This window comes from Trachurus trachurus (assembly GCF_905171665.1).
Source record: "Trachurus trachurus genome assembly, chromosome: 2".
Classification (NCBI taxonomy): Eukaryota; Metazoa; Chordata; class Actinopteri; order Carangiformes; family Carangidae; genus Trachurus; species Trachurus trachurus.
The window spans coordinates 6903745-7047923 of NC_139914.1; the positions used below are offsets into that span (position 1 = coordinate 6903745).

The 144179-nt window shown below is 44.6% G+C and overlaps 6 protein-coding genes across 16 annotated transcripts; 3 read left to right on the forward strand and 3 right to left on the reverse strand.

The window, feature by feature from the left end:
• Positions 1–7413: 7413 nt before the first annotated feature.
• On the reverse strand, positions 7414–8517 carry LOC310997956 (nuclear receptor subfamily 0 group B member 1-like; the record flags this gene model as incomplete). The annotated part of the gene is made up of 2 exons (XM_083987815.1): positions 7414–7655; positions 7977–8517. 2 exons carry the CDS (start codon positions 8515–8517, stop codon positions 7414–7416), a joined length of 783 nt encoding a protein of 260 aa, XP_083843941.1.
• A 3346-nt stretch (positions 8518–11863) lies between these two features.
• LOC310999877 (peripheral plasma membrane protein CASK-like) lies at positions 11864–47402 on the reverse strand. Of its 7 annotated transcripts, none has more exons than XM_083990477.1 (27): positions 46539–47402; positions 37671–37783; positions 34238–34343; positions 33381–33458; positions 33205–33277; positions 28938–29040; positions 28334–28509; positions 27614–27736; positions 27131–27214; positions 26785–26884; positions 24078–24199; positions 23393–23470; positions 23143–23223; positions 21657–21845; positions 21297–21375; positions 21066–21151; positions 20903–20971; positions 20752–20820; positions 20619–20654; positions 19179–19217; positions 17916–18112; positions 17464–17579; positions 16135–16215; positions 14828–14908; positions 14513–14715; positions 14308–14391; positions 11864–13734 (listed from the first exon to the last, which is right to left on the reverse strand). In XM_083990477.1, exons 1-27 carry the CDS (start codon positions 46601–46603, stop codon positions 13558–13560), a joined length of 2808 nt encoding a protein of 935 aa, XP_083846603.1. In that variant the 5' UTR covers positions 46604–47402; the 3' UTR covers positions 11864–13557. The 7 variants fall into 7 exon arrangements, with proteins under 7 accessions (XP_083846603.1, XP_083846601.1, XP_083846600.1 ...); XM_083990475.1 differs by having other exon boundaries at positions 14495–14715; XM_083990474.1 differs by having other exon boundaries at positions 27614–27760.
• Positions 30042–32295, forward strand: LOC310997082 (putative G-protein coupled receptor 34). The gene is made up of 3 exons (XM_083986674.1): positions 30042–30177; positions 30263–30404; positions 30873–32295. Exons 2-3 carry the CDS (start codon positions 30402–30404, stop codon positions 32112–32114), a joined length of 1245 nt encoding a protein of 414 aa, XP_083842800.1. The 5' UTR covers positions 30042–30177; positions 30263–30401; the 3' UTR covers positions 32115–32295.
• Positions 47403–49887: 2485 nt separating the features above from the next.
• Positions 49888–51954, forward strand: cenpl (centromere protein L; the record flags this gene model as incomplete). Its single annotated transcript, XM_083988440.1, is given in 6 exon segments — positions 49888–49927; positions 49930–49960; positions 50519–50690; positions 50830–51084; positions 51210–51788; positions 51880–51954. Coding segments are annotated over 6 exon segments (1152 nt in total).
• An 865-nt stretch (positions 51955–52819) lies between these two features.
• Positions 52820–56329, reverse strand: LOC310997186 (FUN14 domain-containing protein 1). Of its 3 annotated transcripts, none has more exons than XM_083986852.1 (5): positions 56204–56329; positions 55552–55720; positions 55295–55370; positions 54826–54960; positions 52820–54210 (listed from the first exon to the last, which is right to left on the reverse strand). In XM_083986852.1, exons 1-5 carry the CDS (start codon positions 56226–56228, stop codon positions 54133–54135), a joined length of 483 nt encoding a protein of 160 aa, XP_083842978.1. In that variant the 5' UTR covers positions 56229–56329; the 3' UTR covers positions 52820–54132. The 3 variants fall into 3 exon arrangements, with proteins under 3 accessions (XP_083842978.1, XP_083842979.1, XP_083842980.1); XM_083986853.1 differs by having other exon boundaries at positions 55552–55717; positions 56204–56262; XM_083986854.1 differs by having other exon boundaries at positions 54832–54960; positions 56204–56243.
• A 481-nt stretch (positions 56330–56810) lies between these two features.
• Positions 56811–83734, forward strand: LOC310997161 (lysine-specific demethylase 6A-like). Of its 3 annotated transcripts, none has more exons than XM_083986810.1 (30): positions 56811–57310; positions 57446–57509; positions 64240–64348; positions 64701–64750; positions 65232–65290; positions 66036–66156; positions 66517–66571; positions 67378–67412; positions 68001–68094; positions 68216–68342; positions 68441–68539; positions 69089–69308; positions 70623–70760; positions 72631–72762; positions 72869–72937; positions 73579–73686; positions 74244–74639; positions 75381–76300; positions 76816–76945; positions 77041–77146; positions 77237–77442; positions 77535–77596; positions 77968–78042; positions 78123–78271; positions 78361–78475; positions 78568–78755; positions 79508–79649; positions 79748–79874; positions 82114–82284; positions 82483–83734. In XM_083986810.1, exons 1-30 carry the CDS (start codon positions 57120–57122, stop codon positions 82510–82512), a joined length of 4488 nt encoding a protein of 1495 aa, XP_083842936.1. In that variant the 5' UTR covers positions 56811–57119; the 3' UTR covers positions 82513–83734. The 3 variants fall into 3 exon arrangements, with proteins under 3 accessions (XP_083842936.1, XP_083842937.1, XP_083842938.1); XM_083986811.1 differs by having other exon boundaries at positions 56811–57301; XM_083986812.1 differs by lacking the exon at positions 70623–70760 and having other exon boundaries at positions 56811–57301.
• Positions 83735–144179: the final 60445 nt, after the last annotated feature.

Genomic DNA, 144179 nt, shown 5'->3' on the forward strand with positions numbered 1-144179 from the left:
CACCCGGTATCACCTGAGAACTTTACTCTACCTGGTTTCCTCTGTGGGACCAAACACGGCCGTCCAGGGCTCAACCGTCATCTCTGTCGTTCATTTCCTCTCAGACGACCGTCGTTCTGTTATTCGTTTGCCATCGCCTTTATCAATGGAAACGATTTATCTGCGCAGGTTTTGCTCTCAGATAAACAAAACAGGGCTTTCGCATCTTCTGGGTCGCTCGGCGCTGCTGCGGTGACAGGAAGTCGGAGTACGAAAAACCATAACAACCCAGTTTCATTTTCAAGTCTGAAAACATCTGACAAACCTAACAACAGTTGCTGACTTGATATTATTATTAATGTTTAATTATCAAATATAAAAGGTAACATTTTAGACGTACTTAATTATGTTTTTGACCTACTGACCAATTATCATCAGGGGGTGGATTCTCTTCAAGAACCAATAGCCTTTTAGAGTGAAACCCTTCCAAATAAGATGTAATTAATGCTTAAGAGTGACAAGAATGTATTTAAAATGCAAATTAAATCCTGGAGTATATGTAACTATACAATAGAAATGCTACTTTAAGCAAGTTAGACCAAAGCAAGCTACAGTGAACCATTCTGCTCTCGTAAAACATTTTCTTTTTTCCTCTGAGTGAAGTTTCCATCCGATCGCTACAGTTTCATCCAGTCTCACAGAACAAGAGCTACTCTCATGAATCCACTCAGACGTGTGAAGGCGGCCTGAGCGCCTTCTTCTCCTGCAGCTGTGCCATATCACTAACCTCATACTAAAACACCTAACACATCTCGTAACGTAGATGTTGCATTCAGTGCCATTAAATATGCAAAGGGATCAAGTCGTAAACAATAATGGAACATTTTGTTTTTTTTCCCCCTTTAGCTTCTTTCAATATTCACTTGTTGCTCTTTGATTTTACTCTTACGTAATATTTCAGAGCAGGCCTGGGTTCACCTCTTTGTTCAAGATCTTTCAATCAGCCAATAGATTACACCCAGGCCTGGTTCTACCCTCTTCAATCAGATCTTCCCTTTTAGCTAAACTAAGACGTGGATTACATTCAAGAGCATCATCTCTGAGTGGCGGAGCGTGCTGGCTCTTAGATGTGGCATCGTGTAAATATAATCAAGACAATAACGTGATTAAGATGAAGACAATCGAGCCATATTCATGAAACCAGTGGTCATTATTCACAAGGAATCTCAAAGTTGACGTACTAATCCTGTGCGGAGCCTATAACGCGTAGAATCGACGACATTTTGACAGGAGTTTGGCGCCGGCGCTCCTGCTTTGGGAAGCTGTGTGGATACACACGTTTGCGTTTTTTAAGTGGCGCGACACACATTTTAGTTTCATGATGAATTGAATATTTCTGGCAAAGTGGCTTTGATGATAAGGATGATGACAACGATGAATAACAATGACAATATATAGCACAGAATTATTCCAGGCACTTTCACGACTCTTGAGACGACGTCTCTCCTGTTTCTGATTTATTTTCTAATATGTATCTGCAATGTTCATTAAAGGAGATACTGTTATTATTAATAAAACCACATTTATTGTAATGTGATCTCTCAGTCCTGTGTGTGCTGTGTGAGACAGTTTGTATTTGTTTGTTAAAAACTCCACCTGGCCCACTTTGTTTATGGAGCGGCGGCATAGATTGCTGACGGCGCCCGGATCCCGATTTCCTGGCGAGCAGCCGACGCAGGCCCGACCGCCATAACTCTACCCTCTGCCGTAAAACCTTGAAACAACAATCAATACGCTTCCTTATTCCACTCGGAGACTGAATCAGCTCGGCCTCATTTTAGAATAAGACTAAATCAGAGGAGTCGATGCATCGAGAAACACTTTAAAAACCTCCTTGTCTGGATTGTTGTTTGACCTCAGTGCTCTGTTGGCTGCAATCACACAAACAGCTGGCACGGCTCAGCTCCCAGAGCAGGAAATGGATTTGTTGTTTGGTAGACACGGCGCAGCCCTAGAGTTCAAATTTAGACTGTAAGAGTATTGGTTTTTATGGAGAACAATGTTTAATATATGCAGCAGCGTGAACATTTTAAACTGCCTCGCTGTTTCTGGAATACAACTGAGAAAACACCGGCTGGGTTGTCGGTGTCTGCTTTATGATTAAGGCTTTTTAGTCCACTGAAAACTACAGGCAAGTTTGCTCAGTAAAACTGTCACATTTAATGACTAAGAGAATGGGATCCCTTTTCTTCCAGCGCGCTCCCAGGCAGATAAACAATACGTCCCCTTTTTTTCCTCCTCTGCCTCATAGCATTGTGCCCACAGTGTAGCCATTTACTTATTTTGCTGTGATCAAAGCAAGAGCAATTGAGAGGAAAGAACAACCAAAGGTACATAGGGAGGATTCATGAAATGCTGCCAGACGCTGTTAATTAGCCTCAATATGCTGATGGGAAGTTGGTCATATTTCACTGCAAAAAAAATAAAATAAATAAAAGGTGAGTGTAGTGAAAATGTCTGAAGTTAAGAATACATGTATAGCTACTGTGGCACAAACCACGAGCAGTAATGTGCCTTAAAGTGGTCTCCATGGTGATTACTTTTCACACACTTGAGTCAGTGAAGCCTGTAAATGTCAGCGATGTGTTCTCCAGCTGAGCTACTGCCAGTGAACTCTGTTTGACTGCACAAGTTGTACCTTTAAGTCAAAGTGCTCACTTTGATTTTTCATAGAAATTAATGTTTTCCTCCTTAAAACTTGTTCTCTAACCTCTGATGTTTAGTTGCAGCTCGGTATCCAAGTCCCCTCACCAGGAGTTGGTTCATTTATCATGGAGAGTCATCTATTCAGTTGCTTAGCTCACATGTCAACATCTCCATGACAACTGAACAGACTCAGTTTGCAGCAAAGTGTGTGGTTCAGGTGAAAGGTGTGAGAGAAGCAAGTAGCTAAAAAAAACCCTGCTCAAACCCTAAATGCATCGTCTTCATCCAGCAGCTCTATAAAGAGAATCTGAACTGGCCATCTTGTCTTTCTGCCGTCATGGCTCCAACATGAAGCTGCACTCCAATCATCTGTGAACACGTGAAAGCCGCCAGATGTTTTCATCTGGGCCGCCATGTTGCCATATGGCGTGTGTCTGCAGAAAGCTGGAGCTCCTAAGCTCTGGCACCCCCACCCCCCCACCCCCAAATGACATCGTTTTCACTTCATTACAGTGTCACTGCATAATAAGCTCCCTGAACTGAAGTGCGTGGCGCGTACGGGGAGAGGAAGTGGAGACGTTTGCTGCAGTGAAGTGCACACACACATGCACAGATGTTTTGTTTCTTCTTCCGCCTACACACTCACACACGTGGAGACTTATTGGTGAAGAGCATTACTCACTGTGGCAGGTATACCGTGCCCCCCCATGTCCCACGGGGCCTTGTTACTCTGAGCCCTGTGTGACATGTCTTCCACTCCAAGAACCAGGCCAATCGTCTGTGCATGGAGAGGTGACGGTGGTGGATGTGCATGTGTGTGTGTGTGTGTGTGTGTGTGTGTGTGTGAGCTGAATGCATTTGGAGAGAGCATGCAGGCAGCTGTTAACCCAGTTTTGGAGCAAGTCTAAACTCACCACAGTTCAGCACGGCATAATTGCTCAAGTGTGTGTGTGTGTGTGTGTGTGTATCTGTGTGTGTGTTTGTGGGAGATGCAAGTCATGGATCACTGATCACTTAGGAAGCCCTTCACTTTACTGTTGCTTCCTGCAAGAGCAGCTCCACCTTTAATGACTTATTATTTTTACAGCAGTATCGATGTCTCGTGTTGAGGGTGGATGCTACAGCTGGACACACGCTGTATTTACAGCTTTGAACTGAGCAAATCAAAAACAGCAGTGGGAATCCTATTAATTCACAGGATAATAATCAGCATAAATGAGTTTCAGCTCTGAATCTGTGCAGGGGTCAGTTTCTGTCCTGCAGTTTTAATGAGACGCAGGGAGAGAAGCATCCACCTCAGGAAATCTGAAGTGAAACACTGTCATCTGCTGGACACACTCCTCCCTGCACCTCAGCTCACATGGGCACAGTGTGAGGAGGAGGAGGAGGAGGAGGAAGGGGGAAGACCCAATTTGAGCCATTATGATGAAAGAAGGGTGATGGGTAGGTCATTCAGTCGCTGGGAATAAAAATAAAGAAAAATCTCACACATCTTTGCTAAATTGGCCCAGTTGAAATCTTGTAGCCATCTGAGCCTGTAATTATAATGAATGGAGGAGCATTTTGCTTTAAGGCAGCACAGCAGCCATTAGATAAACTGCTGCTCTAACATACAATGCATTAATGGCTCCCAAGTGGGCAATGATTATTTTCTATTATTTGTATTCTGTGAATAACAGGGTGAACATATAATGGATGTGCAACTTCGTGAATGAAATTATCTAATGAGCTCCAATAAATGTCTAATATTTATATATAGCAGCTCTGGTCACCTCCACTGACATCAGTGCTAATTGACACCCAAGGTTTTCTATCATGTCAATAAGGTAGTGCAACAGTAGCTACATTTGTAAGATAAGATGGTTGATTTATTTCTAAAGGGAAATAAAACAAAGGATGACGTCAGCTCAACGCACCTGCAGGCCGGGGGGGAAACGGACGAAGAAGAAAAACAACCGGAAGCGGAAGTGGAGACAGGTGTGTTTTCCAAAGGATTCTGGGTAATGCGGTGGAGCGGTCGTTTGTTAAGAAAACGTCTTCGGCTTCTTGTGGATTTGTGCGGTCAAACACCAGCAGGTGAGCGGCTACCTGCAGCTCTGTGCTGCTCACATGTTTGTTCACATGTTTGTTCACATGTTTGTTCTGTGTGACGCCGCAACTTTACAACTAAAGTCCCCAAAAGAAACGTGAACAGGAAGCGGGAGTTTGTGATGCTCATTGACATGTGGACAGCATGGAGTGGGCTACTTCCTGTTTACGTGACGTCAGTTAGCCTACCTATTTATTATTTATGCAGGATGTTAGATCGTTAATTAACATATTCCAGTTGTCATAAGAGACATAATAAACACATGTCATCTCCCAAAATAAAGTGCAAAGAGTAGAAATAGGTCAAAGCAATAATATAAATACAGGTAGGCCTAATGCAGCTGACTTGACTACAGATTGTTTATTATTAGGCCTTTTTTTTTTATTATTATTATTTTTATTATAAGGCTGCTGTGTTTGTGTGAACTGATGTAGTTACTTGTGACAGATTGGTCACATCCTGATATAACATCTTATATGTCATTAAATGTTGAGAGATGGCATTTATTTTCTGAGTTGACTGATTAATTATTGAGTCTATAACGTGTTAGAAAGACGCCTTATTCTCAGCCTACACCAAAAACGTATATTGTGTTAAAGAAAAGCAGCAGGTTGTGATATTTGAGAAGCTGAAACAATGGTGTTGGAGTTGTATTCAAATGTTACCTTATTAATGCATTGTCTGATCAAATAATCAGTCTGGACTCATGCTCTGCTATAGCCTCTTTATTGTAGCGCCATGAGCAGTGTTTTATCATAGGTTAGGGTGAGTGTGTGTGGAGTACTGTGCACTCACACAGGATCAGTGACGAGTGTGAAGTTTGGTGTGGAAGCCCACCGGCTGTGTTGTTTGCAGTATGAGATCCTGCACCAAAAGGAGACTGCAGTGATCTGAGACAAGCTTAGCCACTGTTCCACTCTGAGGCTTGAGAGGAGAAAAAGCTGCTAATGCAAATGCTTGGAAGATTGTGGTGCTAATACTCAGGGGCTAAGCTGGAATGTCTATTGCTGCTTTGAAAGGCTGCATCCAGAGGAGAGAAAAGCCCGCGGAGAACACGCTCAGAAGCCGTGCTCAGCATTTACCGGTTGTCATGAGCAGCAGAAATGTGAAGTTGTTAACTTTTTCCACTTTGATACCTGACTTTAACAATGTGGAGCCTTGAGAGGGGGCCAGACATGTAATATTGTTGCATCATGTCAGATAAAAGATTTTGCATAAATATTTCTGTTTTAATTTTTCAAGGTGAAAGTAACAAGAATTGAAATCTAGTTAAAGATGAAACTTTAACACTTTTTAAAAGCAATTAATTCACAAACATGTCGAACACTCATTGTTCACAGCTTCTTTAATATCAGGATGTGCAGCCTTTTAAAAAGTTGGACAGTAACATACAGACGCCTAGATGAGAAATGAAAGAAACAAACTTCCTGCTGTTAATATCTGTGAGGGAAAAAAAGCACAACGTCTTTGAACGCCTCTTCAGATTAAGGCAGAGATGATAAATAAATGTGCAGTGTTAACACGGCTCCTCAGTGCCTCCAGAGGGCTCATCCTTCTCTGTGCTGTGATTCCTCAGCGTCCTCTGACACCACCAGGAGAAAAGCAGGATGCTGATGAGAGCGGGCGTGGAGCGAGTCCTGGCTGAGTGTGTGTTTCTGGAGCTGTCACAGGAGACGGATGGAGCCCAAACCACCGGTGTGTGGCAGTCTAAGTCTCTCTAGCAGCTGTTTAAAGAGACACCCACAGCTTTTCTTTTTATGTAGGTGCAGGATTGATGGTTAAGAGTGTGCATGTGTCTGTGTGGGTGTGCACAAGTTCACAAACAGTGGTTATAACATTGAAGAAAATGTCCTTAATCAAATTAAACCTAGATTCATTCATAAACAGGACACACACAGTCCTTAAACCTGTTGACCTTTATGAAGCTTTATTCATTTATTAAACCTCCTGCTCAGTGCAAGTTTAACATTACAGCTGTGTTGTGGGTTGTACTTGAACCAGCTTGTTTGTCTGTGGTCCTTTTCAGAAAGCGAGGCCTTCACCAGTCGAGCTGAGCATCAGTGGAAGGACCTGCTTCATTCTTCGTCTCCATCATCGCTCTCAGCAGCTGTGAGTCTCCTGCTTAGTTTTCTGAATGTAACTGTTGAAGCACATGTGTGACAGAGTGTAACACGGTCCCGCTGCAAAACCTGCTATTCATGCACATTGATTGATGTTGTGTTTGGTGTCTCTCTGTGGCCTCGGTGTGACATGAGCTACTGGTTTTGGTAAGGCAGCTGGTGTGCAGCTGCTGCTTTCAAGGAAGTCACATCAAGCCTTTTCGAGAACTGTTAGATCTGTCTATTGGACACATGTTAGTGACACTGTTGTTTTCTGCTGCGTAAAAGCTGATTTAAAGAGACGTGTTGTGGTGTTGGCTCTCTGCAGGATGTAGCTGTAGCAGTGTGTTAGTGTGTTTGGATTGTTGGTGAGTTGTGTGGGAGTATTAAGGATTGAAAGTGTCACTCTGTCTTTTATTGTTGGTCCTCAGAGTCCGGTTGTAATGTCCATGAATGTGAGGGTGTGGCAGTGAACTACTCATTTAACAGAAAACTCCTATAAACACATAATTCAGCCTCCTCTTCTTTCTTTTTTTAATTCTACCGTTCATAAAACATCGCCAGCACGTGCTCCTCTATGCTGCTCGCGCCGGTCACGGGTCTGAAGAAGAGTCCCGCCACCGAGTCCGGGTCCGTGGACCGGAGCCTGTTCAGGACCACGCGCAGCCTGCCGAACCTGCCAGCGCTGCCCGCGTGCACCGTCCTCACGTGCTCGTACAGCGCGCGCTCAGCCTCTCTCTGGAGCGTCTGCACATACTCGCGACACTCCAGGTCCGTGACCTCTGCAGGACAGAGACCAGGACAGAGACCAGGGCCGGTTAGATTACACTGATCCAGCTGTTTAGACAGCTCACATCTGTATCAATGGCGCCACATCTGTTGTAGTTATTGATAATTAGTTTTATAAACTGTATGATTTGCAAGGAGAAACTAAAGTTTTGCAGCATGTATAGTCTAAACATGAACTAATGAAAATAAATCAGAATAAATAAAAGTAAATATTGATCCATAACTGCTAATCAACAGATATACAATAATAATATAGAGCAGTGCAGGCTGTGGTGCATTCAGGGATCAGATAGTATTCCTCTTGTGACTCTTACCCGGGCTGAACAGAACGGCTCCCTTCAGGAAGGCGAACTCTTTGACGCTGATCTTCAGTCCTCTGCACTTCACCAGAAACATCTGGATCCCCTCCACGTCACCCACGGGCACCCCGGGGTCCTGCACCTCTGGGTGTGCGCGCTGCTGCTGCTGCTGCTGCTGCTCTGAGCTGTGCGTTAAGATCCTGTGCAGCAGACTGTGCTGCTGCGTCTCCACCGTCTCAAAGTGCACCGCGTCCTGCACCATGCCCAGCAGCAGCAGCGGCGCCCAGCTTTTACGCACGAGCCGCAGCTGGTCCTCCGCCGGTAAACCCCGAAAACACGGCACGTTCTTCACAAAGCGGAAGGTTTTGAGCAGCACCTCGGAGGCCGCTCTGAAAACCACCTGCGGAGCCCGCGTGGCCACCAGCGTCCTGCTGGAGGCGCAGGAGCAGGGCCGGAGCGCGGGGGGGGCTCGGCGCGGAGAGCCGGTGATGAGGAGGCGGTAGAGGATGCTGCTCTGCGCCGCCGCCGCCGCCGCCGCCGCCTCCTCACTAGACATGATGCTGCTGCCTCCGCCGCCTCACCGCGTATGAGTCTGATTCAGGTTATCATCTTTTTTATACAGTAGACATGGGACACCGACCCTCCCCGAATAGCTACACCAACACACACGTCCGGTCAGTAGTTTTATAATAAAAGCATGCAGCAGTGAGAACATCAGTGTCAGACTGGGGAAGAGTTTTGGAGAAAATATGACACTATGGGTCGTTTTTCTTCTTTTTTTTAGAGCATAATTGGGCTTTTGAAGACTTTGTATCTTAAATTTTGGGTTTTTGGATATGCCTGATGAAGGTCACTTGACTGACCGAAACGTTGCTTGAATAAAACTATAACTGAGAGTGAGACAGTGTGCGGGAGCTTCTCCTGATCTTTGTATTTTGGGTTATGCCCTCTTACGCACCTGTATCTTCAGGTGTGCTGAGACCTTGCACTTACCTTGGGTATTTAAAGGTGTAAATAAAAGACTAGTTATTCTGTAATACTGGTGTACAGTATTTGCTAGATCTTTGTATTTTTTCAGCTTAATATGTAAAGTCCTTACTCTGATTCTGTTAAGAAATAACCTTCCTTATTTATGCTCTTAACTTAATGTACAATATATTGAAGTATTGGTTGGATATAATAGGGTGCTTGTTTGTAATGAGAGACAAAGCCCTTGCAGAGTCTTGCAGATTGGACTCGTGTTGGTGTGAGATGTGATGTCAGCAGTCATGACTTCTGTCACTCTGATGTTCAGCCAATCAGCTGATTTAACCCCCACAAACCCGAGGGACATCTAGAAGACAAACCTGAACCACATGTAACTTTGAAAAGAGTTTTGAAGTGGTTGGTGGTTCATCGCCTGCAGCAGACGACAGTGATGCTGCTCTCACTGTCGGCTAAATTGTAAAAGAGGAACGTTTGAGACGTTTGCTCTTGAAGACGTTTTGTCTGAGTGTCACACAGCTTTAGTCAGACGGCTGACTTCTTGTCTCATTGTGAAGGGCAGTTTTTTTTTAATCCTTTATCCACTGAGGTTTGTAGCCGTTGGATTTTGATTCCATTTCCTCACCTGCAGCTCGGTCCGGTTCAGGGCGGCCGAGCGGCGGAGGCAGAGATGAAAAGCTGAGCTCGGAGCAGAGATATCTGACAAGGCCAGGTGTTTCTGTCCTTATACAAGAACCTGTTTCTATAGTAACGAAGTACAGCAGAAAATATACATCTGGCCTCAAACACAGACGCAACAAGAAGATTATACAAAGGTCATGTAAATGGAATGAATATCACTCAGACCTGTGAAGGACGGAGACGCTTTTTATAAAGGTTTTCACCATTATGATCCTTTAGTTTCTCTGTCAGGGCTGTCTGTGAAGGCTTTTGCTCATCATTAATAAGCTCCAGTCCTTGAGTCAACACATAGAAACTGGATCTGCTTTTGTTTAAGGTGTGTCTATAGCCAGATCACCAGAAGACTGTTAGTGTTAAAAAGCCAGAGCTCAGTCTTTCTGCTCTGCAGTGGCAGATTGTTTCTTAAATTCAAAGCTTAATGTGAAGGAAATGAAAAGACTGTAGAAAAGCTGTTGTTCAAAAAGTTCTATTCATCTCTGAACTCTGATGAACCTGGCAGCAGCAGCAGTGTGCATGTAATTAACCTGAAAATCACAAGCTGTGACAAGCTCCTATTAAGCTGCTACAGTGTTTACACAGGTATCGTCTTTCAGGTAACGTCCAAGCAAAAAAGAAAAGAAAAAAGAAAATCCAATATCCAGTGAATCACAGGGAGACAAGCGGCCGCTGACCTCTCCTTCCTCTCCTGATTCCTCAGTTCAAAACAAGCAATTTATGTCAGCGACTTATCCGCTCTTCAGAACCAGAGCACACGCTCAGAGATGTTTTAGAAAACACACGGCAGAGAGAGCAGCGCTGCAGCGTGACCAGAGGCTCCGAGATGAGTCGACAAACTCCTCGGTCCATTTAGCACCGAGTTCTTCCATCAGGCCCGTCTGTCAGCTGTCAGTGTCTGACAGGACTGATGGGTCTGACACCAGGACAGCAGGTGCATGGGCAAATGACAGAGGTAGAAATGAATAAATACTTTATTATGTGAATAAATGCAAAAAAAAAAATAATGTTGGTAATAAAAACTGCTCTGCATTTCTACATTGATTTATCTATTTATACCTCTGTCATGTTTTGTCCTTAATAGACCGGCAGCACCTTGACAACCTTGTATTTCCAAACTGTCAGGTTTTTTATAAGCCAGAAAAACTGGATGTTTTTTTTTAAATGATAGTGAGTTTTAACAGCTGTTTTCTAATCCAAGGGTCAGAAGGTTTCTGGTTAGATGTATTGACCTTCACTCTGAGTACAAGTTTAGTAGGATAAACGTCCACATTCATGTTGTAGGAAATTCCACCTGGTCAGTTTCAGAGAGCAGCAGCAGGTGGAAGATTGTGCTCAAGCAGAATGACTTGTTGATCTACAGTTGTTAGTTCAGCTGTTTGAACATTGTGTGTTACACAGTGCTGTTGTTTAGCTGTAATGTTTTGTACAGTGTTCTTTTTGGCCATATTTCACTCTGACAGCCCCTCGTAGGAAGAGATGATCTGGTTGGATTGTTAATGATATAATGAAGTGATGAGATTTTATATCCAGAAGGTCAAAGGTCAAAAGGCTGCTTGGCAGAGGACAGCCTGGTGTTTGTGGTGGCACAAGTTACAGCAGGATCAACTGTAAAGGCTGAACAAATGAAATGAAATGGCTCGAAAACATAAACATGCACCCTTTGTAATTACGTATTAGTTTATCGATCTCAAGGGCGACTCAGCAGCACAGGCCTTGGATTCAACAAGTAAACCCTGAGCAGATCCCACCGAGGCTCCACAATCCTCTTTTAATGACCAGATGCTCGTCTCTCCTTGAAGAACCGTGAACAGAAATCAGTTTATTAGGTTTCCCGGCTGCGTTACTTAACCGGAGCCTGGCAGCTGTCTGAAGGAGCCGCGCTAGTGGAAGAGGATCACAATGAGTTTTCAAAGAAGGCAGAAATTATGAAAACAGTAAACAATGCGATGTTGCGTTATTTATGAGGAGAATGCGATGTTATAGGACCTTCATTATGCTTTCCTCGTGGGCTTGACATTGAACGCAGCGTAGATTTACATAGTCATAGCTGCTGAGCGTCTCATTAAAAAGGGATCATTGGGAAATCCACCAGAGCTACGTTCTCTGATTGTTTTGCAAACAGTATTTTTTTTAAAACTTTCTATGCTGTTTGTGCCTGTTGGACAAAGTCATTATACAAACTAATTAACATGCGTAAAGTCTGAAACACAAAGGAAGACGAGGCGGTTTACTTTAAACACGTAAAAGGAAATATATTTTTTTTAAAAATGAAATAACAAAAAAGAACAACATTTCATACAGAAGAGCTGCTTTTGTCATTTGCAGAGGTAATTTACACAGGACTTGAAATGAAAACACTTTACATGAAGTGGCACAGCAGGAACCACGGCACACAGCTCTGTACCGTTTGTACTTTTTGGATCTTTTTTTTAAACATTTTTTAAATATATTTTTAATTCCTTCTCTCCTTCCACGCACCGAGTTGCCGTCGTGCCGCTTCCGGTAAAGCATGAAGAAGTTATGTCACATACCGAGCTTCTTTTAAGGGTTAATATACACTGGCTCTTGGTAGTTCACTCATGACGTACGCACCATTGAAACATTTACACACAAAATTTAGTTATTTTTCTCTCCCTCAAAACAAGAATACTCCTTATATTTTTTTTTAAAGACAACAGTTAACAATTCCAAAATGGTGGCTCTAAGATTGGATTCGGCCCTCCCCTTCCACACACACACACTCACACACACTTGAGTCTTAACAAGAGCGGCTCGCCGAGCGCCAGGAAAGAAGAAAACGGATGGTGTGGCAGTCTGCGAGGCAGAGACCAGGGGTGTGCATAGGTGTTACCAACTTCCTCCCGAGGCTCTGATAAGGCAGTTTGTTTTTCTTCTTTCCTGTTAGTTTTTTATTCTGTTATTTTTTTATTATTATTATTTTCTATTTCAGTTCAGGAGCCTCGTTCTTCTTTTTAGCGTTGGTGCTTTTTTTTTGTGGCCCGTTGCGTCCAGATCCATCGACCGCCGCCGGGGCTCGGCGTGTTGGGAGGGAGAGGGGGCGAGGGCGGCCGGAGAGAGAGCAGGCCAGGCAGAATGAACGCTGCGCGATGATGAAAACGCAGCAGCACACGTCTTCTTCATTGTCCATTTTGTGCAAACTGAGATGTAAACAAAGATCGTCAGAGGCCGGGGTAGGGAAGCAGGGGGACGACGGGCTACAGCGACACAGGAAAGACAGCGTAGAGGGATGCAGTGTGCTCCTTCGACAGACTGACAGGCACAGAGGGCCAGTGAAATAAATAAAAGGGCTGGAAGAGGAAGAGGAAGGAGGGGAGAAACTGCCAAGTTTTCTGTGCTTTTTGCTTCACTCAAACTTAGATTTGGAGCTGAGGGAGTTACTTGTCACCACTATAGCAGCTTCTAATGTGCTTCAGAGATCGGCCTGTTCTTCACAGGGGCCGAGGAAATCGGGGAGGGGGGGGGGTCGGAGGGGACACAGAGTACCACGAGAAGTGCCTTTAAAGGTCAACACACACACAGGCATCCACATAAGACTGCTTTATGGTCATGCTCACTATTGCCTCCAATATTAACACCCCTCTGTCGATTACAAAAGAAAAGTACAAAATATCTACCACACTGCCCCTCCGCTCCCCACCCCTCAACTATATGAGCACAGAACCATATTCACTTTGTTTTTTTCATTTATATATATATATGTATATATGTACACGACAATAGGCCTTTGAGGCTGTTGAGAAACGGGGGCCGGGGCAGGACCGAGTCTCTGTAGTGAGGTGTCAGAGTTATTAGTTTCTTCATTTCCCTATTTTTCAACAACAGTTTATCTACAGAGATGCATGATTGCGATGAGAGAGACGTGACTGAAGTGAAGTATCCGCGGGTGATGGAGCTAATCGCCGTGGACGGTACGTCAGTAGACCCAGGAGACGGGGACCCACTGGGAGGTGGTGGACACCAGGTCCACGGCCTCCTCCAGCAGGCGGATGGTGTCGTCGATCTCGTTGTTGATGATGGTCTGGTCAAAGTAGTGCGCGTAGGTCAGCTGCAGCATCTCTGACTCCTTCTGAAGCCGCTGAAGAGAGTCGTCCTGGCGACAAGAGAGAGGGAGTTCAATCAGCATTTGTACTTTGTGTCTGCTCGCATATATTTAGAATTAGGGAGGGGAGGGAGAAAGGGAGAGGTAGGGTCAGGCCAAAGGAGATGGCGAGGCGTGAAGCGGCGCCGCAGAGAAAACACAGAATTAAAGAGGATTATTAGGAGAATTAGAGGAACTGGAGAGGAACAAGAGCGGACAAAGCCAGACAGCTACGACGACAACACAAACACAAAGGGGCCACACTGCTCTACAAACATCAGCTGAGATCCCAGCGTTTAGTCGGTACTTACAGTCAGTTTCCTGCACCACTTTGGAACCTCAAGCGCAAACGAAAACAGGCATGCCAAAGAAAATACAAACACACTTAAAGCAAACAGGACACGTGCAGGGAGAGACGGCAAAAAGGACGATAAACACCACAGAATGTGAAAGGTTTTCCCCCCTTTTTGCTCCTGTTAACAGTCCAAGATCAGAAAGTGTTTAGGTGAACAAACACAAGCGTGACTGAGTTAGTGAGCAGGAGCAAACAAAGTCAAGTGAACAGGAGAGTTGTTGTGAACGTACCTCCGTCATGCCGGGAGTGATGGTGGGAGCTGCGATGAAGACGACGTAGGGAGCAAACTCAGCCGTCCTGAGGATCTTTAGTGCCTAAACACAGAGACAGAGAGTAGAATGTAGTCGTTCTTCTCTAATCAAACTATTTAAGTTAGATTATTATGATTCAGAGACTGAGATTTCTTCGTGTGCTTACTGTTAAATCTTCTGTTACCTGTGGTTCTACATCCAGGATGGAGATCATGCCCTGCGCGTGGATCTGCCTGATGGTCTCCAGCCTGGTTCCGTACATGGCGTCCTCGTGGCTGCCGTACTCCAGGTAGTCGTTGTTGCTGATGTCCTGCATCATCTGGTCGTGAGAGACAAAGTAGTAGTTCTTCCCGTTCTCCTCGTCCTTCTTAGGAGGGCGGGTCGTGTCTGAGCGGGGACACGGACGGACGGACAGGTCAGAAACTCACATAACACAATCTGTGTTTTAATATGAGCCGTAGTCGTGTGTGTGTGTGTGTTTGTGTGCGTGTCTCCTTACGAGGGATGGGGTAGGCGAACCGGTCAGGATGCTTTGTGATGAGCGTGTTCTTGATGTGCCTCCGACCAACTCCATGTGCACCTGAATCAACACAAATACACTTGGTCAGTGAATGCAGCAATAGAAAGAGTGGCCTCTCAGCTTTGACTTGTTCAACAATGTCTGTCGGTGTATAGATGGATTATTTGATCAATTATAATCCCCTCTGTGTCCTTTTTGAGGCAGTTTTAAGCACTTTTGTAAAGTATCTTGAGGTAACCAGACGAGGTTTGTCCCTGGGGTAACTTTGCTGTAGTTAAACTTCTTCCAGTGTAAAGTAATTAGTAGCTTGTTGAGCAGCTTCCCTCGTGTTGCCCTCAGAGTTAGAGCGCCTTCTCCTCACGATAACAAGATGTTCTACTCTGTGTGTAGCGGCTTAAACAGTGACGGTGGTTACGCTGTCTGTGGTGAAGGTTAATCAATGTGTATCTGACACTACAGCTGAGGAGACGGGCTCTACACAATCGTCAGCATTGTATGTAGAAATGTAAAAGTTGTGGCTGATTCTGTCTCACAGGTTCTGATCCTATGTCAAATGTCACATGGTCCCACTTCTGTAGGAAAAATCCTGTCTTATTTTTTTTTTTTATAGTGTATAGACAATATTACCAATTTATTGTTTCACAACCAGTGTAAGGAGGAGGCATGGCTGCCACTGTGGGTGTTCAGACCACAGTGTTTTCCACCTGTCATCATGCACAGGAAAGAAATCCATCCAGCATGTACAGAGTAAAATCAAACAGACCTGCCATCACCAGCGGAGGGTGATGAAGATTTCAGAGGAGAACTGAATGAAAAGTGTGTGTATGCGAGGACCGAGCCGTTGCACCAAATTGCAACAGTAGCTCAGAGATTTACAGCATGTAGTTACATCACCTGGCACAGAGCAAGGAGGAATGTTTTCACCAGGCCCCATGTGAAGCTGCTCATCATTTTTAACATCTATACATAGAACAGACAACTGCGGACCACAGAAATGGAGTTAGACGCTGTTCACGAGAACACCTTGATCCTACATCTGTAAACTTGTTCTCATCATTTTCTGCGTCCACTTAAGATTAAGTTGAGTTGTTTGAGTGCATCTAGATCCTTGTTTCCTTCCAATATCTTGTAAAGCATGTGCATGTTGGTGTTTGGCAGGTTCATTGAGTAGTGCCGTTTTGTGTTGTGTCAGATTGCAGTCAGAGAAGCTCTCAGCTGGACTCCACCGTCTCCTGCTTTGTGATTTTATTCTAATGGTTGAAAACTTCAATCACTGTCTTATTTACCGAGCAGAACCAGCGTTTTCCTCTTGAACGACGGCAGTTTGACCACCTCCTCGTACGTCACCAGATCTAGTTGGTCGAACACTGCAGGGCAGAGGAGAAGCGTTAGGTTTGCACAGCACTGTCCAGAGTGCATTGTGTTAAGTAAAGGGTTTAGATTCAACTTATAGGGAAAATCTGAAGTATGCAAATGTGTTTCTCTCAAAAAATGTGTGCAGATGCAAGTCAAAGGTGAATTGTGAGGCAATGTCGACTAGCTTTGCTCAGGTGTATGTAAGAGTTAACACAGGCCTGCATGAAATCCTCCTTCATCGAGGCATTACTGTAGAGTTTATGTGTAGAAGTGTGTCTTTTGACAGCAATTGATTAAATACAGTGGTTCAAATGAATTAGTTTTTACGTGTACAACAACCACCTGTAAAATGTTTTCAACAAAAAGACAGTACTATAACACAAAGGTGGGCTTATGTTGGGGCTGTTGTGTCGGACCGAGCGTACAGACGCCACAATGAGCCAATGTTTTGTCCCTGTGGCTTCAATTAAGCTCAGGCTCCCCGGCCAGATTTATATTCTGAATACAAAAAAACCTCTGATGTATTCAAATGAACTGAAAGGACACTGTAATGTACACAGGCCGTTAAGCAGACCCAACCAAGGTCAAAAGCCTGAAGCGGGTATTTGGAGCTGCTTTTTCAGACTAACCTCGATCAGACAGAAGCCAAACATTTTAAGTCGACCGACACCTTGTTTGTTTGAATTTCTCAGCTAATGGCACGGCAGAGCGTCTCACAACAACCCTAACAAAGCAGCAGTCACCGAAAAGTCAAGGAGACATTAGGAAGAAGACAAAGTATAAAAGCAGAGAGAGGAGGAGGAGGTAGAGGAGGAGGAGGAGGAAGAATAACACAGAAGCTGAAAGCCATCTGTCTGGAGTTACTTACATGCAGCCATGTCATTGGGTAAGAGACAGCATGAAATATGGACAAAGGGTTGGAGCGGAAGGGTTAATTAAAAAACAAGTAAGAAGACAAATTGAAGCACCGTAACAGAAATTATACACATCAAAAGCTGTTATTTGCAACACAGTTAGTCACTGGAGAGGAGGCAGAATCCAGACAGCGGAAGGAAAGGTCTGTCGTTGGGAAAACGCCACAGGCATGCAGCAGTTAGACATACTGGGCTTACAAAGGTGCAAAACATTGGTTTTCACTGAGACACAATAGGCGACGCTATCGTTTCCTTATTTATTATTGGCACAACTCTATACTGATATCTAAATTCAGCCAACGTCTTGATGAGTCACGATTTCTTGGAAGCCATGGAATGCTTTACCTGCGTTGTGCTTAGCCAGGTACTTGTCTTTATACTGTTTCTTCTTCTTTCCAAACCAGGTACAACTGGCCTGCTGCTCCTGTTTGGTCTTCTCCATCGCTATACATGCCACACGCCTGGAGACGACACGGGTATGTGGACATCAGATGCAGTTGTACATTGACAGTGAGTATTTGTAATACAATAAATTCTGAATGGTTAGGAGACTGTATAATACTTTTAGAGGATGTAGTTTGTGTTGAAGTGTATTTTGATAGCTTCTTGTTGTTTGAAATCTATGTATAGCAGCCATGGGTTAGGATGAGTAACACATTCCTGTTTAACATGATGAAGTTTAATCCATGGTCACTGTTAAACCACAGTTAAGGAGGATTTAGCAGCAGAATGCGTCACCTTTAGTTTCTGCGTATCCAACATAAGATACAACTGTACATTTCTGACATCCCACTCACCACTCTTGCAGCTCGGGCGAGGGGATGAGGCCTGCCGTGCCGTTCTTGGTGTTCTCCAGCTTTCCCTGCCACCAGTTGTGGTCGTCCTTGGAGATGATCTGAATGATGTCGCCCACCCGGAAGCGAATGCCCGCCTCCTTGCACGGTATGAGGTCGTCTTTGGCCGGGTCGTATTCGAACTGAGCTCGTACGTAAATCTGAAAGGGCGGGAGAGAGCGGAGTAAAGAACCAAACTGCAATCCCAGAATATACAGTGACAAGAAAAAGTGTGTGAACCTGTTCAAACAGCCCTGAGTTTCTGATCTGACCTTCATCATCATATTCAAAAACAGACAGACAAATTTGGCATGTCTTTGCAAGTAGAACAAACATTTTAAATCTTAGATTTTTTGTCAGACACAGTCAGTAAACTGTGTAGCCCTGGTGCAAAAAAAGTGACCCCCAAAGCTCAAAGCAGAGCTTTGGGAGGCTGCCATCCAGACAATATGTCGGTGTGTGCGGTTTGCACTTTTCTCTTTGGGTCATTCCACAGCATCTCTACTGGATTAAGGCTCCAGAAGGTGGATTTAGTTCCACATCATTATGCTGCTGAATTGCCCAGCTTCTCCTGCACTTGTGCTGACAGTATCTTTGGCCCTACTCTCCTTTGGTGCTGTTATTTTAAATCATGCATAATGCTGCATGTTTTTTCCAAGAAGCATTCTAGTCTTTTAAAACCTATGACAAGACAGCAATGTTTTTAGGTCGGTGTTTGTGTTTTGTAGTTTTCTCAGAGTGGCCACAAAACTGAATTCTATTACTTTCATAAGTCAAAATAGCTGTAAGGCTTTTTGATTCCTTAATGCTGCTAAGTTGAATGTAATTCCAACCTCCAGTGTTTGTATGGTCCAGGCCAAAAGCAAAACAGTTTTAGTTGTTCTAAAATGTAACTGGGGTGGAAGATGTGATCAATTTAAGCACAAATGCAGAAGGTTTCCTGCACTTTTTCTTGCCACTGTATGGAAAAACCAACAACGCTGGTAGATAAAGCTGATAGGTGGACAGGAAAGGGAGCATCAAGAGCGTATGAACAGGAAAAAGCACAGGGCAAAACCGATCGAAGGACGTATTGGCTGCGGGAGGGGTGAGGTGTCTATTGAGTGCAAAGCTTATGCACACACACACACATCTATGGAGACTAAGTCTAGTGCGTGATCTAGACACCACTATGAGAGGGGGGGGTGGGGGGTGGCAGGAGTTTGGGTCTACTTGAACTTATCTTACCTTGATGGACAATTTGTCTTTGATAGCAGATCTGGAGATCTACAGGATTGAGAGCATCACATACATGCTTACACACACATCATGCAGTGGGAAAGGGTGTGTGTGTGTGTGAGGGATCTATGTTTGTCCATTTTTACTGCATTTGATCCATGTGTGTTTCACACAGGTAGGGCCAGATGTCCCAGTTTGGTGCTGAATCATTGGCTGTGCTTGATGAGTGGGGGTGGCAGCACCTGGAGGAGCCTGAGCTACGGTATAAGAGCAGAGTCTCTGGGAGCGACAGCGTCATTCAGGCTGCCAGTCGGAGGGGAAGACTCTTGACGTCTTGTTTTTCAGGTCTGTATTACTTTTTTGTGTTTGTTTCAACATAATTCCTTTGTGTCTTCCCCCTGTGTGCTATTTGTCTTTAGTCCTACTCCAATTGCTTGCTAACTATTTGCTAACAAATGGTGCTTCACTTGGCATGCCTGTCCATGTGCTTGTTGCTCAAGTGTCTACAAACTGAAGTGCAGTGGGGGTGGGAGGGGGGGGTTAGACCAGAGCCTTTCCGTCTGAGTTTTCAGGTTTGTATTTGTTTGAGCGATTTGATTGGTTTTAGTTGTATCACTGTTGTCTAACGTCTCTGTCTCCCTGTCTGTCTTGTTTTGCAGCCTGAGCTAAGCGGCTAACGGCGGCGGCTGCCATGCGCTTCACGTGGTAAGTGGTACACTTTGCTCAACAAGTCCATGCGTTTGTTCCACAAGTGTTTACAGAGCAAACTGAGTTGCAGCATTGAACTAGAAGTGAAACAAGTTGTAAGTTTAGTTGCATGCGGCACACATGTTTAGGAAGCAATTTGAGTCCAAGCGCCATGTATAGTAAAGTTCCAGTAGTAAAGTTCCAAGTTGTCATGTTGAAGTTGAATGCTGCAACATGTTTGGGTTGCAGATGGGGAATTGTGGAGTCATCAAGTGTTGTTGGTGCATGTAGTTGTTGTGTCAGTGTGGCTGAAGAACAAAGCATGCATAGAGAAGACTGATGACTGGACAATTCCCATGTGTGTAAAAGAGTTGTAAATGTACAGACTGCAACTGTTGTAGTTTGTAGACAAACACATGGAGTTGTTGAGCTGCTTTGCCACTTAGTGCAGAGGCAAGAACACTGCACCTTTGCACTCCGCCTTCCCAAGGGCACATGACCTCATTGGACACCAAACGGGGATTGACAACCAATCGCACATATGTTCAGTAAGCACCAAATTGAAGACATCTGATCGATCTAAATGTGTGTATACCGTGTGCTTGATTGCTCATGGGTGTGTGGGACTCCCTTTCAGTGTGGAGACAAAGGAAAGCCACACAATGGGAATGGAGAAACATGCTGATTTGTTTTCTTGTAACCGGGCCGTCGGTGACATGCTGAAAATGAATAAGTGTGGTGACGGCGCAAACTCCGTCTCACCTGGCGCCCCTTAGGTTGGATTGTTGACGGCAGGTCCTGGAAGAAAAGGTGGGAAAAGTCAACCCAAGTATACATATGTTTGATGGGACTGTCAATGCAACATCATGTCATGTGTCTTGGTGAAGAGGCGTACCAAGATGGAGCTGGTGACGCTGGCGTGGCCGTTGGCGGGGGACTGTCGTGACAGGTCCGGCGACTCTTTCTGTGAATGAAAAATAAAGACTTTTTTCAGGCTCTGTGTCGTGTGACCGCAAAGGAAAATGTCATAATTATACTGTACAGACCTCACAACACATGGATTGCGATCGGTAGCTTGGGACAATTTTGAAGGTGATGCTTCCTCTCATTTCCCTCTGTGGAGAGAGCAAAGTAAGTTTTGGGGTCATCTGAATACACACACAACGCGTTGACAGAGTTCATAGTCGATCTAGACTACAACTGACTAACCAGCATCTTCTGGAGCTGCTCCACCGTCTGATTGGCCACGCTGATGCCGTTGATCTCTCGGATCTCGTCTCCCACGTGCAGAGTCCCTAAAGTGGACAAATAATGAGGCTGTTGAGCTAATAATCCAATGAGAGCAGAAAATTACTTATTTCCAACACTGTGTAAACTCCCCCCTCTGCTTTATCTTCAGAAAATAATCTCATCACAGAAGCACAATGAATGGATGCTCACCTTGTCGATGAATCATTCCGCCGTGCATGATGCGGGCCACGATACAGTGGTTGAGGTCGTTCATTTTCAGAGTGATGCCCTTGAGGAAAATTAATAAAGCATTGAGTGACAACATCTCACAGTAAGGCGTGCTTTAACATGCAGTCCTGTAATCTCACATAACTTTTTCTATTATGATCCTGTCCTACACCAAAAGCAACTCAAAACACAACTGCTTGATTGCTTTGATAGTGACTCCCATGTGCTTGTTTTGTTTTTTTATTTACTTGTATTAATTGAGCTGTAAAGGAACAATTCTGAATAAAAATTTAAGTGAAAAAAAACCCACAACTGTCAAGAATCATTGATTTGTCTACGCACCATGGGCTCGTCTGTGTTCTTCTGAAACTGGACCAGGCGAACCCTGGTGACGTTCTCCAGGTCCATGTCTCCGTTGGTGCTGTCCGGGGAGTCTCCGTTCAGGTACGGCGAAGTGGGCGGAGGGGTCACCCTCAGCGCTTCGTCGCTGTACACCTCATGGGCCACCACGTCGTGGGTCTGCAGCAGAGCCTGGATGGACCCAAATGAGACAAGACTCTTGAAACACACCTCAAAGTATCAGATTCCTCTCATGCAGGTGGACTGTGGAGCAGGTTAACAAAGCAACAACACTTATCTCCTTCTCTCATCTTGTTGTTTTATCATATTAGTGCACCCCAGTGACGAGGAAGGTTCAGGTTGTTGCAAACGCGCATCGCTGTATGAGCAGGGATAGTGGGGGCTTATGGTAATCCTCCTCTTTGGCCGCTAATCGTGTCACTGACACGCTGTGTGTGTTTTTACTACTAATGTGTCTACTCATGGCATTTGCCAAATTATCAAAATCTGCTCTTCAGAGTGCCACTGTGTGAGCCAATTACACATAGCGACGGCCGGTTCCATGGGCTTTTCGCCTAAGGTGAAAAACGCCAACACTGCTGAAAAAGTATATTCACAGAAGCATCTGCACATGCCAATACTCAGTACCCAACAAATTAACAGGAACGCTGTGTCCTTCAACATCTACCTTGTTAACGAAATCGTACACTGCTCAGGAAAAGGTGAAATGATGCTCATGCAAGACTGATGTAGCACAATTAAGTCTGGTCAGAGAGCACGGTGGCCTAATTGGATTACATAAAACCCTGGGTGTGTCAAAGATCAGCAATGCCAACATTTCACCCATTTCTCTATCTTCTTCTTGTGCTTTCAATGCATGCTTTCATTTCTGTTGCCCCCCACCCCCATCTTTTATCTTTTTTTATCCTTTAGCCACCATTTTGGATGTACTATACAAGTGCTACACAAGTAAACATTGATTGACTGACTCACAGTTTGAGAAGTGTCACTAAGCATGCAACTACTAAACAGGTTTCCTAGGGGCAAAAAAAGCAGCCCTTTCCCAGTTAATTGTTATTTTACAAAACCAGGTTCCCGTCTTTTATCCACAGGAGATACAGACTCCAAAAATGCTGTACCTCTCCATGAAATCCACCGCTGCCAATGTCTTCTGCCTCACTATCAGGGAATTGGTGTCCTCCCAAATTCTTCAGCCCGTCACGGGTGCGTTTAGTCGCAAAACTTACCGTGCCTGCCTCCAGCTACTCTTAACACTTCTGTCTCTGTGTCTCTCTCGGTCCTAGGGCTCGGCGAGCTCAGGTGCTAAGCAGCTTTGCGGCCGAGGGAGTTATGCGGCTTGCCAAAACACCCTACTTCTGACACAGTAGGTTGTAATCTCACACTCCAATAACCACGTGTTATGTGCACGTAAGGAACGACCCTACCCGCTCACAAAAAAGGCAGAGCTTGTGTGTTTAACGTTTCTTACCATAAAGTGTGGCTGTGTGAGGATCCTCCTGAGCTCCTTGGCCTCCATGTTTTCTGGGTAACAGGAGATGGTTTCCAGTACCTGGTGGAGGAAAAAGCCAAGACAAACAGAAAGGAATCTCAGGAATGCACAAGAGAAATCACAGACTGTTACATCTGCAGTGGTCAAATAAGCACTTGTAGGGGCGGTGTGTGCTGAGAACTGGTTTTCACTTCGTTGATTATAGGAGCACGATCGCCGGCTTCCTCACCTCTTTGGCTCTCTGCACTCCATCGCTGGGAGGGTTTCTGATCTGGGGAGACGACCTGGTGTTGATTTTGTCATAAAGCTGAAACAACAAACAAAAACGTGTACTGTAGTTAGTTTGTCTCAATCAAACATATGAGACCCAACCTCTTTCTCTGTTTACAATATGTCTCCTTTTCAGATTGTAAAACTGTTGGGGGCAATGTGAGGCCAAAGTGCTTCATTTTTCTGTTCTAGTATTTACTTTTTCTTATCACTGGTACTTTATATAGATGTTCACTGAATTATTTTGTTGTTGTTTGTATATTTAAAATTTAAAAATGTTTTCTCCAATCATGTGACCTATCATGTGACCCCTCGGGGCAGATAAAAAAGAAAAAGATAGCGTCTGTCATAGGCATGTCTTAAGCCTGAAGAAGAGCATGTGGCTCGAAACATAGCTTGTTGGATGTGCTAAATAAATGCACTGAAAAGGGAGCTGAAGTGTGCAGACTTTTCTTCTGTTTATTATAGTCATTTGTTAGTCCAGCACCTGCCTTACTGGATGTGTGCGGCTGCTTTGTCTTAAACTGGTGTGCTAAAGTGCTAAATTAAAACAAAAACCAAGAGTGTTCTGTGTAACAAGTACAGAGCCCAGTCTTTAGTCATCTCAGCGCCTACTGGGAGAGGAGTAGGTCCCGTTTACTCACATCTAGCAAGGTGTGGAGGTGTTGATCCTGGAAAACGCTGTGCAGGAAGTCCATGTCCTTCTCGCTGCAGTCCGTCAGCGCGTGGATCTCCTCTAAACTGTCCAAAACCTGCGATACTGCCCCTACGTGCACACGTGCAAAAAAGTTATTCACCAAAATAGATGCAGACTTGATCACGACTTCGCAAGCATTCACGATCACACCGAGCAATCCCCGCAAACGTTCGACACGACACGACACACAATGCAAACACTGCACGAGACAGACGGGCCCCGGTACGCATCCAAGTACGGGCAAACGAAGACAACAAAAGACCACAGACGACACCAAAATAATCACAGACGATAAGACGGCACAACGGAAAACACAGAAAGTACACACACACACACACAAATATCCACATCAATTTAACCCCTCAAGTACCTGCTGCATCGCCCACACATGCAGCAAAACCAGAGAAACAGCGGTACATGGCATCAATACAACATCAGAAGAAAGTCACTTCAAAAAGTCAGAGTGTGGATGATGGGACAGGAGCAATGCACCCCAGAAGAAAATGCTAAATAGAATATTATCAGGTGTAAAATTGATCAAATATACAGTGGAATAAGTAAAGAGGAAATTCAGATCTGACATACAAACTTCAAGTGGGGTGTTGAAAGGATGGAGAGCTGTGGTGACAAAGTGTTTTCCCCTCTCTGCTCTAAGCGTGGTGCACTGTAAAGTTCATCTAGACATGAGTGGGTGATTCACTCGAATTTAGAAGCACTATGTGGTAATATTACATGAAAACAATCAGTCTTCCGTGGCCTCCGCCGCAAAACAAACTTCCACATGAGTTCATAAATATGAGGTTACTCCAACCTTCAATTTTTTTTTACAATCCTGCACTGGTCCTGAGTAGAACAACAAGAATTTGGTTAACAAGAAACTCTAGGAAGAAAGTGCTGGAATGAGAGATGAAGGATGGACGTGGAGGGAATAATGCCAATTACAAAGATGACAAAACTGTGCTAATAAAAGAAGAAATGAGACTTTCATTAAACTGTTGCTGTGTGAATGAAGAACAAACATTAAAAAGGAAACATGCTATTGATCATCATTCATCATTAACTTTGGGAAAACCTTGTCACAGGTCTGTTTACAACTACTGTTTTAAATATAAGCATTTCCCTTTGTTGATCGTCATCCATGTCCACGTTCGTGTTAGTATTTGTTTAATCACGGAAAGCTGAGATGCGTCTCTGCATTTGTAATTACCCATCAACCAGCCAAACAACTAACCCTGACCAAATGGGTTGCTGCCTTCTAATCGGCATGCCTATTCAAGATGCACAGCTCTGAGGGGAATCCCAGTATGACAGATAATCCTGCTGACAGCCAGGACACTGTGACAGGTGAGCCTTTTATCCTCGTAACCAAGGTTTTTGGGTTTGTTCACGTCATTAGAAAGCAATCAGCAATTATACTTTTTAGATATGTTTTTTTTTTTTTTTTTTACAAAGCTTCAGGCAGCTGGAATAATGAAGATGTGCGCGGGGGTCGTCTTTGCAGATCAACGGGAAGAATTTGGAATAAAAGCACATTTGTCGAACCAAATGGGTTTTTATAAAAAAAAAAAAAGGGAGACCGTAGAGAAGACAGGGAGACAGAGGAAGCCATTTTGGAGAAGTAGGAGCCACATCATCCAACAAAAAGAAAAAGCAACTAAAAGCAGGTGAGGATGTCAAGATGACAATGCTGGTGATGATGATAATATCAAGCATCAAGTTTCTGCAGGCAGGGAGGGTGATACGTACTTTCGGCAGCTAGCAGTCCTACACAGCACAGCGTAAGAAAAACAACACCAAAGAAAGAAGCAGAGATTAGAGGAGGTTTATGCAACTATGGAGCTACAGAGTTTAACACCTCTTGATGAGAGAAACCAAAGGAAAGAAGGGAGAGAGCTGGCTACGTGAGGGCAGGTAGAGAGTAAAACTAGGCCGGAGTGAAGGAGGGAGGGAGGGGGTCGACAGAGTGAGAAAACTGTCAGAAGCAATCAGGTCTGTGAATCATCTGCCAAGCTGCTGCGGGCTTTTACTACGAAAGACGAGTCAGCGGCCGGCAGCGCGTCAGGTGCCCTGATGCAAACAGAAACCAGTCATCGGGAAGCACGTCTGCAGCAGACTGCCAGCCTCAGCACAAACAAAACACACCCCGGCCTATCTGGCTGCAGCGGCCGCTTATAACACTGAGCTGGAAATGTCCGAAGCTTAGCTCGCCGCTCGGATCGCATGGTGGCTCTGCTCGCTTTCTACCGTTTAAGACGAGTGCATAGGTGGACCATATGTGCCGATGTCGACCGACGGGTACAGTCGGCTGTTTTCTTATCGAGGGAAGTGAAAGTCTGTGACCGAGACGGGGAAGTGACGCCGTTGTGTAACATCTGGCTTGGCTTAAACAGAGGAAGTTCCAACTCAGACGACTGCAGGTCGCATTCAGACACAGGAATAGAAACTGTCAGAATAGAAACTGGGCTAGAAAGTGAATGGCCTCTGGTGCAGATATGTGTTGTAGTGCTTCATCTTTGAACTTGAATGACACATGACGGGAGGGAGACCTAAATATTCAAAATCAGTTTGTGCAACTCCCCGCTACCAAACCATGACACAGCTGAAACGTAAACCTCATTCGCTTCTTTCCTCCCTCAAACTGCTGAGTGATTTACCTGAGGAGGTGGGGTCTTCTGAGAAGTCGTGGAGCTCCTCTGGGGGGTCGCCATAGTAGGAGTTAAATTTGTGGCTGGAGACAGCAGCCAGCACTGCACCCTGGGATACAGAATGAGGACAGTGCACCTATCAGAGCAAGCCTCTGAGTTGTGACGTATTGTGTTTGTATTTGAGCTGTTAGGAGGACATTGTCTGTGATAAATCGCTGGAAGACTTATGACAAACAGTGATCTGGGTCAGTGATAAGGAGCAAATGCACAATGTGGGGGAGTAGGCGGTTCTTTGAATCTCTGATATTCATCTTGCTGAATCCAGAGATGTCTCCAACTTTCACACTCTGCTGACCTTCAGCTTCCTCCTGGCGTTGAACTTCCTCAGCTGTTCCACTGTTTCAGGCAGGTGGATCTTATAGGCGTACCTGTCCCTCTCCTGCACATGCAGAAAACACACACAGATAGCATATTAGCTCAAGAAGACAATGTGCGCAAATATGTGCATACATTGGAGCAGTCACAGAACGGATGTGAAACCATAAGTATAGCTCCAGGCAGAAGGAAGTGGTCTTGCGTCAGCAACGCTAAAAGCCACTGTTACAAAGGTGACCTCAGTTGCTGAAGCTCATTTTATCATCAACACCCAGTAACCTTATCGCAAAAAATGACTCGCTCCTTATGTGGTAAGCAGATTATCTTTACAGAAGTGGAAGATCGCAGACAATAATTCTGCTAAAGTTGTCAACATCCACACCTGGGACCTGCAGCCAGAATTTAATTCATTAGTACATATTTGTAAGAGAGTGTGTGTGTGTGTTTGTGTGTGTGTTCTTGCCTTCAGCCAGGGGTGGTTGAGGGCCTCGTAGACAGTGATTCTCTCAGCAGGGTCCAGCATCAGCATACGTCTCACCAGGTCTTTGGCGCTCTCTGAGATGTGGGCCCACTGGCGCGGGTTCATCTGGAACAGCGTGAAGATAAGCAGCTGAAGATGAGCAAACAGAAGGCCGTCGGCCTGCTCCGTGAACACACACTCCCTTATGTGGATTGTAAAAATCAATTTGCAGTGATGTTGGGAGTTTATTACGTGCAGATATCATTCTGATAGAAAGAAATAAACCAGGCTTGTTTAGCAGTAGATAGATGGATGATACCACAGCGCTTTCCATCAAGTGACCTGCGGTGACTGCATCTGCCACAGATTAGCGCACCGAGCACAACATTTGTCCCGTCAGCTGAAAACGCAGCATTTATCAGACCTTCATCTCAGAGTCACTGATGCTGTCAGTTTGCTCATGGCCGCTCGCTGACAGCGGTTTGGCGCGTGAAACAAGAGTGACAGGATGGATAAAGCATGATTTGCCACAGAGACACACCACTGATACCAAAGACAGAGCCATTCTAAAACTTGACCATTGCCTGTCAGTTGTCTGGTTGGCTCAGTTCTCAATAACACTGCTCGCTGTTGTCCTGAAAGACACTCCTCTGCTACACTGAAGTAAATATTTAGCATATGTTCTGGTGGATAATGAGGCTGTTTTGTTCTCTGCGTCTTTACCTTGTATTTCCCCTTAATGATGGCCTCAAACAAGCGCTCCTTGGTGCCGTAGAATGGCAGGCAGCCAGACAGGAGGATGAAGAGGATGACGCCGCATCCCCACACGTCCACCGGTTTGCCGTACGGCTCCCTCTTCACCACCTCCGGAGCCATGAAGTGGGGAGTGCCGACTCGGCCTGAGAAGAGCAGGTGGGATTAGCTGTCAGAATATTTGGGTCTTTATAAAAATATTGTATAATATATTATAAAATCTGAGGAGCTAAATGGTGTGAGCAAGATGCAGGTGTGTAATCATACTAAGGGCAAGAATATGTGAAGAAAAATTAATCGTTATAATCAGCAAGGGTCTCTGCTTGATGAATCAATTATCAAAGTTGTTTAGACATTATCTTCCTGGTTTTAAACTCATTGTTTCATCATTCATTTTATAAAATGTATTGTGTCAGAAAGATTGAGGGCAAACACACTAAAACGACATAAACACTTAGACCATCTAGTCTTAATTTTAAAAAACTATGAAAATTATATATTTTTTTCATTCTCTGAAAAAATGACTGATTATTTCTGTATGTCTATGCATGTGTGGTATGTGTGAGTGTTTCACCTCCAGCGACTAGGCCAGACTCTCCCAGCTGTATTGCGACTCCAAAACCTCCCAGCTTGACCGGAGCAGAGTTCTCCTTTGAAGCCAGCAGCACACAGTGAGGCTACAGAGGAAGAAAGGAGAGAGGTTTGACAGTCAATGTATGGCTCACATGTAACAACAAGCTAAATAAGGGAACTGATGTGGTCATGAATTATTCTACTTTCTGGCTAGCGTGGAAAAAAAGAAAAAAAGAAATTCTTTGCAGCCTCTGCAGAGCATTGCTTCTCTCTTTCTGTGCAAAAGTGCAAGATCCCGTATGTTCTATTGTTTGTTCGTAAACCAAAAGGTTTCACAATGACATGACAGCTCAAACAAATACGACCACAGCTTTTATTCTGTAGTCGATACAAACAGGAAACACTTCTTGCCCTCATCAGTACACAATGTCTAATAAACAGTAAGTGAGGTGTGTGTTTTTTTCTTTTTCTTTTTTGTTTTTTTTTTTAAATCAAAATGCATTTCTCGCAACATGTGCTGGAGAGGAAGGGTTGGGGTGTTAGCAGCTCTGAAACGTGATATATATGCACCACATTATTGCTTGTGTTTGCATTTACACTGACTGTGCAACACGGACAGCACCAACAAGTGCTTTGCAAACCACAGATCTTCACACATCAGCTGAATGACACAGCTGCTTCTTTAGTATTTTTTATAAAATTTGCATTCCAGTGTATTTGCTGTCTTGATTTAGACTATGTTGTGTGATCTGACATAAAAAAGGACCGGTGAGCATGCTAAACAGCAGGCTAGTGGAGAACATAATCAATTTCAATGGAAACTGCATTTACAGCCTTCTCCCTCGGAGAAATAAATTCTGCATAAATCTAAGTAATTCTATTCTGACAGGAAGAGGGTAAGGCAGCGCTGAGTATGATGTGTGTGCGGTAGAGGTATTGGTGGTCTCGCTTCCTGTCTTCACACTTCTACATTTGTTACGGAGGGTGATGTTGAGTGACGTGGCAGGCAGTGAGAAAGAGAGAGAGAAAGGACTAGCAGACTCGATAGTAACATCTGTGTGTGTGACAGAGAGAGAGAGAAGGAGGGAGTGTTGAGAATGCAAGAGACAGGACAAAAGTAAAGCGCAAGTAGAAAACAGAGAACTGAGAGCAGAGGAGGACGAAGGAGCAGATGCTTTCAAAAGGATTTGCAAAAAGAGTCTGCAAGATTTATGACTCATCCAGAGACATCACAGAGACAGGTGAAGATGCAATAGAAAAATGTCAAGGACATGGACTCTGGCTGTTTTATTTCATTATGTATGTAACGCTAGTTTTATTTAACAGGTCGCTTTTCAACTAATTTCTGCTCCTGTGGTTTGATGGAGGAAAACACACGGTGGACGACTGCACCCGTACACCCCCCGTCAACCGTAACTCACGTCTAAACTACAGCTGTGCTAAACCTCCTACGGAAGGAGGGTTGATGGTGAGTGCTCTGCTTTATTCCCAACATCTGTTTGCAGCTGTCAGACCGTGGACTGGGTCTGAGCGTGGAATCCATGTGTGAAAACCGGCGTGAAACTTTCAATTAGTCACGACTCCAGTTCCCACAAGTAAAAAAAAAACAACATTGTAGAACTATTCAGTCAGAAAACTGACTTGTTGTTTCATCTGCTGTTTCTACACCTCCTTTTTTTTTTGCAGGGGGCTTCACCACGATATTGCATCAATTATTTTACAATAGCAAGCTGTGTGTGTGTGTGTGTGACCTTTAAACTTACAACCCACATATTATTCACCTGTGTGTGAGACTCTAATGACCTTTCATGGGTAATGAGCTGTAACATTCACCATTCTTTCTCACCTTTAGTTTTAAGTTAATTTTCAGTTCTGCTTTTTCACTGCATCTTTTTAGTGATGAGAAACTTAAAGTTTGTTTCTCTTTTCTTCCCAGAGCTTTATCAACAACCCTGAAGACCCTGCAGACACAATGACAACTTTCTCCTCTTTCCCTTTCACTGCTTCGGCCTCCGTGTCGTCCAACACCTCTCTCCCCTTTTCTTCTGCTCCTTCCTCCACTTCAAACCAGACGATTTGTTCTTTTGAAGATATGGCCCTCCGTCTGCCGCTGATCGTGTCCTACACACTGTTCTTCATCGTAGGGCTTGTGGGTAACCTCTTTGCGCTGTGGGTCTTCCTGTCCCTGCACTCAAGCCGCAACTCTGTCAGAGTGTTTCTCATCAACTGCGCCGTGGCCGATCTGGTCCTGCTGGCCTGTCTGCCCTTCAGGGTCTTTTACCACATTAATGGAAACAAGTGGGTGCTGGGATCTGTGGCCTGCAAGCTGGTGGGGAATCTATTTTACATGAACATGTACATCAGCATCACGCTGCTGGGCTTCATCAGCCTGGACAGGTACCTGAGGCTGAAGGGGAAAGGCAGGGCGCGGAGAGGTATGATGATGAGGATGCGGGGGCTCAACTGGCCGTGGAGCTGGGTGGCGTGCGCGGCTCTGTGGGGCCTGTCGCTGATGGGGCTGGTGCCTATGATCGCCACGGCGGAGGACAAGGAGAACACCGGCCACTGCTTCCAGTACAAGCAGCGACAGGCGAAGGCCAAAGGGAAAGCCTACTTCAACGCCACGCTGGTGCTCTTCTTCTGGCTCGTCTTCATCATGCTCGTCGTCTCCTACACCAAGATCGCCTCCCAGCTGCTGAAGGTGTCGCGGGACAAACCGGACCTGCCCAACGCGCACAAGTACCAGCGAACCGCCAAGAAGTCCTTCTTCGTGCTCTTCCTGTTCACCCTCTGCTTCGGGCCGTACCACGCCTTTCGCCCCGTCTACATCTACTCCCAGCTCAGTGAGCATCTTTCCTGCGACTACCTGCACCTGGTGGACCGCGTCAACGAGGTCATGCTGTTGTTCTCCGCCTTCAATAGCTGCCTGGATCCCGTCATGTACTTTCTGTTGTCCGGCTCGGTGCGCAAAACGGCCCTGCGGGTCCTCGGAGACCGGCTCGGCACTTGGGGGACATCTAACAGCTCCACGACCGAGTTCAGGCGGCCGTCCGTGGCTCTGGGCTTACCCAAGTCTGAGCAAAACACACCCTCCAACACCCCGAGGACCAGCATCTGTGTCATGAACTCCACCCTGCGCCGCACCGGACTCAACGCTCAGACTGGACTCATCAGCTAATTCTGTTAAAACATTTCTACACATAGTGACTTTTTGTATGTTAAAAAAATGCATGTTTTTTTACTGCAGTTCTTCACTGTTTAGACATAAAGTTATTGTCTAAACTCTACTTCAATGTCTGAGTGAAGAAGAGGCACTACAGTGACCACTAGGACATACAAATATAAAAACACATGCCCTGTTTATTTTATATTACGAGTGCTATAAGGTTTCTGAAAATATAAATGTTTTAAATGACTGGTGATGGACTGAATGTATGAAAAGAAATCTTTCTGTTGTATTAATTTAAATGTTTTTAAGTAAATACAGAAGTGAAATGGGGCGTTTCCTTCCTCACACGATGCGATACACCACATATGCAGAACAAAGCGGTGAGCGACAGGTTTAATCAGCTGCATCTGTCCATTTGTCTGCACGGACAACATACGTACTGCCCTCTTTCTGAAATGCTGTGTGTGTGTTGGCATTTGGTGGTGGGTGTTAAAACTAACACCAGCAGTAGTAGGCGACACTGTTTCATCCTTATTTAACCAACACACACACACACACACACACACTGCAAACGAAGCTGCCTTGATCACTTTGTGGACAAATGGCCGGTGTGTGGATCAGGGGGATGTTTCAGGGCTGCTCCATCTGCTCTGCTAGTTTTTCTCGCCTGTGTTAGGTGACTAATCCTGCAGGAATCAGTGGTTAATGCTAATCTGACCAGAACTCCTCCTCTAACAAATCCACACTGGTTGTTTATCATGCGATACGAGATGGTGTGATCTGGGGTTTGCTAAGGAACTTGTTTGCTGGCTCGAAAGGCTTCAGGGTGGTTAGACTGAACCACAAGTTTACCCTGAAGGCCATATACTAACTGGAAGGTATTGTAAAGAACAGATGTTGATGACATGTTTCCTAGTAAATGATGTAATGCATTTGACCTTCATCTCACCACAGACACTGAATAAAAACATGATAAGGTTTGTGGTATAATGCACACTCATCGCTCTAGATAGGGTTAGGAGAAGATTTAAGGTATTGTGCCCTCTTTGCGTCACTTTGATCTGCTGGTTTCAAGTGGGACGAGTGATAGACACCTCACCTTTACGTCGCGATGAATCACATTATTGTCATGGCAGTATCGAAGTGCCTCCAGAATCTGCCTCATGTAGTGGCTGTGTGGACGAGAAGCAGACGCAGACATCGACAAATTGTTGTTTGAGCTGAATGAATATTTGAAAAATGTTCCACCCACGGTTCCCAGCCGGCGTGTCCTACCTGGCCACTGCTTCGCTGTAAACAAACCCAGCATCGGCTCTCTTCACGATTTCAAAACAAAGGTCTGCTCCGTCCATACTGGGAGAGGGAGAGGGAGAGAAAGAGGAAACGGAGATCGACAGTTTACACAAGAGCAGATAAAACACACATGACAGAGTTAACAACACAATCCACAACTATATCCATAAGGGAGTCATTTTAACTTCACGGGCATGAAGGAACTATATTTTCAATTTTATCAATTTTCATCCAGTGGAATCCCAAGGGATGCTGTAAGGAATCGATGGGATGCAAAGCTACAAAATAAAGTCCACACAGTGAAAACAAATTAAACAGGAAAGATGACTTAGAAAATGATATTTATAACAAATGTCAGAAGAAAAGTGTGTGACGCTTTACCTTTACTGTGCATTCGACTTCAAAAATGCCACCTATGCTACTTTCGTCACAACCTTTAGATACATCTATGTATATATACATAGCACAGAATATCAACATGCAAACCGTAAGCGATCGAATGGGTTTCCATCACGGAAATAACTCTATAACCACAGATATGAGGGGGCTGATAGCGTTGGTGTCAGGGTGTAGCATAGTGTGAAAGCTTTAGCCATCTGGCTGCTGGTATATTTAGTGTGTAACTGTTACATTTACCTACATTCACACATGGTTTTCACAACAGAAATTATTTTGTGGCCAATGTGAGACTTAACAGTCGCTGTGCTGGTTTTTTAAACAGATATTCAATTCCTGTGTGCAAAACAGACACTAAATCACACCTTAAAACTCTTTAAAATACACATATGAAATATTTTGATATAAATGCACTATGGCAGAAAGAGCGTGCATGGACTTACAATTCAAAGACCATGTAGAGCATGCCATCGGAGCTGTAGGTCTCCAGCAGTTCCACGATGTGAGGGTGCTTCAGCATGTGGCAGATACTGGCCTCTCGTTTGAGATCTGGACACAGAGTTGGAAAAAAGATGGGGTTTGATGAGACGCTGTATCACCTACAACAAGTCATAGTCACTGACAGTGGACTTGCAGGTTGTCAGACTTCATGATGATGATTTAAGTTTTATTTCTTTGCTTTCAGTCGTGCAAAGAAGAAATGAAGAGCTTTGAGTGTAACAATAGTTGTAACAACCCGACACAAGCCAAAGCCTGTGGTCAACCTGTGGCTTTCAATGCATAGGTTAAAATACATACATGAAATACCCCGTGTTCTGTTTCTGACGAGTTTTAATTATTTGCTCTCAGTTTCCTTGTAAGAAAATGTCACTCTCCAAGTACTTCACTTTATATACGTATGCTACTAAATGTCAACGAGGAGCAGATATGACTGTGCACTACTCCCTTCTAATATACTGTGCAGAGCCATGGAAGATAAGACAAGGACTTCTAGAAAGCTGTAGAAAAAAAAAACTTTCAATGATTTTATTTTATTTTTTTACTAGAAAGTAAAAACTACTATAACCAGAACAAACTAAAAAATGTAAACCAAAAATCAGATGACCTCGAGGTGAGAAAGCCCCCTGATTATAAAGAAAACGATCTATTCTCCTGAGAGATTTGTTTGTGGTCTGTCGGTGCTTTGTTAAATCCTGTCACGTCTCAAAAAAAAGGTGAGATAAGGAGATGAAAAGCGAGTCCCCCCCTCCTCCTCCGCCTCCTTTTAAACCTCAACATATGTGCCACGTCCGACCGACACCACCAGAGGGAGTTGCAGAGCATTTGACTCACAAACTGGGGGAAGCCATTCTTTGAGTGCTGTGCAAATGAGGTGAGTTTTCCCATGTTGGGCTGACAGATAAACCAGCTAACAAGCCGCTATCCGCCCAAAAGACGAGTAACACCAGATGCAGTGCCACAAGAATGCCATTTTAATTGCACATTTAAAAGCACATCTAGCCTGCACTCATCAACATCATCCCCTCTCTCTCATTCTCACGACCACAGAGCGATTCTGTGGCATTCCTCGTCTTTTGACTGCCTCATTAAAGATGACAATACTGGAGGGAAAACACGGCCGAGGGGAGCGGGACTGTCCTCTTTTTTTAAAGAAAAGAGAATCACATCATTGAATAGAATTAAAGAGAGGTGGTGAGACAGATGCAGACTGCTGAGGCGGGCTGACAGACAGGATGTGCCGTCGTTGAGCCCCTCGCTCTATAAAACCCTCATTTACACAGACCACTCCTCATCCGCCAGTCTACTGATCTTTGTGTATGTGTGCGCTCATTGTGTCGTGACAGGGCCAGTATCATTATGCAACACTGAGACATGATGCCGTGTCCCCACTACAGAGCCCCCATTCTCCTCTTCCTTTGCTTTCATGATTACTCTCCTCTCCTCTTTATGGCCCGTCTCATCGAGTATCTATTCTTGAACCTAACAATGGCGCACAGTGTCTGCGGCGCAACAAGCAAACCACTCAAACAGAGGGAGGGAGCCTGGGACACTTGGAATCAAATCAGTGCCACTCACTGGGGCGATTCCAAATTAATTTTCGCATGAGAGGTTTTTGGGTTGGGTTACGCATTGTGAAGAAATGTTAAATAATTTCACGCAGAAGTTTGTGACACGACAGGAGTGGGAGACGACTGTACTGAAAAGTCAATGGTGCCTGCCTGTGTGTCAAATACTTTCATTCATATCAATCTAACTCATCATCTTTCTTTTCTTTTTTTACCCATAAAGCTTTAATGGTGATTAAGTGCTCACTTGTTCTCTCTCCATTCATCCTAATTTAAATCCTACAAATCCAGACACTCACTCATTCTGCTTGAAGTCAGTTGTACTATCAACCTCTTAATGATGCCATTAACCTTTTGTTCTCTCGGTGACACGCTCGCACAGAAACATATTCATACGTAACTATGGATGTTTGCTATTCAGCCTGTGGCCTCGGCCCTGCCTGCAGTTCTGTCGCCCTTTTCTTCCCACTCACGTTCGTGCTGACGCAGGTTCTTTCTTAATAAGCTAAAGTATGTGGTCTCAGGAAACCACTCTCCGGGTCTGGCTGAGCTCCAGCTCTCTACCGCTGTCGCTCTGAGTGGCCGCGTGCTTATTTCTTCTTTTGTGATTATCTAAAATGTGGATCAAGTACTTCACCGACCACATTTCAAGTGCATATTTGTGTGCATTCATTTGTGCTGCGGTCAAACAGACTGAAAATGATCAGTCTAAAATATAAATATTCTGTTTACTTCAGTGCACGAGTGCAGCGAGTACTATTTGAGTTATGTATTATCCAACAATCCAATTAATACACTTTAAACCTTCTAAATTCTTATCTGCACAAGAATTTCTCACTCAATAAATTCTTGTTTGTTATATGTCTAAGGTTTTGTCAAATGCTCAACAAAAACACAGCGTGAAGGCTTTTAATACTGATAAAGACTGTGAGACTAAGACTAAGACTAATTTCTGTGAAGGGAATGCTTCTATAATCCTACTTTACATTCATGTTGTCATGTAAACCACACCCAAGATAAATGCTACTGTGCTTGTTCCTGCTGACCAGTGACTGCAGGGTGAAGCATGGCAGCAGTCTGTCAAAAAACGTGTGAAGCCAAAAAGAAAAAAAAACCCTCAACGTAGGTGGTTTGTATTTCTGGGTGATTAAATTTAGCTTCTGGATCATGATACAATGTTAACCAAAATTATTTAGAGCGCAGACTTTCGGTTCGGGAACCACAGGTGAAACGCTCCACTTCTTCAGTTTCTCCTCCCGTGGGTCATTTCCTTGTCTTGCTGTTATTGGCCGCCAGATTAATCTCTGACTGAGACCACACAGATGGCACATGGTGAACGCCAACACGCACGCACACACACAGACACACCTACCGATGATCCTGGTCTCCAACTCTTTCCCTTTCTCTCTGACACACACACACACACACGCACACACACAGACCTCAGCATGACAAAGCACCAAACCACATGGTGAGATATGGCATCCATCGATATTTTGCTCATGCTCACAATCGCAACACACACACGCTCCACACACAAACACATGCAGTGTTATTCATCAGTGTGCACCACACTGTGTTTTCAGATGATTCCAAACATTTGTTTTATCCCAGAAGGAGAAGCAGGTGGGTGTATTTTATTACACTACAGAGAGCACTTCACAAGTTAGTTAAAACTTAGAGCATGTAGGTGTGTCTGGCTAAATGTGTAATTCTCTGTGAGTGATAAGATCCCTGACAACTATCCTCTCTTGTCCTGATTCTGTTAACACCTCCCATCTGTTCAAAGCAGGCCTGCTGCGTCCCCCACCTTCTGTGCTGAGGCCCGGGCTGGAGGTGAAGCTCGCCACATCCACGATCTTCACGGCGAACTGCTGGCCCGTGTCCCTGTTGATGCAGCGCCTCACCACGCTGAAGGGCCCCCTGCAAAACACACACACACACACACACAAGCCGGGTTAGTCACAGACACCTAGAACAATGCAACAACATCAATCTGCGTGTGCACGGTTTCTCAGAGTTAAACTCACCACAGTTAGCACTTCAGAGGAAAAAAACGTACCAGAAAACACATGTACATAATCGCATGCACGCAGCCACACACACATACACACGCACCAGCCTGGTGCGATGGGCAGACACAGTGCTGTTTCTGAGAACACTGTGGATTTACAGTGGGTGGTTAGCTACGCACCGCGGCCTCCGTGCTCGTGCCAGTGGGAATTATAGAGCAGTGGTGTGCAGCACAGCTGTAAAAGCTAAAATAAAAGCTTTATTATAGAGACCTGAGCAGGGGAGACCTGCCCTACAAGCTTTATTTCTGGGCAAAGGAGGTGGCAGATATTGTAAAGTTGTGTTTCCTTATATAACTGCATCGGGGCGGACATATGAAAGCCATAAAGCATCATATCCTGTCCTGTGTGCAACCGTAATTCTCAAGATCTTGTATTAAAGGATGAACAGAGTTTTCAAGATCATAACTACAGCACATTTGAGATACTATTCTGTGGCAGACAACAATTTGCTCTGTAGTCCAGTAAAGTTTATGTTGACACATTTCATTTCATTAACAATTACAGAGATAGGCCTGTGACGATAACAAATTTTGCTGGACGATATATTGCCCCACAAATTATCATTATTATACATTTTTTGAAAACATATTAACCACGAATGTAGCCTAGTAATAATAATATTTCATAATAATGCAAGTAGACTCTTTCAAAATCAATACACTTTTATTTCTCATGAGTATTTTTTTTTTTTTACCATTTGCAATGTCAAGAACTTATATAATATCCAAAATAAATAAAACAAACAAAAGATAATAGACCAAACATTGCAGCGCAGCTTCTGTCCAATACCTGAAGCTTCACTTTTTATTCAAACGAACTACAGGTCATTTCTTTGACTGCCACAGTTGTTAGATTTCATCAATGAGACCAGCATTTATCTCCAGCATTTATCTCCCAAGAAGTATTTAACCAGTCGGCGGTAAACCTCTAGTTACTCGGCTCGTTTTCTCCCCAGGGCTGATGACGGAGGTTGACCGGAGCTCAGCAGACGGCTGGCGGCTGCAGCCTCTGGGAAGCCCCCGTTACTCCCGCAGTGGCTCTAGTCTGCACAAAAACGTCGGAGGAAATCTCCTAACAGGCGGTATCTGGATAAACTGGCCACAGACTGGGAATCTAAACTGTGACTTTCTCCCGTGAAAAAATATTAAAACTTTAAAAAGTGACGTATTAACAGCGCTGCAGCGAGAAAACAGCGTTTAGCTGCTTAGCTTTAGCTTAACCGCTAGCGCTGCCGGTTGCCACGACATGCATTCTGGGAAACAAAGATCCTGGATGACTGGCAAGAGGGTTCACTACGGCCCAGGTGCTGAGACCGATGCACAGAGTGAAGCATCTTGTCATCCAGCCTGTTTGGAGGCCAGAGACGAGGAAAACAAGTACTGTACGTGCGCACATGGCACGGAAAAATGATCGAGTTCATTTTCATTTATCGTGCGATTAATTGATTTATTGATTATCGTCCCAGGCCTATGAGACATTAATAGATATAAGACAAAATGTTTTTTGAAAGAAGCACAACACATTGTGACTTTGTTTTCTGCATAAAAACACTGCTGGTGAAAAGGACATGGCAGAGGGCAACTCCAACACTACCAGCTGTAAATTCATCGAGACAATCAGTTTATTCTTTTTCCTGATATAAATGCAGTTTTCCTTTATGTTGAATCATTATCTAAGAGGTCTGTGTGACAATATAGTTTAAAGTGAGGATCAATAAACAGCTAAACCCCTAACACCGTTTATGTGTTGCATGTCAGACCCTCACAAATAACACCTCTAGGAAATGTCTGTGGTCAGTTAAAAAAAAAAAAAAAACACACAAATTATTACAACACTGCTTGGTTGGTTGCATGCCACCGGACTTCTGAGTATTCACACATTCACCCACACAGCAGCAAACCTCACATTACCACACAAGTTAATTCTAAGTAACTCTAGTGGCTAGTATTAGAAAATAATTCTTGCTCATTACGTCAAAGCAACAATCCTGAGATTAAATCGGTTGCAAAGTGGCGGGAAGTCACACTGAAAGCTGAGACATTAGAACACTTTGTATCTCCTGGCCCTGAGTGTTAAAGACACACACACACCCCTGTTGTGTTACAGCTGTCTCTACATCTCCCAAGCCTACAAAAGGCGGATCCGATGCTACTGAAGACAAACACACACACAATACAAACAGACAACACACACACACACACACAACACCACCCAGCTTGCGGCAGCAAAGCGGTGGCTGGTTAACAGGCATTATTTAATTGAAGTGGCAAATGAACCTGTGTGGGACCAACAGTAAAGGTTAGGCCTGTGCTGGAGCTGCAGCTGATCCACTCTCACATCTGCTGTAATGATTAACCCACACAGACGAAGGCAGGACTCCTGTGAGCACGCTGGGGGGGCGAGACAACCGTAAAAACACAACTCCCTCGCCTTCAGAGTCCACAGGAATCCTGCCGATTATCCGACAGCCACGCCGACCTTTGCCCCGCCGGGTTGACGTCCCGGAGCAGCTGTGTTTCTCATTAGAGCAGCTCGGAGGTGTGGGGTGCTGCTTCTGACACCCCCCCGTTCCGACCTGACCACCTCTTCACATCTACGTTTTAGGTCAGGCGCTGGAACCGCAACAATACAGAAGATGCAGGGAGGCTTAGGCCGTCTTGGCACTCATCTAATGTGTGTCAATAAAACCCATTACCACCATTAAGCAATGAGGAGGGGCTGGGTGGACCTGCCAGATTTTATGCATCAACCCCATTTGTAATCTTGGCTGTCAATTTTAGGGAGCTGCATGGAGAATCCATTCACGAATGGGGCCGATTCTACATTAGTTGTGCAAGTGTTACAAGTAAAAGAGGGGCTGTGGCCGCCAGTTAATTTGATAAATTAGAACGCAATTCATTTCATCATCTGGAATAAAAACATTAAAAGCCCATTCAGCCATGTACAGTAGCTATTATAGAGGCATTAAAGGCGCGCAAGTAGGTGTAAAAGAGAGAGAGGGAGAGTGTGAGTCTGTCTGTGTGTGTATGTGTGTGTGCCTGAAAGTGAGGAACCGGAGAGGCCTCATGCCGTACTGACATCACCACAGCTGTGCTGAGTGGGCTCATACAAAACGCCCACACATGGCTCACATCCGACAGCGGCAGTCATCAAACATTAGCCCGGAGTGGCAGTCTCTTTGCAGAGTGCTCCTTGGCTCATTTCAGCTCTGTGCCCCATGTAAATCAAAGACTGGCTGTTACATTAGATTCTTCTACCACTTACATCCACCCTGGTCAGGAATTACATTTCCTGCCAAGTATCAGTTTTTCACATGAGACAGGGACAGGACACATCTGTAGGTGCAGACTCCACATCTCCGGTGCTGCTCTCCTGAGTGCAACCATCTTTGCTTAAAGCAGCATTTCGCTCTTTAGCTGTAGCCAGCAGCCAGCATCATTCACTCAGACTCTCCCACATGGTTGGGGGAGAAACGTTTGTGCAGCTGTGAGAAGGAGGAAAATGATTTTTTACGAGTACATCAGTATTGGTGCTGCTGGATCCTGCCTCTCTTTCTGAGAATTGTATCTTATCTGTTCTTGTCACTCTGCGCATTATCAGTGATGTACACTTACTCAAAATCCTTCTGGCTGTCTGATTCATGCTAAACTCAAGCTCTTAGCAAACCACCCTAGGATGACAAAACATCAATTATGATTAACACAATGAGTTCAGTTGTAAAAGCACAAAATCTAACAACAATTTAATAATTTGCATCCCAAATTTGAAGTTTTTAGAGGCTCCCCAGCTTCAAACACATCTCAGTTTGTGATGGTGTCTATGGATGCACAGAGCTGACAATTGTCTATTAATACATTTTTACACAAGTACAGGCTCAGAAAGGAAAATAAATTAAGTCCATGAAAGCAACTCCAGCTGACTAATTCCCGGATAAGTACTGTTTTGTTTGCCCTACTGCCAGAACTGAGCTCGAGTTCAAAGCTGTTAATTTAACAAGTTCAATAAAGTTCACTGCTGTTCAACCAGAGTGTGTGAATGTCTAAGCAACAATAATCCAGAGCGCTTCCTTATGCAAATTGGGGGAAACAGCCCTTTGAATATTAGTGGGGGAAATTAACATTCGGGTTGCAAACTGAAATTTAGAGCACAGATACCCTCAGGAGGTTGTGAAGCTTTGGCAGAAAACCCTCTCCCGTACACATGTCAGAGGAGAATCAAGGTTTGTTTAAGCCACTGCTGAAAGTTTAAACTTTACACTATCCATTCACAACTATTGATTTGTTGTGTGTGGGCAGCTAAACAGAGCGGAACTGCACATGGAGAGGAAGCTTCTCTGACGAAAGAAAACATTTACGATCGCTATATTGTGTGGATTGGCAAAGTAAAACAAACGATATGCTGTGCAGAGGAACAACCTGGAAAGATTATACAACATTAACACTGCAAAAATGGCCCTCAGTATTCCCCGCTACCAAACAGATGGGGAGATGACATGTTCAATAATGTGATACTTTATTGATCACAGCAGGGATGCGGTGATCTTGCTTCAGGACACCTCAGCCGAGTGGATGCTTGCCAAGCTGGGGGCTTGAACCCTGGGACTTCCAGCTGAACAGTCTCTCTAAATTCATTTGCATACACGAGGGAGCAGGATACTAGATAGCTTCATCTGAAATCCAAAAATATTACTACAGAGAGGAATTTACACCTCTGACGTGATTTCAACAAAGAGTCGACGTGCTAAAGCTTCACAAACATCGCCTCTAACTATGTGAGTCTAATGAGCAGGTTACACGCCATCTCCCACTTCTTGCTCGTCTGTACACATTTGCAGCTCGCCTGTTTCTTGTTCAGTGCGAAATGTAGTAATGTCATAGCTTTGAATTGTAGATTGGACAACTAAAGGAACACAAAGACCCCTTGTCTTCTGTGTAATGATGGTGGGAATTGTATGCTCTTTCCTGCTGACATAACTGATTAGAAATACCACAGTGGTGCTCATCACACTGAATGGTGAAAATTAAATTTTGCATTTCTTGTCCCATGCTTCCTTGAACATCAGTCAAATTGAAGAGGCATCAAGCTAAGCTAATATTAAATATGATTATTGTGTCTTAACTATCATTCTAGTTAAACCTGATTGAAGTGACAACTACAATTTAGCTTCAAGGTGGCAATTTTGACTTCCTGCAGCACAGCAGCTTGTCCAATATTTGCATGCTAATTGTTGCATCTTTTTTGGGTGGAAAAACTATAATCAAACCTCTTTAAATGATAAAACAATCAATGAAAATGAAAGTCTTCAACCCAAGCAATTTAATTATCCATCCCAGAAAAAGCCAGAGGACTTATCACTTCATTGGTTTCAGAGTGAGTCGCACATCCGAATATCCTTGGCTCTAATGAGCACCCCAGGGCTGAAATAAAGAGCACTGTGGCTCCAACAGAGCTGCTCAACAACCTAAGTCCTATTCAAACAGAATCATTACAGACAGAAATGGATTAAATTGCTTCAGTGCTTTGCCAACACTTCAACTAAACTGAAATCTCAAAAACAGGCCTGTGGTTAGTACATTATTTTCACATTAGGTCGTCGTCACGTATTTACAATGTAAACTATCAGGGAGTAATGAGCAGGGTCTGCACAGCCCATGCCTGTTCAATAGCCCGTGTCACCTTTCACTGCAGTTAAAGCAGTCAGAAACTGAATTGACACCTGACCTGTCTGATCTCCTTCTATTGAAATAAGGCTAGTATGACCACAGGGGAGTTGAATGAACATTTACATGCATGAGGTAGAAGACCAGACGTAGTTATGTATCTTTAAAGTAACGCACAGACATATGCAGCTCCTCCTGTTGCCATGCAACTATGAGCCCTGATGAATCACGGGTCGAACATACAAAAAGTCAAAAAATGTTTTTGACTTATCGTGCTTTAGCTCTCTGTTCTGAGACCTCGCAAACTTCTCTGTGCTGCCAGCGTTTCAAAAGCACATCTTCCCGTCGAAAATAATGAGAAGGAGAAGCCAGCACTGGAACGGAACGGATCCCCGTGGACAAGGAGCCTATGTTGGCCGTGTGTGCAGTGCCATAAACACAGTCTAGCTTAAAGGCCTGTTCTATCGCAGAGACCGGTAGCATCTTGAAAAAGCTAATCGAGAAGACACAATGGGGGGAAAAAAAGATGAAAGCAAAGAAAAAAAAACTTTGCACAGAAAGAATGTCATCCAAATGTACTTACTGACCGTATTTCAGTAGAAATCACCCTGAACATGGCTCCCTTTACAATCCAAGATAATTACTGTACAGTCCCCAATGCTGTCAATCCCACCCTGCCAGGCTGCTCCTCTCCAACAAGCCGATCAGGGACAATAATAGACGACTTCTCTGGACAACAATAGAAGACAGAGCTGGGGCCGGGCCGGATAATAGGGTTTATGTACAAGTTTGAAAGGAGCTGTGGTCAGAGGTCAAAGAGAGATACAACAGCACAAAGATCACCCAATAATGCCGGACAAATCACCATGACAGCTCTAAGTTTATATGGCACGAAGCAGAGGACTAAATGATTACCACAAACTTAGGAGTTCTTCTCACCCCCTCTCAATTATAGTATTTTTCAGTTCCAGTGCCCTGAAGTAAAAATATAAAAAAGTAATGAAAGTCTGGGGAGGCCTTTTCCTGACATCATATTGTCAACCTACTTAACCCATTAAATGGACAAATGATCATCCTGCTTCCAGTCCATTTAGTGGAAATCTCACAAAACATACTGCTGCTACCTATGGCTATAAAAAGGGTGTCCCTTTCAATTTTTAATTCATTATCATCATCTGGTTTCTGCTGTCTGCCATGATGTCCGGTACCTACAGTAGTGCTGCTGACAGTGAAACATGAGGTTAAAAACAAAGTGGGAGAGAGCACTGCAGTCAATGTCTGCTGGCATTATTTATACCCTTAGCCTCAGGGCCATCCCATTCCCAACTCCACTTGTCTCCATTGATCTGCCACAGCTTCCCTTACCTCCCATCTGGGTAGAGGAAAAATGACCCCCCCCCCCCCCCCCCCCTTCTTCCTGCAACACATCCCAAGACACCAGGACTCAGCACACTTCATCTATCAACTGCACTTTCACAAAAGAACTAGAAGTGTACGAGGGATTTTCCAGGGTTTTAGTGACATCAATGTGGCAACTCACTTCTTTACTCAAGCTTAAGATCTCCTCTGGTCCAGACTACTGTTCAGTCATGTATCACTCTTCTACTTACCCCCTACCAAACTGTCCCAACACACTCAAGAAGTGTTTGTACAATATTTGTCTGTGACGAGTGACAACTACAGGGAGCATCAGAACATGTGGCTGCAAAGGAAGCATGATATTTACCTCAACAATAATGATACACCATGCAGCCTCCAGACAGGCTTTGCAATTAACACCTGCAGAAAAGGCAACACGGTTGACACAACCGCACAGTTCATAACTGTACAAATCTCAGTTTCTCTGACAGCTATGGTGGATGCAGCAATCACAGCAGTGAAGGCATGGGAACCTTTGACGTGAACTAAAAATGAGGAAACGCGCTTTTATCGCTCAATAGCCGATGGAGCCAAAGAAAATATTTCCACTTTCCCCATATTAACCACCTTTTGTGATTTGTACCGTCAAATAATTGCACCAAATGTTGCCAGTGGCTGCTTGTCTCTGTTACTGGGACTCCAAGGTAGTGGTCCTGGACCAACCATCAATTAGTAACCAAGGCAACAGGAAGTCTCAGGATAAAGAACGGGGCCTGAGGGTCCTAAGAGAGTGTGCCTCTTACCCCTACAACAAACTTAATGGACCCACAGACCTCCAGTGAGTGGAGCTTGCAGGGGGGAGGGGACTGACTGGTAGCCCGGGACTGTGCAGGGTCGGTCAGCCTGTCTGCCTGCCTCACTTCCAGGGGGGGTGATGGAGCCATGTCTGACCACACAGAAGTAACATGCATACTGAGGAAATACACAGTTTACATTATAACCTCGGCATCTCATGCTTTAAATCCTCCTTTTGCTAGCCTCCTGATTTACATGAAAACATAACAACTTAACTATTGCATTCAAAAAAACACAAGGTGCAGGTGTGGCGACTCTCAAATAGGAGGATTAGAAGAAGTAAAATCCTGTCTGCAGACTATTGCAGATGTGCAGCCACATGGTGTCCTGTGTTTAAAAACCCAGATTGACAGTCAGCTTATCATGACAACATATTTCTTCACCACCTGCAATAAATGGCAACTGACATTTTGCAGGAATTTACAGTTTCTCAATTCCACAATAGCCTAGAATCACATGTCTGATAAACACTTATACTTTCCTGCATGGAAGTCACGTGTATTAGGAAAGCATATTTTTGCTATAAAAAAATACCCATGTTCACATAAATTGCAATGCACACAACTTTTCCACTGAAAACCCTGCAGGCCTGCACACAAGAGCAGCACCCAGACAATTCCAGTATGGCCCCTGTAGCAGTGCTGTCAGGGCCAAAGAATTAAAAATAAATAAATAAACACAAACACCCACAAATGCTCAAAACAAACAAACAAGGGAAAGGGCACTTACTTCCCAATCACCTCACACAGCTCATAGACATCCTCGAACAGCACGTCGTCGTCCGCCATGGTCATTCAGGTAAACGAGGATGCTCTCCTCGAGATATCCCACCCACACGGGTTTATGGAGAAATAGATAATAACGTGTTTTCTTGTTTGGATGTTGCTCCTAATGTGCCAGACTGTACACCTCTGGCAGTGTACACCCCCTTAATGTCAGTGTCAGGAAAAACAGTGGCCACTCTAGGTGTCCAAGTTAGCCAGCTAGCCACATTAGCTGGCGTCCAAGGCTGTCACTCCGCGGCCCCACCTTCTCCTGAGCTGCTCCCCCGGTAGGTAGGCTGGCTAGCCAGCGAGCTAGCTAGTTAGTAACCATAGACCAGACCCCAGGGCGTGGAGATTTCCTCGCTCGTTTGCAGAAAAACACTCCCTTTTGCATGCCTCGGCTTTGTATCTTGCTGCAGGATACGGCCGCTCTCCCTCAGCAGCATCCGACAGACACTTCCCGCACCGACCAAGATGCTCTCCGTCCTCACCGCAAGCTAACGGGGCTCTGGAAAATGGTTAGCTAGCTGGGCTAATGCGAGCTAGCTGTCGATGAAATAACGGGTTGGCTCGCACCGTTATTGCGCTGAGCACACCCAGTGTATTACCGATGGCTTATCCCACCGAAAACGTTATGTGACCGGGCTGCAATATGCTTCAGCTTCCCGAGCCCAAATTAAAAACCGTCACGTTCATGTCGACGACTGCTCCGCTGCACACACTTGTCTGTGCTGGTGGATATTACAGTATATCGTATTCCAACACAGTCCAGCCTTCGTCCACCGTTATTCCCGTTCCCGTGCTGGTTCAGATGCTGGCTGGCTTTGACTGGCTGTTCCTCCGACTTCCAGAAATGCCAGGCCCCTCCCTCTACTGTCCAGGAAACTGGTCCAACCAGAGCCAAAATGGTCCCGGAGAGTGGGCCCACATCCAGGTTCGCATTCCAGCGTCGCCGGAGCCAATATGGCGACCGATAGGGGTCCGATTTACGTGCAGTTTCCTAATCTCCTCCAACGGTCGCATCCAGTGTATCCCGCGCAAGCGTCGACCATCCAAACCCCATCACTGACGTCAGCCTTTCCTCTCCTTATCTCCATCCTTTTAACATGCATTCCTCTCTAGATGATCTCCCCTGTCAGTAAGAACTTATTTCCCGTGCATTGACTGCCAGCTATAGGATTGTATGGGTGAATTTCATATACAGAAAATGAAAAGGGAGGGTTGCAATTTTAGTGATTCCCAAATTCCCAGGGGTCATTTGGGAGGTTCCTCAAAATGAGGGGCAGCTTAGTGTCTATATGATTTTATCATATTTACGCTGACAAATGGTTTATTATGAGGCTCTGCTCCAAACACTGGAAATTCGCACGAGTATCTAGCAAATCTAAAGCCCTTCCCTCTTGTGGGTAACATTTTTGCAAAAGGCTCTGGAGAGCATGTTAGAAGGGATTAGTGTGCACTAATGTTGGGATTAAGTTTATTTACTTTTATGTAATCTATCTGCAGGTGCAGGTGGCAGGTGCAGGGACGCAGGTGGAATTTCCTCAGGTGTGGGAGGATAAACTCTGAGATGTGTTGGTGATGCCCCCTAGAGGTGATGAAAGGACTCATATAACCCCCTCCACACACACACACACACACACTGCTCCATTTTGAGCATCTTCTAATGCAGTTTAGTAGGTACATTTCTGATTTTTTTAAAATCAAACTTATAGCAGCAAAGTCATAATATAATATTATAATAGAAGAATGGTCTTACTTCATTAATTTTACCCTCTTTGTTGAAAATAATGCCTCATTTTCTGTATGCAGTGCTCCACAGAGTTCAAAAATTCAAAGAATATAGAATAAACACTTAGTGTAATTACATTTGTCTGTTTATTTTTGGGAACTCAACTCAACAAACATTTACTCTCAAATACTATTAAAAAAAACAAATAAATAAAAACTATGTCCCAAATGTGTTTCTTGAGTTAAGTTTTTAAGTTCTCAAGTTAATTAAAACTTATAATAATATTGACCTCTTAGTGTATGAAGTCCTTTAATATCTCACATTAAACAAACCACAATTGAATCTATTTATCCCATTGCAGTGGGATTTTTTTTTTTACTATAACTAACAAAGAGGAAAGTTTTAACTAAGAGATAAAGACCCTAAACCAATAGATGTTCTCAAGCTGAAAGTTAAACTCATCCATGCAGACCTTTGGTGCCACTAGAGGGCGCTATTCTCTGATGGCACCCACTGCAGTTTCCATGGCGCTGCATCCCTTCTGCTCACACATCATCTGCGAGCTTCCCCCATTGGCTGAAGCCCACCAGCAGCTCCCAATAATGTGATTGGCTGTTGATGTGGTCATCATATTATATATATGGCAGTGTGTGTGCTATTGAACAGCCCTCCATTCAATACAAAGATACTTCCAAACATAAAAACATATGCACACAAGCTTACACAACTATGTGGTAAAGGCAAAAAGGAAGGCTGGAGAGAATGACTATGCAGGACAGTAAATAAGGTGTTGGTGGTAAAATGAGAGAAAGAAAGGAAGAAAAACAGAAAGTAGGGAGACACCTTACATGGGTAGGAAAAAAAGGAAAGGAGCACAGTTTCCATGGTAACAGGGAGGGGGACTGGTGGTTGAATGTGAAACTGGCAGCTCAGAGAACATGCGCACACACACCAACACAAACACACACCCTTCTTTTTGTCACGCAGGAGAACGTGACACTGACTTGATCAATTCCCTGGAGACACAACTTTAACAACACAACACTACACACTTAACTGAGTTCCCATAATGTGGATAGGCTACAGTAATACAAGAACACACACCACACACACACACACACACACACACACACAATCTCTCACACACATGCACTTTTCTTCTTCTTCTTCTTCTTCTTTTTTTTTTATTTTTTTTTTTACCATAAATCTCAAACTTTTAATCCCTTCCTTCATTTCTTCTAGAGTTGGTTTAGCCCTTTTCATCTTTTTGCTGTTATTGCAGCTCAAGAGCAGAAACAGAGGCTCAAAGAAAAAAAGGTTTGGACTCATTCACAAATAGAATTCAACCATGCTGAAATGTCTTCTCTGTTCGGTGAACATTGTAGTAAATTGATAATAAAATAAAAAAATATATATATAATAAACTGTGCATATTCATTTTCATGTTTCTTTTTCATAAATTATCTATGATGAAGACCTTTCGTAGTTGTTTTACTGTAAATATTTTGGAGGGGGGGGGGCAACAAAAAGCCCACTTCCTGTTTGGATTGCTGTGATTGGCTAATCCCAACCGCGCTGAATCATGGGAAAGCGCGATGTTCAAATTTGTTTCCGGTTTCATTCGATAAACTCGACATGGAGCGACCTCATAACAGGTAAAAAACCTATGCATGTCGTACGAAAACACCATGTTTTTTACACTTTTCTTGCCGGCGGAACGGAAAAAATAGCATTTTATCGCAAACAGAGTATTACGGCTCTTCTAGCCCCGATACCTCCGGTCGCTATCGTCCGTAGAAAGAGGCTGCTTCACCCAATAGCATTCCGTACTCGTGTACACCCATAAGAGTGCTGCACCAAAAATAAATTTAACAATTTGTAGTGTTTATGCCGTCAGAGAAAACGCTTTGTCGAATTTCTCTCACATTTTTATAATGCAAAACACAAAAGAATTGCACTTAAGTATATCCAGACAGTGGTTTCTCTTTGTTATGTTATTGACTAAATATAAGAATTGAGGAGCCTGTTAGCTAAATTTGCATTGCTGTGTATTTATTGTTGGTTTTAAATAAAGAGTGATTCACTTAATGTTATTTAGGCTACTGTTTGTACCACAGTTTATCTGCAAGTTATATGAAAAGCGATGTAATGATTATATTACTAACTATTACAGAGGAAACTAATGTGATAGTGATCTTTGTGTGATTTTACAGTGTGGTGAGGACTCCCCACGGCGATGTTGTGGTTCAGAGAAGGAGCAGGAGCAAGAGCTACCGGCAGTCATACCGCAGCTGCTTGGGCGCTGCTTCGCGGCTCATAACCTCCGGATTGACAGCTCGAAGGCTCAACACCAGCCGAAAAGCTCCAAAGTCACACGACATCACTGTGAGTCAGCCCAAGCCATCGCTCTCCCTGTTTTCTATCTTTTCCTATTCTATTTAACATAATCAATAGATGTGTGTTCACTTCTGCAGAGAGAAACAGACACAGTACGGTCATCTTCTCTATTTTTCCCCTGCCACAGGAGAAAGTCAGTCCAGAGCATCTATCCATACTTCTGAAAGCAGAGTGGAAGTTGTGTTACGTCACTCCTCTGCATCAGTTCAGACACACACAGCTGAGGAACTACTCCAGGCAGCTCTCTGCGTTCATCGCTGCAGAGAAGCAGCAAGGCTTGGCGGTGGAGGTGGAGGGATCACAAAGCAATTTCAGAGTGTCCTTCTCTGTGGTGCAGGGGATGACAGAGACACAGGATGATGCCGAGACCATTCTCATACAGGTAAGCTGAGGATTTTATCGGAGCAGGAAGTTTTCAAGCTACATCTCACATCTCGAGTGTCCTCTCTGTTTTCTGTGTGAGACTAAAGCTGCATATTGCTGATTCTGCTCCCTTTCCCACCACAGATCCATTCGAAGGCTTTTTTCGCCAAGCAGGATGAACCCCAGAAGTCAGTATGGAGCGGGTGGCTGACCTGCATCAACGGCAACCCTGATTACCTGCATTCGCTTTCAAAAGACTTCATCTCCTTACCACTGTTTGGCAGCAGTGGGCCCGAAGTGCTCACTACTTTGGTGAAATCCTGGTTCCAGCAGATGTTTGACTGCTGCTTCGGGCCCCTGGAAATCAACCACACCAGCCTCCAGTGGCTTCTGGCGTTATGGACTAACTGCCACGCCGAATCCAACATCCGCCACCTCAAGATGGTTTGGAATCTTCCGGTTGTGCCGCCTCTGCAGATCACCTACACAGTTAACCCCCAAGACGCCTGGGAGCTGTGGAGCAGCTTGACAAAGGATGCACAGGAGAAGAACGAGGGAGGGGAGGGGAGCGAGGAGGAGAGCATTGACATTGAGGAGGTTTCGAGGTTCACGCAAGGACTGAAGAGCCACTTCTACAGACATTTCAGACTGGATCTGTCAGCAGGATGTCTGAGCGAGGTCTCCACAGCGCTGGGTTCAGCCAAGTTCAGCGGCAAGATCAAGGTACAATCTGACAGAAATGTTTTTTCATTTTGTCTATTAGACACAAGGACAAGTGGTTGCTGTACTAATATCTTTTCCTTTTTTTTTTCAGATCTCCAGCAGCAGATACATGATCACCACCCTGACACTACTGACTGAGTGTGCCCTCCTCAAAATGCCCATCTAAAGAATTAAGACTTTTAACTAACAGGACATACAATATTGAAAAAGCAGCATTCGTTTAACAACAGTTACTGCCTGGAAAGACTGGACACTGAGCTTTTATTACAGGACTTTTTCATGTTTTAAGTTTTTTTGAACACCTGCATGTTAATATTCTGGTTATATTTTCCTTTCATTTTCAGCACCTTAATTGCAAACAAAAGCAGATAATCTTGTGGATTTACTATCATTGCGCATTTAGGAAAAAGTCCTTGTGTACAGAGTTCACCATGTTGTCCAATTTTTCTGCTTAGGTTCTGCAATTTCTTGTATATACTACATTGTACGTATTTATGTAAAGTTGTTTTAGTTTTTTTCATAAATGTGACATTTATAGTTGTAAATAAAAGTTAAACAAAAAGGAAGGAGAGTGGTGATTGACAGTCAGACTCTTGGCATTACAAGCCTTAAGACCTCTTGAGTCCTTACACAAGCTCTATTAATTCTCTATCAACACATTTACACCACTGAAAATATGAGAGATAGACCGACAGTGGTCATCACTGTATTAAATCTCCATATTTACTGGTCTTTGTGACACATTTGTGATGGGCTGTTATTGTGTTTGCAGTTTTGCCTTCTGAATTCATTAAACAATTATCGCTTTTCTATTACATAACTAATTTGTTCCACCTCTGCATGAATTTCTCTTTTCACACTATTCATTTCAGAAAGCTTATCTGATCAGGCAAAATTGTGCAATCTCCCACCCTGCTGCATTATATATAAATACAAAAGACGTGAAGCAACATATAACTCCCACCATTTTCATCATTTCAGACAAATATGTTGAGTCTTTTTTTTATTGTTACTCAAAATGAAATCAGGCAACTTAATCTCAAAAGAAACACGTAACAAAATTCATACAGCTCAAGTAAAATTATAAAATGACATTAAATAGAAACAATGAGGGAATGAGTGTACAAAATACCAGTTGGAGACACGACAAGCTCTTCAAAACAAAACTTTACACATTAACATTACTGTATATTGCACTGGAAGAAAAAGGCAATAGACAGAATAAGCAACTTGTGATCAACGTAACCCGTCTCCTCGTGTGGAAATCCTATCTGGATAATTAACGCAATTTTGTACAACTTGGCAGCGGCGCTGTTATGTTATTGCTACACTGACACTACTAAATGCACGACAACAATAGCGAGCGCGTAGGAGTGACAATCGCTGCTCCATTATGCTCCTTAATGACAGGACTGGTGTGTCTTTTGGTGTCTAGCTTGTGACGGTGGTAATTAGGGTACAACAGATGCTCAGCCTGTCATTAAGTGGGCACTGTGGAGCTAAGGATTATGGGAATATACAAGCTGTATTGAATGCTCTTTCCAGTCAGTTTTAAGTAGAGCATTCACAGATTTAATATTATGTAGTGTTGGACGCATGTGATATGTGTTGTATGTCAGTAGGAACGCCTGCTCAGGGTGGGAAAAATACCTTTAGTTTAAACCCCCAGCCAGTGTGCAAAAACTTTAAAAACAGCATTGTGTTTGCTTAAATGGCACATAAACTCGCCAAACTTCACAGCTACATAAAAATACCTCAAAGCACTAGACTGGGGGATGGTGTTAACTTCCCACTCTGCTGCCTTCCATACTGTTTATATAATATTTACTCTTGTGCGGGTATTTACAGCTCGGAAAAGGGGTTAGCTTTATATTTACAATGGCACCCGCACTTGCCAACTTTTAACTGTACGAGATCAGCATCCGCCAGGCAAATAGATGAGGGGAAGGACAATTGAGATGCATCTGTGCTATAGTCTGTGGCAGCTTGACATATTTAGCAGTCTGGCAAAGAGCCATGATGGGCCCCACAGAAGACAGTCTTCACAGTACAATCCAAGCTCTCAACTGATCCCCTCATCCACACTTCATAATGTGTACACAACCAATCAACATCCCCTCACCCCAAGGGAAATAATAAGCTAGGATTGATTTTAAAGTAGAACACAGTTAATATCACTGTCACAACAGATCATGCTTTAAGGTTCAACATAATCCCAGTGTTCAATTCATTTAAAGATAAATCAATGCACACATGGGGCTGAGAGGTAAACAATGGAGATAAAAGTGACCTATGTGGTAATGTGATTCACAGTAAGAGGAGACCGCAGAGTGTGCAACACCTTTTAGGAGGCCAGACCCAGGAAGAAGCCACCAACGAATCCGCTGGACAGGACGATGTTCCTTTTTATGAAGTCTGAGGCCTGTGTGAAAGGAGAGAGGAAAGATGGAAAATGAGACGAGCGGATCTTTAAATTGACAGACAGATCAATGAGGAAGTAGTGGTTGAGTGATGCTGAAGAAATAACCAGGAAATAGTTGAGATCAAAGGAAATTTTAAAGGGAAATAATGCATATTAAAACCATCAATTGACTCTTATCTAATGATTTTCTACACTAAAGACAGATAGAATCCATACTGCTATCAAGATATAGCTTCTTCCCCTCCCTCTCAAACCTGCTGTGTCGCAGCTAGTGAGTGTAGTGTGCCTGACAGCACACTAGAGGGCATTGCTACTTTGCAGTTAAAGGAACCCGATCAACACCACCACAATAGCTGTGGCTCAGGAGGTAGAAAGAAAACACAAATTTAAAGGCTGCAAGTCAAAATGACTGGACATTAAGTGATATGAGTGGTCAGTAAGACAATAAAAACACTACGTAAGTCAATTTACAACCAGGATATAAGATGTATGATTGTATGGTTTGGGGCTACGTGCATTTTTGTAGTTAACAAACAGACATATTGGATTTAGTTTTACCAACCGTTGATTAAAAAGCAAAAGCGTGAAAGAAAGAGCAAGCTTTGTCACAGGTACCTTTACCTCCTCAATGAATGTGTTTATTTCAGGGGCTGCTTTATTTGCTTTCTTCTTCAAGTGTTTCTTTGCTTTGTTCACGTCCTTCTCAACCTTCTTCCAGTCCACCTGCACGTAGCCACTGTGATTGGCGATCTGCAGAAAAAGACTTGTGTTAAGAACTAATTCTGCACAGATAGTTAACATGTACTCAATGCGTTATTGTGTACTGCATTTGCATTTGGTTTTACAACCCAGTTTTTGTCTTTTTTATTGAGACCCTTTACACCTGTCTGAAAAACGAATTCTTTTGATGTAGTAATAATGAATACAGCAAGTATGTTTCATTAACACACAGATGTTTCTGTCCTTGAAGCAGAACCTTAAGAAGTCTTCTTGCAGTAATGACTGGTGGTTTGTTCCAGGTAAAATCATATGGATTGACACTGATGTAAGGAATACTTAATAACTGAAGTTATAGTGCTCTTGCCTGTAAGAGAAGGAACCCTCCACCAACAGCAGTTGCAGCGATCTTCCCCACTCTCTGGAAGAGGTAACCAGCACACCTGTATGTGTTGAGAAGAAGGGATTATTATCACTTCATTACACATCATGTGCACTCACTCATGTTTTGGCCTTGTCAGCAGTGTATCTTGTATTTTAACACAGTCCAGTTGTGTTCATGTTCATTTGACAGAATCCTGCATTGTGGTATCAATTGATCTAGAAGTGACCCCCAGGTCTTACCATCCAGTCACCCCTCCCATCATGAGCTGAGTTGCCACGGAATACTTCTCAGCGATCGGGCCAGAGTTGCTCCCAAACACCCTGCTCCACCACTGGTGCCTCCGGGCATACTCTGTCAGGTCCACGACCTCATACACCTCATCTTCACTCTCTGGGTCGTCCTGACCTGCTATGAGGAGGATGCAAAGTTAACAAAGACAATACTACATATAAATATTAACCAGCCCCTTAGATATGCAGAATGAGGACTGTTTAAATATGCTAATGAGTAATAAAACGCGCGTTTATTCACCTTGTCTACATTATAGATGGAGTATCACAAATGACTTACTGACAGCGCCATGCATTTGACTGATCAAAGCTGCAAATGTAATAATGAACCTTGAAATGTGTAAGGGCAATGGAGCTATAGCAGGCTCTGAAGGCTACTCGATTATTCAATGTAAATGGCAGGGAAAGCTAATATTAGCTGGCTAGCGTCAAATGGCCACCAATACAATATCGAACACATAAATAGGTCTTTTTCAGACAGTGAAACGCCACGAGATGAAGGCCATATCGCAAAATGTCCATCTCCTATGGAAAATGTTAGAAACTCCGGTTTTAATTAGGGCTACATCGCCTTTATTTTCAAACAAGCACAATCACTAACCTTCCCTGTGGTCCACCGTCGCCATTTTGGAGAAACTACTTATGTCACCAGGATGTTGACAATACTAAGCCCCGCCTACTTTATGATGCATTGCCACGTCAGTTAATATGCTTTGATATCGCTTGATTAGATTGAGCAATTTTGCAACTTTGTCGCTAAAATGCTGCAACTTTTTCCCATACGAGCAAGTTATAATAGAGTTGTAATTACGCTTTGAAATAGATGCAGAATGGCGCGAAAGCCTGGGAACGACTGATGCATTGCAGTCATCATTTAACCAGCACGTAAGGAAATACGACAAACTGGCACCCAAGTGTCAATATTCATTATTGAATACAAGATGATATTTCTGCCGTGTGCAAATGATTGCATTGTCATGGAAACAAAGCTCTCACTTGCATGCACATTGGTGACAGACACGTCTAAAGTGAAATTATTTTTTAATGCGCTTCTAGGGTAATGATAATATAAAAGATGCGTGGTTTGCGGGGATAAATATGAATATTTAAGATAAAAGAATGATATAGCAGGGAGGTCATATGGTGGGATGCGGGCGCTCCCATTGGCTGTCGAGGGGGGAGAGGGCGTGGCTAGAGCGGCGCGTGGGTTCGCTTAGGTGACACAATTATAACAACTTTATCTTCGCGGCCGAAACGCATTTTTATTGTGAAATACTCACATTTTGGATACTGTACTCAGCTATTCTCATTCAGATAGCGGCACAAGATCACTTTGTGATGAAAGATGTGACGATCGAGGAGCCACCCGGAGAGCGCTTCTGTCCCCCCGAAAGGATTTACTATATCGAATCGCATCTTTTCATCCTGGGAAAAAAGTTTTTGATCATTTTGTTTTCTTCAGTTTTTCTTATTTGATTCGGCGGAGCCAAGCGTTTGTCCCCGCGTCGCGATTTTCCATGCAATCGTGCGGTGTGTCTCTCGCCGTTGCTGCCTGCGCTGCTGCTCGGAGTCTCGGCTCGGCTTCTTCTTCTAGTGGTGATGAGGGAAAGAAAATGGCGGCGGGAAAAGCGAGTGAAACAGAGGAGGACTTTCCGACACTGACAGCCCAGGAGAGGGACAGTTTGGCCGGGATCGACAGGTCGGAAAAGTAACCCCATGCACTCACACGATCGCTCAGTTTTAAAAAATTATTTCTTTTCGTTTCTCGCATATCGCAAAATGTCTCAGAGCCGCTCGCTCTGCAAGTGATACTGAGCCGCCTATGTTGTCTTCTTGTTTGCAGCTCACTGTTTGGATTTCAGAAGCTTCATGAAGATGGCGCCAGAACGAAGGCCCTGTTGATGAAGGTAGCAAATCTAACTGGATGTTTTCTTTTGTTTTTGTTTTTTACAACCAAGCAGCGCTCCAACCTCCTAGCATGCATGGCGGTTGGATTTTGCTCTCTAGGTAGCAACAAGCCAGTCTGTGTGCAAGTGGCCCACTCGCTAAGGAGACCAAGGCCAGCTAGCCGCAGCCCCCTCTGTTAGCCATCCAGCTAGCTAGCTTGCTGGTTAGCTTCTCTCATCCGATGAAGAGCGACCCTGCACCTGCGGCTACGCGGTGAAGCTAAGCCATGGTAGCCGACTAGCCGACGGCCCCCTCGGCTTAACTAGCTTGTTATAACGCTTGTTGTTCACGTGTATCAAGCAGGCAGCCGCCCTTCCCTGTTAGCTTTGTAGCTACTCCATACAACGTAATGCTTGTGTACTTGCAGCCGTACCCATCAACAACACAACGTCGTCACGGTTTTTTTTTTGTGTAGCACATTGATTACCACCGAAGACATTGCACTCTAACGAGGAAAGTTTGATGTCGTCGTGAGGTTGTTTTAGTGCAAGCCTGGTCACTCCAGCCCCCTAACCTTACACACATTACGTACCCTAGCCTCTATAATAACCTCCTTGGTCGCTAGTGGAAGTAACGTTAATGTAGCTGTGCACCAAATACAGCTGACGCGTTTACGTTATTTGGTAAGGTTAGCTTGCCCCCCCCGCTCCCCCACCCGTATGATTTTCAATAGGTCACAGCTTCCGAGCCACGGTGTGGTGGGATATATTGTTTTGTGGCATTGCACAGCTCCAATGAACCTACTTAGTTGAAGTCCCATTTTTAACGTTTTTGAGTCAATGTGAACGAGTTGACAAACGTTACAAGTAACGTTAATGGCTGGCTGCCTGTCCAAGATGGCGGGACATGGCGGAGTGACACTGATAGCTGTGTTACCAATTTCATATGAATATATAGCTCCCGATCGTTTGTGTGTTGATTATGTGACCCCCTAAGTGTCCCATAGGATCCCAGCTCGTTGTTTAGTTGTGCTTCTGTCGCCGACTGAGGCTGTGTCAAGATCCTTTGTTTACAGTTTTCATGGCCCCTGTTTGGTTCTGCATGCACTCTCCGGCTAGGAAGCTACGTGTTATGAGAAGCCATAGCCCCCCTGTGCTGCACATACTGCTGGGCTAACAAAGAGCAAAGCACCTCTCTTGTGATTTTTGTCTTCAGCTGTGGGTGATGTAGAGAAGATGGGGCTCTTGACAGCTCATGGGCTGCGGGGCCATCCACGTATCTGCTCGCTAGGTGGTGTGGGATACCTAGGAAGTGCAGCTGCACAGAAACGGCACTGATGTTAACACACTTGCTATAAACATGATTGTACCATGCAATGCAATCAGTGTATTGAATCTAACTGTCCGCTTCTTCATTTCAAAGCAGTGCAAGCTTATCAACATGTGTTACTTCTCTCCACAGCAGGCTTTTTGGACAGTGATGCAGTGGTTTACCACACTATGTGTTGATCCTAATTTCAGCCTTGGGTATTTTATGATTTGTTTCCCCATAGAAGTGATCAGCAGCCATCTTGAAACAGAACCCAGACATACCCTGTGGCATTGGTTTGTCAGTGGTGCGTATTAAGGGGCTATGTACGGTGGCCCTGAGAGCTCAGTTCAGTGCAATGCATGCAAATACACGTACACTGCAAATTTAGTAATTCTTCATCAGCATATCAACACATGCACTGCAAAAAAAATCACAACACATGTAAATAAACAGTGTTGTTGCAGTGCTTGGAGCTCTCAGGGCCACTGCAGCCGTGTCACTTAGATAACTTCTTCACTATTGGCATAGATGATGGTTATTTATTTACACCTGTTGGTGAATGTGTTGGTGATGTGCACGGTGGTGGTGATGGTGGTTGTAATGTTTCAAGCAGCATCGTCAAAGTCAGATTTTGCTACATGGTCGTCATCTGTTACAAGACTTTGCTGTTTCACCCCCATACCTGTTCACCTTGGTATAGATGCATGCAGGTACTGTGGGGGTTGTATACGTCATGTAGCAAGTATGTAGTTGAAATAATACAGCTGTATCAATAACATAATGGGCCTCTGTTTATTGACTGTAGGTTAATACCAAGCCAAACGACTGAGTGAGTGAGATTTAGTTGTATCAGGGCAGAGACTGGCCTTACCCAGCAAATCAAGTGTCAGCAGAACAGACAGAATACTGAACCACACTTTTGGTATTGAACATGCTAATACATAGAGCTGGACCCATAGTGAGCAGCAGCACGAAGGAAGGAAAAGCAGCATAATTATCACACTGATACCAGACTGTAAAATGATAGAAAACACAGTCTGACACACTGTGGAAATTGCTGATTGCTGGGCTTCTATCTTAGGTCAACTGTATTAGTGTGTAATTTCTGCCGTCTGATTATCCCCAGAGGCAAAGAAAGCATTAGTTCGGGGTGTCTCAGGCGCAGATAGCTGACTGTAGATCCTTCTTGGCTTCATTAAGACATACATTTTTGTGACACGTTGAATTGTTTTCTCACTCAGCGGAGAATGCCTCGTGAAAACAAAAAAGCAAACGAACCAGAACACGGCATGTCTGACTCCAGTGTCAGACAGTCTGTGTTTGAGTCGACTGAGGAATATTAATAAAACGTTAAATGTGCAGGAACTGTCTCATTTTGTCATATTTTTCATTAGAAATCTTTTTATTTTATTTTTTTTATCGCTCCATTTCGGCTCAGAGCTCATTAGTTTTGAGCAACGGCCCTGTCTGGCTCTGCGCGGTGGTCGTGTCGCTTCCCCCTGTTGCTTTGTGTACATGCAGATAACCGTGGGTTCAACACTGCTGACAGAACTAGGTCACTGTATCACCAACAGTAACTAGGCTGCCGTGACGTAAACTTCAGATAACTTGACAGAAGATAAGCTGTCAACTTGGGAGTCCTCCGCCTTCTTCTTATTACCCAGGAATGACAGAATCTGTATTGGTGATTATTACTCAGTGAAGAAGGGTCATTGGGTCTTTCTTTTTCTTTTTTTCTGGAACAAGTTTGCATGTTCTCTGTGTTTGCATGTGATTCCTTCAGGTTTAGGAAGGCCACACTAAAAGACGTGCATGTTAGTTATTTGCTCTGCTCTTGCATTGCCCTTAACTAAGGCTCTGCACTGTGGCTGACCTCTGTGCCAAAATAGTTCCCATAGGTCATCTGCAGAGGACAGCTTTTCCCACAGGGATTAATATAGTATAACTTACTTGAATAATACTTTTTGCCTGCAACCACATAGCAGCACATCGACTGACTCATGCAGTCGTTTTTTGTAAATTAGCCATTAAGGTGGTCGGTGTAGTCTGAAGAAGTATGAAACTGAAAACACTGTGTTTCACTTCATTTTATCCACAGACACTCTGTCATGCACTGTTAGTCCACATCAAGGTGCTGGTCCGAAATCAGTCATGGTTTAAAAACACCGTGTGTTCCATGAAAGCAAATGGGGGGCAGAAGCACCATCCCTTCAACAACCCCGGCCACGGCATAATCTGATCACATCATCTGTTTCAGATCGCGCCGTGTTTGTTCTGATTGAGTTAAATTGTTTGATAAGTTAATAGCACTGTCTGCAAAGTTGCTAACCTCATGATGAAAAGCATGTGTAAGAGAAGCACTGACGACAACAACATTTAACTTGACTTAGTTATTATTTTATTACCTTATACAACTGGCATTTTATTCTATTTATTCATACATCATTGTGTGTGGGTTAGTTTAATTTTTTGAATATGTGTGAATGCCTTTGGTACGAGAAACGTTACATGCAACGGCAATAAAGTATTCTATTTTAGTTGTTTCTGTTTGAGCATTTTAATATTGCATCATAGCTGTTTGCATGGTGCCTGCAGATCAATGGACATAATCTGCAGATATGAATGGAATAATCTAGATCTGTAATCTCTTCCAATTACAAGATAGATAGATATATATTTTCAGATTCTTACATAATGCTGGCTGGTTAACCTGTTGCCTGGCATTTGACCTTGTTCTCACTTGTGACAGTGTTTACATTGTTTCAGTCTGTGTCTTAAGTAAAGTAAACCAAGGTGTTGTTTGACATCCAGACTGTTTGGGATCTTCAAAGGCCTAGAAGACAAAGACAACATTTCATCAGTTTGACGTAGCAGCCAAATCCCAGGTAGAACTGCACTGCAGGTGTCTCCACAGGTTTCAGTCCCACGTTGCTTCGGTTCATGCAGCTCAGAGAGGCTTTTGAGATCCACCTGTGACTCAACACTTGGCAAATCTAAATGTTGTTTCTTACACAGGTTGATGCAAAATGAATGAATGTCAGCGCTGCAGAGTCAACCACTCAGACCAACACAACTCATCTTCTATCTAGTTGTTTTTTTACACTGTAACTCTAAACTAGTGGGGGGGGAATCTAATTCTAAACACTGCAAAATGAAAGAAACAAATAAATGTTATGGTGTCCATGTTGGTGCAGTGATATGCTGTAAATTACACTTAAATTGGCTGGATTATTACATGACCTGTTAAATCATGAGTAATTTACAGCCACTTCCAGAGAATGAAGCTGGTTTCATATATTTACACCAGTGTGAATGTATATAACATCACAAATACACATCAACATTACTCTGATGATGTTCAGAAAAAGACTGGAGATGTTCCATGGTAACGGAAGCACCAAAGAAAAAGAAGAAATTACAAAAATCACTGTTTTCTGGCTCAGTGAATGATAGAATGGAAACGCAGCGATTACATGTGGTGTTTGCAGTCGTAATGAGATATTCCACCTCACCATCACAAAGTGGATAGATGAAGAGAACTAAAGCATGATGGGAGGCAGCTAATCATGTGTAATTCATCTGCAGCCGTCTTGGTATCAACAGGTCAAATCTGACGCCTGTAAATGAAAACCTGCACAGTCGTTGCTCCAAGCGGACGTCCATCTTTAGGGACAGTTAGTGTGTCCTCCATCTCTCACGTACAATAGTTACGTCACATTAATTATTTGCCATTGAAATGACCACTGAGTGTGATTTCTTCCTCCCTCTGGTCTCATCTGGACTTTCTCACAGATGATGATGATGATGAGGGGCTCTGAGGTCTTCACCCTCTCCTCTCAGCACCTCGCCTTTCCATCTCTGATTTTGCAGCTGTGGTCCTGTCGAAGGATTTTTTCAGCATCTTGATAGCCATGTAAAACATTGTCGATTATGTAACTGCTTTTTTGGCACAGGCAGCGCTACCCACCATGGACAAACAGTGGGCCTTTGTGTGCGCTTTTTTTGAAGTTTACTTCCCCATTAGTAGCGGTTACGGTTTATCACCCATGAAAACGGCGAGATGAGAGGTCGAGGACTCATCCCAAGTCCATAAACGCCGAAGCCGTTTTTCCAGCTGCCGCTTCTTGGCTCCAAAAAAAGGCAGAGCGCCACTCGGCATTGGGAACCAGCTGAGTTATCTCTGACGTGACCTCAGAGTGGTACCAGAGGAGCGCTGCTGCCAAGGAGGTCACTCTTTACTGTGTTTGTCTTGGTGGGGGAAGGAACATGGACAATATGTGCATGATTTCATACAGCCTGGACCGCTCATATTGGCTCTGGTTGTGTTTAACATCTAAGGCTGTCATCATTAGCATCTCATTTTAGCCGAATTATAACTAAAATGGACATGTGTGTGGTCTCCAGTCTCTCAGTGGATTATCTGTCTGTTCCTGAAGTTGCAGTTTATTTGTTTTAAAGGTTTAGTGTGTAAAATGAGGGGAAAACAGTGACATACACACTATTATTCCCATTCTATTATTTATCTATTAAATTATTCTATTAAAACTTAAAACTCTTGAAACATGCTCTCTGGTTGGCTGGATTTTCCATTCCGTACAAACATGGCGGTGCAAGATGGCGACACTCTCCAAGCAAAACTTATTTTATATGTATATAAAAGAAGAATTATAAGGCTATGGAAACCAAACAGATTTTATTTTATAGCAATTATACCCTTATACAAATATATTCATGGGTAGTATATTCAGATTTTTGCCAATAAACCATGACACATTTTACACACTGGACCTTTAATGGTTTCCTTAGCAAACAATAGGATGCTTCTCTCTACCAGCATTACTAACTGTTAAACCAACATGAAACTGGACGTGTGTGACCCAGCTGCTGCTCGCTGTAGGATTATTGACACAGCATAAGTCAGTTGTGATGAATGGTGGTGATTGTGATTGTGGTTCAAACTGTTGGGAGAAGGAGCCACATACGACGGTGACACCGCGGCTCACTTCCCTTTCTTTTTTTAATTCATTTTTAGAACCTGAAGTGTGAATCCAGTTACTGGTGTATCTCCTTTTATCAGACAGAGGGATCTGTAATAGAGGTTTAAAAGAAAAAAGGCCTCAAGCACCCTTATCTGCAGCAAGCTTCATTCCAGAGTTTGGGTTGATACTTATCTGCTGAAAAGACTTTGAGTCAGTTTGGACGGAGTTGTGTGTGGAACTGACGTCATCCTCGCTGTGACTTTCAGAAGTTCTGCATGAACTTGCACTTTCTTCCCATGTGTTACTTTTTCTTTCTTTTGCATAATGCAGCCATGGAGACACAGAGCCGTGCCTCTGCCCCATGTATGCATGCATAACATATCTGACAGATGCACCCAACTGAGCCAATTTTGTTTTTGTCTCCCCTCCCTCCGTCCCTCCCTCCCCTCACCTCCCCCAGGCTGTCCGCTGCTACGATTCGCTCATCCTTAAAGCCGAGGGCAAAGTGGAGCCTGAGTTATTCTGCCAGCTCGGCCACTTCAACCTCCTCTTGGAGGATTACCCGAAAGGTGAGTAATCTCTCCTATTCATCTGCACTCAAGAGGTTTGTACAAACATCCATTCCTCATACCTCTTTTGTTCAGAGATGCTTAGCCTGTTGTTGAGTCTGGTTTTTACACAGCCACCTCAAATACCACACCTCCTTATGCTTTGAATGCACCCTCTAGCACCAAACTCATTGAAGATTTTAGATTTGCAAGTCTTTTTTCAAAACTTTTATTACAACTTCAGGCTGTTCAGTCGTCCGTGCAGATATTTTTCCCATGCACACACAGAGCAGGCTCCACTCCTGCTCAAACAGAAATGCTGACTCAGTCCTGTCTTCGATTAACTCTCAGCCTCCGTCTGCTTTAATTACAGCATTATCGGCATACCAGAGGTACTACAGTTTACAGTCAGACTACTGGAAGGTAAGACACACTCACGTGCTTACAGTACATCCTCACTTTCTCACTCAGCCAACGATACTCTCACTTTCTCGTAATTATTCCGGTGCCGTCTTTCCCACGCATTCATTCGCTCACACACAGGAAGCACGTTTGGTCTCAGTCGGTTAGATGATGGTGTAAGATGCGGTTTCGAGTTTCATCTCGTAGTGTTTTTGAACCCTCTTCCTGTGCAGGTGACGGTTTGCGGTCATTGATCGCTCATTATCGGGGTTTTCTGATTACTGAAGTGCAGTAAATAAGTGCAGAGGTTTTGTTTACATGCCACCTTTTCTTGAAGAAATCAATGACAAATTAAATTATATTTTCATTGTACATTAGCATATAAACAAATTATGTCCAATTACATAATTTACATACTGAACATTGTGGATCTGAAATGTTTGATTCCTGTAAAATTGTATTTTTAATAACAACATTCACATTTTCCCTTCATCCCACGCAGAATGCTGCCTTTCTGTATGGCCTGGGAATGGTCTACTTCCACTATAATGCCTTTCAGTGGTGAGTGCCGGCTTCTATTGTGTTCTATTTGCATTAAAAACTCTATGTGCTAATGAATCAGTGGTAACATTCCACATTTTTATCACAAAATGATCAAAAACAAACCTGTTGCTGCACATCTGAACAGCCACAGAGGAGAAAAGTGCAGCCCGTCCATTCAACAGAGGTTTCTTATCCTTAAAGGAGCATCTGTGCATGTGAGATGAGAGCAGCCTCAGCAGCACTCAGCGTGGCCATGCATGCGTTGTTACCAGTCGAAAAACAGCTTTTGAGTGAAGCCGTCCCCCATGTTGTTTCCATAGCAACGCCACAACCAGAGAGGAGTGTGCTCTGGCTGAATTGGCAATAAGAATCAGCCAGCTGGAACCTCTGGTCAACTGGAAAGCACCAAGAAGGAAAATACAGTCACTAGAGAGAGATATTTTGAAAATGCTGAGACATTTCTTCTACTGTAGCACCTGCAGCGACTGACTATCTGCTGCAGCATTAGTTTGACTGATGTGATTCTGAGGAGAGCAGCTCAGGTTCATCACTGACTGTGTGAGAACATCTTTAGTATTCAGAGATGGTGACTCACGCAGCGTGACTCGAAAGAGCACGGAGAGAATGAGCTGCAGCAGCTTAGGTCCTGTTCACACCTGTTGTTTGGTTCCTTTGGTCTGGAACAGCAGAACAAGCTCTCAGCTCCTAATCCGGTTTTATCATCTGTCTCTTTTCTTTATCATCTCCTTCATTTCTCATGCAGGGCGATCAAAGCATTCCAGGAGGTGCTGTACATTGACCCAGGGTTCTCCCGGGCCAAGGAGATCCACCTACGTCTTGGTCTCATGTTCAAAGTCAACACAGACTATGAGTCAAGCCTAAAGGTAGGCCCCAAACACACACAGTCCACATTTACATAATCATGAACCAGCAAACTGAAAAGTCCTTGTGAACCTGGGAGAAGGTTTTATGAGCTGCCGTAAAAGGCGTAGCATTGCCTTCGCTGTTTACTGCATTTATTCTGAAGCACATGCAGGAAGTGTGCTGTTATTGTCGACATCAAACACCAGCTCACCGGCAGCACGAGCGAGTGGAGCGGTGCAGAGAGCGACAGGGGCTGTTACAAAGCCTGAACTGAACCGCTGCCGGCAGCTGTTGATAAATAAACGCTGTCGTGCACGGGGATTTTTTTACACGGGGTGAGCTGCACTTTGACTGAATTCTATACCAACTGTCTCTTGCAGCATTTTCAGCTGGCTTTGATTGACTCCAACCCCTGCACTTTGTCCAAAGCTGAAAGTAAGTGATATATTTCCTTTGTGATCGCATGCTAACACTTTAGAAATAGAAAATAGAAATGTCTGTGTATGATTTAAAGATCAGAAATAGACAGTAATAGATCTGCTGTTTTTTCCCTCCTCCGTCATATTACGTATCGTGATATAAATTTCCTTTGAGCTTGGAGTCTCCTCCACCTGTATAAACAGCAGGAGCAGGGAAAGTCAAGCATCTGACTGTGTTCACCAAGTGTTAGATTATGATCAGCTGCCGGGGCTCAGCCTGGTGAGAGCTCTTTTTTTTTTCTTTATTTGATATGCTACTTCCATCTCATCTCTCCCACCCCCAGTACCTGTTACCTTGGCGACAGCAAAACCCATTTTTTTTGCCCAGCCTCTTGCCGTTTGCCTTCGCCCCATTGTGTCTCCCCCCGTGTTCCTGCTCTCACTTACACACACGCGCACACACACTCACTCATAGCAAGGGCAGCCCCCCGTCTTTCTTCCCCACTCTCTCTCTCCTCTCTCTTTCTCTCCTCCGCTCTCTCTCTCTCTCCCTCTCTCCATCTGCTGAGAGTCACTCAGGCAGCTTAGATCAGACACTGCAGCGTTCCAGACAAAGGAAGGTGCTGCCAGGAGCACGGCTACCTATCTGCTCTGTTAAACAGGCGGAGACAGGCAACCTTGGGGTTTCTGACACCTATTTATTGACAATGCAGCGCTACTTCTCAAAGACTTCCAGCCTCCAAGGGGCCGGGGGGTGGGAAACCTCTCTTAAATGACTGAATGACCTCCTCCTAACGTGGTTCCTCTTCTCTTCTTTTACAGTTCAGTTCCACATTGCTCATTTGTATGAGATTCAGGTAAGTGCTTTTTTTCCTCTCTAACCTCTCGCTTCAGTTATGCTTTGCTCCCAAGGACACCAGACACTTGTTTTTTTTCTTTCTGTCATTTGTAATTGAGTGTGCGAGCTGCATGCTGATTGAGGCCGTAGCGTCACAAAATCACAGGGCGCCTGAAAGCCGGGGGGGGGGGGGGGGGGTCGCCGCGTTTTGTTCTATATTTTGAACCAGGTGCTGACAAATTAGGGAGGGAGCAGGGTGCGTGCATGAGTGGGTGGCATGCGGGAGGGGATAGGAGATTACTCTCAGCCGATCGACGGGGTTGCCACGGAAACAAGAAAGTCTGTCCCCCCCCCGCACCCCTCCTCTTTTGTATGCTGGTGGTCTCCCTCTCTCTTTATTCCAGTTTCAGTAGAGAGGTACAGTAGCTCTCAGCACTGATCTGCTTTATCAGAAGTGAACGCTGCAGCAGATCTGCACAGTGGGGCTGAATTAGGAAGAGAAGGGAGCGTGGTGGTGTTATAATATTAAGTGGGTGAATCCATGATGGTGTAAACAGCTTCACCCTTTGTCATTGTGCTCTTCTCCTTCTCATTCCTCCATATCCAGAAGAGATACCGAGCTGCTAAGGAGGCCTACGAGAGCCTTCTGCAGACGGAGGATCTTCCTGCACAGGTGAAGGCCACTACCCTGCAGCAGCTTGGTGAGTTGGAGATTACTCAATGTGGAACTGAGAGCCTCAGCTTCTCATCTAGGAGACGTGTCATTCAGGAAAATCTGAAATTCAATCCCCTGATCGATCGATCTCATTTGACATTCTCCAGGCTGGATGCATCACACGGTGGAACAGCTCGGGGACAGAGCCAGCAGGGACAGCTATGCCATCCAGTGTCTGCAGAAATCTCTGGAGGCCGACCCCAACTCTGGACAGTCCTGGTACTTTCTTGGCAGGTACGTCCGCGTCTCGGTTACTGTACATATCACACATGTGGAAGTGTTTTCCACATCTGTAGTAGCCTACATCCTCTAACTGCCGGTGTCTCTTGCAGGTGCTACTCTAGTATTGGGAAGGTCCAGGATGCCTTTATCTCCTATCGGCAATCCATAGACAAATCAGAGGCCAGTGCAGATACCTGGTGCTCTATAGGGTAAGGAACACATGTGTCTTCACTAGAGACTGTAGATTCATCTTAAAGGGATAGTTCAACATTTTGACAAATTGGCCTCGTCTCGTAACGTTCTGTTATTATCTCATAGTGTGGTGAATGTGCAGGTCACAACTTGTCCACCAGAGCGTTTTGGAGTTGTTGGATTGTGTATTTGATGAGTTTGATGAGGGAACCCAAGAAATCCCATTAGCCTCCGTAGCGTAGCTCTGAGCAGCTTGCGGCTCTGCTCCACCGTTCTAAAAATAGCTTGCACCAACAATTAAAGGTAACGAACCTACTGCTATGACTATAGGGATTATGGCAATGGGCCAATTTGCAAAAATGTTGAACTATCCCTTTAAATATGTTCTGAATGGAAATTCTTGAATGACCTTTTCCATTGTTTTCCAAATCTGTCCATCCAACCTCCCTATTTTGCCTTTCCTCCAATATGTCCATTGAAAAAACTTGATCCTCCTCCCCCCTCTGTCCTCTTATTTCTCCTCCTCATGTCCCACTCCTCTCCTCTCCTCCCCCGTCCCTCCCCAGGGTGTTGTACCAGCAGCAGAACCAGCCCATGGACGCTCTGCAGGCCTACATCTGCGCCGTGCAGCTGGACCACAGCCACGCCGCCGCCTGGATGGACTTGGGCACGCTGTACGAGTCCTGCAACCAGCCGCACGACGCCATCAAGTGCTACATCAACGCCACACGCAGCAAGGGCTGCACTAACACCACCGCGCTAACCCACCGCATCAAATGCCTGCAGGTGGGTGAAGAGAGAGTAATTAGAAAGCAGGAGGTGCCCAGACCGTGCAGCTTCAATCTGACCGTCCCCAGTTAGCCACAGCTTGACCACAGAGTGACATAGGAAGAAGGAGGGATGTCCCTTGTGTTTCCCGTGGTCAGATTTGGTGTAAAAGAGCATCAGTTGCTTCTCGGTGTGATGATTTAATTCGCTGGCTGCTCCGTGCTCTGCAGGTCACTCATTTAAATGGTTTTCACAGAGCTCAGTCGGGTGCTTGCCACAGCGGGCGTAACCGCTCACACTGCACAAAGCATCAGAGTTAAATCAGGACTTTTTTATTCCAGGATCACTCGAGGACATCCTTAATTGAAACTCTCCCCAAAAACATTTTGGGATCCCTTATGTGGATTGTGGGAAAAGGACAGTTTATTGTAGCAATGCAACAGAAAAACAGGGAGGAATGAATGGGGTCTTTAAGGGGTTGGGGTTTTCCTTCCTCTACCACCATCATCCCAATCTCCTGCCTTCTGCTGTTCTTTGTAAACATTCCTGTGAGTGCCGTGGCTGTGTTCAATCAGTCCATATACCGCTCCACAGGGATGTCATTATCCTATTGGGCATAAATGGAAACTTTTGAATCCAGCGAATATGAAAACAAAACGGATTCAGGATTCAAAATGGAATCAAAAATCCAGGTGGTGTCTGGTGGCGTTGTTTTTTTCTGGGCTTTATAATCTCCCATTCTTTCAAGACCTTAACCCCTGCCAAGCTCAACTCTTGTGTTGCCTATGCTGTGCTGCATTATCTAGGAGAAGGAGGAGAATAAACCTCGTAGCTCCCTTTAGAAACGATGGGAGTAATTGATTATTTATAAAGTTTCCCCTATTCGACCCTAGATTTAACACCTGGGGCTCTAACAATCCCCGTATCTCATGTGTTAATTTATCCATTTATATTTATGTCATTTTCCCTTTACATGTGCATGAAGGAATGTTGCATTTCCACCAGTTATGTTAGCATAAAGCATAAATTCATGGCATTAAGACAAGCTCAGCTGCTTGTTTTAATGGAACTCTTTGAGATTACTATTGCTCAATGTCATCCAAGTAGTAATGCCTCCTTGTGTGGTTGATACTGTACATGCTGAAGCTATATTAGCCAGCCAAGACAGGAGTTTGCATATTCTTCTACCTATTTACCATTGCTGATCATTTCCTTTGTTTTGAGGTCATCGTTTTTTTTTTATAAACAAAAAAAAAAAGAAAAGAAAGATAAAGAAAACCTTGTGTTTTATTATTTTTTTTTGTTTTTTCACGTCGTTTTCCATTCCCCTAGGCTCAGTTGAGTAACCCCCAGCTCAGTAGCCTACAGGGTAAAAGTAAAATGCTCCCTCTTATTGAGGAGGCATGGAGTCTACCAATCCCAGCTGAGCTAACCTCCAGGCAGGGAGGCCTGAGCAGTGCACCACAGCAGGTGAGAGACCAGATAGAGCAACTTACTTACACCTCCCTCCCCCCATCGCTCCCTCCCTCCTTTCCCTCCCTCCCCCCTTTTCCTTTGACTTTGAGTGCACACTCACACACACATAACGGTAATGTACACACAGACACACCCGCAGATCAACACCAGCGCATGCACTGTCCCACGCACTTGACGGGTAACACTTGCGCTTAACTCCCAACTTTTCACGCTGCGCGATGTCTAAAGAAGCCGTGCAGGAAAAAAAAAAACCTCTCAATGAAGAGCACGAGCGCCGTTAAACACGCTGAACACATAGAGACCTTGACTTCACTTCACGGTCACAGAAATTGTAATAATAACTCATACGCTGCTGTGTCCATAGCGACAGCAGTGCATCAATCTGGCAGCTTTATGGCATCTGTTTTGAATGAGAAGGTGTCTGTCCAGCCAAGTGTTACCCAGTCCTGCACCCCCCTCTCTTCTCCAACAGCATAGTAGTCACTCGGCCTCACCCATCACGCTCAGCACAAATCAAGTACAAATTTTTTTGTTAGTTTTTTTTTTTTTTTTTTTTTTTTTTTTAAAGCACCCATGCAGGCTTTTCTCAATCATTCTTTCCCCTTCAATTTCCTCTTCTAATCCTGTTTTTAATCTGATGTGGTATTCAGGATTACACCTCCTGCAGTTCATTGACAAGTTCCACTTTGAGGAGCCAAACTTGTTGAACCTGGGCCACGCTGTTTGCTCTTAATCTGCTTTGGTTTAGACCGGGGAGAAAGAGAGAAAGAGAAAGAGAAAGACAGAGAGAGAGAGAGAGATTGGCTTTCTGGATGGAGAGATTTAAACGCTCTAATTGTAAATCAAGTGGCTGTGGCTGTTTCTAAATCTCCCCCTCATTGACGTTTGGCCTTTTTCGACTCTGCTGCCCCCAGCGTGTGATCGGTGAGGTCGTGCCACCCCGTAGCTCGCACCCGAGGCTTCCTCATTGGCTCTGTCCACCCCCCCACTCCCCCACTCCCTCCCTCGTCCCCCCTCCTCTCCCTCACCCCTTCAGTAGTTGACCTTAGATGTCCTGCAGCTGCTCACAAAGCCCCAGCAACGCCCCCTAGTGTTCCATTACCACCTCATTCATTCATTCATTCATTCATGCTCATCATACAGTAGATGCCAGTGGCTCTGGTGTGTAAGTGTGTGTGTATGTGTGTGTGATCACTGTTGTGTTGAAATATGTCGATTCAGCCGCTTTGACTTGGTGAGCGTCAGTGTGAATGAGTTTGGAACGGGGGATGGGACAGATTTGAAATGTCAGATGTGATAGATTATACTTGATATTCTAGTGAAATGTAAAACAACGTGTAGATCTGCTAGTATTTCAGCATCTGGTTGGTACTGTAGGCTCCCTCAGAGGTAACGGTGAGGCCACTGTGCCTCAGCAAACATCTGCACCTCCCTTTACCTTGTCACCGAGTGTAATGAGGAACACCGAACGGCTGCAGGTGTCGAGGAGAAGCGAATATGCCTCAGAGCTGTCGTTGCTCTATGAAGCAACACCCCAGTGTTTTGCTCGACGATGTCCTGCTTGGTTGTTTTTCATGCGCTTACACAGAGTGACAATATTTCTCTCCTTTTTTTTTCCTCCTCCTGTTTCTCCACCCTCTGCTTTCCTTTGCCACCTGACCTCTCTCTCTCTCTCTCTCTCTCTCTCTCTCTCTCTCTCTCTCTCTCTCTCTCTCTCATACTTTGTTTTCTTCCTTTGCTCTGCTCCATCTCCCTCTCCTCTCCTCTGTGGCTCCTTTATGTGCTTCTTTTGCTTCCCTTTGCCCGCGCTCCCCCTCAATATCCACCACCACCACCACCCCCGTCCCGCTTCCCCCCCCTCTAGGCTTGTAAGCCCAATCACAGTGCAGAGGGCGGGGGCTCGGGTCAGTCTCTGCCCCCTCACGTGGGCTCCCTGGGCCAAGCGGAGGACCAGTCCTGCCCGGCCAAGAGGAGGAGAGGCTCCAGCCCCGCTAAGGTGAATGCAGCATTTACCTGCTGAGATAGTTGCATTTTTTTCAGCATATGACCCGTATGTGAACTGTGCACTTATAATTTAATGTTTTTATTTTTTTAACCCTCAGGGTGACTCATGGGCCAGTAATCCAGCACAACCGGCCCCTAACTGGTATCTCTCCCCACAGAAATTACAGGTAAAATCTAATTACCTCATATTTCATTGTATCTATACTAGGGTTGCAAAGGGGTGGAAAATTTCCAGTAAATTTCCAGAAACTTTCCATGGGAAGTTAAGCTGGGGAATTTTGGAAATATTCCAAATTGGAAACTTTCCATGGGAATTATGGGAATTTATGGGAATTATGGAAATGTATGGGAATTATTGGGAATTTATGGGAATTAACTGGAAATTGGGGGTAATTAATTTAGACAAACTGGATCATATCCAAACATAAATGTAAATATTTTGTTTTGTCATACGCAGACATCCACGTAAAATAATATAATTAAAAAATATGACATTTCAACAGATTTATTTGTGAGTAGAACTTTATCAAGTTTTAATTCTTGTATGAACAATCAATTATTTTTACTGAGCCACAAAAACATGAATGTTGAGTAAAATTTTACTCACCCTCACCAATCAATTTTGTAAATTTCTGATTTATTCCCGTTTATTCCCATATATTCCCGTTAATTCCCATATATTCCCGTTAATTCCCATGGAAAGTTTCCAACTTTGAAAATTCCCAGAATTTTGCAACCCTAATCTATACTCATCTGCACATCTTTGCTCTTTACATGAACCATGTGTTGTGTTGCCATCTGCCCTCAGGTGCTGGAACAGTTGCGGAGTAACAGGGCCAGTCTGAAGCCCCCGCAGCTTCAGATGCTGGAGCAGCTGGAGGCTCAGTTCGCCATGATGCAGCAGCACCAGCACCAGGTGCGAATCCCACATGCAGTCTCAACATACACACCGGAGACTGATTGACGCATACTGTTTGCAGCTTTTCCACTGTGTGCATGTGTCACTCACCTCTGCAGAACAGGAACACTATCTTTATATATAATGACTTAGAGAGCAGGAAAATTTTAGCTGCAGATGCATTATCTTTTATATATTTGCATGAGCAGCTGCGCTTCGTGCATGTATGAAGCAGTGAGTGTGCTATAAACACAGATGACACGTGCCTTGGGTAAACTAGATTAGAGTAAATAAAAGCATTAATTGAGGCTGTGTAAGTGCTGCTGTTGTTTATCCTGATGTGGCTCTGGGTGCTGAATTCCTGCGTGGGCGTGAAACCGTTGCTGTTTGGCAGGTAACGCACTACAGCTGAGTTGAGTAAAGTGTAAACACTGACAGATAAGAAGCCGTGCATCACTGAGGGTGTGTTTTTCCGTCATCCATCAGGTTTAAACGGACATAATATTGATTGAAACTGTATTTCAAAGCAGTAATGAAACTGTTTTAAATGATGGCGCTTGTGTTTTCTTTTCCAGATGAGACAGAACGCCTCAGGAGGTCAGGTGCGCCCCTCTCTTCCCAATGGACCCTCCTCCAACTCCCTCCCCTCCCCCAACCCCAGCCTCCACCCCACCCGGCCCCACCTGGGACCCCACCGGCCGCTGTGCCCGCCGCAGCCGCTGGCCAACGGGCCGACGGGCCCCGGGCCACACGGACCCTCGGGCTCCCTCCCAGTGGGTGACAATAGTAAGAGTAGTAGTAACAGTAGTAGTAATAATCAGCCAGGGCCCACGGACACAGGGCCCAACGGAGACGTGCCTTACCTGCAACCTGCCAGCAGCGGCGACGCAGCACTGCTACCTCACACCTGCACAAGCACGCAAACCCAGGACGCCACGCCGCAAAAGGCCCTGCACCTAAACTCCTCTCAGGTGAGGCATCCACCACCGATAGTGTCCCATAGTGTGGTTTCATGCAACAAACTGTTAAACTCAACTCTCAACTCAACTCAACTTTATTTATATAGCACTTTAAAACAACCGTAGCTGAAAACAAAGTGCTGTACATAGAGACATAGAACAATTAAAGGCAATAAAATAAATTAAACAGACAATAGAATACTTGTTTCATTGTTTTTAAAAGCAATTAGAAACAATTAAACAGTAAATAAAAGCAAACCATAAAACACTAAAACAAGAGCAGAGGTCTCATGTGGAGTTGAAAGCCAGGGAGTAAAAATGTGTTTTACGTAAGACTAGTTTTAAAGGGGAACTATGCAAGTCTGGTCGCATTTCTGCCGTTTTGCTAACCCTCCTCCCAGCCATGTGCATTTGTTTTCAACGAAGCCAGCGTTGTGTCACACTGCCGCCGAGACTAGAGCTGGGACAACGGGTCGGTGCCGCTCAATTACTCTGAAGCTGTTTAATTAATGTAAAAATGTAGCAAGTAAAAATCTTGCAAAGTTCCTCTTTAAATCCCTCCCAACTCTGCTTTTATCACCTTCTCAGTCCACACAAGGACTCTCATTAAATGCAGAGCTGCCAAAATATTGTAATTGTACCGACTTGATGAATAATGACCTCAAAGACAAGTTTTTTCTTCTGGATGTTTCGCTTCGACTCTTAACAGCTGCTCTCCTCCTCCTCCTCCTCCTCCTCCTCCTCCTCTCTCAGGGGCTTCAGAAGGGGTCTATTCCACATGCGACAGGCTCCAGCGGTGAGGGGGCCTCCTCTCACCCGCAGACCCCCAACTCCACCGGCCCTGTTCACCCCAACAATCAGGTTGGACATTCCACTAACGCCCCATCGCCACGGCAGCCTCACAACCACCTCCCCTCCCCTCCCTCCCTCCCGCCCTCCTCCTCTACCTCAGGTGGAGCAGCACCCAGTGCGTCCGCTACCAAAGATAGCAACACAGCCGCAGCAGCCGCCGCCGCCCTCGCCACGGCAGCGGCGTCCCTCGGCAACGGAGGCTCCGAGGGCAAGACGCCGTCGCCGCTGGCCGACGGCAAAACGGCACAGACGGACGGCCTGGCCAATCACGTCCACTCGGGGGATGGCGGCAAGGCGGCGGAAGGCGGCGAGAAGCCGAGCCTTAGCGCAGACAATCCTAGACTATCTGCCCTGCTGGCGGGGGGGAAGGGCGGCGGCGGCGGCGGCGAGGGCGAGCGGCCGTCAGAAGGGACCGTATCCGCGGCGTCCACCGCGCCCGAGGCCCACAAGAAAGTCAACAACATCCACCCGGCCGTCCTGCCCTCCACCCCCCACGCGCAGGGCAGCTCGGCCGCCTCCTCGCCCATCTCTGCCATATCCACCGCCACGCCCTCGCCCAAATCCTCAGAACACACCCAAACAGGCGTCCACAGTCCCGCCACCACCAACACCAACACCAACACCACCACGTCTGCTGCTGCACCGGCCGTCAACGGCAACGGCAAAGGAGGCATCTCCGAGGACTCTCAAAGCCCGCTGAAGGCCGAGCCGCCCGCCGTCACCGGCTTCAAAGCCACGCCTCCGCACGGACACAGCTCCTCGTCGTCGTCGTCTTCGATATCCATCTACCCCAGCTCCACAGACGTGCTGAAGGCCTGCAGGTGAGTCAACGTCCAACATCTGGAAAATTCTCGCTGTAGCTTCTGACATCCTTCACTCACGCTGCATTTCTAATGGATCGATTGTGTGTGTGAAGAACCAATAGAAATGTGAAGCATGCTGCATTGAAACCCTGTAAAAGTCAGCGTTGACTGTGAATGTGACTGTATGTGACTCTGGATCAGAACTTGGCTTTTCTTGTGTGTTTCCAGTCTGTGCCTATGAGAGTGTTTTTGTTTTGAAGATGTCTCCTCCCAGTGGATTAACAGAGAAACTGCGTTCCAGTGGCGAACGATTATGTAACACTACACAACACTCAAGGCCACCGGGCTGTTTGTTGCCATGCAGATATTTCTCCTCCATTTGGTTGCACTCTTTTTTTTTTTTTTCGTGTGTGTTTGTCGAATGAAAACGAGCTTTTCCCTGTTTTACATTTGATTGGTAAAACAGAGAACATGGCGTCCCACGCTGTGTGTGTGTGTGACTGAAAACCTTGGTGTTTCTCGCCTTTGTGCAGAAACCTGGGGAAGAACGGTCTCTCCAACAGCAGTATCCTCCTCGATAAGTGCCCCCCGCCCCGGCTGCCCCCTCCACCCACACCAGCCCTGCCCAAAGACAAGCTCAACCCTCCCACACCCAGCATCTATGTGAGTATTAACCAGACCTGAAATAAAGAATACGGGTCGTGTTACATCCGCTGTGTCTGTTAAATCTGTTAACTTGCTCTTTTCTGTCTGTCCAGCTGGAGAACAAGAGGGACGCTTTCTTCCCCCCACTGCACCAGTTCTGCACAAACCCCTCCAACCCGGTCACTGTCATCAGAGGACTGGCTGGAGCACTCAAACTGGGTAAATGCACGGTTCATAATGCGTGAAGCTGAATGAAACGCCAGATGATACTAAATCTGTATCTAAACAATTCTCCCGCTCCCTCTGCAGACCTGGGTCTGTTCTCCACTAAGACGCTGGTGGAGGCCAACCCGGAGCACCTGGTGGAGGTCTGGACGCAGCTCTCGCAGCCCGCTGACGAGAACTGGGACCCGGCCGGCACCAAGAAAATGTGGCGCTGCGAAAGCGCTCGCGCCCACACCACCATCGCCAAATACGCCCAGTATCAGGCTGCGTCCTTCCAGGAATCTCTGCGGGTCGGGATTCTACTTTTTCTGATCATACAAAGAACCATGCAGCTGGGGTTTATCTTTATCGCTGGTTTAACGTGTTTCCTGTTTGTTTTCAGGAGGAGAATGAGAAGAAGGCACTGAAGGAGCCGTCAGACACAGAACCAGCATCAGCAGAGAGGTATATAATGAGTTTTATAGTAATTCACCTTCCATACATTAAGTTTTTCCATTAGAAAAAAAACAGGTTTGGATATTCCCTTTTTCCTCATCATCAGTTTGGTTTTATTGTTTTATGTCGTGCAGAATGGGTTTAAAAAACCATCAAATACCAGACAATATCCAGTCTCATTTCTGTCATGTGAGCCTCCACCCAAGTAATTATATTTCAGACACTATGTCATCATGGTTGGCACCTCTTCTCTGAGTATCTGCTACATCCCCCCTTTTCTTTTTTCTTTGCTCGACTTTATGAAAACAAACTGAGTTTTTCATTTATTTTGACTAAATTGGCCACATGTGGTTCTAAATCCTCCTCTTATGTTCCTTCAGTGTTGCCCGCAAAAGAAGGGGACCTTTAAAGCACATCAAGTTCGGAACCAACATCGATGTGTCAGACGAAAAGAAGTGAGTATGGTTTTATCTCGCCGTGAAGTGATCCTTCATGCCTTTGAACCTGCAAGCTCATAATGATCTCTGTGCTCCAGGTGGAAGCAGCAGCTCCAGGAGCTCAGTAAACTCCCGGCCTTCGCTCGCGTGGTGTCGGCCGGTAACCTGCTGAGCCACGTGGGTCACACCATCCTGGGTATGAACACGGTCCAGCTCTACATGAAGGTCCCGGGGAGCAGGATACCAGGTGGGTGCGCTCATCCGTCACCAGTTATACACTCTCTCAGGTGTGTGTGTGTGTGTGTGTTATTGACGTGGTGGCGTTCGTCCCTGTAGGTCACCAGGAACACAACAACTTCTGCGCCGTCAACATCAACATCGGACCAGGAGACTGTGAATGGTTTGCGGTACCTGAGCCTTACTGGGGGGTGATGAGCAACTTCTGTGAAAAGTAAGACCAATCCGAAACCTTCCTTCCTCTGCTCCTTCCCTCCCTCATCATACGTCGTCCTAACGCCCCGTCTCCTCCTCATCCTCCTGCAGGAACAACATCAACTTCCTGATGGGCTCGTGGTGGCCCAACCTGGAGGACCTGTACGAGGCCGACGTCCCCGTCTACCGGTTCATCCAGCGCCCCGGCGACCTGGTGTGGCTCAACACCGGCACCGTGCACTGGGTGCAGGCAATCGGCTGGTGCAACAACATCGCCTGGAACGTAGGACCTCTCACGGGTACGCAATGAATCATGGGATACCGAGGTCACAGGAATTTGACTTCAGTCTTTAATCAGTCAGTCATCACGTAATACAACAACTATCAACACTACAAACAAGGTAGTGACTGGAAAGGCACAAGCGGAAGCATAATACTTATATTTATGCCTGTCCTACATAGCAAATTGAACAAATTAAAGGGATAGTAGCATTTTTTTTAAAGTGGGGTTGTATGATCTACAAATAGCCCCTAAGTACTTTAATTGCAGTAGAAGACTCTCTGCACTCCTCCCGTTAGCAACGCCAGCCCATAGCCCTTACCTGAAAAAAAATACACAGTTCCATTGTTTGCTATAATATAAATTTTTTTTGGGCTGGCGTTGCAGAGAGTCTTCTACTGCAATTAAAGTACTTAGGGGCTATTTGTAGATCATACAACCCCACTTTAAAAAAAATGCTACTATCCCTTTAAGCTACCCTTCAGCATTTTTACAATATAGGGAAAACAAACAAACATAAAAAGTTAAACTAAACCAGAAAAAAGAGAACTGAAAAGCATCAGCTAAAGATCACAATATGTGGCGACCTTTAGTGAAGTGGTTTTTAGCTGATTATTGACCTTTTTAACTGATTACTGATCTGATTAGAGCAGGGTTTTAGCTCCTGTCTACAGCTGCTGCCTTTCACACACAGCCACTGGCAGAATAATAACCGGCGCACCTGTTTGCGTTGTACACACCGCGGCTCACATGACACTTGTGTGTTTCCAGCTCACCAGTACAAGCTGGCCGTGGAGCGCTACGAATGGAACAAACTCCAGAGCGTCAAGTCTATGGTTCCCATGGTGCACCTCTCCTGGAATATGGCTCGCAACATCAAAGTGTCCGACCACAAGCTGTTCGAAATGATCAAGTGAGTCAACAGCATCTGGTGCTTTCAGCGTGTTGCGTTCGTGTGGATTGTGTGTTTAATTTTCCCCTCGTATCCCCCCCCCCTCCTCCCCCTCTCAGGTACTGCTTGCTCCGGACGTTGAAGCAGTGCCAGTGGGTGAAGGAAGCCTTGGCGACGGCCGGCAAGGAGACGGTGCTGAGGCCAAGGACGAGGGACGAGCCGGCTCACTACTGCACCATCTGTGAGGTCAGTATTGCGCATGGGGGGGAACGTCTCAGCTGCAGGGGTGTGAGTTCTAACAACATGTCACATCTCAGCAGCTCACACTTATTTTCTAGTGGACGATAATTGTCTCGCCCGTGCGCTTGTCCCTGCTCACATCCGGATTGAGACTCAACACCCTACATGTTGTATTTGCACCTACAAGTAGAAGGGGATAGGTTGTATCAGAGGACATTTTGGTTTGTTATGTAGTTTCTACTACACTAACTAAGCACACAATTAAAACATCAAATTGTGCAGCTTCTTCTGGACATTATGGCTGTTATTCAAATTTTTCATACTATTTATACTTCTTAAAATATTCAAATATTTCAGATTTTTTTTGTCCCATAGGAAATACATTGGAACTACTGGTCCTACGTTGAACCTCGTCTGCTTCCACATACTTTAACCTACAGGCTTCGTTCACCTTCTGAACTGTAGACAAACTTCTGATGTATTCACCTTGTATATAACTTTTTCATATCTTTGAGATAAAGCCTTTCAGAGCACATGAAATCCTCCTCTGACCAATTTCACACTTTTCAATTAGTGTGTATTGCGTCAGTCAGAGTGAGTGGCATCATCATCAGAGCACAGGAGAGCCAAAACAGAGACTGGAACTTTTCTCTTTAATTTGCCATTAAACCCATAAATGACACTCTACACTCATGATTTTGGAAACAGTTTGTACTGACCACACTTGTTCTCTGTCTCACAATGTCGTCAAAAAAGCACAGAGACGAATTGATCGCACGTACCACAGTTCTCAGCACATCATCACATTACAATGAATGACAACACAGTCTTGACAAGTGTGTGCTGTCTGTGGCCTAGTGGCAGAATAAAGGTCTATAGATCATGAGGTCATGGGTTCAAATGCACTGAAACTTTAAACTTCAAGACAGGGGCAGAGACAAAGCACAGCTCTTGAATGATTTGCATTCAGACATGTGTCTGTCATTTCTTGTCCTGCGCTGCCCCTAGTGGATGTGACAGGCAGAATTCACCTCCCCTCCCCCGCCTTCAATTAGCTACAGGTGGTCACAGCTCAGTAAGAGACGGATCGCTCGTACCACAGGTTACAGCACATCATCACATTACAATGAATGACAACAGTGTGTGCTCTCTGTGGCCTAGTGGCAGAATAAAGGTCTACAGATCATGAGATCATGGGTTCAATTCCTGCCTTGGTCATTCCTTTGCATCTTCCTATATCACTGAATAATCTCACATTCATCAACGTCTAAACCTCCCCTTACCTCAAGTACTGCTATGGTGGAGTGGTAAGGTGGCTGCTTGCCAACCCAAAGGTCACTGGTTCGAATCCTCCTTGAGAAATATTGTTAGTTAAGTTTATCAACCTCTTCCAACTTTAACTACTACCACTTGGTCTGGCTTATTTTCTAGCATTTTTCTCGGCTTTCAGCCATCTTTGAATAACCTCAGATTGATGACAGCATTGAAACAGCTTTGATTCATCACAGTATAGAACCCATGTGAGTCGCAGCTCTCTGTGGCCTAGTGGCAGAATAAAGGTTTATTGATCATGAGGTTGTGGGTTCAATTCCTGCCTCACTCATGCTTTGCAAGTCATTCTTGACTTTCTGCTATTCAGCTATCACCGGACAGTCTTTGATTCATGATAGTATAAAGCTTGTTGTGTGTCAGGTGCTCTGTGGCTGAAAGGTTATTGTATCAGGTTACCAATCATGAGATCATGAGTTCGATTCCTGCCTCAGACATGTTTGCTGCATGTCATTGCTGTACTTGCTCTCTTTGCTAATTTAGCATGGCTTCAGCATTCACATGTTCAGAGTAGTTCTTCGCTGCTCCATTTATTTTGGCATTAAAGGCCGATTCAGTTTTGTTTTGAGCTAATTAGCGGCTTTGCTAATGGGTTGATTTTAAACACAGGGCTTTCAGCTGTTTTTGTAAAAAAAAAAGAAAGAAAGTCTCCACATCCCATTCAACAGCTGCTGTCATTGTGTCCCAGCAATTGTTCCATTACTCACTGTCTGTGCAGCAGCAGCTCCAGGATCTGTCTGTGGATGACATCATCGCTGCAGCCTGTGTCTGCTGTTCATCCTCATTCAAATTCGCGAGTCACAAGCTCAGGGTTACAATGAAAAGAACACGGGTTATGGATTCTGCACGAGGTTCAAGTTGTTCAGAGTTTGTGCCGCCTCTTAAATGCATGTGTGTGTGTGTGTGTACTTGGCAGGTGGAGGTGTTCAACCTGCTGTTTGTGCGCCGCGAGCTCCTCTCCAAGAAGCAGTGCGTGATCCACTGTCAGGACTGCGCCCGGAAAGGCAGCGCCACACTGGACGACTTTGTGGTGCTGGAGCAGCACCGGATGGACGACCTGATGCAGGTCTACGACCAGTTCACATTAGTAAGTCCACGTTTATGTGAAGCATAATTATTTTGTGAAAGATTTTGTTCGTCGAGTTCTGACGGTCAATAACTTTTCAATCCTGTTTAATTGTGATGATGGATTCAAGCTTTTACCTGTATTGTAGCATTTGAGGCCTCAAAATGATGCATTCAATGACCAAATTGACTAATTCTTGTGTATCGTCTTCCTCCCTAGGCCCCTCCTCTTCATTCATCTTCATCTTGACATTAGTTGACACCTCTTTTCTTCCGCTGTGGAGCCACGACGCCCCTGCACAGGAACTTGTATTAAGATTGAGAAAAAAAAAGAGAAAAAAACTCAACAAAAAAAAAAGAACAAAAACAAACATCTTCATACACGGACCATTTCTGATATTCAGGAAAGCCAAGGCCGTCTCCCCACCCTCACCACCGCCCCTCCCATATGGCTGGTCTCCATAGCGACGGCTGGAGGCTGAGTGTGTCTGTCTATGCAACCTGTTTTGAAGTGCTGGTGCCGGGCCCTTCCAGAGGGGGGCGCCACCAAGCTCGCTAACAGGACTCGTTCTCTCTCTTCTCCCTCCCCGCACCCTCCCAGCCCCCTCTAATGACAATGGTTCAGCCCTGTTTTAATGGAGGACTTAATCAAAAACGGTTGGGAACAGGGGGACGAGGGGGAGGAGTGGGATTCTTTAATGCGTGATAAAAATGTTTTGTAGATACTTGTTAACTGTCACAACTGGCAACACCACCCGTAAAAGACTACTGACTTGACAACCTTTCTCCCTCCTTCTCTCTTTCTCTCTCTCTCTCCCTTTTTCTCGTTTTCTATTCTGGTAACAGGATGAAATGTTCGCTTTTATTTAGAGATTTCCCCCCAGTTTTCTTCTTCTGTTTTTCCTTATAAGGAGCACTAGCCTAACTGGTCATTTTCTATGGTAGATAGTAATTTCAAGACTCTTTGGACAGCAAAATCTCCAAAAAAATTTGTAATGTGAAGAGTTTAGGTGAGTTTCTTTCTTTATTTCATCTTTTCTTTCTTCTTTCTTTCTTTCTTTCTTTCTTTTTTTTTTTTTTTTTTTTTTTTACAGCTTTTATGTTTTATCTTTGTCTTGTTCTTTTCAAAACTATGGCATTTTGTTTGTTTCTTAGGTAAAAAAAAGAAAAAAAAAAGAAAAAATTTCTGGAAAAAAAAAAACATACTAGCCAAGTCACAAAGAAAATGGGTTGCACATAGACTTACGGAATAAAAGTTTAATTTGTGATTTTTGTTTTGTTGTTTCTAATCTTGATGTAAATTTAAACTATTTATAAATACATATTTATTGCTTGAAAATATTTGTTGATGGAATGCTGTTATTTTTTCCAGAATACCTGCCATTAAATTTGAAGGAGTTTTGTCATTTTAACACAACTCCTCTTACATTTTCTATATATAAATAAAATTGCTTAGCAAGCATTGTACAGAAACGGACATTTAAAATTGTTTTATTGTTTGAAGAATGTTTTATGATGAGTCAATAAACACAAAGTTGTCAAATTATCCATGCTCATTGGCTACTTGAACACACCACAACTTTACAGCAAAACGGATTTACAGTGAAATTAAAAAACGGATAAAATGTTTGCGAGTGTTGGTCTGAAACCCAGCAGACAATGTAGCTGTAGACTGACACACACAGAATCCTACACTGTATGCCAGGTCCAGAACTAACCCAGTATCTCATTACTTCATTTTTAATTAAAAAAAAAAAAAATCACATTCCTGCTGGTGGTGCTGCTCCTTCTCCAAACTACGCATGCTGTCTGAGATTAAGTCTGCTGGAGGCTTTTCTCTTCACTGTGGGTGGGCAGTCGAGACGATTCTTTGAAATTTAAAAGCTGCGTGGCAAAAGATCACAAGGGGAATGGTGTGAAGTGCACATGGAAAACATTGTTAGAGAGTAACCCACTCGTCTACTTCAAAAATGCTCCAGACAGCCCCATTAAATGTGATTATCCAATAAGTCCGAATGTCGTCATCATCCCAGCACCCCTGGGTGACATGGCCGCCGGCAGAGACCCAGTAGCCAGATGTAGCTGCTGCCAGCCCCACAGGATCTACACTGACTACTGAGCAACCGCCGGGGCCCACCGTGGCTCCGTGGCTCCGGTTAGAGCCAAAATGGCCGCCTGTGCAACGTTCACGTTTCAGCCAGGACAGGAAAACGAGGAGGAGGAAAACAAGTTTGTGCTGAGAGGAGTTGACAAACAAGGAGGATCCCCGTGGATGTCAGGGCTGTCATTGCCAATATAACACAAGGACACGCATGAATATCAGAAGAACACTGTGATGCTGCTCTAATACAAGAAAGTTTTTACTAACTAACAATACAACACAGGTTTTTTTTTCCCCTCATGCACCTTCAAACACTGATGCTCTGCCAATATTCTGAGCTTTAAACATTCGTTTTTCTGCAGCGGTCTAGTTAGTGCTCTTCATATCCTGCAAAACAGCAGGTTCCATCCACCTGTGGAGGTTGGAGGTGAAGAAGGTCTGGAATAAAAGAAATCAGTGACAGTGTGCTCAGGAGGAACCAGGCTGAAATTAACTGCAGAAGCCTGAACCTTCTTCATTTTATTATCTTTCTTCTCTCTTTTTTTTTTTTTTTTTTACTTTTTGCTGCATCTGTTCCCACCAGAGTCTTGTTGGCAGATTTACAGAAATCATAAAAGGCTCTTAAAGCAAAATTATGACATGTGACAAATTTAAAAGAGCTTGAGGTGCATGTGGGGGGAAAAAACCAAACAACAAAAGTTATTTCTGCCATTTCTCATCATGTCTCCCTCTCTGCCTGTCGACTCAGTGCCGTCCTTCTGCTGCCATGCTGGAAAACCAAGATGGCCGTCTGAGCTGGGGGGCTGTCACAGCAAACGTTGGACTTTCTGACGCCGTTTTCTCCTGGAGTGTCACTCTCCTGTTCGACGTCTGACGGGGCGTCCTGGAGAAGAGAGAACACCGGGGTCAGAATGATTTTATTCACATGAGGGAGCACATGAGGGAGGAAGATGACTGATGAGGGAAATTAAGCATCCTGCATTTTCTGCATTTGAAAGCAGCATTAGTAGCTGAACTCTCTGGTGGCCATGAAGCGATGCCGACATACTGTATTTTGCTTTTCTGAAAAACATTTTGTCTCTCCACCCACAGACTCTTTGACTTTGGTAGAGTGCGCACACAGGAACAAAACCGAGTGTGGGTGTGGATTCTAGGAAACAAGATGCCAGTTTTAATGTGCATGTCAGTTAAGAAGACGAGGACTTCCTGTTGGCTGTCTGAGACGACAAAGGCAGGAAACTTGAGTTTTGTGATACAGTGACAATAGTGTGATATGTAAAAAAAGAAAAAAAGAAAAAAAAGAAAAGAAAAAAGGTTTGGGTGGGGGTGAGGGTTGGGGGGGTGCAGGTGGCAGAGGGGCTCTGTAATTGTAAAGCAGTGGGAAGAAAAGAGGTGCTCTGATTGTAAAAATGTAAATCCCAAAGAGTTGGATTAGTCCTTTAACTCTCCTCTCCCTATATTATCCACCTATATCGTCTGTGAAATCTGGCGGCGGTCCAGCAGCAGAGAGGTATGTGAACTCTGCCTGGCCCGGACCACCACCACCAACTCCCCCCCCGCTCAAATCCAGACTGCCTAACAATGTCTCCCTGTGTTGAGTGAGGAAAAAAAGGGGAGAAAGAGCAAGAGAGAAGGAGTTAAACCAGCAGAGTGATCAATGCCCTCCCTCCCCTCTCTTTCTCCCCCCTTTCCTTCCTCCCTGTTCCCTCCATCTCTGCCCTGCCTGCTCTGTCGTTTCCGCCTTTGTGAGAAACAGACAGGTGGCCCTGACTGCTAATTTTAACCGGGCCGATTGTCTGCCTGCGTTTTCCCACAGCTATGTATAGACGCCTGCAATAAACCAAGTAGGTCAGTGTGTGAGCCTCGCACGCACATACACCTACAGACACACACACACATTTGGGCCCTGACCTCTAAAAAAAAAACGCCTGACTTGTCCATTCATCCACTCCCACCTCTGTTGCAAATGATCCTCCCTGATTGGTTGTCACTTTCAGCCAATGGCAGAGCTTCCTGCTGCCCATTCATAAAACCCAGGGTCATTGAGGATAATGTGGTATTAAGGCACGTGCAAAGAGGAAGGGTAAACCCACTCTTTTTTTATTCTGCACACCGCCACTGAACTACATGTTCTTGTTCATGATGGAAATTAATACTGATCAGCAGTGAATTTATGTCACTTCAGCGTGGATTAAAGAAAACCGATGTTTTAACGGGTTATTCCTGATATTAATGTGCTCTGGTGGTGTTTACTGTCAACTTCTTTCCTAAAGATGCAAATGCTAAATCCCTGTTTGTGCATTTTCAGCACATAAAACCTAAATTAGTGAAATTCTTTCAACGTCTGCCTCTGTCTGCACATTCCTGTGTGTTTAATGAATAATGAACGGAGGGCCACTTAGGCTGTGATAATCCCAGACTGTGGCTCTCCCGGCCCCTCCATCCCGCTCCCAGGTCCCACTCAAACACACAGTGCTTGAATCCACTCCAGTGTTGTTTCCTCCCCCCCTGTAATTACCACCCCTGCTTGTCTCCTGACCCGCTCCAGTGTTCACAATTTTTCCCCTTCTGAGTTACATGTTTATACATAGAAACTCGTGACTAGGTCAAAGTGACTCACTTATATGGAGCCTAATGCGTGACATCCACAACTTATAGCTGACAGCGAGGAGGCAGCGGGCCCACAAGTGTTGAAAAGACCCTGTTTTAATATCTTGATTAAATGTCCCTATTCCATCTGTGCTGTTGGAAGGTGAATTATAAACATATATGTGAGTATTTATCATTTAAAGGCTCACACATTTTGTGACATCATTTTTTTTTCCATTTGAGTCCGCTCATATCAAATAACCAAACCCTTCCAAATTCAGCAGAAGGGAATTAGGGAATTAGATTCAGTGCTACTGCCTGTCATAGAAACATGTTGATGATACTATAGGAGAAGAGAATTAGTCTCTATGTAGGAATTCATTGCTTATTTAATGGAGAGAATACGTTTTTAGGTACTTTAAAACATTTACAAAAATGAGTTTGAAACTGACTTGTTTTTTAATTTCACTGAGAGAAAAACCCAAAGGTATTTTGCATTTTATCCAAGTGCTCTGCTGTTGTCAAATGTAAGGTAGCCTACAGATTACAATATAAACACACAAGATGGATTATTCCTTTAGGAGTCACAAAAAACCTCTGAAATCCATCCACTCCACTGTATGAAGTGTTGCTTCAGTTGGATGATGTGATGCGAGGCATGTTTGCAATGGGCTATCCAAGATAACAAGAAAAGAGGTGCTACCCATCGCCATGGAAACGGAGAGTAATTAGCACAGAGTGCTGCTCAGAGAAAAGGAGAGTGAGAGGGGAGCATGATGGTGTGTGTGGGATGTTGGCCGGCTTTCAGGAGATGAGCAATGAGTAGAGGACGAGGAGGAGATGAAGTAACAGCGGCCCGCTCCACGGTTTCAGGTGTCATTACACACCGGGACACACACAATAACTTCCTCTGTGCTGACTCCATTTTTTTCCCCCACTGTTGAATTTGATTAAGGAATTTGCACTTTTTGCTGGAGGAAAGAGTTCAACAGATTTCCTCAGCGCCGCTCTGCTCAGCCCCCCCCCTCCCCTCCACCCGCACCCACCGAAAAGCCTCCCTGCATGTTTAAACAGGGACTGTAAGAGGAAAGCTGGGTTCAGCTGTTGATCTGGCTCATGCTGCTACAGCCCCCCCCCCACCACCACCACCACATCCCCACGCTCTACGGATGTGTGTGTCCATCTGTTGGTCACGTGACATTTAGTTTTGCCAATGTAATTTTTTGACAAAAGCTAAAGGACGGATCATTGAAAACCAATACAACATCATTACATTTTGCAGAAATTGTCAATGTTTTAATGGATAAGCTACATTTTAAAGTCACAGAGGAGTGGTGCAGTTTTGGAGCCGACCTGTTGTGATGTTTGCAGTTTGAACTTGGAGAAACCAAAGCTGCAACCTCTCCTGTGTAATGTAATGATTACAGATAATGTTGTCGCTAACTGGCCCTTGGTTTGCTTGCATCATTCACAGATTTTGACAATATTTACTGGTACTGGTGTGAGTTCACACTCAAAGGGCCTCCGGGTTGACCCCTGAAAGTGAACTCCGCTCTGGTATCTTGCAGGTCTCCTCTGCCCCTATACATCAAATCTATCGCTTTGTGCATTTCCACGCTCTACAGACCTCTGTGGACACACACTTAAAACACTTCAAAACACCCACACATTTGGCGCACAATTTACCGTTGTTCTTCAAGCATCAAACGACTCCTCAATCACTCTGCAACAGCTAATGGCAGCCAGGAGCCCGCAGGCGGCGTATATGCTAAGAACAATTATGCAGATGTGTGCTAAAACCACTTTGGTGGTATAATCCAACAATCAGTCCATTATCGTAATTGTCGTTAGCGAGTGGGCGATTATGGTTTTCGACAGATGCTGATGAACAGGCCGAGCTCTGCTGGTTTTATGCAAATCTGGCAGGCTCTATTTTAATATGTCAGATGTAATGTCGGCGTGTTTCTGAAGTTTGTGGAGAATATATATGTGTGTGTGTGTGTGTGTGTGATCTGTGTGCAGGTATAAAGAACCTGATAGAAGTGACTGAATTCACTTTTAAAGGACTGTGTATAAATTACAAGGGGTGGGTGGTCTGACATTTGTAATTATGGTATTTAAATTACCATCAACCTTTTCTAATGCAAGGGCTTCAGTAAAGAGTTCTCAAGTGGTTATTACTGCTCGTCAGTTCCTCTGAGATCACAATAGTACTTTATATTGGGATTTTCCTGTAGTTTGCTGCATCATATAGCCTATTGATCAGTGCTGAAGTCATCTGACCACTTAGTCCAGTTGTAATGCATCAGCTGGGAACTTATATGCGTCATGTGAGGAGGCAACATGTCAGCTGCTCATATAATGTAGTTAACTTAAAGAGGAAGAGCAGGAATGTATCCTAAACTCAACCCCAGTCCTCCCCCTCCCCCTCCCCGCTCCTCCCCCTCAGTCATGGGTTCTCCGCTGGGTAATCGCATACCAAAAACACAAGAATTTCCCCCTCTCTCCTCTCCAGGCAGGGGCTACCCCCCCTCACCCCCTCCCCCTTCTTTCCCACTACAGCATCAGACTCGCCTGAGTTCATCAGCAACAAACCGGAAACTACTCCTGGTTTGCATTCAGAATAAAAGCATGCATCTCAGCCCATAAGCATGTCACATTAAAATGGTTAGCACAAGAAAGGAAATATGGTTAGTCATCTGATTTAGGATAAATAAAAAAAATGTGGCTGCCAACTGCTGGATAATTAAGATGGGAAACAAATAGGCCTCATAACTTTTCATACATTATGGCACTATGATCTGTGTCATCATCACCTGTATCAAATATTACAGCCAATTCATAATCAATAAACCAACAATTCATCAGTAGTTAATCTTAGTCAATTAATCAATTTCTGACACTTTGTAGGAAAACAATCTGCACGTGCATCAACAATCCATGTAAGTTTTTGACTAAGAAATCATAATGTACTTTAAATCAATTAAAAAGGTCAGCATGTCAAATGTTGCATAAATTAATACATTACAACAGGAAGTGACTTGTTGATTAGACAAGAAATCAATATACTTGCTGTATGCCCATAGGACAAATCCCTTTGCATCACTATTACAAGTCTACTCGACCCGTATTTTGAAATGAGTAGCTGGAAGTCAGCGGGTGACTGCGGCTCTCTTGACGCTGGTGGCAGCGGTTCTGAGAGCGGCTTTCAGAGCGGTTCCCAAACTGCTCTTAATGTGAAAAATACAGAGAAAACGCCGGGCGCATTCCTGAGACCCGGAGACATCCATGCCCCGACCGTGACAGACAGAGGCTCGTGCGTGTGTGCGCGCGCGTGGTGCATGAGTGTGTGCGGGTAATGTGTGTGCGCGAGCGTATGTGCACGCGCGCGCGCAAACCGTACGTCTCTGCGGGGGTGGAGAGCCGGAGACCACACACTTTGCGCATTGCCCCCCCTCTCCACACACACACACACACACATACACGGGACCAAGCGGCACAGTTGGCCCTCAAAGTAATGAAACATTAAAGTTGAGAAAAAGAAAAACATAAAGTGGTTGTTCAACAACACTGCAGATGTGGCTTTCGGCTGAAAAACGTCAAGTTTCGTGCGCAAAAATTCCCCTTTTTTTGACCAAGTGGAGAGTGAAATGTGCTCCCTGGAGGAGCCCCGCATGGCCAAAGCAAAGCATAACCGAGATGATGAGGTGGACTTTGGCCAAAGTGAGCGGTCAGTAACGACACTAGTGTTGAATAAAAGCAACAATAGTTAATTGTTTTCACGTTTTTCAACCCGATCACACGCCGCGTTGCGCAATCTGCATGGACAGGCTGTGATCCGAGCGGTGCCGACGAACGAGAAAAAGTCTGTTAAAACTTCCCTTTCCCCAACACTGGCAACATCAACAACGACGCGTCGAGTCTGCATAAAAAGTTGCTCCACGTCTTCCCCGGAGATAAAGTCCCGCATGAAAAGTGGCTTCACTTACCGTGGCTGTGTCTACTGGCCGCATGTCCCCATGAGAGTGTTGTGTGTGCGTGTGTGTGTGTGCAGAAGACGCATACCGATACGAGAGGTCGGAAGCGCAGCGCGACACGTCAACGCGTGTTGCCTTCCATATCATAAGGGGGATTCTTCAGCTGCTGCCTGGCTCTGTGGTGCACAAACTGGGGTCCGGGGACCTCCGGGGGGCCCCGAGGTAGCAGAACTGGGAGTAGTTAGTGAGTGCAACAGGCTACAAGTGGCTGCTGAAAGCGGTGTAGAGGAGCACGGAGACAATGGTGCAGAAAAATGTCAGCTCACTGAAGATGGAGAAATCCTCTCATCCTATAGGATATGACTCCAGTCAGAACTTCCATTCACAAGAGAAATGAGAGACAACATGTGATCAAAAAAAAAGTGGACCACTCTTTGTTTTTACATGAAAAAATCATTTTCTCTAAATACTGATAAAATCTCAGATTATTTTCTAATACAGTATTTTGTTTCTCCTCCTTGTGGCGTGGCAGCATTTTAATGCTCAAATGAAATGGCAACAATGGGTGCTGCGTTTCTGATTGGTGCTTTTACTGGCTATTTCACAGCCGCTCAGCCAGTTAGAAACGAGCAGAGAAACATGCATTTTCATCTTTGTTTGAAAATGCATGTGCATGAACAACCCATTATATGAACTCATATGTAATAATATATATAGCCTAATTTAAAGGACCATAAATGTGGTTTTGAATGGTGGTTTATTCTTTGATGCATATTTCCTGAGGGTCATCTGCTGGTTTAGTCACCGCTGACTGCAGCTACAGCCTTTGTAATCAAGATCCAGTGCTACTGCTGTCATAGAAACATGTTGGTGATACTAAAGGAGACAAGAAATCCTATAAAGTGTGTTTAAACTTGTGATTAATACCACACTGATGACTTCTGGCTTGTTTCAAGAACTGTCTGCAGCACAAACACAACGTATAATGACGTATAATTATGTAGGATGAGTGGATGTGATGGAGGAATGCAAAGTAGCAGTCAGTGTGTCAGTTGGTTTTTTACTACATCACATCAATCTGACATTTCATAGAAAACACTAAAAAAAAAAAAAGCCAAATGAGCTGCATGGGAGGAATACCACTGGTTTTCCTCAGAGGCGACAACTTGAAAAAACGCAAAGCAAGTCTGTGTGTGATTTTTCCCACCCTAACACCTTTCTCGAACACACACACACACACAAACGCACGCACACACATGCACAAAGTCTGAATGAATCCTGCAGCAGCAGCAGCAGCAGCAGCTCGGAGCACGCTGCTGTTTTTAATTGAACAGATAAGAGGCTGAATGGTTTTGTCTGCAGTGGAGGGAAGCCTGGAGGATTTGTTCTCTTCCTCCTGCTGCTGCTGCTGCTGCTGCTGCTGCACTGTGGAGACGAACGCCTGGCATCTCGCTCTCTGCAGTGGCTCAACACCGGAGCATGGGCAAGCACGAGGCACAGACAGGCATACAAATGGGCACCCAGGCGATGTGTGCACATACATGGCACGTAGAAACACAGAAACATCAAGTGCTTACCGGCAGGCTTTATCCAGACTGTTAAAACCCAGGGCAACCCCAGACGCTGGGATCTGCTTCTTTCTTTCTCCCCTCACCCTCATTTCTATCTCTTCTCACACTTTCCTTTTCTTTCTCTCTCTCCTTCTCTCTCTCTCTCTGCCTTTTTTCCTCATCTCTTCTTTCTCTCTGCTATATCCTACAGGACCCCACTAACCTCCGCTCCATCCCTCTCTCTGCTCTCCATCAGTCTCTACACTGATCTTTTAAGTCTACCAACCTCTCCACTGATCAATGGACAGACGGCGAAGCAAGCTCTGCTGCCTCCACCTCCCCCAGCTTTGTGTGTGTGAGTGTGTGTGTGTGTGTGTGTTTCAGTGCGAGGAGAGGAGGCTTCCAACCCACACACCACTCTCCAGAGCTCTCAGCCTCCACAGTGCCTCATCACTTGACCACTCCACACCCCTACGCATCAATTGTGTGCATGTGTGTGCACACCTACACACAAAGTAGGACCATTAAAAGCAAAGCCCACATTTCGGTGTCACCTGAAGTTGATTTTAGTGTGTGTATGTGTGTTTGTGTGTGTCTTAAGGAGGGCAGAAAAGCTCTGAACACCTGTGACTCATGCTGATTCACACAGGGTAGCTTGTAATGGCAGTGGTTACATCCATTATATGCACAGCCAGGTGGCAAAGCAGGTGCATCTGCAGCCACAGGCCATCCCATAACTTTGGTAAAGAGCTCATCTTGTTGTCACACAGTTGCATAACATTGAACACAACAGAAATATTCACTTTTCTGCATGGAAACGACACAGAAGATTGGAAAAATCTCCAAAACGTCATTGTTGGAATCATCTTCAGAGATAAGACGTAAATAAGAGATGTAACAGGCTTTGTACAGTGCGTTACTTCAGTTTGAATCACTCAGTAGCTCAAGCTAATTTTAAATGAAGAGAATGTGAACAACCTGCACTGCAACAGGGTTATAAATAGTGGACTAAATTCATCCTGTTCTGCCTGCTGCGTGAGGCAGAGGAGCCATCAGATGAGAGGAGATGCAGGCAATTCAGCAGCAGCATCGCCAGGGGTTAGATCTAATCATGGCAGAGAAAGCACCTGTTTGAGTGCAGCACTTTGACCGAATGTCAACAAGCTCAGAGAATCAGCGTTACAGGGTTTCAAAATATTTAAAAAATGACAAATATCTGAACTGTTTCTTTTTCTTTCAGCGGTTGATGAGCAGAGGGTTGAACCATGGTCATTCAGGTAAGGACGGGTTGATTGACAGCTGAAAGACGTCAGGCGAAACCATAAAAAGATGCCTGGTGTTGTTGTGGAAACATTTACTACCTGCTGGGAGTCAAAAAACAAGATTTTACAACCACCTTACAGTCATAAGATAAGATACAGGCAATAAGGCAAGACATCAATCAGGTGTTTCCCTACAGGCATTTACCACACTGTCATGAGTCCCATGGTAATCTTGTGGTCATCCCCTTCAAACACATTATCTACACTAATCAATTGAACATGCTACAACACTACAGAGAAAAGATCTGAATTTCCACCACAGTGCTTTACAGGGAAGATTAAAAATTAAAGGTGAATATAAAATTGGAGCTACTTGTAAAAAATACAGTGATTTCTATATCCACCTGCACAGAGCGGCCACTGAAAGTAATTTGCAATTGACAGCGCCCTGCCACTGTGGGGAGGGGAGGCTGAACGCTGCCACAAACGCCACCTTTGAAAAGGAGCAACTGGAGCTTACAAAGCATCCTGTCTCCTCAGTCTTCATTTATGATTTTGTGATGAAATTTAAAATGAATATAGCTAATTATAATGATCTTTAACATGAAGTCTTCCTGATGTGGTTTTCTCTGGCCATTTATTTTGCAACAGCCTTCAAGATCATGATCTTTCATTCTGAATGTGAAATGTGAAATAATCAGGAGATCTGCAGCCGTGATTTCTACTTTCTTAATTGAAACCCATGGCAGGTGCTGCAGGTTATCAGTGGTTCATTCTAATACTTTAACACAATCAGTTGGAGATGATTAATCTACATTTTTGAATAACTGGAAAACATCTGTCCTGCCATGCTGATGCAGTAACTTGTGGGACTGACTGAGATCGGGGTGTTGTTTCTGCGCATTAGGCAAGTGAACAACTGTAAATAACAGCAAAGATATTTTTGAAAAAAGAAAAAAAAAAAAACACAGTGTGCAAGTAGTTGGTGGTGCATGGGTGGCTTTTCAAGCAGAAAACAATTTCAGACTGCGGGGGATCGAGGAAAAACACACTCCTGTGGCTTGTGCGCTGCTGTGTCTCCAAGTCTTGGTCTGAGAAACACCTGATCACTGAAATACACTGATACAGACACACTGACAGTAAAGACCATGACATCAAACTGCAAAATAAGATTTAGCAAAGAGGTTTTCCAAATAAAAACACAATTTCTCTCATCGTAGCTGGAAGCCAAACATGGCTGACTTACATTCATCACACTTCCACTTCCTTCTCACAGAAAGCTGCTATTTAATCTTCTCTGTGACAGAGATCGCCTGCTGCTGGAGGGGAATTTAATTGTCTGGTGCTTTTACACTGAAGATTCTGCAGGACACTTGAAATAATATTGGCCTCAGCTGTACCTGCTCTGTCCTCGGGGCTGGGCCTGGACCTGCTTCAGTAATAAACTAGCAGACTGCTCTGAAAATCTCAGTAGGTGTTTTCAAAACTAATATATCTCATCTTCAAACCTGAGCGAGTGAGGTTAAAGGCTCCCTTTACAAGACAGCTTGTGCATAATACAGTGTGGTGCAGGGAGGACGGTAAGAAAATCCCAAGCTTACTAAACTTTAGAATGAATTCTATCTAGCTGTAGAAGTGCAGCACAGAGTCTGAGGTTAAATATGAATCAAATACTTATTCATACCAGAGTAAAGCTCAGAAAAACAAAAAACACTAGATCCTACATTTCCCATAATGCACCTCAGTAACATAGTTCCCTTAGACCTTTATGCTTGCCTCATATATTCAAACCACATCTCCAGTTTGCAACCGAAGCTGTCTGCGCAATTTAGCATCCCATTCCCAAGCTGAGGTAACCCAAAATAACCCTGGATGGTGTCATAGTGATGTCATCAGGGTTTAACTTTGGAAAGCTCCACAGAAAATATCAAATTATATAAAATACACACAGTTTCTTTCTCTTTAATGGCATATCGAAGCAGCAAATATATATGTTGTTGTTTGAGATAGCACTAAAGCTCATATACACGTTATTAATGACACCAGAGTAACGGCTGTTCCAGGCTCATATACGTCAATGCACATTATTGATGCATCTAAACACCACTTGTCCATGCCTTTTGAACCATGTTGCTACATGTCATGTCTGCTATGTGCGTCAACATGCGCAAATGCTGTATATGGACATGTATAGATGTAAAGCTGCACATGAACACATTGTCCTGAACCTCAGCAGGGACAGGATCTGGTATCCTGTGTGCATATAAAAGCACTCATTTAGTCATGATGTAGGAGAGGTGGCTCTGTAAACCGCCTGTCTGAGCCCGAGTCATTTACATAGGTAATGGTAGGGGTAGCGCTCAAAAATGTGCGGGGGTGGAAAATATACAATCCTCCACCAGCATACAAAAACAGCCGGAGAGAGAGAGGGGGAGAGAGGGGAAGAAAGACAGAGTGGGAGATGTAGGTGTCAGGCTCCTGAAGCTCTCTAAAATGACGGGTAATTACATTTCCAATTACTGATGGGAACAAGAGCAAACTCCCCGACTTTACTGCACAGGGAAATGCATTAGGAGCGTTGAAATCAGTGAGCAATAGGTAATTTGTAGGATTCCTGTGTTTAAGCGGGGCTTATTTGCATAGCTGAAAATACCAGCGTAAAGGGCCACTCCACTGAACACCAATTCACATTTATTTTTGCTTTGCGTCCCGGGTACTTCACAACTGTCCGCCTTATTACACAATCTCATTTGGATTTTGATTTATGTGAAGATTACATCAGCTTGTCTTGCTTAGATAAAACCAATATTTTCAATGCACTTGGAAAGAGTCCATGAAAACACACCAGCAAGTCCTGGACTCTCACTGGTCACTGGTGCTCATATTATACGAGTATTTAGTGGTATCTGATATATTCAATATGCAGAATCCTGGATCATTCACACTGTCTTTATTCACATATTCCCAAATGTGTTGTTCCATATATGCACTGCAATTCTGTAGAGCTAGATGTGCATCATGCATGTGTCCTTCTGCAAGAAACACCATCTACACATGTGTGACGTATTTAACCTTGGATACTCAACACACTGTTATTGTAGTAACACTTAATGATAGAGGATAATAGAGTTGGTGCATAACAATAATGTAAGGAAATGTAAATGTTGACCTGGTGGTGTCACTAGATAAAGCATGAACATTTACCATCCGATTTCACATCGATCCATCCTGTAGATGTTGAAAATATCTAATATGAGAGGCTCACGACGATGGAGCCTGAGGGTTTGAACGAAATGTCTTAGCTATGTGCTGACAGCATCCACTAAGCCAGGCCGCTGTCATGGTGCCAGTGACGTACGGCAATCTCTGAATGACCTTAAATTAAACATATAATCATGTGTTGCATGAGCTGCAGTGTTCAAAGAAGCTTCCTGCCCAAACACCTGAGAAGAAATGATCAAAAAAACAAAAAGCAGGGACTGGTTTTATTGTGTTTTTATATTTTTGACTTGCTGCGTGTGGTGAACAGTCAATATCAGGTGAGGACAATGTCTAATCCTTTCAAGGTGCTTGTTGGAATTAGAAAAATATAAAAAGGAATCCACCACAATCACAACTGGAGCTCGCTTAATGAAAATTTGAGAAATCACACTGAGGGCAGTTGAGTCTGAAAACAAAATCAGTGCTGCAGAATAACTATCTGTACCAGTCTGAGGTGGGCTGGGAGTTTTTTCCCTCTATATTTCTTTTCATTTTTGCGGCTCCCTGGCTGACTGGTCAGATTGTTGCTATGGAATGTGCAGTGGGACAAAAGGAGCGGAGATCCAGAAACTCAGTGACCTCCTGGAGAGGCCTCACTCTCTTTCTCCCTCTCCATGTTCCTCTCCTCTCACTCTATTTGTCCACTCTCTCCCCCTCTCTCTCTCTCTCTCTGTTCCTATCTTATCCTCTCCCTTCCTCTCTTTCTTTATGCGAAGCTTGTTTTCCTTCTCTGCTTTTCTTCCCCTCTCTCTCTTATTCTCACTCACTCACTTTTTCTCTCTGTCAGTCTTCTGTTCTTTGATGTGGTGCCGACCCAGGTACTCTCGCTTGGCCTCTTTCTTCATTCTCTGGCTCTTTACACACACACACACTGACGCACACACACACACACATGCAGACACACACACAACATGGCTGTGTTCGTACGGCCTGCAACAACACAGGCTGGTGCATGCACAAAAATCACACAAACACAACCTTAAAAACACACTCTCGCATACAGGAATGTGTGGGAATCTCCCTCTGGCTACCTCTGTAACCTGCATCTGAGCTGGTGAGGGGCCAAGAAGCCAACAGACCCAGGAGACTAAATGCAAATAGTGGAGAAGCTGGTTGGCTGCCTGGCTGAGATCAAAGATCCTCTCCACATAGCTCAACTCTACTAGACATGCATGAACAACAGTCGCTTCCACACACAGGCTGCATGTGTGTGTTTGTGTAGGTGTTGGAACGTGCATGTGCATGTGCATGCATGCCGAGTGTGTGGACACGTGTGTATGTGTGTGTGTAAATGTGTGTTTATGTGTGTGGGGGGGCAACCCAGCAGCAAGACTGTGTGGGGGTGCATGCGTGAGAGCACTGATATTCATTTAAACATGAGTTCAGACTTTCAAGGAATTTATGCTTTAGGCAAATGAGTCATGCTGAATAAATGATCGCTGACCTTGGAGGAAGCCGTCTCAAATATGTGCTGGTAAATAAATAAGATCAATTAAGTCTCTGTTCGTTCTCTGCAGAAATGTTTTTTTCATTAATTACGCCCAGAAGCCTTCTAATCTTTCCATCTGTCTCCAACTTCTTACCATCACCTGCATTTCCAGACTGTCAAAATCCAACACAGCGTTTGCCTGCAAAGATTGAGCAGAGGAAGCTGTTACTCTGCACACTGGGTTGATTTGCAAACTAAATGAAGATACAGTGTGGATGCATGCAAGAGGTGGCACTGAGGAAACAGGAAACAGCAGTCCCATTTAAACCCCTCGTACATGTTGGACTTCAATATGGTAGGAATGATGATTTAAAAAATTACTTTGTTCTTAGTGCATATTTAAAATAATAAGATATTTGGTGTGGTCATGGTTCCCAGAGGATGAACAATAACATTTATGACAAAAAGGTAATTTTGGTCATTTATTTTTCCTGTGCCGTTTAAGTCATTTAACATGAATCCAACACTATGTCCAAACTCGGTGGTTAAAGCTTTTTATCAGATGTTAACATGCTGCATCATGACAGTGATGAACATTATATCAAACATCATCATGTTAGCGTTCTCCCCACGGGCATGCTTTTAATCTGACACAAGCATTTAGCCCAGAGCAGTGCCAAGGTATTACATTTATGTCAAAGCACAGCTGTTAGTTTCTGTTTCTGTGTCTTACTGCTGCAAAATGTTGGGGTTTCTGCTCATTTACAGTGTGAAAAAACACAAAATGTTTGTTTATACAGTCAGAAGGTGCTGCAGTTGCATATTCATTATCACATTGGATACTGTAGCTTTGTTGTGCTTTATTTCAGCAGGAGTTTCACCCACTGACCGCAGATGTACCGGAAGTTCCACCGTTCCACCTGAGGCATATAAGCCTCAGTGAAAAGTGTGTTTGCTTTGATTTGTTGGGAAATTCTGTTTTTAATTGGATTAAAGTGCCTAAAAATGAAAAAAAAAGTGCTCAAGTGTGAGTTAATTGAAAAGCAGCAAACAATTTAAATTTGCAGTGATGATAGATTAGACGATGAGGACTCAGGCACTTAGCAAATAGTCTGAACAGCTCTGAAAACACTCCACAGGAACACGAATAATTATTGGTGAAAAACGGCTTTCATGCAGAGGAAGTGAAGAGTTTATTCCAAAACTATATAAAGTAGAAGCCTTTTAGAGAAAATAATATGAGCTGGTTTATCTATTTAAAATATAAAGGATGTCATTTTAAGAAATTAGTTAATTTCCCATTGGCTAATTATAATAGTTTAGAAGATACATACATGTCATATAAGGACAATTTCGGGTTTGAACTCTTGCATTTTGTGCGAGCAAACCTTACTGCAAGTCTCCCACTGTGGCGTGGTCTCCCACACAGTTGAAGCTGGGTGCGATAGCCTGTCATCAGCAGTAGAGACACAGAGTGCTAATGTTTCAGATGGGGAGAAAATGACATGGTCCTTGATTATTCACATGTAGATGGAGAGCTTTCTGAGTGAGGACTGAAATAAAGAGCTTCAGAGATGGAAGATGAACTCTCCCCTCTGCTCACATGGCTAAGTTACCAAACATTAGAGGTAGGGTTTGGTTCAGTGTGGACATGTAGGACACTTTATAGTGTTTTAACTCCTCTTGACTTTGTGATATACCGTCATTTACGTCCCTTTAGCAGTTTCATCATTTTTTCCCAAAGCTTCGAAAAACAGGAAATGACAGATTTTGAGGAAAAACACACTAGATAATATATTCTCTGATATATTGAGAATTTACTGTATTCTTTAACATCTACACCTCCCACTATGGAGACAAAATCATCTCCAGGCAGAGTATGAATTTTATGTTTATTGAAGCATTTCACTGTACGTGTGTGTGCGTATGTGTGTGTGAGTGTGTGTGCCTTGTGCACAAGAGAAGCGAACAAGAACACATGGGGAGCGTGGGCGTCTTCTGGCAAAGAACCGCAACATTGAATCCTTTACAACAAAGACAAGAAACGCTACATTTCATATCTGCCAGTGAGATGCTGAACATGAAACTGTGAATATCATGAATCTGTCTCAAAGTCGCTCTGATTTCTGATGGATTTGCCCGAAACGCCGAGCAGCACCTGTTCTTTTTGGATATTCTTCAAAATACAAAAAAGGGAAAAAAAGGAAGACATTGTTTGCTTGTGAAGCCATTTTAATGCACAATAGAAATGGTTCAGACTCCAGAACTGTTAATTGCAGTTAGAAGAATCATGAACCCTGTGTATTGAGCGGTAACCTTGCTGAACAGCAGGAATCACAGTAACTTCGAAGGCCAAATCCTCGGCTAATCCTCTTTTATTGGAGCTCCTGCTTGTCGAGAAAGACATTAGTGTTGAACTTTCATATACCTGTGTCCCTCGACAGGGCGGACAAACACAAAGTCGAGCTGTGAGACACACGCTCATACTGTACAGACAGACACACACAGACAAACAGAGAGACACATATCCGGACTATTGAGCGCAAAGTGAATCATTGTTCCCGACAATATCTTTGTCAAACACTCTGGCCTTGACGGATAGACATCGGCAGAATGGCAGAGCCATGGCAACAGTCAAGTGTGAATCCTGATGATGAGAAGAGTGTTTGTGCTTTACACAAATTGGTTGGTTAATTCCCGCTGCAATTGCTGAGAGAAAGCTGGCAACACAATGCTGACAGAAAAATAAATTCCTATAAAGAAGCAATCCATTGTTGGAACTGAAAATGTCAGGGGGAAAAAAGACCCCAATTAATTCTTGTCATTAATTATTTTGATAATTCTGCTCAGCTGGCCTGGAAATGTCATCATCATTAATTTCCAAGTGCGTAGTGATGATTTCACAGCCCATACAGTACCTCAGCAACATGTAGTGGATTACAGTCTAAACTTTAACACGCTGCCAACACGTCTTTTGTTCCCTCAGACCGGGTGAGCAGAGATACACCCACCTCTAATGTATATTTGCATCTAAATCACATATATTTAGAGTAGCTGATTCTTCCTTCTTCAGGGATGATAATTAACATATTCATCTGTTCTTCCCTCACGCCACCAACATTCAGCGTGGCTTTGAACCCCCCTCCTCTACCTGGGCAGCTCCCAGGGCCTGAGAGGCTTTTCATGACGACCGTGACACATTCATTGCAAAAAATATGTAAAAAGTACACACTCACTAAGGACAAAGCTAACCGTGGGCGGAAATGATGATGATGTGGAGGAGGAGGAGGAGGAGGAGGCAGGTGATGAAGAAAGATGGCTGAACTGTTTTGAGATCAGGTTTTGATGTTACCTAACAAAAAAAAAGAAAAAAAAAGTGTGGTTGACTCATGTAAATATCTAGTGAACAAGTCAGAGAGCAGTACTTCACTACCTGCAGCTCATTTACTGCATTTCATGTATTTTGCAAAACCGTATGACTGTTATTTAGATTTTATTCCGGGCGCTGAGTGGCTTCATTTCCTCTCTGAACGCTGTGATACTCTAATAACAGACGTTCTGCTGAACAATAATGTGCATTCATTCTGTCTAATGTACACTGACATGAGGTGAGATGAAGCGATAACCTGTGAGGAGCTGCTGAAAGTCTGGCTCCCACATCAGTCCCCATAGACTCCCATGGTAAAAAATATTCAACTCTGGGCGTCGTGTAGCTCAGTGGGTTGAGCAGGCGCCCCGTATATACCGAGGCTATCATCCTTGCTGCAGGGGCCCTGGTTTGATTCCCCCTTGCTGCATGTCATTCCCCCTCTCCCTGTCTCCCCACTTCCCGTCTCTCTACAATTAAAGGCCTTCAAAAAATACTTAAAAAGTTCAACTTAAAGGGATAGTTCACCCTAGAATGATATTTCGCTCATTATCTACTCACCCTCATGTTGACTAAGGGCTGGAAGAATTATCAGAGTCCACCGTCCCTTCTCTTAGTTACAGGGGGTCTCGGCGTAGCAGTGAATTTCAATGCAACGGTTGCAAAGGGACACCGGAGCTCTTCGTAAAAAAACACACACAAAAAAACATCCAAATACCTCCATGATGCTCGTATGTAATGTCCGTCTTGTGCTGAAGCCCCAAATTGCGTAATTGTCCCGAAAAAAATTAAATAAGTCTATATTTTAAGCTTGTTTGTAGCGGAAGCTTCTCGAAGCTCCTCTTCCTGGTCCGTCCAAATATCACGTGATTTGCGCCGGCGTCAGTGCGGTTACTGCGAATCACGCGATATTTGGATATTTATATATATATAAGAGCTCCGGTGTCCCTTTGCAACCGTTGCATTGAAATTCACTGCTACGCCGAGACCCCCTGTAACTAAGAGAAGGGACGGTGGACTCTGATAATTCTTCCAGCCCTTAGTCAACATGAGGGTGAGTAGATAATGAGCGAAATATCATTCTAGGGTGAACTATCCCTTTAAGAGCAGAAATAAACATGTTTACAGCTGGGTACAAAAATAGTTTTGGTCTCTTTTATTATGCCACCACCTCATTTAAATCTTATCAAGGCTTTAAAGTTGCATAATGCTGCTTTGATGCTTGGCACAAGCTGACAAAGTCTTGGTAAGGCTTTTTTATTTTATTTTAGATGGTGACAGTGGAGCAGCAGAACGGCTCTTTAGATTAATCAAGGAGGCTGCGTTCCATCTCCATCCAAATCAGTGCAGAGACTAAATCATTGATTCCCAACCGGGGGGTCAGAGCATCGGTCTGATCGAACACTGTGGACCGTCACAGCACTGGAGAGGAGTCGACAGGGCACAGACAGCCAGTCGGTAATGTTGCTGCAGCACCTGTGGAGTAGAGCCACTCCTCGGTGCTGAAGAGGCCCTCAGAAGAAAAACTGAGACAGTGGCCCTGGAGCTGAAAGCCGAGCTCCACACAAAGAACTTTGCGGTTGAATTGTGGACACTCTGTACAAGCTGCCGTCGATGATGTGCACCGTCTTTGTGCGTGTTGCTATGCTGCTGCGATTTCATTTTAATGTTGGTACTCGTCTTCATTTCCCCATCTCATGATTTCCTGTATCTCTCCTTCTCTCCAACTTGTCTTGGGTCTGATGGAGGCTTTCAGTCCTCTCTTTGACTGCCCTCCAAATTATTATATCATCTCTAATCATTTCTGTGCAACACTTAGTTTGTTTTGCTTCAAAATCCTGGCCCGGAGAAACGCTTTTCCTGACCAGAATCCAGGATCACGTAAGAGTGCATTTATCTGTCTTGCAATGTCGACTCCACACCAGTCACGACTCACTTCTAAATGGTTGTACATGTGTGTGTAGGCTCTGCAAAAAACTCCCTCCTGTTGAGCTACCCACACCTGTATGTGACCGTGACAGAGAGTGGAAACAGCAGAGTCAGAGAGGATATATCTTTTTCTCTCTTTTTTTTTATTAAGCTTTCTTTGACTTAGTTGAGCAAAAGAGAGAAATAACAGGATGTGTTGATAATAAAAGAGATAGATGGAGAGGCAGACAGAGGGAGAGAAGGATGGATGGGAGGGAGGGAGAAAAAAAGCAAATGATCACCAGACCTGTGAAAAGAATCAGCACTGCTATGAATAAACATGAACAGCTCAGCCCACGCCGATCTCTCCTCTTTACCTCTCTTAAATACACATAAACATATCAGGACTTACACTCTTTGTTTCCTCTCTTAAACTCTCTCATGCACAAGCGCAACCTTCGTTTTCTCATTAAACTCCATTGTTTGCTTCCACATACAACATACAACAGTTGCTGCAAGCTTTTCAACATTATCCCTGAATGCATCCATTTCAGGCAGGACATTTCAAAAGCTAAGCCGAAGAGAAAAATCAATTGAGTTCAGGCCAGTGCTATTATTTCTTTCTTTCTTTATTTGATTTAACTTTATCTGTCTGAAGGGTCATGGCATGTGCTTCTTCCTCTTTTGTAAAGCATCAAGGCCAACGGTGAGAGCCAGCGAGCGAGCGAGCGAGTTTGGCTTTCAAGATTTAAATAAACACACAAACACTCATGCGCGCGCACTTCTCTTTTAGAAAAGTAGGATCTTCTCCTATCAAGTGCTGCTGTTGCCACGGCAACGGCTGGAGAGAGCAGTCATAGGTGGGTGGCGATGCCCGGCAGCGATCCGTCTGGAGGGCTCTCATTGGCCTCTCCACGGTTTCCCACAATCCCTTGCTGCTATGAACTCCTCACCACCACCACCACCACCACCATCACCCCACCACTCTGAACCCATCTCTCTCTTCTAGTGTGACCTGATGAGGTTCTCGTTGGTGAGGAGGTCAAAGAGGAAAGTGTGTGTGTGTGTGTGTGTGTGTGCGTGTGTGTGGATCAATACGTGGAGATGATGCAATGATTTGGCAGGAAACAATAATTGAGATGTTGGGGAGTAAGTTTAGAAAGAAAAAAAGAAAGTGAGAGACAGATGGAGGCAGGTGTTGAGAATGTGAGTTGAAGTGAACAAAAAACTTAAAGGTGCTGTGTGTGTGTTTTTCCAGCTAGTCGCTACTACTTGTATACCGACTATTAAAGATGTAGTACGTGTATAAGCTATAAAGCTGTGTACAATATTGTCAAATTCTTTGTGTTCTTTCAATAAAAGCAGAAAAAACATTACAAAGTGAAATAACATTTGTTAAAACCTCATTAATATGATAAATTATCTATTTAAGTGAAGTAGCTTCAGCTCATTTGTTACCTGTGTAGTTTACAGACAGTTTCAGACCATTGTGCAGGACAATCAAGGAAAAATCACCGCCTTAAACCGGCGTCAGAGCTTTTCTATTGAATTGAGTCTGCATTGCATCTCCACGTATAGCATTACACGAATAACATGGCGCCCCGTTTTCATCATCTGTGGCTTTAAACTCATGTTGAGTTCCTTTTTTTGTCTGTGTTTTTGCTTCACTTCTCCAACATTGTCCACTTTCCCAAAAGTAATTTTGCCACAGGCGAATATATTTGGCTTAAAACACATGCTGTAGCTTATTGTGCTGTGCTTTTAGAGGGCCGCATATTGTGTTTCTCAGGTGAAGATGCCAGGAAGTAAATTCCATGTTATACTTGATTTAATGGAGTGAATACCAAGGTGAGCCCAGTGATACGGTACAAATGCTCCGTGATCTCCTGCTCTCTCCGAGTCTATTTGAGACCATTTCTTGAATGTATTTTTGTTCCGCCATGGTTTCCCACAGTGGGGTGGTCAGCCGGTGTCCAGTTTCAGGTAGCTCGGCTGTTCCCAGAACGTGAGCATGCAGGAGCACGGGGAGCCATACCGGGACACTATGGGATCAGTTAAATTCCCAGCATTCCTCACATAGTCCCTTTGAGGGGAAAGCAAATAGAGAGGGGTTTAACAGCCCCCCTCTCACACCTCCACACAGGCCGAGGAGGGGAAACGCAGTGTCTGCATCGGGGCTTATCACAAGATAACAGCAGTACCATGCAGGGCCGGGGTCAATTCCCCCTTAATTCACTTACAGTAGTTCAGGGGGAGGATTTTCTTTAAGAGGGTTCACACGTATAAACAATGAAGTTTCTAATATCATGTGAACTGCAAGTCAGAGTCGGATTTAACCCAACTGTTACGGCGTAAGGCAGCACGCTGGACATGTAGGAATTCCTTCCTGAGTCACATGTAATTTGGTTGGAGAACATATCGATGTATTCCCAGGAGTCTTGGGGGAAAAGCACATGTCCTAATTCGATTGGTTATAGCTGCGACCTTATAGCCGAGCACACTGTGGTCCTATAGAGCTGTGTGACCAGGGGAGCTCAGCTGATGTGTGGGTGGTCAGCAAGCTCAGAGGGTTATTGGCTGGAGTTAAAGTAAATATGGCAACACTAGTACACTGGAAACTACAATATCATCTCAACTAACTGGAACATGAAAACTTTTTGATTAGTTTTCTCTGAGTGGTGGGGATCTGGTGTGTTATTCCGGTGGTGACCTACCGGTTTTCTCTGCAACATTCACCGCCTGTTGTGCCAATTAGTGTCAAAGTTACGAAAGCCTTGATTTTCCTGTCTGTAGGTGGCTCATAGTGTGATCTGCAGGTGTCGCCCCGCACCTGTTACTCCTCTTAGCGGTAGGTGAGTCATATTGGACTGGACCGTGCAGTTTGCAACTGGAGCTCCACTATTCGGCCTTTTTCTCCGATGCTTTTCATCAATGATCTTGTTATTTTGAAATGTAGCTCCACAAACAGCATTTACCAGCTATAATAACCCATTAAAAGACTGTAATTTCATGTAAAATAAACTAGCAGAAGGGGAAACGACTGACTTAAAGTGGAGCTGTGGATGATTACTGAGATGCAATCAGAGCCTATTGTGCTGCCCACAAGCAGAAGAGGACTCATCAGCCGAGTTAGTCACAATTGGAATGTGGGTTTAGTGAATAATAAGCAAAATAAGTGTTGAATTCAAAAAAAGGGACTCAGTTTGGAAAACACACATTCCCTTACACACAATAACAGGATATTACACCATTATTCAGCTTTGAGTGGACGTAATTATGAGTATTTACACAGATAAGTAAACATTTTCACAGTTTCCATATCAGCGACATCCACCCAGAAGGCAAACGAACAACCGCAGTCACACATCACCCAGATAACAGGAAACTTTGTTGTCATGCTCGACCTGCATGTGCGATACTGGATATCCTGATATCGCCTGTGCTGGTGCAAAGGGATGACATCACCCATCTGTGTCAACACATTATGTGGAATGAATCGGAGGACAGTAAACTGACCAAAAAACTTCATCAACACTTGGTAAAACGATAAAGAACACACACACCATGACACCTCCCACGCTGTTTGATTGACAAGAGATCCCTGGGAGGTGCAATGCAAACAGCCCGAAATGGATGAGCTCAGAGAGCCAGACAGAACAAACACACCAAATAAACAATATTGAGAAACTGGAGGATCACCGGTTTAAAGGAGAGTTACACACCCACATGACTTTTAACCTGAAAATCAACCAAGTTCGTCCAGCTGTACAAAAGCTAATGTGTCCTTCAGCACACACATGGTTTTAAATGGCATTTTATTCATTCACTTTTCCCACCCAGTTTCTTACTGTCACATGTTGCGTGTGACGCGCTACACAGGACAAGTAGTGTGGCATTGGAAATGTTCACACAGAGAATCCAGGCACAGCATCTGTGAGTGTGAAATTGCATACCACATACTGCATACCAGTTACAAATCAGGATGCAGCAGAAGCAGAGACACAGCAAACTGCTCAGCGCATTAATCTGAAGTCACAGTGATACATCTGTTAGCACCGTCTGCTCTCTTCTGCAGTGTGTTAATTTTGTTTGTTTTAAACTTTGAACTTTCCGAGGCAAGAAAAATGGATGAAGAGAAAGAGTTTAAAAATCTCCTCTTTTTTTTTTTTTTTACCCCATGAAATGAGATGTTCTTACTTTTCTGTTCTCTTCTGCCCCCTAGCGGAGCATTACGGGAATTACAGCAGCTTGTTGCTGAAGTGCCAAGGTTGTTACTGTGCAGTTTAACGCCTGCAGCAGCTCAGCTCAGCACTCAGACTGAGGACAAACACTACAGTATGTGCAAATAGTTAGAAGTGTTTGTTTTACTGTGCTTGTGACACCAGACGGAAAGAGTTTTCCACTGAATGTGTGCTTATGCAATTAAGCAATCAAAAAATATCCATTAAAAAAAAGAAAAAAGGTGTGTTACACCACTTAATACTATCCAGAATGTGTCACAATGGACCAAACAGCAGGAAGAAAATAGATCCTAATGCTGCAAAACAGGTCTGGTGGTTTTGCAGATATGGATTGGAAACTTGTCTCATTTCAACAGGAGTTGACCCTGATACGGACTCTGACGTTCTGCCTCCCTCTAGTGTCTGTAGAGCAAATAGAACAGCGCAGATGGTGCAAATGATACACAGATGGGTATATTGATTTATTTTTATCCATTTGATCACAAAAAGTTGGTTCAACCAAATTCTGCAAAAGGATTTAGGGTTAGGCCTTTATTAACAGCAGTGTATTTGATCTTCTGAATGATTCATACCTCACTGTCTGCAGGTCTGAGGTTTTTTTTTTTTTTGTCTATGTACATTATCCCAGGGCACTGTTATCATTGTTGGATGATTTAATTCAATTCACCTCTATACCTCTGTATTAGGTGAATAACACTGAATATCAAGACACAACTGCTGATTGAGAGCAGCACTTTATACGCTCAGAGTGTCTCCAAGCATGGTTGGAGGATATTTCTGTCTTATATATTTTCCTATTGAAGCTCACGCATCTTTGTGCTGGGCCGATCCATAACATCTAACCCATCTGCTTCCACTGGAGGGCAGTATACCTCTATACAAGCCCATTCTTCTCTGCACTGTTTTCTCTCTCCTCTCTCTTTCTCTTCTTGTCACTCCTTCATGAATGTCTCCCTCTTTGATCATATTAAGCCTCTGCTCTTCGCACACACTGAAAGTCACTCGATAGGCTCTTTTCTGAAACAAACTCCGCACAGATGCCTGCCAAACACAAACCAGCAGCGAAGGTAGAGACAAAGCTGCCGTACACAACACCAAAACCACAAACACATGGGGCCTTGGCTTTGTGTGCTGGGCCACTTCAGTCAGGTGCAGGAATGAAGACACTCGTCTGCGGTGATCGCAGGTCACACTCGGTGCATCATGACTGCGAATGTCATTGTATTTTCTATTTCTACAAGCCACAAAATGCACCTCAGTCATTTTAATTCACACCAGGCGCACGCAGTCCTGAGCCAGGAGGGTTTTTGCGAAAGCTTTGCTGCTGAGACTTTCTCCAGCGTTGATGCTAATAGAGACTGATGGTACTGGGATGTTTAGTTCCTCGTCTCCTCTTTAATTGCCTTTCTCAGATGTCAGAGTGGCATCTTTATGAGCGATGATTATCAAGACCAAAGCAACTGGCGAGTCAGCATCTGATTTTATCTCAGCGAGCAGAACGTAAGACGAAAGGGGCCACAGCTAATCCTTGTCTCGGTGCAGTGCTTTAAATTTAACTGAGATTTGCTGTGTTTCTTACTAGACGGGATGTTCTGGCCTGGAAGATTTTGTTAACTTGAGTCATGGTCTCATGCGTCAAACTTGTGAGCTGCTGGTGCATCCAACAGGAGACAGAGAATTTAAGGTTTAAGCATGTTTATTTATCCAGTCCAGTATCCAACCTGGGCTGAGGGTACACTCGTATTTGCAGGAACAGCCTGGGAGAGAAGCTGCAGGGAGGGATACACACAAACACACATACACACACATATACACACTTTCACACCTGGGAGCTGCCCAGTACAACCACAGCCTCACTCCGCTGGCCTCAGGTCAGTCCCAGGGCGACTGCACTGGACACTGTTTCTTTTACTTCCACTCTTTATCCCAGTGTTTACACAAGTCCACCTCTCTGACTGCTAAGCTGCTGCAGCCAGTCCAGAGAGGAGTCGTTTAGTCTTAGTGTGGCACTAAAGAAACTCTCCGGTGGCAAGTCGGAGCCTGTTAACCAAAGCAAAGATGGCGTACTGCACATCAGAGCCATCCATTCATAAAGTTCTCAGTGATGCACAGTGTTATGTAGAAGGGCGGAGGGGCAGGGAAGTAACAATTAAACTAAAGGAACAGGCTGGTAAATAAATAACCACAATCCAACCAAAGAAAACAAAAACCACCAGACACAACTCCATGAGCTCTCACGCTCTGTCGCGAGCCCGTTATGGGCCCAAGCGAGACTCTGCCTCCTCCAGCATTTATACTGACTGAATGATGGAGCTGGTACAGGAGCCAGGTTACCTGCTGGAGGAGAGAGGAGTGAAAACCCATTTAAGAAGACTAGATGACTCACCTGCCACTGCTGCCCAATGGAACTGCGTCACCATACGGCTGCCATCTTGGCTCGGTCAACATAACCAGAACTTGTTTTTGACCTATTTTCAAATGGTTTGGTATACAGTTATGATACTGCACTAATAATTTTAATCATGCACTTTTCTTTGAAAGTAGCATGCAAATAGTTAAAGATAGCTATATAAGGACAAAACTTCACAGTTTTTTAGTGCAGATGACTGGATCACCCATCTACTGCCCGCCACCTCTGCACGTAGTCCGATCCGCCCCCTTGTGCCAAACAGGGTGTACTACCAACGGGCCCACACACAAACAAAGTAGCAAAGCACATAACACTCAGAAATGTGAAATTGCTTGCAGATTAAAGTAATGTAACAGTCACAAAAACACTTGCACTGTTCAGCCGCTCAGTCTCAATCAAATCAAAGCATTCTGCATGATAATCAAATATGATTGATTGAAGCTCTGATGCGGTTGGGTAGATGCTCATCTCATCGCCATCTATCTGTGACCTCTAGTAACAGAAAGGGCAAAAGTCTTTGACTTCAAGTCTGGCAGCTGATGAAAGTCCACAGGGAATACATGTTTTAAGCTTTCAATAGAATATGAGGTACCTGTTGCTTGCAAGTTGCATCACAGGTTTCATCAGATCAGAGTGGGTTTTCTCTGTAATCTGCTTGCTGGGTGTTATGATCGTCTCAGAAAAGTATGCAAGCCTCATTTAAAAACAACTGGCTCAATGTGGCCAATCCCCACCCATCTGTCCCTCAAAGTAGATTAAATCCAACGCTAAGAATTTTGTGTTGTTACCAGTTCAGTGAGACCACACGGCCCAGTTGTGGTTCTCAGTCTGTGGCCTGTTGGGAGTCCCAGGACAATCCAATAAGCCTCCTTTAAGAGTCAGACGGGCTGCAGACCTCCAACCTCAGCTTGACTGCTGCAGTGGGAGACGCTGCTAACCCACAATCATAAAAGTCAAGCTTCTCATATAATGTGACAGACTGAATGTAAACAAAACAAAGATAAAACATGTTTTCTTCAAAAGGGCGCTGGCTGGCTGTTTTTCTTTTATTGCAAAAGAAAAAGATGTTGTTAAAAAAAAAAAGAGGAGTCATGCAGCCAGAGCGGCGTAAAATGGGTTTTCCCAAAATGTGCGATATTGGCCTGTTTTGGAAACTGACAAGGTTTCAATTTCAGAGCGAGGAACCATTCCCCTGAATCAGACCCAGGATTAAAGAAATCTAATTGGAGGTGACACCGTTGGTCAGGAAAAGATGAGACGTACAATGCAGTTTGTGATGAAGAATTCACTGTTTTGTCTCAGCTGCTTTCCATCAGGTGCCGATGACGACATACTCGTCTCAACTCCTCAACTCAGGTGTCATTTAAACATACAAAACAACAATACACACTTTTATTTTTTATTCATTCCACGCACATCAACATCCACCTGCCAGGTGTGTCATATCTAGGTGCTGGTTGCACAACAGGTGTGTGAATCAATGTATTTTCACCTGTGTGATGCCGAATCTAAGATTGATTAATGATTATTAGGACGCCTGTGGAGGGAAATCTGATCAAATGACTTGGTGGGAACGTTTGTATTCAGTGCAGTGTGTGTGTGTGTGTGTGTGCATGTATATGTGTGTGCTTGCTGTCAAGGGGTCATGTGAGCGTGTCTCACTGTTTCGGGCTCACAGGCTAAAACAGCTGTAGATTGTTAAGATCAGTCTTGCGTTAGTAGAACTGTGGGAGGAGTGAGTGAGTGAGGGGGAGGAGAGGTGTGTGTGTGTGTGAGGATGGGGTCTCATAAACCCAGAACTTGGCCTACATTCAGCAAAGCACCAAGAAAAACAATAGCTTCTATCATATTCAAACACACGCACACACACACATACACCTATTCACTCCATTATGGTCTATATCCCAGTGGTGGTCCTATCAGGTCATGATTCTTCTTCCAGTGAATCCATCAGACCTTTTAAGTGTGTCCTGGCTGTGACTAATTCCTGGGATATGGTTAACGTCATGCTGATAAATTTCCTGGACAACATTTTTCATTGACACTAAGTTTTTAATCTTTTTCTTTTTTTTCTTTTGAACAAACAGATACAGCTCAAGCAGACAGGGCAGGGATTAGTTAAAACCACAGACTCTGGTCAAAACAGGAATAAATGCGAGTGTATCTCCAGTGGGATGAGCGTCTATAACTGAAGGGGAGGGGTGTCTGTGTGTGTGTGGAGGGGGTTTGTTTTTGTGGCTAGATAATGGGAAGACGAGGAAGCGTGCGAGTGCGTCTGTAGCTGTTTGTGCGCACATGATGTGTTTTCAAGACCCAGAAAAGTTAAACCAAGCGGAGAGAAATCTTTTCCTATCACTCTGAATTTTACTACAGCCATCTGCTGCTGCTGCTGCTGCTGCTGCTGCTGCTGCTGCTGCTGCTGCGACCAGCTACAAACAAAGAGGAGATCACTTTGTTGGGGAGTTTCAGGGAGTAGAGAACCGACTAAGGTCAGAAACAGTCAGGACGCGATGTTCTGTTCTCCAAAACACTGAAATGGGTCAAACTGACTTGTTCTGGTCCAGTAAGTGGTCCCTCACCCCACACTTGATGCGGAACGAGACGTTGAACCGGCTCAAGTTGAAGCGCACTGTGCTGTCTGCAGTTACAGTCAGACAGTTTAATTGGTGTGAATGATACACCGATCCCCCCCTCCCCTTCTCTCTCTCTCTCTCTCTCTCTCTCTCTCTCCCCCTTTTCATTTTGTCTGGCTTCATACTGAAGGTCTCTTCTGGAGATTATACACAGTTGTGATCCAGTAACACATAAAGTGAGACATCAAAAGCTTTTACTGCTGTGGACATTTTCTCTCCTTCTAGTCTCTTTAATAAAATGTCTTTTGAATCACAGTGTCATTTTTTTTTTTGCTGCTCCCTGTTCAACAGTTCAAATGGAAGAGACACAAAGTGGAGATGGGATGTCGGTTTTTTCCACGACCTCTGACCTTTCCCCTGTGCGTGCATTTGAGATATCTCAATAACTGAAAACAGGAAGACTGAGTTGGCATCATGCATTATCAATAAATCTATCTATCTATCGGAGGTTGAAATCTAATGAGGTCAAAGTTTATAAATTAGTGTGTCTGTCATTGTGTGTGGTTTCCTGGCACAATTTTGATTGCATGATGCCAAACACATGTTGTCTCCACTCACCTGCCAGTCGTCTCCCATCAAGCCGACCTGTGTACATATACATTCATGTCTTTGCACACACTCCCTCTCTCCTAACACCCTCTTATGACTGTGCACAAATAAACACTCTTTAAATACGTCCTGCTTTTCTGCATTTGGATCCAGATAATTGACATTATCACCATCCGTCAATGTTAAATCTTGACTTGTGTGTATTTAATGGCTACAGGCATCACTTCCAATCATAATGCTTTGTGTTTAATCTGAACTGGCTCAGCTGTATGGAGGTGGATGGTTTGTTTTCAGTGAGTCAGGCCTTTTCTTTTTCTTCTTTTTTTCCTGCTGTGACAGACAGAGAATAAGAAACAACGTTAATGATGGCACTTTAAATGTCAGAAATGACCGTGCGCTGCGTTCACGCGCCATCTGTTGAAATGCTTTCCACTGCACAGAGAATGTCACCTCATGGCACAAAACCAAACAAGGTGCAAATCCCCTTAGAGCAAAAGAAAAAACAAACTCCTGCAGTGTCACCAGAATTGAGGGTTTATGGGAAATTTTGGTAAGAAACACGAGCAGCGCCGACACCGCTGGCACCAAAACTGGGCTACAAATTTCAGCTGTTGATGGAAACTTCACCGAGATCATTCCGCTAATTTGACAATGATGCATTAAAAATGCTACATGTTGCACTTTTAACTGGAAAGCGGTTGTGTCTAATATTGTTAGCGACGATGTCCCCATTTGAGGTGAAGAATGAATCACAGTCGTAGTAACACTAATGCCTTCGCTGTTCGCCATCCATGGAAAGTTCACGTTGGGAATTTCCAGTTAGGACGGGATGGTTCGACTACAAGCTTGGCACGTGGCCGCCTCGTGTGGTTTCTTTTTCTTGCTCTTTTCCTTGCCCACATAACTGACCTACAAATGTGTGTGAAATTTATGCGCATGGTGAATGTGACCTACTCTAAGAGGTGGAAATGTGCCGTGTCACACTTCCCCTCACCATAAAGCATTTATTACCCCAGATTAGTGTTTTGACAAAGGTTTGGAGGTGTCACTCGCTGCAAATCTTTTTTTTTTCTCACATATTTTATTATGACATATCAGAAATCTGCTTCTTGTTTGTGCCTGAGTCTTAAAATCTACTTTTTCTTTGTTCGTGTTTACAGCACATGCAGAGGGAACCGCAAGTATCTGATATGTATCAAGAGAATATTTCAAAAATTACTACAAATACACGGGTAATTGGGAACAGATTATAGTGTTTACATGCCCGTATCCCAACCCTGATCACTAAATCCCAGTAAATCAAGCTTTGAAGATCCGCAAGTTCCTGTAAATGAAACAGAGCAGAGGACTTGACTCCCCTGCATCGCATCTGAAACGCACCAAATGCACCCGCTGACTTAAAGAAGAACAGTGGCGTCCTCAGTGGAGGGTTGGGTTTTTTTGAGGGCGAGTCGTAGGTCTGGGTCTCTGGCAGCGGGGATCACCTTTGCCTGTTTGGCTTCTCTCCGGAGAGGAAGACAGCAGTGACTTTCCAGCCCGAAATGAGCGGGCGAGCGAGGCTCTGTGCTCCCACTGTGCGACAACGCCAGTCCGACCAAAGTCAACAAGGCCCACTGTGTGGATGTAACTAAAGGAGGAACAGGAGGCCCGGCGGTGGACGCCTGCGACTCCTGTGTGACCACACAACGCCCAGAATAGAGCATCATAAGCATAATGGCTTCATTCATTCATCCATTCTCCCAAACACACTTCCACATGCTTTTACTTTGTTTTGACCTGGTTTGAGCGCCAGATTCGTGGTGTTTCCCGCATCAGGGAAATTTAGAGAGAAAAGTTTCCTAAAATCACTTGCAAATACTTCACTGTGATTGTTGAAACTTCTCTGGCACTCATTGTGTTGTTCTTTGAGGAAAAGTTCACCCATCTGGCAGCTAACCAGAACAAAAACAACCCTATAAGCCCACACACACACACATGCACGTGCACACACATGCACACAGGTACTGTATTTCCTATGGGGGCACATTTACACAGAGAGCCGGTTGGATTTATTTTGTAGGAGGAGATTGATCACAGAAAACCCAGTATGCATGCTTGCACGTGCGTATGGGTGTTTGTATGCATATGTCCAATGATGATGTATGGTTCTCCTTTCTCAAAGCATATGGCGAGTCATGGCAATTAGGCCGACATCCCACACAGAGATCCTGACAAGGAGGAAAAACGACGAATCAGTTGTCAAGGCTGCAAAATGGACGAGTTCACCCCAAACTGCCCACATTGATCATTTTCAGACGTATTTGCGTTCCTGCGTGGCCAGCTCGCTGCAGCCGGCTGTGCGGTGCAGCAGGAACATTTTCTTTCTCTCTTTTTTTTTTTTTTTTTTTTTTGTCAGCCTGCGATTTGCCATTTTGGATGATTTTCATGGATTCCTCTCAACCGCTTCTCCTCTTCTTGTTTTTGTTCTTTTCCAGCTCATTTCACACACTGACAGGCTGCACCCGTGCTTCAGATGAGAGGCTGAGCGAGAGTGGCAGGACACTGGTTGGACATCAAGTGTGTGTGTGTGCATATCTGCGGCATTTTGCGCAGGCTATCTGGTTAGCGGTGTCAGTCTGTGCAACCAAGCGTTTCTTCATATGTGTGTGTGTCTAGACAAGGCCAAAATGTGAGCGTGTGTGTGTGTGCGAAAGTGGGTAAATTGGTGTATTTGTGTCTGCCCGTCTCTGCTGTGGTTTTTCACAGCGTCATCCAATCAAATAAAACCTGAGAATATTCCAACATTTCTTTGATGCTTCAGTGAGTGAAGTGAAGGAAGGTGAAGTGTCACTGGCAGCTCTGGAGGATAAATGGGCTGTTAGGCATCTATCTATATGTCCCATAGAAGAAGCTGATTAACACTGACAATCCCTAAAGACATCTGTGATACCCATTATGCCACTAAAGCGCCCATGCAGGTGAGTTGGTATACTCAACCATGACCTGTGTGATAAAAGGCACTTTGTGTGTGTTTATGTGTGTAAATCCACTTCCACTCTGAGCTGCAATAAGCAATCTCTCCCATTGGCAGCTCTGAGTGAATAATTAACCCTCTGCAGGATTTCACATTTGATTGCAAAGTGAATACACAATGAATCTGCTCACCTACCACTGAGAGCACAGTGTGCACATTCATATCTGAATGTGATTGATATTGGGTCTCTACAGGTAACGAGCTCCAAGGAGTTATATTTGTACGGACAAATATGAACTCATCTGAACCTGGATCGACTCTGCAGACGCACAACACGTGTAAAAACACAACAACACTAATATTTCTGACAGACTTTGAAGGCAGCGTGTGGTGATAAATGGATAGTTTAAGAATCAGCTAAAAATAAAGTAATTGTACAAACAATGCTTTGCCAAAGTTTACATATATATACTGTACCTGATGGCCCTCAGTGTGTGTGTGTGTGTGTGTGTGTGTGTGTGTGTGTATGTGGGTTAGAAATAGTGTGTTTATCTTGCTCTCGCCACACTGCTGAACCTCTGCCAAGTGGGTCAGTCTCACTGGAGCAGACAAACATTGATGGAGATTTACAGGAAGAAGGAGAGTGTAGGGAGGGAGGTGAAGGGAAAGATGAGAGGAGGAGAGGAGGAGGAGAGGAGGAGAGGAGGAGGAGAGGAGAGGCTGGCTGGTGTGTTTATTCACCTCCATTCCACCGGGAAGGTTCCCCCACTTTTCCTCAAAATCTGCTCACGTTTTACCGAGTTGAAAAAAAGGAGGTCACGGGCCACAACAAGGCTCCGCTGCAAAAACACATCCCACATTGCTGAGGTCGGCATTTTTTCCAGGGAAAGTGGAAATGTCTCCTGTATGTATAGATGTGTAAGGGGATTTACTGTGTGCCTGTGATTGTTGCAGGGAGCCATGCGCTCACATGTGTGCACGTGCTCGCATCTTAACCGCTAGCAGACTGGTCCCAGATGTGGACCAGTGTGAAGCAGCTGGACAGTTTTTCTGGGGCTTCAGAGGTGGTCAGGGCCACGTCTGCACAAACAGAGCTGCACCGCTTTACTCTTGATGCACGTGAGTGGATATAGGTTACACACACACTTACAGCATACGTACTGTACACACACGCACATGAAGAAGCATTTTCATTATTTTGGGTTTAAAATGTTTAGTATGATTGACTTAAGAGCTCAGTTGGCTGCTCAAATTACACAATAATCTGGCTGCCAGTTAAAGTTCAGGCTCAGAGTGTCAACAGTATTGATTCAGGAAAAAAAAAAAAAAAAAAAAAAGCTATGTAATCTTGAAAAAGAAAGAGCCCTAATTTTCTGAGCTGCAGTTAAACTGCTGAATGAAAAATTAAGAAGGGCCAAATATAATAATAACATAAGCATTGTTTGAGTTGGTCTATTCATGCAGCGAACAATGTTTGAAATCCGATTAAGGTGCTTGGTTGGATTGGACCGAACAGTGAGACGACAGCGGCGAGTTCATGAGAACCAAAACAGAATTAGGCCCCGAAACAGATACACATCAGGAGTTTCTCCGAGCGCCGTTTCCAGTCGCTCATGAGGCCTGTTAGTAACACAACACACAGCTCTAATTCTGAGCAGTTGCAGCCAACGTGTCAGAGCCGTCGCTGATAACATCAGAGCAGGCAAACTGAAACTTCAGAAACGTATAGCCTATGTCTCGTGCAGGGAAAACACTGCTTTTCCATTCGTGGTTTATTATGAATCATCAGTGATATTCCACTTGTTTTTTGAGAGGTGACATTGCAGTGTGACGCGTTTCAACTTTTCACACAAATTCAAAATGTAAATGAAAATGTATATGATCGCATATCGAACACTGGTCTGGTTTGATCTGGTTTGATCTGGTCAAACAACTCCCCTCTCCCCCTGAGGGAACCAAACAGAGGAAGAACACCCAAGTATTAACAGCTGTGGTTCAGAGAAAGGCCTAATATCTGGAAATTTCCCTGCATTTAACAGTTCACACTCTTACATTAAAAAAAACACACCAATTTTCTGCCGGCAAAGCTAATCGGGACGGATATGCGATCGGATCAGGCCCACTTGGAAGCCTTCGACTTCCACGGTGGTCAATGGGGTGAAATCTGTGACGAAATAAGTGGAATCACTTACTGGATTTGCTTGTGGGTGGGAAGAATGAATCAGGAGAGATATTTCACGCCAAGTTCAAACTTCTGTGAACTTTATCACACGTATCGGCGGCGTGTTGACCGTGCCGACAGCGCTGACTGGCCTGAATCAGCAGGATAACTTCAGTCCATGTTGCAAACACTGCAGCATAGCCATCCTCTGCTAGCATGTTGTTCTTGGTTGCTCTCGGTGATGGAAGCTGCTGCTGCTGCTGCATGGAGACAAAATGATTAATTCTATAAAAGCACATAAACACCACTGATTTAAATGAATGATGTCACATGATAATTCACAGCAGAACTAGTCGTCCCTGCTGCTTTGAAACCAGCTTGTTGTCTGCAGAGTCAGCACCGGTCCTCTGTCTGCTTCTGGTTATCTGATACTGTGTAGCTCTGCTGTTGATATAGCAACAATAATCATATAAATTCAGGGGGTTTTCATTCAGGCCTATCTACTCTAGACGTGTGTGTGTGTGTGTGTATACCTTGGTATGGAGGTGGTGAGCTCAGCACAGAGCAGCAGCTCATAAACATGTTGTAGCTGCGGGCCATGACCACCGCAAACACACACACGGGCCAACTCAACCCCAGTCTGTCAAACTCATACAAACATCTTGTGCACACAGTGTCCCGTCAGACTGCCCACAGCTCTGGATCAGGATGGTGCAACATGTTTTTTTTGAAATTCAAGTCTACTTTGCTTGATGGAGGCCTGATGAAGAAACGTGATGCCGGAGCTTCGCTTTACGGAATCAGTTTTTCCTCCTGGGGTAAACAAGGCGGTATACGGCACTGTCCTCAATCCAATCATGAAATACAATGAAGTGATGCTAGAAGGCAACACTGACAGGAAATACACTGGAGGACTCGCCTGAACTGGGCCAACTCAAAGATACTTGGTGGACGTTCATGTCGCTGTGGCTGGTCCTGACTTTGAGAAGAGGTTATTTTGCAGTTAGTGGTTTGGTTTGGGGTTCGGGTTCGATCGTGGGTTTGGGGTTTGGTCGTCAGTCCTGTGGAGGGAAGGTGCCTTACAGTACATAGGCTACTGTGGGATGTATTTATGCTGTGTGCAGGTGTGTGCATGTACAGCTGTGATGGTTAATGAACTTCTGGTCTCATCCAGTCAGACGGATGAGAAAAAACGTGTCGCAATTGGATCATCCTCTCTCTTTTTTTCCCCCTTGTTTAATATTTGCTTGTGGTCCAGACAGAACAGCTTATCTGATCATTTCACTTTGAGCTCTTGTAAACAGCTTGCTGGAGGTCAATGATTGGATTGATTAGACCAAACCGGCCCATGTAATTGCAGCCAGTCTGGCGGAGAGAGAGAAGGCTGTAGCCGCCGGTGCAGTTGCCAAGTGCAGAATAAGTTTACATTCTTTCCTAAAACATTGTTATGTTCGCTGGAAAAGGCCGTGATCACATCCTCATTGCGAGAGAGACAGAAAAAGTAGCATAATATTTTCCAAATCTGTGCAGGATGGTGCTCCGTGTGTGTTGAGTTGTGTTGTGATGTGATGTGGTTACCGTCATTCACTAGTTGGTTTAGAGACAATATGAAATGAGGCTGAACCATGTGGCTGTGATCAGGGGATGGACTGGATTCATTGCGCGGCCGATATATTTACCAGTGGAGTGCAACATGTCACAAACTGCAGAATTATGAGTTTGCTCAGGTGTCTGTGGACGTGGAGCTCACACCCTGCAGAGCTGATCATGTCATTTCTCACTAGCTTCACACCTTCAGTTTTTGAGAATGAGTCACATTTTGTTGGGAGGACACGTCCCGTACGAGTGGAGCATCGCAGCGTTTCTGCATGTGCTGATGTATCCATGCACGTGTTTTGTTTGTGCACACTCTGCAGCCCTGCGCTCAGGGACTCCTCACAACCCCCCCCCCCTCTCCCAAAAAAAGCCCCCTCAGTAACCTAAACCCTCTGGCTTTGACAAAACATAATTAAACGCAATAAAAACGTGACCTACTTTTACGCGATCGCAGCCAGAGACAAGACGTCCTGAGCGCAGACAGGATGTCTTTGAGGATTAACACATACACACACACACACACACACTTTCTCTTTCCCTCTGCACCGGCTCTCCATGTAAACCTGGTATTCTCCACACACACACTCCCACACACCTATGAACCGTCTCAAATTCCCCCCCACTGCCCTCGTTTGGCCCACGTCCCACACCGCCTCATGGGACTCCCACCTCGCCGCGGCCTCAGGTCACAGCTCATTTGCAGAGGCCATCTTTGTTTCCCACCCCCTCTCTCTCCCACCGCTGCACTATTTTGACGGGCTGGGAATCACAGGCATGCTCACGTGCCACCCCACCCCCCCCACCCCCACCTTAACACTTGAACTGGAGCATAATAATTCATACAGCAGCAGGTATGTTGCTTGTTTTATCCTGTAAGTGATTAGTTGAAAGAGTAATCAAAGTACTCTGTGTTAATACTAACAAATGCTGATAATTATGGTTTGGCCCAGGTTCACCTCCCACGTGGGATTATTGTAAAATAGCACCGTGTCAGTACATAGCTCTGTATGTGGGAGTCTGACGTTAAAACAAATAAAATTTCAAAAATCTCGCTGCTGCTCCGACTCTCGAGGAGTGATTCAGTTGCACGTGGGAGGTTTTGGAAGTGATTTGCCTTCAAATCTGTCAAGGACTTGAAACACGCTAATCCATTTCTATCAATGCAGAAAGCCAAAGACAGGGAAAACTGACAAGTGAAAGACGTATGGGTTTAACAAAACATCACTCTCATCCCACTCGGGCTTTTATTTGCGAGTGCATCGGGTCGAAATGTGAGACGATGACTTCCAGAAGCTGCTGAGGCAGATTTCTGGCTCTAATAAGTGTCTCCTGGTGACTCATTCTCGTGGCTCCTCACCTGCCTGCCCACTCACACACGCACACACACACATAGGCCGTGCGCACACATCCGAGGCTTTGCGGTTGTTTTGACCCTGCTCATTTTTCCCAGGCCATCCAGGCAGCTTAAAGTGAAGCTGTCACTGCAGGATGAGCGCTGAGGCCTTTAGCACCGTGGGTCACCGTGGGGAAAGGCCGTCTGCAAAGCCAATTAGCCTCTCAGCGCACCATAAAAACAGACCCAGCCTTCAGCTCAGGGGAAAACTTTCCTGGCTCCGAGTCCACGTGGAGGATTTTTTCCAATACGACAATTTGGAGCGATGAGCGGTTTAAAAAAAAAAAAGAAAGAAAGAAAGAAAAAAGTATTTTCTAAAAAAGAAAGAAACTCAATCTCCCCACTCCCAAAATATTTGCACTGCTGAGAAAAACAAAAGTGATCTGATTTCTGTTTGAATCCATTTTTGGTGACACACTTCTCTGAGGAGACCGGAGGGAATTGTGGAGCAGACATATAATCTCTCTTTGACAGGAAAATTACCCAATCAAGTCTAAATGTTTATATACTGTATACCAGCGAGGGGAAATGCTGAAGCGCTCGCTGGAGAGGTTCACCAGGGACAAAAAAAACATGGCTGCGAGCAAGGTCCCAAACAAACACCTGTCAAACAGAGACATAAACAACACTGAGGAGTTCTCTGGAGTGATAAATCGCACAGTCCAGGTAACGCAGCACATTTTCTGGAAACATGAACTGATCCAGGATCAGCGTGTGCACGGATAAAGGAAAACACTTTTATGAGCCTTGAAAATTGGGGCACTAAACACATGTGCTGGGTTTTAACGGAAAAGATGCAACTGGTTGCATTCTGGGAAATGTAGGATCCAAGGTTCTGACTGTTGACAGTTGAGTACCTTTAATATTGTCTTTATTCGCCATTGGATGACAGTGATCTGCAGCAGGTGCGTCCCAGCTACAGGGCAGATCGCTCTTCTGTGGAGATGTGGGTGACACACTTAGTAGCGATAATTGCTGGCCTGAGATCAGCCGTTTCCATTGGAAGGAAGGAAAGTTTCTCCAGTTAAACGCATCCATCCAAGGAGCTTACATGTGCGTTTCCACAAGAAAGAAAGAGAGCAATTAAGCAGCACATCAAGTAATCATCTTCTTTTATACACTGTAAAAACAGGACTTGTTTTGACAACATGCAGCATATGAGACGTCCTCTTCTCCTCCGCTGGATTTTCTTGGATCCCTTTCCCCGAGACCACGCTGTATATTATGATTCATGTCCTCTGTGATTAAAGCAGAGAAAGGTAGCAGAGGATCATTGCACTAACACAGTGTGGCCTTATTCGGTCCAGGCACCGTGGCCAATCAACGTCAAAAAAGCAGAACTGGCTCACTTTACTGATGCAAGGACGACAAAGCGAAAACATATATAAAAAAAAAAAAAATGGGGGAGTGGTTGCCAGGGAGAGGTTTGCCCACCCACACACTGACCTACAAGCACACATATGCCACCTACAGCACTCGCTCACAGACACACACACACACACACACACATAAAGGCTTACAGACACATGGAGACCCAGTGATGTTTTGACAACAGCCTCAGCGTGATGTTCAGAGCATGGATCAGACTCTTGCCCTCTTTCTTTGACTTTCTGTGTGTCTGCTCATGCCCCTCTCTCTCTCTTTCTCTGGCTCTCTCACTTTCCCTTCCACACACACACACACACACACACACACGCTTTCTCTCAGGTGATCCAGATCACAGCGCTTAATGTGTCACGCTTGACTTTCGCCTCAGGCTCTGGGACTACAGAGAGGCGCTGGAGGTTTTCCCACACAACCTCCCAGATCTGAACTTTTACACATTCACTCCACAAAATTAGAAACACAAGGCTCACGATCTCCATAAACTTTGGACTAATTTAAAAATGAACAGAAATTAAAACACTTAAATGAAACAATGCATGATTTTATTTCCCATAAGAGCTTCTACTATCACCCATAATACCATGCCATGGAATACATTCATACTATGTAGCATGCTACATTATAGTGCAATCTATGTGATTTTATCCAAAACACCATGAGCTTGCAGTTTGAAGCCTGGGTGGCCATGCTCAGTAATAAAAACCCATCCTCCACTCAATGAATAAAACTCCTGCTGACTACAATAGAAGCCACTTTTACAGCTGCTTCCCTCCATGATAGGTGCAATTATGGAGAATCAAATCGACAGATCACTTCAACATATTTGAATATTCCACGTCACATCTGATTCAAAGTGGTTGTAACATGTTCCATGTGTGAAAATCAGGTCTTGCAACATATCCCTCCAGTTGTAGTTGGAGCTAATGAAACCGTGTCTGGGTGTTTTCACAGAGGAGATCGTGCGCAGTTCCATGGGGATAATTTAAATCTGATCTATATCCAATAAAGCAAGACTGCGAGAAATGATGCATCTGTGCTGCTCTGCACACTCCGTCACGTGCTTATAACCTCAAATTACTAACATTTCAAGGGCAACAGATATGGAGGAAAATGCTGATTATTATTGAGTTAGTATAAGAGAGAGAGAGAGGATGAGAGGCAGCACAGGACCAGACCATTGTGGTTAGCGATGTGATCCTGTATTATACAGAATGGGTGGTAACCCTGGCTCTGTGTGTGTGTGTGTGTGGTGCCTTCACCTTGTGCATGTTTGCAGTTTGTACACCAACTTGTTAATAATCTCCTCCCTGCTCAGCAAATTGCTTAATTGGTTGCAGGTTGTGACCGTACCACTTTACAAGCTCCTGGTTGGAGTTTACAGCAGGTTGGATGCTGATTGTTTGTCTTCTCAGGGTTTGATAGAGTGCATGAGAACAGTTTCAGCTGACGTGGTGGCAACAGAAAAACTGAGTTGCTTTCGAGGCAAATGCAGAGACTGCTTGCTGAAAAACTGCCCCCCACGGGAACGCGCATTGGCGGTTTCGCATAAATTTACCTCGAAAACAACTCTGTCTCGTAACGTTCTGTTATTATCTCATAGCATGGTGAATGTGCAGGTCACAACTTGTCCACCAGAGCGTTTTGGGGTTATTGGATTGTGTATTTGATGAGTTTGAGGAGGGAAACCAAGAAATCCCATTAGCCTCCGTAGCGTAGCTCTGAGCAGCTTGCGGCTCTGCTCCGCCGCTCTAAAAATAACTTACACCGACAATTAAAGGACACAAACCTACTCCTAAAACTATAGGGATTATGGCAATGGGCCAATTTGCCAAAATGTTGAACTATTCCTTTAATATTGATTTGGAGTCATGTTTCTGCCACCTCAGGAAGGGACGGCACAGGAAAAGCACAGGATATCACTTTTTTTTGTTGGCACGGACAGTTTTAGCATTTTCCTGTCAGAGATTCATCCGGTTTTAAAATATTCTGAAGTCATGTTGATCCTCAAACAATGTAGGTCGGAGTGTTTAGTGGCCTTGACTGACACTCACACCTTAATAGGCCACCCAGGGGTGTTTAATCGCCCCAGAGCTAGTCAGCTCCCGTGGGCCATCCGGTCCAACCCAGAAGCCCTGTTGGAGATCCCTTTCCTCCTGGAGCCCCTGTCAAAATCTCTGCAACAGATCTGCCAGAGATCCCCTCTCGTAGCCAGATGAAAGTCTGCTACCAGTAAGTAGGCCATAAAACCACAGGAAGGAGGGGAAAAAAAGAGGACGGGCTTTGGGTATCCTGTGCCAAAATACAACCACCCTTCCCTCCCTCTCTCCCCATGCCTCCACTGTCCACACACCCAGTGCATCCCCACCCTCAGCTTACCGACAAATGGGTCAGGAAGCCACTGGACGGTGGTGGGGCACCCCTGCATGCGGTAAGCGTGCTGGACGACGAGGCCGGAAGACGGAGCGGAGATCCAGATTGCTAGGTGAGCCGCGGGGTGTCAGCGAGGTGTCACTGTAATTACCCTCCATCATCACCCCACCCAGGAGAACTCAGGCCCTATGACTTAGCAATTGAATAAAGATGTGTGTGTGTGGGGTGTGTGGATTTACGGAGCCAAAAAGGAAGCTCCCAACAGCTGTTCCTCTCATCGCCTTTAACTGACGAGGGGAAGCAACCTCCCTCTCTCTCCTTTTTCTTTGTTTCGGTCTCCATCTCTCTCTTCTTTCATTTTCTTCCCCCGTCTTCCTCCTCCTTGTCATCGGAGTGGATCAAACCTGAGATCCTTGACCTGCCGTCCACTTGAGAAGAGGATGTTTTCTGATGATGGGGGGTGGTGGGGGCAATCCCAGTGTGCGTAGCATGACTTATTATCATGAAACATGTGTGTGAGTCGTCTGTATCCTATATCATCATTATCATCATCATCATCATCATCATCATCATTTGCCTCATTGACAAGGCTCCTGGGCTACATCAAGGATAATTACAGCTCCATTGATTGTCATGGTGGAGTTATAGTAGTATTTCCTGTCACAGTCGTAGGTTTTGAGTTACACCACACAGGAGACCCCTCAAACTCCCAAAACTTTGAAATGGAGTGAATCCCCTGTTTTGCTACTTGAGAAGACCTGCGAATGAGTCTGAGTGTGGATGGCTCCTCCTCCCCCTCCCTTCCCTTTCCTTTCCTTGGCACTTCAGGATGAATTTGCCAAGGAACGAGGAAAAACACAGAAAGTGCTGAGTGAGCTCTGCGATTCTCGTCCCTCGTTATCTCACCCTCTCGTTGTAATGGTAGCGATTAGTGCATGAGTCAGCCGGCCGACGATGAGCAACAGGTGCGTCTTTGTCAGCTTCCCGGTTGTTACAGGGACTTTGCTTTTCCAATGGTGCCACTTTCTCTGACATCACTTACGGGACTGGGTACTCAGTTCCAGTAGGCTGATACATTAAGAGCCGGGGGTTGGCATAAGCAGCCTCTGCCAAGAAGTGCGTGCCAGCGAAGTGGAGTACTGTCAGCTCTTTGGCTGTTTAGAGCTCGTTCGGGAGCCAGTGGCACGGCAGTGGTGCAGTTAGAGAAAACGAAGGTTATCTTTAGGTGCTGACTAACCCCCCTGCAGCATTAAATCATTGGTTAGGTGCCAGATCACTTGGGTTGAACCATAGGCCAGTGCCATTAGCCCAGTTACCTACTGCGTTGTTGCTATTGTCAACAAAGATCTCAATCTAGGAGCAGTTTTCATGGCTCCATTGTTGGCTTGTAGCGCCGATAAGCCACACATGGAAGCTATTTCTGCCTATCTCCCTCTGTAAGCCGGGTTCCTGCATCCACATCGTGCAGCAGGGTGTTGTTCGCTCTCAGTGCCACACAGGAGTGCAGAACATGGCCTGTGGATATACGCAAGCTGAGTAAGCTGGCATCGTGTTGGCGTCTTGTAGGTGGCTTTATGGGTTATTAAAATTTCTCAAAGTGCCTCCATGCCAGCAGCAGTTTGGGATTAATGTATTCCATTTTCCATTAATTGGCAGTGAAGAAAACCACCAAATCCTCCTCTTGTTTAAGTCGAGCGGAAAATCACCGCTTAATGAAATAAATGCGGGAAAAATAACTTTAATAAGATGTCACGGGGTCAACAGTTGCTTTTGGAAGATGTGAAAATATCCAAATACTTATTAATTTGAATTTTTGACGCCAAGGACTTTGTCTTTCTTTGACTCTTGACTTGTACACGCTCCAACCAGTAGCTGAAGTGTTATAAAAGCTGTGGTTCAAGGCACCAACGGCATGCCTCAGGCAGCGAGTAGGAAACTGGGAACAAGCCGTGGCTCTCTAAACTCCAGAGTGATTCACACTTGTGGGTCAGGACAATGATTATTTTGTATAACTCTGACAAGTACAGGATGAAATACCTGTCCTCTTACTGAGTACAACGCAAAGCCATTTTTACACAAATCACAAGCAACACAAACACGCCTTGGAAATAACATTAATAAATTTCCCCCAGAGACAGTTTCAAGCTCCTAAATGGAGCTGCCAAACTTTAACTTTTGATAAAGTCTGAAAGTTTTATGGTTTCAAAGGAAAGAGGAACATCTCAGATGTTACACATTTCAGACTTTTCCGGGAGTGGAAGCCTTTTCATCCACAGACCTCTGCCATCGAGTCCAACAGCATTGATCAGCTGGAGTAAGCTTTTATCCAAACAGAAGGTTGACCTCTTTTTAGAGACTTGGGGCTTCTCCCTGCTGCTGCTGCAAACTTAGAGCTAAACTGCAAGTCAGAGAGTCTTTGAACACCCACAGTGGGAACTGCTGAATGTCCTATTCAGTTCAGTTTATCTCACTTTAACTTTTCTCTCCTGTTTTATTTTTAAACTTCTGTTTTTATCCTATTGTATTAGATTTACTCTTGTCATCACTTGTGGACAATCAGGAAGGATATCTTGACTATATCAAACGTGAGAGTGTCATGTGGGAACAACATGCTACCTTGATTCACTGTCCGAGGAAGTTGTCTTTTACTTCCCTCAAACACGCCCTGACTTCCTCCCCTATCTCGTATATGAATGACTAATCTTTGCTTCGGCTCGTCATGCAGGAAAGTTGTTGCTCTGGGACACCCAGGCGGGACGGTAAAAAGGTTTTACAGATGTGTGATGTCAGGTGGAGGCTGATTATTCCCAGCATTACTGTGACCAGTTGTACCACAGTAAAGGACATGGGTGTGTGTCAGGAACCGGGACTTAAAATTTTAAGGAGGTGCCACAAATCTACGGAGGGAGGTCAGGAAATCCATCACAATGGCTGTAACTGCTTGCAGGAAATGCAGGCAGTGGATTGTGACTCAGCAAAATCTGCCAGAGACTGGGAAATAATTCAAAAAAGCAAAGAATTTGAGCCCCCTCAAGATCATAGTGGGGTCTATCTTTCATGAGGAAATTGCAGTCCATTTGATAAGCTTATCTTCCTTATAAATGACCTTTTTAAGGCATTGTTGCTCAAATGACAGTTACTTTGATTCCATCAACTTCAAAGTAAAAGTTGGAGGTCCTCCGAGTTTCAGTCGCCGACTTCAGAGATCCAGAGCTTAGGTGCAGTGAAAGATGATCCATTTGATGTAGGAGATTTGGTTAGTTGAGGAAATTAACCTGCTGTGGAGCTCCCTTGATCTGGTGCTTCTACTTTAGCCTGTAATGAGCCTCGGCAATATGAGAGTTCTCTGTCGGAGCGAGGAGACGAGGTCAAGCCGGTGGAGACTGATTCACGGAGCCTTTGCATTGACATTGCGAGCACATCCTGGATGGAGATTTGAAAAATTACACCGTGCAGTCACAGTGTATTTGGATGTATCTGTTTCACCCCAACATATGGACTCTGGGGAGAGGCATCCAAGCCAGAGATGGAGAGATTGGGAATCAAGAGTCTTGGAGGAAGTCTTGGAAAGGTTTGGGTTACTAGTTGCACTCTGGAGGGGCGGTGGATCCCTACAGCTGCCCCCTTTGGCTCTTTATGTCAAGGTCATAACCTCATTCTGTCATTAGTGTGGATGACGGAGAGCCTGACGGGGCTCCTGGTCAGTAGGTCAGAAGCCTGTGGGTTACTGACTATAATGCAGAAGCTGCAGAGGCACTTTGGCTTGGGAAAACAGGCTGGAGCAGTTCAACTGTTGATCCAACTGTGTGAGAGACAGAAAAGACCCACAAGAGGAAAGTGTGCACAGACACACTCTTGGACCGAGCCTTGATGTAAAGCAAATCAGCCACATCAGTGTCCCATTTTAGCCCAGTCACGGTACGCAGATAAATCAATCTACATCAGAATGGCACAGACGGCAGGAGACTCATGAGAGCGCAGGATCGCAGATCTGGAGATGATCGCCTGCTTCAGCGGTTTGCTCCCTCTTTGATGAGTTGACAATATGCTTCTTGTTGTTCCAAGGACCGGGCATTGAGTTCATAAAGTCTGGATAAATACAACCAAAACAACAGACATCCTACCATCTGTTAAGTCTGACGGTGAAGGGGAAAGTCGCTAAACTGGCTCGGACGTGTTATTTAATTCGACACTTAATCTATATTAGTGACAGCAATCCTCACACACCTACGAGTAATTCCTGGGTTTACTCACTGTTGCATCATGGTTGATGTATTGATCCTCGCACATGCGAAGACAAAGAACAGCAGTTAAACAACTGGACGGATGGAAAGTGGGTCAACTGGCCAGCTGCCATTCAAGTCAAGCTAAGCCAGGCCTCCATCTCCATCACCTGGCTGTTTGGACGGGATTCACGCAGCCGTGGCCTATAGAAGACCCCTGCATGGGTTTTTTTTTTTTGCGAGGGAGAGCTCTTGCTGAACCGTGAAGGAAACGCTGAATTGGACTTTCGCACAGGGCTAATTTAAGAGAGCCCTGTTGTTTTAGCACCATTCCAAGGCCCAGCGCTGTTTTGGGGGGAGAAGAAAAAGAAGAAGAAGAAGAAGAAGAAGAAGAGGGGAAAAAAAGAGAAGAGGAGGCAGACAGAGAGATTCTTAACCCACTGCCCTTGGGATACCAGTCTGCATTCCTGCTGTTGGCTTGACCACAGCAGGACCCCTGCAGTGGGCCGAGTGTGAGCAGACTCTCATCGCAGAAGCTCCTGTTGCACTGTGTGTGCATTTCACAGTGTTTACCTAAGAGTTTAATAGCATTAAAAGTACTCAAAGAATATTTCCATCATGCTGCGCTCATGGCCAATTTCAATATGTGCAGAAAGTAGAAATGCCAGAATTTTTCCAAAAAAAGTATTTTACAAAGCATCGCAAAAATGTCTTGTTATTATGTTTGGCCGTGGTGGAAAGCTCACTGTACGACCTGCTTCTTCTTCTTCTTCTTCTTCTTCCTCTTGTTTAATTTCCGGCAGAGTAGACGCAGCATCTGCATTTTGCTGCCACACTCCCCGGCCTGCTTACACCCCACCAAAAGCTTTGCAAATAAAGAATAAAAGAAAAACACTCCTTTCTGTCTACCTCTGCTTTTGTCTGCCCACATGTGTTATGAGTGGGCACACAAGTGTATTCAGCTCAGGGCTGCAATACTTAGAAAGCAGATGATGCTTCAGCTTATAATGATTATTATTGTTGCCATTTTTGTTTCATTTTGGAAAGAGGTGGAGGTTGAATTTAGATCTGTCGACAAAATTCCTGTGCTTTGTGTTTAATGCAAGCTAGTTAACCCCAATAGACAAGCAGGTAGCTCTGGCAAGCTAACCGAATAGATCCATACATGCAGGATGTAGATGGAAGCCGATCAGAGCTGTGGAGGCTGCTGCTGCCTGCTGAGCTCGTCAGTGAGTGGGATGGTGGGTTTTCCCAGAGGAAGGACGCTTGACGTGCTCCCGGCCTCCTGAACCGTTCGCTGCTCCTCGGTATATGGGAGCAACAGATCCATGAACACACACACACATCCACACATAAATTCAGATGTATAAACAAACTCCACAACTTGTTTCTCTCCTGCCAAATTTGCTATCGTTCTTTTTTTATTTCTATTTCATTTATCTTTTTCATTGTCGTGGGCTCCTCAGCGTGTTGGCACTCATGTCCCCTTCAGTAAAACAAGGATGAGTGGTTTTGTCACATTGTAAAGTCATCAGAAGGTGGGCGAAGCGGCAGGGCTTCTCTGCTGGCTCCCGCGTCTGACTCGTTTCCACCGACTTGTTATGACTCTAACAGTCACATCCTACTCACTCGCCTCATGGGAGAGACGTGGAGGAGCAGACCGGGAGAGAAAAATGAAATGAGAGATTTGGAGGGATAGATAGACTCGTTAGGAAAGGGTAACAAATACAAACGTGAGATGGTGATAAAAAGCGGTCTGGCGTTCATGTGGAGCAGAAGGATCCAATTCTTAACCTCCACAGATTTGACGACAGAGGAGAGTGACAGATTCGAAACAGAAAGCACTTCTGTCACTGCGACTCCATTTTCAAACAAGGAGCTTGGCCAATTTCATCCAAGCAGTTCTGGACGCTCTCCCAACCCTCAGAAAAAGTGATGTACGTTATTTTAATTTCTGAGCATCCAGGAAAATTATCATGAAGTCTGATTTTCCTCTCCCAGATATATGCATGTGATTTCACCCCATCAGAACCAACCTTTATTCTGTCTGCAGCTCATTTCAGCGCAAAATCAAAGGAGCCTGAAGTGGCCACAAGCTGCTCGAACAATGGAGCGCTCCATCAATTTGCAATAAAAGGAAACACTCTTTATTACGGCATTGTAACAGCCAGCACATTTACAGCTAATGGCCAGCTATAAACGATTTTATTCATCTATGTGTTATACTGCCCGACTGCGTCAAGTGTCGAATGAAACAATTTAGACTTTTGCACGGAACCGAGGGTGGTGTGGCAGCCATATATAACCATTTACACGGGGTATAAAACATGTTTTGAGCTTTCATGGTAGTTAAGAGTGGTTATTGTGGCAGTTCTTACTGGTAGACACTGTCTCATTGCAATGAGACACAATTCTGCAGTTACTTTATCAGTGATGGACTCAGTTGCTGCAAAGTAGAAAGGCCATGTGTTTAAAATCACGAGTCAAAAAGGTATAAAACTCACCTATCAACACTGATTACCATGTTAAAGTAAAGTGTAAAAAAGTTTTAGCAGATATGAGAGCGGTATCTCCTCTAAATCTCACTTTTTCCAAAGAGATTGCACTGATGACGAGGCAAAGCTTGTCTCACAACAGGCTGGACTCGCCACTGTGCCGACATCCACATGTGGCTGGATGGTGCGATGCTGAGCAGGCAACTGTAAGTCAGTTAATTAGCAAGTCTAAGCATCATAAAAACCCCAGTCTGGCGGTTGCTTTGTCGTGGTCTTCATTGCTGGAGACCGCCACATCCTTCACAGAGATGTAATTACGCAAGGGCAGAATTATGCCCTCCAAACAGAGGCGGCATCAAACGTCTAAACTGGTTTTAAAGAACTTTCTCGGTCAAAGTCATGGATAACACAATCTTTAACAGAACAGAGCTGCTTGTGGAGGGTTGGAATAGGTTCGTTAACTCCAGTAAAAGTCAGTGAAAAACTGCAGAACCCCCTGACACACACCTAATAAAAACATAAATGCAGAGGTAAGGTGTCATCACAATGTGCTGCTGATGCTTTCATAGTGAAGTATCTCAATAAAAATGATGCCTACAGGTCTGAAAGCATGTGTCTGCTCTGTTTTGGATGTAAAATCGACATCTATGCACAGACACGAGACAGGATGGAAAAACCTACTTGTGAAATAATAATACTATCACCTCACTGTTTGTCTGAGATATCCAAAATTCTCCTCGGTGTCTGTAGGGGGCAGTATGGGTTCATCCCTCATGCCTGGAGGTGTCTGGACGGATCTGTAGCTGCTCTCACATTACAGCCTCTGACACTAAGCTTTTGCTCTTGCAGCAGACGGCTCCTTGGAGAGCAGGACCCGGCTGTTTATGCCAAAATGCCCGAGTTAGGCAACTAACATCTAGCTTACAGTGCACGTATTCGAAAATATCCATGAAGTTTGAAAATCCTCAATTAAACTCAGAGAGTGACTGTTTGGCTAATCCAGACACCATCAATATGATGCTTTTAGTACTGGAACGCTGAGCCGCTTGGACATATTTTCCTGTTTTTGATTTAACAGAAAAACACCAAAATGGCTTCTTCGTCTGCCAAGCCACATGGGCTTTTGAAGTGTTTCCACTGGATCCATCATCAGGTGGACATGGCTGCTGTTGTGCTGCACCTTCCTCTAAAGAAGCAGCAGGCCTCAGTTAAAGTGACAGGAAGCTGCTGCCACCTGTTCAGCTTCCAGCGGGAGACAAATAACATAAATACTGAGCAGCTACAGTGGATCAAGCACGTTCTCTCTGCTAAGATGCAGCACGTCAGCATCTTTCCTCTGTTAACACGTGACCCCTCCGGTTTCCTCGGTGACCTCTTCAGGATCTGCAGCATCACCAGTCACGTGGACCGCGAGCAGCTCTGTGTTTACCTCTAGGTCTGTGTCTGATCAGCTGTATGAAAAAGTGGGATGAAAGCAAAGCAAGTCCAGACTTGTCCTCTCAGGGTTGGTGAAAGGCATTCTGGGAAATGTAGGAAACTCCAGGAATAAAATTAGCACCAGAAATTGTTCACATCTCCAAGCCAAGGGTCGGCGAGATGAATGTCAAAGATCTCTTGCATCACAATTAGGCAAAAATGTACGTATTTAGAGTGTGTGTGTGTGTGTGTGAGAGAGAAAGAGAGAGAGGGTGGGAGGGGGGCAAAAAGGGAAAAAGAGAGCGAGAGGCCTATGCTCTGTCCACAGTTCCCCAGTGCCTCTTCCGAGAAATGGACAGAGTGTGTGTGTATGTGTGTGTGAGGAGAAGGAGGGGGACTAATCTGACACATGGACAATGTCAATGTCAAAATATGTGCGCTGTGAACCTAAAAGAGTCCGCACTGCAGCACAGGGTCAACGCAAGACAAGATCAGCATGGTCACATTTCAAGTCAGTAGAAAGTGTCGATCATGAAACAGTCACATGAAAAGTATAAAAGGTGTAATATCAATAAAAGTAATAAGAATTTCATACCACTGAAACTTTATTATATTATTATATTAAATGACAGATAAAAACTGTTAGTAAGTTTTATCTTGAAAATTCACAATAACTTTTGTATACAAAATGTTTATCTAATATCTGCATAGTGTGTGGTGCATCAAGCTTTAAATTATCATATTTTTCACACTGAATGCAGCGACTCGATTAAAAAATAAGTTTATTTCTTTTCCTGCGACTCATTAAAAGAGCATCACTCCACGGGGCAAATGCACATTTCATCATACTTGCATAACACCTGTAAGAATCTGGTTTCAAGTGATCACTCCGCTGAGAATGATTACATCTGTACTCTGTGTGGTTCGCTGCCCAAGTCTAGTGGGGAACATTTAGTCTCCCCGAGGAAATTCATAACTTATTGGCAGCAAGAAATTTCCTGCATTCTACGACACCTGTAGATTCTGTCAGTGTGGGGTTAACCTCTTTACACACTAAAAGCGCCCACCCCCACATACACAAACGCACTTTTCTCTCCATATGTGGTTGTGTGGACGTGTCAAACACTGATCAGGCGACATGTGGCTGGGTTTAGCTGTATATTGACATTCAAGAACGTGTGTTTTTCAATGTCAGTCACCTCACTGTTGTGTTTTCATAATGTGCACCTGGTTCCACGTCCATCTGGTGGAAACACCTCGACGTCGCAGACTGTCTTGCCTCTTGCGCTGTGCGATACCGGCGGCCAGCGGCAGCAGCAGTGAATTATCCCGGCAGCACCCGCCGCCTGCTTTCCAAAAGGGCAGATTTCGTTATGTAACAAAGCCAAGAGCGGCATGGAAAACCTATTGCTGTTCCCAGTCCTGTTCCTAATCCTCCCTGCAGTTGGCCTTAAGCAACTTTAGCCCCGTTGACAGCAGTCAGCCAGGGGTTGTCATTAGGATGAAAGCTGTGCGACTCACCTGGTTACACAGCTGTCTGTTAGGAGGGGAAAGGGATGATTAGAGAGCGGGAACCGCGTTCTCCCGCCTCCCCCAGCGCGGACCGACGAGCTTTTCAAGAAGACCGAATGAACCAGAGATGAGAGGGGCCGGGTGGGTCGGCCTCGTTGTAGTTGTTGTTGTTGTTTTTGCCGATGTTGTTGCTTTCTGGGGGTGAGATCGCTGGCTTTCCAACAGGTGTTACCTGCGCGGCGTGACCTTTTACGGGCCTTTGCTGCTCTGCCGTTCCAGAACACAAGATTATGGAGCAGTGAGTTACAGCAACACCGGACTTGAACCTGAAGCGTTTCATCTCGGCCCCTCAGAAGTCGTCCCGGCCTGTTTTCTGTCTGCGTGTGCAGTGAAGTTTTCGTGCAGCCTGACACAGGGTTCACTTGACCTCTGTGCTTCAGGGTCCGCAGAGTTCAAAGTCAGTAGGGAGGAATGAGGCTCTCGATCAAAGGAGCATCCCGTCCTTCACGTCCTCTGAAGGAAAACAAAATCTGATAAACACAAGGACAGAAAAGGTTTTAGACACAAAGATAAAGAAGAAACTACAATAAATTGTATATGTATGTGTAGGCTATAGAGAGAGCTGTGCAAGTGGATACAAGTGCGATATGCAATATGTTTCAGTTTAAATCCATTTTGTTCAAATGTTTTTTGAGGTGAAATTTGAGTTGCAGCACAACTGTCCTCCTGCAATGTGTTTTATATTCAACTGTTAACCTTAGACTGAAATATCATCGCTAAATACACAAAGAAACGAGTGCCACTTACTGGCACCGCACCGGACACTGACTAACTAATGAATTCTGGGAAGCCCTGCGCAAAAACCGCCGCAGCAAGCAAAGTGCACTTAACCACCTAATAAAAAGCAATAATCACTCTGCATTTAGTCAGAACTGCAGCAAAAAAAAGGAAAAAAAATAATTTCAAGATTCGCAGCACGTAACAAAACACAGACCTCACAGCTGATCTCTACCACAACAAGGTCAATGTTTGATTTGGAAATCACAATCACACAGGCCTACATCATCAGAGCAGTCGAGACTTAGAAATAAATCTTTATCCCAGAGGAGCACAAGGGGTGGGGTGGGGGGCACGAGTGCAATTTGGGGATTGGACGACAGAGATTTGGCGCGTTTACCTCTGCTGACGTGGGCAGGCGCTGTTGAGAAGGGTCCCCGTGGCCTCATGGGAAAACCCTTTTGACGTCAAAGTGCGTTGCGAGCTCATAGATAAAGTGTTTTCATACGAGCAGCAGGAGCTTGGGTTACAGTAAAGACGGGGGGAAATTGCAACCACAGAGCTGGGAGGGAAGGAGCTCGAACTTGGACGCTTCACTCCTCCTCAGATCATGTACCTACAGAGAGTCATCCTTACCTCATCTTTTCTGTTTCTACCCAGCCCGTTGCTCTGCATTGTTTTTCCCCCCTCATCTTCCCATGTTTCCAGTAATGACTCATTTGTGATTGAGTTACTTCACCTCTGTTTTTTTTTTTCTCAGGAAAACACCGTTGTGTCGACATCGATGTGATCTGACTCGCTCAACTTGGCTGCTTCCCGCTCCTCTCCTCTTCTCGCTTCCTTCCAGGTGGCTGCACGCTGAAGGTGGTGTATCCGAGCGGTGACAACTCCAGCTGTTTCTGCTGAGATGTGGTGGTGCGATGGAGCACGGGTTGGCGGGAGGGTGTGAAACTGCGGCCAGCTGTTGCCTCCCCTGTCCCCTCTTGCAAAAAAAAAAAAAAAATGCATAAATACAGATGTGGATGCATGAATACACATGCGCACGCTAACATCCACTATACACTTGTACAACAGCAGATTGATACACATGTGCACGAATGCGCACATGTGTTTGTGTGTATTTATGGCTTCCGCAGCACAAATCTTTAATTACAGATTGCACAGCAGAGGCGGCCACAAATGGATGGTTTTGTGTGTTAGTAGGTCCACGGAGTATGGTGTTTAAACCGTAGTCCTGAGTAAAGGATGAGGTTCAGCCGCGTCTAATGATGGTGCAGGGACGGAGCGGATCATCACTTTCTTCACTGTAAACCTGAAGCGCCCTGCTTTCAACACTGATGCCTTGATGTGCGCCGGTCATAAAACAACACTGAGGTTTCGGCAGGGAGGCGAATAAGTAACAGTCTCCTCATGCGATGCAGCTTTGGGATAAACACAAGGGAGAGCTGCACGACCAGCGTCAACACTTGCATAAGTCTGTTTCTTTTCAGAGGCCTAAAGAGCTTGAGTTGCTCCATCCGCCATCGTCTCTGTAACTGGTGCACATCATCTAAACCACTATTTCTGCTGCTCAAGTCAAATGCACACATCTGATAGAGGTGATAGCAGTGCAGTGTGGTGATTTCACCGTCTGCTTTTGTTTCTGCCAGCTGTTCATTTGTCCTGTAGCACTAATGAACCTTTGGAGAAGACTGCACAGTGTCTGGCTCCTCTCACTCTAATCTTCTCTGCCACTCTGTTTGTTTATACCGGCTTCCAACTGGTTTCCCTGTATCAAACTGGCAAACGACCAGCAGCCTAAGCATGACACTGACGTACTTTCAACTCATGTAAAGTTGATTGAGTTGCGTTTTTGGTGAATGTCAATAGAAGACAGTGATGGACTGGTCATAATAGGGCAATATGGGCAATGATGCGATCGAGGTGGCCGCGTGAAGATGCAGCCGTGCTGATGTGGCCGCAAAAAAGTCAGGCGTGGCCAGTTGGTTTACGGCCGGCCAACTCTGAGAGACTGCAGACACAATAATGTAAGAATCAGGAGTAGTGTGTAGCCCCTATAACCAATGATTTGATTCCTCCTATTAGTGTGCAATTTTGGTGATCAATGCATTTTCTTTTCTCATCATCATTATGTTATCACTGCTATATATATATATATATATTGCAAAAATACCAGGGCCTCTTATTGGTGCCAGTCCATTCCAGTCCAAGACACTGACTTAGTGCTGATTTGCAGTCGTTCAATGAAACAGCAGCATCAGATACAGAACACGTGTATCCATTCCACACACCCATTGTTTCATGAGTCTTGAAGCCCATTCATCACAATGAGGGCTTTTCATCGGCAGTAGTAACCACAGCGTTGACCTTCCACCACAAGTCAACACAAATCCTTTATCAGGGCCAAACCGTATTGCATGTAGAGTAGAGTAGAGCTCCTGTGACTAACACAAAGCCAATAAACTCTCCACTGTCTTCAGCTCAGATCTGTCCTTGTACAATACAATTGATTCTTTTTATTCTCTTTTTTTTTTTTTTTTTACGCCTTCTGCTCTCCCACAATGAAAAATCAAGCGAGGCCTGCTAAGAGCGTGGCCATCTGTAACAACAAATAGCCCAGCTCTGCATTTTACCAGTTGCCCGTTTTCTCGCTGGCGTGTGCTTGTTTTCTCTCTCGCCCGCTCCATCTCAGCTCGTTGAAATTTAATGGCCGGCTGTTTATTTAACAGCACTTTGCCAGGAATGTACGACTGGTGGGGATTGCGGGGGGCGGATGGGGGGGCGGATGGGCGGGCGGGTGGGCACGCACCAAAAAATTGCCACTAGAAACTCAGCAAAATAAAATTTGGCTTCTTTACAGTAAAGAGCAGGGAGGGGCAAGGTGAAGGGTTTTTTTCTCTTTGGTGACAAAGGTAATTTGCAATATGGCTTGGATTTCATCTGCAAAATCTCCAGTCTGTCGAGTTAGGGGGGGTTGGGGTTGGGGGGGTAATGGCAAAAAGGTGAGCCCGGGCCAAAGCAAACACACCTTTTTACAATAGACCCCCTCACTAGCGATGGTTGGCAGGGGAAACTGCTGGTGTAGCTGAGGCTCAGGAAGTGCTTCTCATGTGTCACGGGGGGTTAATTGTGTTTTGGTGTTATCTTAGAAACAAGACCCCCCATAAACCCCTTCAACACCCCCCCCGCCTACAGCCCTGTAGACTGCTGCTACGCACCTGGACAAACACAACAATATGGCATTATGAATCACGATTGGACACATACTGTAGTGTAACGGTACGGCTTGTAACTCAGTCCAGCCCCTGAGCATTATAACATTATAACCAAGGCCACACAGCCTGTTCTTTATACATCTATTCTTTAGAATCCATTCTATATATCCAGATATTGTTCATTTTCTTCATTTCACTCCATCTCTCCTTCCTCAGCTCTACTTCAGAGTGCACTAGCTCCAGCCCTAATGATGGCCTCTGTGTGTGGCGTGTTAAGACAGCCGGCCAAGGGGAGAAATTGCTGCTCTTGCACCTTGCATTCTTGGGCTGGGTGTTGGGGGCCCCGCCGCCGCCGCCGCTGCTCTCCGCAGCTTCCAGGACCGGAAGCTCGGCCTCAACAATGACTGCTGCTCTGCTGCCGGCCCGATTGCGTGTGTCGGGGAAATTTAAGCTGGACAGGGTGTTATTCCGAGAGAGGCTTGTGTGCGAAGTCAGTGAGCTCAGTTTGATGCCTGGGAGGATCGATTTATTTGAGATCTGCTCTGATTGTGAAGGCCGGCCAATTTTATTCTGCTTTATTACGGCAAAGAGCAGATATTTACATAACACAGGGAACAGAGCAATAGCTGGTAGCTATTACAATCAATGCAGACTCTTATATAAGACCTACAATCTGATCGAAATGACGTTTTAACTGCTCAACTTTCAACACAGGAAAGAAACTGTAATCTGCTTTTAAGGACTGCAGCAAAGACTTATTGCTCTTAAAATCAATCGTTTCCCTTACTACATAAAATATAAGATTATGAACCCACACTGCACGTCAGCATTTCCAAGATTCACCAAGAAAACAGCAGTCAAGAGCAGAGAGATACTCGTTCCATCATGATACTTAAAACTCTAATATTTACACGTATGATAAATGCCCGCAAAACAAATACTGATAATTAATTTCTGTTCATTTCAGTTCAATAAGCTTTTCACGCTGCACTGACTTTGGAACGAGCCTCAAGCTGCTTTAATGCATTGATGTACAGCCTACTCATGTGCATTGGCATTGCATGTAAATCTTTATCGTCTCCTCTTTCAGATTTAGATGTCCCATAGCACGACAATGAAAGCCTCACTGCTTTGTTTTAGCCTGTAATTTATTGATTGTTGAAAGTTGTGCAGTTAGAGAGGTCATCCTGTGCACCAGGAGAGAGCAATAACTCAGGTCATCATCCTCCTTCCTGAAAAGACCTCCCTTCGCCAAGATTGAATATGTGGCTTTGGCCGGCGGGGAGGAGATGTGCTGAGTGTGTGTGTGTGTAACATCTTGACCGGGAGCCAGCGATCTGTTAGCGCCAGCAAGCGCGCATCTTCCAGACAGTGTGATGGCTGCAGAATGTACAGACAGGGGAAGGTACACCACAAAAAGCTGTGGAGCGGAGGAGGGTGATTAATCACAGAGAAGTGAAATGTGGAAAATGCTTTCCCCCCTGAGCTGATCGGCTCATCACCGATGTCGACGGTGCTCGCGCTCGCGCTCGCTTGGTCAAGCAGACGTCAGCGCTTGGCCTCGGCTCGGCCTCATTTATTCTTGTTCTATCTCAATCTGTGGTTTACATGCCTTGTTGTCTTCCTTGGCCCAGGCAGCCGCTCCATCCCTCATCTCAGTCCTGTTCCCATCCCTCCCTCCCTCCCTCGCTCATCACACACATACAAACCCACAAAATGATTTACAAAGACAAACCTGGCGCTGGGGCTCCTCTGACGTCGACGCCTGCGAGATTCCCATCGCCTACCTCCGACCGTTCATCATCTGCAGCGGTACAATTACATAACTTTGTTTACACGGCATGGAGTTCCAGCAGGGGACGGTAGCGAGATGAAGAAGCTACGCCCGATTCTGAAATAATATGCAAATGCTGTGATGTCATGTTCGTGCTAGCTTGCGTAAGAGCTCCCACGCTGCTAAGCACCCTGAAAAAGCACAGAAACATCACACATACTCTTGAAGACACTGACAAACACACAATATTACGCTGCTCGGCCTGTGTGTGAACCCACCGAGTCTCTTAACCTTGTGTCTTCAAGCTCGACCCCCATTCATAACGCCATCAAAATGAGACACTTTAACGTGGCTGTACGCCTTCTTTACGTCCTGAGCGGAGGATGAGTGATGGCGCTTCATGTCTGCACGTGGGTTTTGGTGTGAGTCTGAATGGACAAGCCTGTGTTTTTGTATTTTTGTATTTTTGTCTGTGCGCCACTGTTAAAAACCCTGTGTGCCATAATCAAACCTGTTTTCCAGCAAAGGCCTCATCAGACTGTTTTCCTTACCTCCCTTAGTTGCGTAATTGATTGGCATGATTTACGCAATAATTATCTTAGCATGCCCTCTCCGTGTTTCGATCGTGTGGGCCAACGTCGGAGGGGAGGATCCTCGACGAGACGCCATTCATTACGGGAAGAGAGACGAGAGCCGAGTGAGTTACGGAGTCATTTAACTCTGTCTCTCCCCCTCAGTAATAACTTGTAAGACCGTCTCTCCCCTCTGTTGTGCTTCCTCCCTGAGTTTAATGACATATCTCCAGTGTTTTTCCGAAGCGAGAGTTTATACCCTTGCGCACTCTGGATCCACTGGGGACGCATTTTAGTTCCTTTTTCCAAATACCTCGCATAATTTGAAGCATGAGAAAGAATGAGGAGTTCTGCCCAGTGCTATATCTTGCACTGCAAAACATATCTATCATAACAGGTCGGTAAATTTGGTTTTGAGTCTTTTTTTCAAAACAGTTGGAAAGAAGCACAATTAGTCTTAGTTTATATTTAACTAAAGGTTTTTTCTTATAATTAAAAAAAAGATCTTGACACTTTGTTGTGATTAAATATTCCTGTTGGATGTTTATTTTCAAAATAAGAGCTTATAGCTGATATTACATGGCTTGCTGACAATGTGCTGGAACAATGAGGCTGAAATTCATACAGTATTCATTGTTATGGTGCCCAGCAGACTCCCAGAAGTCACTTCCCTCCTTCTGGTATGTGTGGCGGTAATAAACCCAAACTGAGTGTAACTGTCAGTGGGAGCTGCTGGCCCCTGATTAACTGAACCAGTGTTGCGTTAAGGCCTCAACAGGCTTGAGTCTCGTCGAGTGCCGAAAAGCTGAATAAACATCCCTCTGCACAGAGCGGGGATAATTTTATATTTGTTTTATTAATGAAATAAAAAGAATCTAAAAGTGAAGCGGCAACAGGAATAGTGTTTTCCCTACGACTCAGACGGTGCAGATCTGTTTGAGTGGGCTGTGTTTTCAAGATAACCAGCTCTGAGTCGCTGCCACCGCTGCCCAGGCTCAAGCAGGGGTCAAGCCATTTCAGGTAAATATGTGGCAGAGATATACAGCTTTAGCACTGGTTATGTAACCACAGTCCTGGCTGAGGCCCGAGGCATTGGCCACTTTAGGATAAGAGGGAGAGGGGAGGAATGTGAAGCTCGCAGGGAAACCATCAGACACATGGGAAAAGGACGCCGAAGCCTCACATGTCAGAAGACGAACCGAGCGGCTACTTCATGTCCATTTCAGTCTTTGACAGGTGGCAGGAACTTTAAATCATGTATGAGCACTGTCTATATTTGATGCATGGCCGTGTTCTGCGAGGTCACTACCCTCGCACAAACCCTACACAACATAAAACCATGTTTGCGTCGTAAAAAGTGCAGAATTCAATGTATTTTTTTGGTCCGTCTAAACAGTTTGCTGCCTTCAGAGGCACTGGTCTTTATCAACAGGACGATCTGCTGTCTTCCAGCCATATGGCCACACTTCCCATTACATAAGACACAGTCACGTCTCAAATAGCCTACCGGAGTGTTTACTGTTGACCCTGGCAAAATCTCTATCACCAGGCGTGCCAAGTCAAAGGGCAAGCTGTCACCACTCCTGCCCACTTAGGCTGCGTTTGAATGAACATTTGGCTCCATAAATCTTTAACCTGCAGTTCAACTCAATATTGTGTTTCGTAGAAACCTCTTTTGATTCATATCAAAAGTTTGTACGTCATCGCCGAGTTGTAAATTACGAAGGTCACAGTGGCTCATTGTTTGAAAAATACACAGAGGTGAGTCCAGGTTAAAGCCTTATTGTTGAAGTGAAGTTTAGACATCCAGATTGATGTCACCTTTCTCCTCACTCATTGACTGTCACAATAAGGTTGAAACGTCAAAACTCCACCCACTTTAATCACAACTGAGGGTTTTTCCAACAATGAAATGAATGAAAGTCGTTAACCAGGCTCCAAACGTAGAGTACTACAGTAGTGACATGGTTATTTAGCTCAGGAAATGCCATTGTTTTTTAATACGTTCTGTTTTTAATGACTTAAACCAGCCTTGCATGTGTGGTGCACCATCTACGTCATAGCTCGTGATGCTAACGGCCCCGCTGAGCAGCACAGTGAAAACAGTGCTGACGCAAGCAGCAGTCACATGCAAGCAGTTAATTAATAAAGGTGAGCTGGCCTATTTCTAGGGTGCGTATTGTGGGTTTGTGTGTAACAGAGGAGTAAGCCTTTTTAGCTTGTCATGGCATATGAAGTCACAGTTACACACACACACATACACACACACACACACACTGTGTATTGTGTGCCCGGTCCCTGCTGTGGCTCCCAGCTGTTTATGAGACCATTTCCCAGGGAAAGTCAGAATACTAATGGAGTCACCTAACCACTCTACCCTTTAGAGGCAAACAGAGCGGGAGAGAGGGAGATAAAGAGGTGGAGAGAGAGTTTTTATAGAGGATACTCCAGCATTTCTTGAAGTAATTAAAGCTGCAGCTACTATCAAAGCCATATTTTACGGCACTCAGTGAGAGTTTATGAGAAAAAACTTGAATGAACTACTCCAACTCTATAGCTGCACTGCTTTGCAGAAGTAAAACTTTAGACACTAGTGCCTTAAATGGAATAATATTCATCTCCCAGATTCAGTTCCACAGAGAAGTGATCAGCGTCTGCCTGACAGCTAAATCTGGTCTCCATTGAGAGAAAGCAGAGTGGGTGAAATCCCACTCAAAATGACCAATACGGAAACTTCCCCTATGACATATTTGTTTCTGATGATGTAAGAATCATCTGCACTTGGCATATACCAGAC

Bases quoted from the DNA above. Each gene is read 5' to 3' on its own strand.
- LOC310999877 (XM_083990473.1), bottom strand. From the start codon at position 46,603: ATGACCATGGCGGACGACGACGTGCTGTTCGAGGATGTCTATGAGCTG. The intron at 33,278-33,380 runs GTAGGACACGCC...TCGTCCACACAG, and splicing joins TACAGCGAAGCAGTGGCCAG to CCACTACATGAGGCAGATTC. The intron at 29,041-33,204 runs GTGAGGTGTCTA...CTTCCTCTGTAG, and splicing joins TGATTCATCGCGACGTAAAG to CCTCACTGTGTGCTGCTGGC.
- LOC310997186 (XM_083986852.1), bottom strand. From the start codon at position 56,228: ATGGCGACGGTGGACCACAGGGAAG. The intron at 55,721-56,203 runs GTTAGTGATTGT...TCCTCCTCATAG, and splicing joins GACGGTGGACCACAGGGAAG to CAGGTCAGGACGACCCAGAG. The intron at 55,371-55,551 runs GTAAGACCTGGG...CAACACATACAG, and splicing joins ATGGGAGGGGTGACTGGATG to GTGTGCTGGTTACCTCTTCC.
- LOC310997161 (XM_083986810.1), top strand. From the start codon at position 57,120: ATGCAATCGTGCGGTGTGTCTCTCGCCGTTGCTGCCTGCGCTGCTGCT. The intron at 65,291-66,035 runs GTGAGTGCCGGC...TTTCTCATGCAG, and splicing joins CACTATAATGCCTTTCAGTG to GGCGATCAAAGCATTCCAGG. The intron at 69,309-70,622 runs GTGGGTGAAGAG...CCATTCCCCTAG, and splicing joins ACCGCATCAAATGCCTGCAG to GCTCAGTTGAGTAACCCCCA.